The sequence below is a fragment of the Rhipicephalus sanguineus genome, chromosome 10, assembly GCF_013339695.2.
Source record: "Rhipicephalus sanguineus isolate Rsan-2018 chromosome 10, BIME_Rsan_1.4, whole genome shotgun sequence".
Classification (NCBI taxonomy): Eukaryota; Metazoa; Arthropoda; class Arachnida; order Ixodida; family Ixodidae; genus Rhipicephalus; species Rhipicephalus sanguineus.
The window spans coordinates 143,723,387-143,864,091 of NC_051185.1; the positions used below are offsets into that span (position 1 = coordinate 143,723,387).

Here is a 140,705-nt window from a genome sequence, read left to right on the forward strand (position 1 = left end):
GAACCGCTCTCCTGTAGGGACTTGTCTCCAACGAAGCTGCACTGGCATGGCCACCAGAATCCAAGGGCGCAGTGCCAAGTTGAACAATACAGGAAGCACAATGGCATGCTCACTATAGGCAAGGTTCACCCATCGGAAGGACATCTGTATGTCCCTTATGGTCACAAGGAGCACGCCTGCACTGAACACGAGATCCTCGTCTGCAAAACGATCAACCTGTGAGAAGAACCGAACCTGCTGGATGGAATTTTGTTCGCCAATAACACATGCAGTGGAAAAGTCCGTTGCAGTTCTCATTAAACTGCCAACGCGTCTTTTACCCTAGTATTAAAGATTTGGGAAATCTGGGTTTTTGACAGATGATTGCTTTCTCGCTGCTTCTTGCGATGCGCGAAGAAACGAAACTCGATAGTGTTGCGTGATGTTGAATAGCAGCGTAGGAAACTGTTCCTAAAACGAGATAACGCGAGACAACTTGAGCATCTCTCCTCTCTGAGCAGGAATAGTTCATTTGATTGTTTGTGTTTTTAATGAGTAGCGGACGCAAGAACAGTAACAAACGTTTGTGATGAACAAGCTTTTGTCCTGAGTGTCAATTTGCGTACGCCCTTAAGCAGACCAACCGTTTTCTCAAAAGAAAGTATTGTGTTTTTTTCTAATACTTTCGTTAGAATAGGGCGGCTATACTCCCAGTGACCCCTGGAATATCCGGAATATTTTGGATGTCACGTCATTTATTACAACTTGCCCTGCTTTCGGTCTGTGTCAAGCTTGGAAATGCGCCTACTTAGATGACTTGCCTAAAGAGCAGATGAGCACTTCGTTGCTTTTTTTATATATATTTTTGTCCATCACATTCTCTGGTAGCTTAGCACTTAAGGCGTCGCGCTGCTAAGCTGGAGGGAAAGCTTCCAATTCTGGCCACGGCGGCAGCATTTCGATGGGGGGTGGGGGGGTAATTAAAGGAACACCCATCACCTGCGTGCTTAGATTTAGGTGCACGGTAAAGAACCCCAATGGTCGAATTGAATTTGTATTCCCACACAGCAGTGTGCCTCGAGCCGGGATGTGGGCCTAGTCAGGAAACAGTTACGTATGCTACCTTTTGCCTCATCTCGGTGGCATGTAACTGCCTTCTACACATGCCAGAACAAAGTATTATTATTCATTATTTATAACAAGTCGTGGTTTTGCAAGCCAAACTCCCGAACTTTTTATAATATAGTTTTGTCCTTCCTAACTATATACCCCCTTTTCTGTGTTATTACTTTTAGTCTTTGGATATATAACCCATACGAAACAGGCTCCGCCAGCAAAAATTCGGGTAGCTCCCACGCATTGTGCGAATCGCCGCTATGCGATGCAGAAACCATGGACTTGGCTAGGACAATTTATTCATCACATTGTGAGGCCTGAAGAGTGGTTTATAGTCCGGCGTAATGACAGCACTCGCGCACTAGGCCCCATTACAAAATACTTGCTGACCGTTGCACACCATTGTTGGTTTTAGGCGATTATATACGGTACTTCTATTGACATATGTCGTATCGTTTATGTTATGCCATGCGTAATGAGATATCTGATATACAGTGAAACCTCGGTGATACGATCACAGCTCTTATGAATTTCGGAGTGATACGAATTTTTCGTTGGTCCCGGCCAAGGCTCATTGGCCTAAATGTAATGGAGTACGCTTGTTGCGAACCGACTTTTACCCAGCTACGTTTGATACGAACGTTCGCTACCACCTAGGTCCGCGCTGTCGCGGAAAACGCGCCAAGCACGTGCGAGCGCGGGAACGCAAACGTGGGCATGCGCGCCACGCCACCAAACCGTCAGAATCACGGTGTAAGAAAAACATTTTCTTACGGTCGTAATAAGCCTTCAGAGACGCGTCACAGCCTCCGAGTGTCGCGGGTCACAACGCACCTGGTTCATTAATTACATGCGCGCGTACGGGCCGTACATTTACGAGTGCTGGTATGATTGCCGACATCTAAAAACTAAACGGACAATCATTCAGGATTCTTCCTGGCGTTGCCGAAGTCATGACAAACAATAAATGAAAATGTACGCCAGCTTTCTTTTGTCGCATGCTAATTTCGCATGCTTTCAGGTGATACGAATTTTGGATGATACGAATATTTTTGGTGGTCCCGTGAGATTCGTATCATCGAGGTTTCACTGTAAATATATATGACTGAAAAGACATCGTGCCATTTATTCCATACACGACATGCATGGCATGTCATTCATAGGATATCACACCATTCATGCCATGGCATGTCATTCCTTACAGCATGTTTGGCACGAATGTATTCGAAAACAGCGCTAGAGGCAGCGCGCCACTGTGGCGCCTCCTAACGTATGCACGGTGCCCATAGCAGGGATAAAGAGCCTACGGCCGTTGACATTGTGATCGTAAACGAGTGTGTGCGGTGTACCCCGTTCTGGATGGCCTGTGCGCCGAGAGCATTTCGACAGTCAATTGCTAGGCCGAAATGTTTCTGCACACGGCCAAGTTTTGTTCAACGGACACCATGGATCTCAAAACACCTTTGCCTTAGGTACGAAGGCGGATCTTTCCGGAGCTGAATTAGGAAAGTGGGTCAGTCAGAAGGAAAACGAAAAAAGAGTAAATAAAAAGGAAAACATTCGGCAGATAGCACGCCTTGTGGAATTTGGTTTTATGCGACGCATTCAGCCAGTAGTTCTACGCTGCAGTTTTTTGGGCTTTGAGCCAAGCGTTACGAGGTGGATCGACGTGTTAGTGCAAGTGTAGTAAGTTGTGTGCACATCGTGGGCTTACCAGGCACGTCAACAACAATGACGTTTACAGGGGAACTTATTGTCTCACGTAAGGTCAGCACTCACGTTAGAGCACATACGTCAGTATTATCTAAAGAAAGTGCACTTTACGGTGCGATGACGTGAATATGACGTGATGACTTTCGTTAGCATACTCATCAAGGGTCGAGCAACGCTTGACTATAGCTTGCTGAATTATAGTAATACAAATGTGATGTTTATTAGACTGCTATATAAACGGAGCCAACACTGGAACCACAATAACCAGACTTGGCGCCTGTATTATAGTACCTATGTAATGTTTATTGCTTCGTTATAAAGTTAGATAGCCACCACTGCAACTACGCTCGACGTTGCACCGACATCACGCCTGCATAGGGTCTTTTTCCAAAGCAAATTGAAGACCTGGCTTGGCTTTGCGGCAGAATACCCGAATGCCACGCAGAATGCTTGGGTTTGATTCCTGCTGTGATCCTAATTTTTATTCTTTGCATTCTTCGTGCCAGCGCTGCCGATGTCGGTTTTCTTAACGCTTTCGCCTTTAAATTACCAATGTCTGTTCTCGCCCCTCCCGGGTAGCTATACTGTCAATCACCTGTGGCACATACCCGTATACCGCGGCCCGTGGTAACATGTGCCACACGTGTCTGGAGGAACGGATTTGATGATGTACGCGACAGCATGTTCACGTTATTCATGTCGTGACCAGACAGTCATATTCGTCAAACCCTCTTACCCTAACATGCCAATTTTGGTGTACACCAAGTAAAGGAGGCGATCGCGAGAGCACCCAGACGAACAAAGAGCAGGATGAAAGAGAAGACGCTGGGTGTGTCTTCTTCTCTGTCGCCGGTGTCTGTTGCTGTTGTTGGGCTATAATACTGACGTAATTGATTACCAACTTTCCCAGAACGCGGCTCTCATCAAGCGAGAAAGACAGGCGAAGGGGCGACAGATAAAAGAACAAATAGAAGCTGAAATGACTGAGAAAGAAAGGCAAAGGCTGCACGAGATATTACTTGAACTACTCACATTCCAAAGTACATAGACGTACCCGTCCAAGGCATGAGTAGACAGCACCAAAAAAGGATAGAATAGCATCCGTTTGAACCTAAGCAAACTGCTTGTGACGTTCGATTAAGAGAAAGATAAACTGGATGCTTACCGCATATGTGATACCGCATAGTACCGCATATGCATGCTTCTGAAAGCATGCCTTTAGGATTTCACTATACAGAATAGTATTAGAGAGTCATTGCTGGATGAGATGCAAAAATGCCGCTTGAACGTTCGTATAAAGTTACCTTTATTTTCCCGCTGTTTTCAATGTTCGATTAATGACGCATTTTCTGTTGCCTCAACCGGCCGATCTAACAGTAAAATGCCTATTGTGCTACACATGAACATCTGCTGCATCCACTTCGACCTTTCTATGGCGGAGAGTTCGAAGCATCGTCAGGGAATGGTTCTGTATGCGCTACAATGCCATCCAGAGAAAAGTACTCTGCAACGCGGTTTGGTGAAGCTGACACCGAACCTAGTGATGTAGTTTCCAGGGGGGTACTTGTCTGTAGGTCCCAGCGAGTAGTGATAGGCATGGCAGTCATTGATGGGTTCCTCACTCCATCTTGTTCCGCATCTACAGATGACATAGACGCCGGAAAGATGGTCACGGTATAGGGCGTCAAATTCAGCGCCGCAATCGGCACATCAGCAGGGACAGTGAAGGCAGGAAAGTCGCTTCCAGCAAACGCTTCACCACGAAATGAGCCAGAAGTAACCAATGATGTCCCAGACCCGGTTGTTGACGTTTTGGTCGCAGGCTCCGGCAAGACGGTTGTCTTCGCAGTCGCTGTTGCGGAATTTGTAAACAACGTTCGGTGTGGCGTACTTTTCGATGGGAAAATACCGGGTGCTGTTCCCCCTGCTGTCGTCACGGGCTCCGAGTGACGCCGGTCATCTGTTCTTTCATCCATATCCGCATCACCCACTCTTTTCTTCCTGCTGACAGAATAAAATCGAGTGCGATGTTAGTAGCTAATTTTCACATTTTAGTTCGGCTATTGCACACTAGAGTCTCTAAGCAAGTTACGGTAATACCGTACCGCTGCTCCTTTCTCGCTCATTGTGCGTTCGCCTCTCCTAATTCCAGTGAAGACACGCGCATACCACAAACCTTTTATTTATTTTTTAAGGATTGCTATGAGGTTGTCACGTCTCCTTGCTGCCTCTCAGCGTACCCACGGTGAACGAGGAATTTTTCGTTGGGAGACGTACTGTCACTCGAACTGGGAGCGGCAAAAACACAATGAGCGAGAAAGGAGGAGCGGTTCGGTACTATCGTATATACCGTATTTCCGTACCGTATTACCGTAACTTGCTAAAGCGCTCAACTATAGCGTAGGGAACAGGGATCCCATCGAAAAACCGATATGCACTATAGTGGGCGTTGTATGAAGACAACTTATACTAAAATTGCTCCATCAGGATTGCTGCTAGACCTCGACACGTTGACCGGCTAATGCCGTCAGTTGCTTAAAGCATCAAACCGATTATGCCTCGCTTAAGGAGGCTGTTGCATGCGCGCTTGTGAGCTTCGGTGATGTCCTGCGCTTGAACACGCTGCGTTCGATAACTGTTTTAGCCAGGGTGATTGTGTGTCCCGTATCAGTGTTACTTCCTAAAGTCTAGGTTTTCCCGCTAAATTTAGCACAACGCTTAATATATTTAAAGAACGTTAGGCGTAACCAAATGAAATCTCAGCGCTGCGGTGGTTGTTACAACAATGTCTAGGCTTGGTGAAACTCATGGACGAATACACGACGTAAAGAACTCGCGCAAGCTGGCCTGTCTTTGGTAAATTTGTAATGATGGACTACGGGTGCTCTACTTGTCTGCACAACTTTTTAAAATTATGTACTGCACCATTCTTGATGTCACACTTTGACTAGATTGCAAGCTACCGCTTTGGCTGCCGCAAAATGCCACATCTGGACACCCAACTGTACTCTGTATTTTTCAAGTATTGCTAAGGCAGAGACAATCCCCCGCTAAGCGTGAAACTAACGACAAGGACATGTTGGCTAGCAATATCTCATTCTTCAGTGAGCTTCTAATGCCTGTGGCAGCGGGAGCCTCATTATGAGCGAAAAGCGCTGGAATAATGTGCATTAGTTCTCCATTCATGACAGCAGTGCCCTCTAAAGTAAAACAAGACCGTAAAAAATTTTTAAAGCGAAGATATAAAGCATGATAAATACGAACAAAAAATCTTTAAGGGCGTTCGAGCTTCGCCTTCAAGAGTAGAATGCGATAGCGTAACCGAGCTACATGGGCACCGCCTTCAACCGCGCTGCAAGGAAAGGAACGTTTGTGCGCGTAACATTGGCCGTTTCAGACTATCTCAGAATGTCTACTGGATGTTCAGTCTCTAAGTGCCTACTACGCCATAATTCTTCCTTTTGCAAAGCGGCGAAGCAACCAACTACGCGTCCGTAAGGTGCCACGCGCACCTGCGCAGCGGCACACCTTGTAATGGGTGGGCAGCTTTAAACCACCCGCTCGTTGCACAATTCACTTGTTTTCACGCACGGTGCGGGTCTACGATTCTGCCACGCAATATTACATGCGTTAAGAAGACAACACCCGCTACATGACATTCTTATAGCGTTTTTTTTTTGTCTTTTTTACGAAGCAGCTTCAAGCACTGGCGAGTCTCCTCGGTAAAACACCTGCTTGCCGCGCGAATGTCTTGGGTTCGATTCTCACCCGGACCGAACAATAATATTATATACTTACTTGCATCTATCTCGACAGTTCCCTCACGCACAACGGCGATTTTTAGCTCACAACCACCGACGAAGACGCCCACCCCGGAATTACTGCGTAACGAGGTCGAACAAGAATGTGTTTTTGCAGCTGAAAAATGAAGCCAGCAACCTAATGGTCCACAGTAATCGAGCGCACAACCTACAAATATGGTAGTACCGTAACGCCATCAAAACAGGTAAGATTTGTTTTATATAACGCTCTTAGAACCCTCCTCAGTTTCGAAGTGGCGCGTCGAAACGCTTGTCCAGTTTTCCACTTCGCCACGGCGCATTTGTTCTACAAGCTTAACGCCACGCTTCTGTCAGGTTCTCCAACGATTCACACGAAGAAAATGTCTTCGTCCACCTCTCCATCGGAGAGGCACGAATCCTTGCGAAGCGTGTCATTCGCATGATTGCCATGGTTTTTCTTCGAACAGTGTGTATCTACAGTATGGTTCCACCAAAGAGTAAAGGTTACCAGCAGGCTGAGCAGGTCTCCACAGGATCACCCAATTCACAAAGAGCGTGAGAGAGAAAGAAATGAGGGACTCCGCGTATGCATTCTTACATTCCCGTATCCTGTATGGCGCCCCCTTTCGCCCGATCACTCGAACACAGCTACGAATTTTGCAAGGTTAATCAGCACCAAAGGCATACGAAACACGCGCGCACAGGACAAGCGTACCTCATGACCAATGACATAAAGCCGCTCACACGAAACATAGCATCTAACAGACAAGGGCTGTTATCTTTTTAACAGAAGCTAAGAATTATAATGACGACTAAAACTGCGCTAAAAACACAGACAAAGACGAGGTAAACAGTTTTTCTGGTCTTTGGCTTTGTGTTTTTAGCGCAGTTTTAGTCGTCATTATGAATCTAAACCAACCAGCCCGACTTGGTGCTCTACTTCAGAAGTTAAGAAGTTAAGACGCCGCTGCTTCAGTCACTTCAGTCACTGGACGACACCCGAGGCTACGGCCACGAACACCAGGCTTCCTCTTGCGCGTACCACTGAAAGCGTGAGCAACCACGATTCAGACGAAGTAATAACACCATTCCTTCTAAGCGTACTGCCGGAGCGGAGGCTCAGCGGCACCGCCGACGCCAGAATCCTGCTGCCGTGGGCGTACGCACGAGGGGGACATGGAAGTGGGGTGGCCGCCCCCCTTAATCATCTGAGGGGAGTGCCAAGTCTGTCTTGTTTAAAGTGAAAGGTTACGGCCGTGCAAGCGTTTGACGGTGATGGCAGCCTAAAACTACCGATGCTGCATTTCAAGAGCTGTTGCTTCCCATTTTCACCGTCGGAAAGTCGGGGACCAAAAGCAGGCGCCGTTATGGAACGCACGTCATCGTTTGATTTTAATCTATGCATCCTCTACGAAGCTTGGAAGCTTGTTTTCTTGGGAACACAACCAAGGTGGGAGGGAGGGAGGTTGTTGGGGGGAGACTGCGCCCCCCCCCCTAATGGGGGACCCTGTTCACGCCTATGCCTGCTGCACTCCTGTTTCGCATTAGGTAGTTTTGTCGCCGTCGCTGACATTTAACGCGATAGCGTTAAAGAGCTCGTTCCGCAGTAATTACGTGGTCGGCGTCGGCGTCGCTGGCTGTGTGAGCGCAAAATCGGCGTTGTCCGTGAGCGCAAATTAGAGATAGATGTAAAAAAATCACACCATCTCTCGCTGAAGGGGACCATGAGGCGATGCGAAGCAGTGTTTCGGCATATAGAGCCCGCGTTTCAGAGGGGGAGTGGAGAGGGGAGGGGAGAGACGGAAAGGGGAGAGGGTGAGGGGGAAGGTGAGGGTAAATGGGAAGTGGAGAGGGGAGTGGAGTGGGAGAGGAGGTGTGTGGAGAGGGCTTGCGCATGCGCAGTAAGGCCGGTCACGCCGCACTCCACCACCACCACCACCGGATTGAACTCCGCTATAAGATGCTTCACATCTAATAAATAAATAATAAAAATCATCGGCCCGAGTGAGAATCGCACCCAGGCCTTCTGTGTGACACGCAGGTGTTCTACCACGGAGCCACGCCAGTACATGAAACTGCATGCTTCGTAAGGAAACCCCATGCGAATGTCATGAAGTGGGCATGACTCCTTAACGCATGTAATATTACATGCCAGAATCGTAGAATCGCACCAGGCATCAAAACATGGGAATTGCGCAACGAGTGGGTGGCTTAAAGGTGCCCGCCCATTACAAAGTGTGCAGCTGCGCATGTGCGCGCGGCGCATTACGGATGCGTAGTGGTTGGTTCACCAATTTTGCAAAAGGAAGAATCATGACGTAATGGGCACTTCGCAACTGTGCTTGCAGTAGGCATTGTGGGATAGCTGAAACGGCCAATGTTACGCGCACAAACATTCCTTTCTTGCGGCACGGTTGAAGGCGATGCGCACGGGACCCGATTACGCTAGCGTGTTCTACCCTTGAAGGCGAAGCTCAAACGTCCTCCAAGTTTTTTAACAGTGAGGCAAGTCACGTCGGCGAAGAAAACATTCACGACTTACTTCCACCCAAGTTCATCCTCGTGTGGATAACCTGTGAACTTGCGAGTGGGTTTTCTACTGCCAGATGGGTCCAGTGTCCGGGGTGCAGTGATGTTCTTCAAGACCGGCACGACAATATCGTGAGCACGTCGACCCGCTACCTCTGCATCAGTCACAAACTGCCTGCGGGTTCTCCTGGAGCGAGTCGCAGATGCGTCTTCTTTCCGTTTACGGCGTGCAGCTTCGCGCAGTGCGGCCTGTGTTGAAATAAGGAAGTCGCCAGTCACTGTATGAAATTATCAGGAACGTGTGACATAAAATTGAAAGCTGAAACACATTGAACATAACATGATATTATGGGGAGTGGCATGGTTCAACTTCTTATGCTACAGAGTACACTATTACGTATACATAAGCAGCCGCAATTTAAATGGTAACGCTGGCGGCTATGTATCACTGATATACATAATACTTCCAGGGTCCTATTTCTTTCTTAGACAAGAACGCGTATGTACGAAGTGAATTGCCTCATGTGTGTAACACTATCGTGTTATGTATCGTTCCTAGCGCCCCCTCGCTCGTTGAGATTAATAAAAAGCCTAGGCAAGCCAAGCCTAGTCAGTCGCTCCTCACGCATGGCGGTGTTTTATTCACGGCTCCGAGCCGTAGCAACGTTACGACAGTAACACGGTCCTTTCGACCCCAACAAACATAACATGGTGTCAGAAGTTTAACTGAATCATCGCCCGCAACCACCAAGCATGGCCACCGCCTTCATTCAGCCACCTCCGCATTTCCAGCCGGGAGACGACCCCTCAACCGCATGGGAGGAATGGCGGGAAGCTTACACCATATACGAAGTAGCGTGCGAATACGATACTAAGCCTAAGCCAGCGAGGAAGGCTCTGCTGCTTCACGTTCTGGGACGGCAAGCACGGCGTATCGCACAGACGTTTCCGGTGGACCCTGCCGCGGACACCGACGATGCAGACCCGGTTAAGTACCTCCTGGGCAAGTTTGACGACATGTATTGCCCGTACAAGAACGTAATACAGGCGGCAGCCCTGTTCAATTCAATGGTTCAAAAACCAGGTCAGTCCATAGATGATTTTGTTACTGACCTTCGTCGACAGGCACAAAAATGTGACTTTGGTGACAAGTGCGAGAGACTCATTGGCGACCGTATAGTGGTTGGCACACGGGACGCAGCTCTCCGCGAACGTCTATTACGGGAGCGCGACGTAACACTCGACAAAATCATCTCTGCATGCAAGGCAGCAGAAATTTCGAAGAGGCACGTTCAGGAAATTGCGACGTGTGACCAAAAGCCAGACGTTAATGCCATCCACGAGCAGAAAAAGCACACTAAGCCAAAGCATCGCCCGATGAGTGCCAACAAGACGCCGCAGCTGCATCGCTCGTCTGAAAATCCTAATCGCAAGTGTTCTCGATGTGGAACCTCGCATATCCCTCGACAGTGCCCACCTTATGGCAAGACTTGCTACAACTGCGGAAAACTGGGCCATTTCGCGCATCTGCGCAAGCAGCCGCGTCAGCAGCCAGTAGCGCGCAGACCGCAAATTGGGTTGCTTGACGAGCATCCACAGCAAGACTCGCAGGAGGAATTATACTTGGGCTGCTTGACTGCATGCAGTGTAGATATCCGCACAGCTGACTGGAGCGAGACTGTCAGTGTGAATGGGCATGAAGTGACATTCAAATTAGACACCGGGTCGGATGTCAACATAATTCTACAACAGATCTTCACTCAGTGGCCGTGCAGACCGGCAACAAAGCCAACGACAGCAAAAGTCACTACCTACAGTGGGCAACAGCTTCCAATAGACTACGAATGTGAACTGACGTGTGCAGTAAACAACAAGGTGTGCCAACTCGGATTTCTGTTGGTGAAAGAGCCACTAAAGCCAATACTGGGGGCCACTGCATGTACAGCTTTGGGATTGCTTTCCCGTGTGAAGATTCTTGATGCAGCAACGAGCTCACCCAGGACTCTGCCTCAAAAGCAGTACCAACAAGTGCTGGATGAGTTTCCAGATATCTTCGATGGTATCGGCCGACTTCCAGGGCTGTACAGCATTCACCGTCGTGACGGTGCCGTGCCAACAGTTTGTGCTCCTCGCAGAATACCATGCGCGCTCGAGGACAAGGTGAAAAGGGAGCTCGAACGAATGGAGAAGAATGGCGTGATTGTCCCAGTGACTGAGCATAGCGAGTGGGTTCACCCGATTGTGGTGATAACGAAAAAAGATGGGACTGTGCGTGTGTGTCTGGATCCTCGCAACTTAAATGCAGCTCTCAAGAGGCACCACTACCCAATACCACGACCGGAGGAGCTCTTTGCTAGCCTAAGTGGCTCAACAGTGTTCTCCATTCTGGATGCCAAGAGTGCATTCTGGCAACTGACCCTGGATGAGGCAAGTTCAAGACTGTGTACTTTCACAACACCCTGGGGCAGATACCGTTTCCTTAGAGTACCCTTTGGGCTTGCCACAGCGCCCGAGCTTTTTCAACAGGCCATTGAACAAGTGTTTCAAGGCCAAGTCATAGTGAAGCCATACTTCGACGACATACTGGTCGCCTCAAGCACTCCAGCAGAACACATGGCCCACCTTCGAACAGTACTGACAGTTGCAAGAAAGAACAATTTGAAGTTCAACAAAGCAAAACTCAAGTTGGGACTTTCTGCCATCACATATCTGGGACATCAGCTTTCTTCAGAAGGGCTAGCTCCAGATCCTGAAAAAGTCAAATCCATCGAAGCCATGGCTGTACCGACCGACAAGTCGCAGCTACAAAGATTTTTATGAATGGTTACATATCTGTCGAAGTTCATTCCTAACTTTTCGGCAACAACCAGCCCATTACGTGAGCTGCTCAAGACAGATGTTGCGTGGCACTGGACAAGTCGGCATACTTAGACATTTAATCTCATCAAACAGAAACTCTCGACAGCATCAGTGTTGTGTTATTATGATCAGCATAAGCCCATCACTATTTCTACAGATGCCAGCTCATATGGCATGGGATCAGTCCTGTTGCAGGAAGGCAGACCAATTGCATATGCCTCTGCTGCACTCACAGCGCCCCAGCAGCGTTATGCACAAATTGAGAAGGAACTCCTAGCAGTGGTGTTTGCATGTGAGCGCTTTCACTACTACACTTTTGGCCGATCTGTGACAGTGGAAACCGACCACAAACCACTAGTAGGACTGCAGAATAAGGATCTCGCCAACATGTCACCAAAACTTCAAAGGCTTATGCTCCGGCTTCAGTGTTACAGCATCAAACTCGTGTATGTACCAGGGAAACTACTGTCTGTAGCTGATGCACTGTCAAGGTCCCCAGATCCTCAATCCAAGATTGAAACTGCAGACAGTGACCCAGGACTAATGGTGTCAACTCTGATTCAAGCGTCGCCTATCAAACTGAAGCAGATTGAAGAGGCGACAGATCGAGATCCATCCTTGCAGCAACTAAGCAAGTACATTCAACAAGGATGGCCAGAACCTCTTTCTGATGTCCACCCAGCGGCAAAGCCATACTTTCACATAAGGAGTGAACTCTACATCACAGAAGGTTTCATTTGCTGTGGGCAATGCCTTGTGATTCCGGCAGCTCTCCAAACTGAGGTTCTGGAAAAACTCCACCAAGCACATCGTGGCATTGTTGCTTGTAAGGGTTTGGCAAGCCAGAGTGTCTATTGGCATTCACTCAACAAGGACATTGTCAACCTTGTCTCAAGCGGTGATATATGCCAGTCAAACCAGAAGGCTAACCCTCAACAACTTTTGCTTGACAGAGACGTGCCAGTGCGACCATGGCAACAATTGGCCGTTGACTTCTTTCACTGTCAAGGCAACACATACATCCTTGTTGTTGACTACTTTTCAAAATATGTAGAAGTGAAACGCATGGAAACGACGACGGCCTCCTCAGTTATTATGGTCCTGCAGGACATTTTTGCACGCTTTGGAATCCCCAATGTGCTGATTTCAGATCAGGGACCACCATTTGACTCGGAAGCATTCAAGTCATTTCTGCAACAATGGGACATTGTTCACGAACAGTCATCACCGCTTTATCCCAGGTCCAATAGGCAGGTGGAGAAAACTATACAGACGGTCAAGTCCATGCTGATCAAATTATGCAGCGATGGCAAGGAATTGTCTCTGGTTCTCCTAAACTACCGAGCCACCCCAACTATTGGTGCACGCTCCCCTGCCGAGTTGTTAATGGGCAGGAAATTAAGAACGTTTATACCAACCTTACCAGAAAACCTGAAACCACACTACTCGACTGAGTCACATCAGCAACTTCTCAAATGCAAACAAAAAGCGCAGCACAAGCATGGAGACAGCGGTACTCATTTACTGCCGACATTGGAGATGCATCAACCAGTCTGGGTGAGGCACAAAAACACCTGGCAAAAGGCAGTCATCACACGAGTTGGTCCTCAGCCAAGGCGCTACACTGTGCAGACCACAGATGGAGCAATACTTGTGCGTAACCGTGTTCATCTAAGGCCACGAATACAAAGGTTGAGTGATGCCACCCACTCAGCAGAAGACTACACCCTGGATGAGTGTCGACCAACCACTGAACCTTTACCAGTTCCAAGCGTTGGTGACCCTACAACTGCCAGCCAGCCAGGGGAATGCCAGCCAAGGTCGACCTATGTGACGCGTACTGGGAGACACGTACGCCTACCGGCCAGATACCAGAACTGAACGCTTTTTGTGTTGGTGTCTCACACTTTACCTTACAAAAAAAAGGGGGGCATGTTATGTATCGTTCCTAGCGCCCCCTCGCTCGTTGAGATTAATAAAAAGCCTAGGCAAGCCAAGCCTAGTCAGTCGCTCCTCACGCATGGCGGTGTTTTATTCACGGCTCCAAGCCGTCGCAACGTTACGACAGTAACACGATCCTTTCGACCCCAACAAACATAACATATCGCTCCAATTTTGATCATGCCGGTAATTCGCTGGTGTGTATTTCAATGTAGCAAAGTAAGTCAAATGAAACGCCACATTAGAGGGCTACGGAAAATTTTGGAATACCTGCTGTTTTGAACGATTCTTTATTAATGCGGTACAAGGCGGATAATCCTCATTGATACGGTAGGCTTTGACGTACAGCGAAAATAAAGCACGCAACCTTTCTGTATTCTGCTTCCATATCTTAACGTGTCCGCCACAGCCAAGAAACGAGCTCACGCCCTGTCGCTCTCTTTCGGTAACAAACTACCTCCAAGCTACTATCTGGACCTGAACAAAGTCGTCCAGTCTTGCATCCTTTTATAGTACGTGTATTCAGAAGAACACTGCACAGGTATTGCGGTGGCTTCAATAACAGAAATGTGTGGCGAACGCGTGTCTCGTATCTACATGTCGATGCAAGCAAACAAGGTCTAGCCATGATTAGAATGACAGAAAGGCGCTCTTCATCGAAGGAAAGGTTCAGAAGTACAGACAAGGCCACAAGCGAAACGGGCTGCATTAAAGCTCTTACACGAATTCTCAATTCTGTGGTTTCATGTGTCAAAGCTACGATACGATTGTGACGCACTACGTAATAACGAACTCTGTTTTAACATTGGCCTCCTGGGTTTCATAAACATTTACCAAAATCTTTGTATCATAGAGAGCAAAAGTTCGCGGATCATGGCCAGCAGAACCTAAAAATTTGTTTTGGCACACTCCACAGCATAAGATCGCTTCAGCGCATTGCCTAGTCGAACGTGCGCATTTAGGGCAAGCTACGTCGCGTAAACCAACATACCCAGACTGCGGCATCAAAAGAATCCCTAACACTTGCTTGCGGCTGTAGACAGGCGCCCTTGCCGTTTGACCCTATGTGAAAGTGAGGCAGCCGAGGACTGGGAATCGAACATTCTACTTAGTGTTTAACCGCGCATCGACGTATACACTAAGACACCACAGCATGTAGCCAAGACGCTTCGAATACCTCAATTAAATCTTACGTTCGAGCAGTTACCTCTCTCCTAGGCGAGTGCTTGTTCCTGACTGAAGGATAGCACTTCCAGTCCTGATCGTGCGCAGCTACGTCGTTTTTACACCTTCTTTTGCGCCACACTTCGAGCTTTCGGCGGGTAGCCGACTTTTGCGTTGCCTGTTTCCCAATCACTTGTGTCCCTGTACACATGCCTTACAGTTTTTTAGATGCGAAGCATCTTATGGCGGAGTTCAATCCGCTGGTGCTGGTGTGCGGCGTGACCACCCTTACAGTGCATGCGCAAACCCTCTCCTCCTTCCCCCTCTCCCTTTCATTTCGTCCTCTCACCTCCCTCTCCTCCTTCCCCCTCTCCCTTTCATTTCGTCTTCTCACCTCCCTCTCCTCATTTCCACTTTCCCTTTCCTCATCCCTTTCCCTCTTGCCTTTCCCTCTTCCCATTCCCTTTCCCTCTCTCCCTTTCCCCTCTCCCCTCCCCTTCTGAAACGCGGGCTCGACATGCCGACAGGCGCTGCGCCGTGCTCCCGACCGGGCTGCAGAAATTAGGCGCCTGTTCCTCTTCAAACCACTACCACCTCCATGCCGAAACGCTGCTTCGCATCGCCTTATGATCCCCTTTAGCGGGAGATGGTGTGACTTTTCTTCTTTTTTGTGTGAATTTTGAAGCGAAGACAATAAAGACGAGAGACACGAACCTCTCCCTTCGCACCATCCCGGTCCTCGCTGTCGGCCACGAGGCTCTCTTCGTTGAGGAGGCGTCTTCGATGGCGGGAGGCGAACAGCACCATGGACACCACGGTCACCACCAGGAAGGCCACGGCGAACGAGTAGCATGTCAGATCCGGCCTGCAAAAGTGAATAGGGCGCCGACGTACCGCAAAAAAAAATCAAGAGCGTTGTTGTGGAAAGAGGTGTAGTAGTGAAGCTTGGCTTTCTCGGCAGCTGTTCAAAGCACTTCTTTCTCTGAACAGCGGACAAAAATGCGCGATTACATATGTAAAAATGAACTAAAAACGTTACAAGATAGATTACGTGTGAAACCATGGCGGACACCATGTCAATATTTTATATCTCTCTCAAGGATCTTCTTATCAAAGCTCCTAATTTCTAATGTTTGCCGATAATATCTCAGCATGGGTACCTATGAACGAGTAACAGCGACAGGAGAAACATGAATTATTTCTTGGTACGGACTTTCATAAGGCTTACCAACCGCCGCAAGCACGCTTAAACAATGTTTTGTGCTGCCACACAGACAAAATTGCCGCGATGCCATGCGCCGCCAAACGTATGCGTCACACTGCGGAAGCGTTGTTTGTCGCTGCCCTGTCCGCGATATGATGATTCTCAGCATTCGTAACTGGCTCCTACACGAAGGACAGCGGTTTTGTACGGCAAACAAAGGTCGTATATATTGAGCGAAAGTGTGCGTCGTGTCGGTTTCGACCGGCGGCAGCGTGGTGGTAGCAATAGTGGTCGTTTTTAGTCGCGGCGCTAGTGGCACGGAAATCGAAACCCCAAGTTAACAAAACTATTCCTCTTGTATTCATCTTTGCTAAACTGTTGAAATTTATTGCCTTTATGTATAGTGACGGCTCCGCGGACAGAATATACAAAGGTTTTGAAAGTGCGAGAAATGCAAAACGTATAGTAATAGTCTGCTTTGGGCTAGCAGCAGAGGTGAGCGATGTTAGAATGGCACACACCTGTAATATTTGTTACCCAATCAGTGCAAAAGGAAAAAAAACGGAAGGTGTGCCACGCGGCTGCTCATACGGATGGTAACGTTTCGTAATGCGTTAAGCTTTCAGCGACTAATTAGAGACGTGAGTTGGGAGACGTGACTGAATAGTGCAAAAAAACCAAAGGCAACGTAGAGACGACAGACAGGACGGAGCGCAAACTTCAGCTTCAGCGATGGTTGCTTCTCGAGTACTTATGTGGCATGATATGGACATTTTTAGACTCCGTGACTCATTGGCTTCGCCCAAGCACCTATTTTATCTTTACAATGAATGACGAATGCGTGAATTAATCTAAGAGAACAAAGCTTCATCAAGCATCATTATCAACCTGACTACGCTCACTGCGGGGCAAAGGCTTCTCCAAAGTTTCGCCAATCAACCCGGTCCTGTGTTTGCTGCGGCCTCGTTATTCCCGCAAACTTATTATCATATGCCCAACTAACCTTCTCCGTTCCCCTCCTGCGCTTTCAGTCGGTTGCCCTTAATGACCAGTGCTTACCTTGCCTTTGCGCTGCATGGCCTGCCCATGCCTATTTCTTCCTCTTGATTTCGACTAAGATTTCCTTAACACTTGTTTTTCATCATCATACAAAATATGTTCATCAAGCATACCACAAGTCATTTTGCACGTTCGCACTCATTGTGTTCCCGCGCTTTTCTGACCGCGTAGCCTACGAGAAACGGGATCGATGGTGCATACTGACCCGACAGTGTCCCGTTCCCTCGTGACGATCACAAACAGCCTCCCGTCGCTCGCAGGTAGGTCGCTAGTTGTAGTGTCCGTGGAATCCCAGTGGTCACTGTACCGCTCCGAGGAATAAGGGGACGAGGAACTCATGAATTGGGCGTGTTTGGACTTCTTTGTGGTGGCGAGACAGGTCGACAGACGGCCTTCACGTCTTCTTCGTCTTCTTCTTTAACTAACTTCACAGCTGTAAATCCTGCCGCTGATGCTCATTTTGATCACGACCATTCTTCAAGCAATTACAGGTATACGGTTAGACCAGAATAACGGATATGAATTTTACTGTCGTTCATGCCAAAACCGCCATGTGATTATGAGACGCACTGTAACAGTGCACTCATATATATAGGGCGTCCCAGCTATCACGCAGCACGATTTAAAAAAGGAGGAACGTCGTTACGCGAAGCACACCTAGTGCACATTGTTCCCAGTATACTGTATTACCCTTACCATTTTTGTCTTTATTGAGCTTTAGTTAATTAGTCCTAATTATGCTTCTAACTCGACAAATACTCACCTAATCATTAAAATGTCAATGAGGCATATGTAGGATCTTCGAATGACATCTAACTGTGCTATTTTCAACAACGTACTAATTGCGTGCTCGCTTTTTAGGAGCTTGCTCTTTTTGCCGGGGGGTAGTTTCTCGTCCCTCCTGCCGTGTATGCTAGTTCTCATTGCACCCGCTAGAGGCGCAGCTGTGCTCTCCGCTGATTCAACAGCGCTCACTAGATGGCGCGCCGCCGCTCACGTGTCTCCGGACTCGGCACGTGCTCTAGTATGGTAGGAGACCGCTAGAGGGTCGCGCCTTAGATAGCGTTCGCTCTTCGCGCGCTTCCTTTCTCTTTCGCCGGGCATCACTCAATGCACTTCGCTACCGCTACTCATCATGAACAACGAAGAAGCCAAGGCAGTAGCGCGGGCTCGCCGCCAAGACCCTTCAGTGAGAGCTTGCGAGGCCGAAGAGAGACGCCAGCGCCGACAGCAAGCACAAGCCACTGCCAGCACCGAGGCGGCGGCAACAGCGAGGGCTCGCTGCTATTATACAAAACCATTACACTAACAGGAAAACGTTCCCCCGAGCTTATGTAATCCGTAAATAAGCTCTTGAACAAAATGTATATACTGCATAAATATGTAAATTTGTGTATATAGTGCATCGATATGTAAATTATAAACATTGTGTATATAATGTGTATATAATGTGTATATACAATCACACCACAACTCTCGTGTCACTTCTCCATGTGATGATGATTGAGCAGTTCTACAGAGGATTCACAGTTTACCGGATTTAACCTCTGGAGCAAGCTCCTTCATCATCATTCACTTCGGGGATATGCTGTGATTTTTTCTTTGGCTAATAAAGAAAACCGCGAAATCTGAAAATTGACACGTGAGAGAGAGAGAGAAAACAACATTATTAAGGTCCGTTACCGACGTCGGGAAGCGTGTCCCCCGCCCCCACCGGGCTATTCCCACGTGGGGACAGCGAAACGTGACTAGACTGCAGCGCGAACTAGAGCGAACAAGGAAGCAGCGCCCTCGAACAGGCTCACTGTGAGGTAACAAGTTAGGACTACGCTCCCACCTTTTGCGGGTGGGAGAGTAGTCACGTGTTATTTTTCATATTTCGCCGGCTTTCCTTATCAGCTGGGGAAAAATGAGCACGTAATAATACGTTGCTGAAAATAACGCAGTTAGATGTCATTTTAGTATGCCTACATATGCTTCATTGACATTTTAGTGATTACGTGAGTACTTGTCAAGCAAGGAACATGATTAGGACTAATTAACTAAAAATCATTAACGAATAAATTAGTAGTGGCTACTACAGCATGCTGGGAACAATATGAACTAGGTGTGCTTCGCTTAACTACGCTCCTCGTTTTTTAAATCGTGCTGCGTGATAGCCGGGATGCCCTGTAGTTTCAAATGCTTGAATATGGTCTTTTTAAGAACCTTGTGGCATCTGTTCAAAAAGCCGCACGTGACCATCATTCAGCTATCTCCCAGCGAAATAAAAAAAGGTATCTGCCCTACTGTATCTGCACGCGGTATCACACCGGTTGAAGAAAGTAGGAAGTAGATATGGTATAGACATGGTTTTTCTTCAAAAATCTAGCTAGGCGATATATGTGCGGCCGTGCAAAAAAAAAAACGCTAAGAATACAGTGGCTCATGAAGAGAACGTATGCTCGGTTAAACACACGTCCCAGTTAACGTGGTGCAAAAAGATGTGGTTTATATAGAGTCCCACTTTCTTGCGACGAAGATCACATAGGCTAGACAGGGTGCTGTAATAATGTGCGCTTGATAGAACATTCTAGCTGTGTTAAGGGTGTGGGATGCCGTGTCGATGGAAGGACGCATCCCAACATACACGTAACAACTGTTTATTAGCGAAGTAGCGGCAGCGTGGCGAGCATACCGACGCTGCGCTCAGTCGGGTCGCGAAGAAAAGATCACTTCAGAGCTTGGCAGCTTGGTTTTATAGCCACCGTCGGTGACGTAAGCCTCCGGTGACGCTGCGGTGGCGCTGTCCCTTATCGGAGGCGTGGTGTAGCATGCAGCCGTGTCACGCCGGGCTGCAAGTGACGAGGCGGAGGCTGCGCCGGTTTGTGCGCAGTGTGTTGCCACATCACGCCCCCCCCCCCCCCCCCCCGCGGAGTGCAGAGCCCTCAGGGTCTGCAGAAATCTGGGAGGCGTACCACACGTTCAGAGCGTGTCGTGACCGGAGCGGGCTGCGAGGTCGGCGGCTGTGGATAGATGCCTGTGGGTGGAGTGGCGCTGCCCGGATCGTTCGCAGCGATGTATGCGGGCTTGAGCCGGTCAATCGAGACGCGGACGTCGTTCCCGTTCAGGCGCAGAGTGAAGTTTTTGTCGTCGCGATGGACGACCAGGTAGGGTCCACTGTAGGGTGGCTGGAAAGGCCTGCGGACGGTGTCGTCGCGGAGGAAAGCGTGCGTGCACGATGCTAGCTCCTTGAAGACGAAAGGCGTAGGCTTGCAGTGGTGGGCTGCAGGTGACGGGCGTAAGGCGGCGATGGTGCGTCGGAGCCGGGCGACGAAGTCGGTGGGATCTGACGTCGTAGTGCTGGATGGCAGTGCAGCGAGAAATTCCTCTGGGAGACGGAGTGGTTCCCCGTAGACGAGCTCTGCCGGTGTAGCGTGGATGTCCGGTTTGAAGGTGGCGCGAAGACCGAGGATGACGGCTGGGATGGCCTCGAGCCAGGTTGAGTCCGGGTGGCACATAATGGCTGCTTTGAATTGTCGGTGGAAACGCTCGATCATTCCGTTGGCGCAGGGGTGGTAACTGGTGGTCCTCAAGCGTTCGAAACCGATGGTCATCCCGAGGAGCCTGAAAAGGTGAGACTCGAACTGTCGTCCTTGGTCGGTGGTTACGCGGCGGGGGGGAGCCGAAACGAGCAATCCAGCCGGTGAAGAAGGCCGAGGCGACGTCTTCCGCGGCGATTCCCTTGAGGGGCGATGCCTCGGGCCGTCGAGTGTACCGATCGATGGCGGTGAGGCAGTAGCGATAGGGTCCAGCTGGGGGAAAGGGTCCTATGATGTCGAGGTGGACGTGCTCAAACCGACCAGAGGGCTGAGGGAATGTTCCGAGTGCGGACGTGACGTGCCTGGTGACTTTAGCGCGTTGGCATTGAATGCAGGTGCGCGCCGAGGTGCGACAATCCCGCTGCAAGGAGGGCCAGACGTAGCGGTCAGCCACGAGGCGTGTCGAGGCGCGTATGCCGGGATGGCTGAGGTTGTGGAGCTGGTTGAAAAGACCACGGCGGTGGGACAGGGGCACATAGGGCCTGCTTCGTCCTGTCGACATGTCGCAACAGATTGTGGTTGTCGACTCTGGGATGGGGACTTGTTGCAGCTGAAGTGAGGACCTGCCCTTGAGAAGTTCCTGCAGTTCGGCGTCCGTAGTCTGAGCCTCGGCGAGGACGTCCGCTGTTATCTGCACAGAGCTGATGGCTGCTACACGTGAAAGCGCGTCGGCGACCACGTTGTCTTTCCCGCTGACATGTTGGATGTCGGTGGTGAACTGTGCAATGAACGAGAGCTGGTTCTGCTGTACAGGCGGAAGTTTGTCGCGACGTTGAGAGAAGGCGTACGTAAGAGGCTTGTGGTCGGTATAGATGGTGCAGTTCTGTGCTTCGAGGATATGACGAAAGTGTTGCACTGCTTCGTATACCGCCAGAAGTTCTCTGTAGTAGGCTGGCAAATTTGTCGGGGCGGTGGTCGTGGTTTCGTCAGTTGAACTGGTGATTGAAGGGGTCGTTTTCCGAGCTTCGAGCTTCTTGGAGAAGAACGCCAAGGGATGCCAGGTGTTGTCCACGCGTTGCATGAGCGCGGCGCCGATGGCGAAGCTAGATGCGTCCGTGAAGAGTCCCAAGGGAGCGTCTGGCACGGGATGGGTGAGAAGCGTGGCGGTGCAGAGGGCGGCTTTGCAATCCTCGAAAGCTTTCGCTAACGTCGGTGTCCACGTGACGGGTTGGTTTCCTCGCAGGCCAGCCAAAGCATCATGGAGGGAAGCCTGGTAGTCGGCTGCGTGTGGCAAGAAACACCTGTAGAAGTTCAGCATGCCAAGGAAACGGCGAAGGTCTTTAGCAGTGGTGGGTTGAGGGTAACTTTGCAGGTCCGAGATGCGTTGGGGCAAGGGCCGAGTTCCCTCCGATGAAACTTCGTGGCCGAGGAAGCGGACGACGGAAGCGCCTAGCGTGCTTTTTTGGATATTGACGAGTAGGCCATGGTCATCGTGGCGTTGGAACAGCAGACGAAGGTGCCTGTGGTGCTCTTCGGCGTCGCGGGAAAATACCAGTATGTCATCAAGGTAAACGAAGCAGAAGTCGAGGCCACGGACGACTTCGTCGATGACGCGCTGAAAGGTTTGACCAGCGTTCCTCAGGCCGAAGCTCATGAAGGGAAACTCGAACAAGCCGAAAGGAGTGATGATTGCCGTTTTCGGGACGTCATCCGGATTGACGGGTATCTGTGTGTACGCCTTCACCAAGTCTAGCACAGAAAACACGTGGCAGCCATAAATGCGATGGGCGAAGTCCTGTATGTGGTGGACGGGGTACCTGTCCAGGATGGTGCGCGCGTTGAGGGCACGGTAGTCCCCACAGGGCCGCCAGCCTTCGGTCTTCTTCGGAACAAGGTGGAGTGGCGAGGCCCATGGACTGTCAGAGCGGCGGGCTATTCCTTCGCGGAGCATGGCCTCGAACTCTGCTTTGGCTATGCGCATGCCGTCCGGGGCAAGGAGACGGGCGCGGCAGAAAACCGGGGGGCATGAAGTGGTGCGGATGTAGTGCACGGTGGTGTGCTGCACTTTGCGTGGCAGCCCGCTGGGGCGCGTCAATCCGGGAAATTCGGCGAGGATGGCGTGGTACGGCGAATGGTTGTCAACACTTAGTACCTTGATGCTTGGCTGTTGAGCGGTCGTTCGCTGGCCTGGTGTGGAATGTCCCGTTGTCGCGTCGATGTGGAGGTCGTTGCGGCAGTCCGAAAGGATGTTGTAGTGGGCCAGAAAGTCTGAGCCGATGATTGGCTCGGCGACGTCGGCGATGACAAAATTCCAGCAAAGGTCACGGCGTAAGTTTCTGAGCTGGATGTGCAGGCGGAGCGAGCCGTACGTCTTGATTGTGGAGCGGTTTGCCGCACTGAGCTCAAAAGACGTAGGCGGACGGGGACCTTGAAGATGGGATCGCGGGTAGCAGCAAATGTCGGAACCGCTATCGACAAGGAACCGCTGCTTCGTGATTTGGTCGGTGACGAAGATGCGACGGCCTCCGTGTTGGCAGCTTGCGGCCGTCTCTACGAGCTGCCGTTGGCGTTTTCCGCATGCTCAGCGGAACACGGTGGTCGACATCGCCGGGCTCTGTCCCCGAAACGTCGGTGGTAGTAACACGGGCCGTTATCGGGTTGCCGCGACGAAGTGGTGTTAAGGTCGCGGCTTTGCGAGTGGCGGGGCTGTGCATCGGAAGAGGTTCACCCAGGCGTTGTTGAATGGAAGTGAGCTGTCGATCGATGTAGTCGATACGGCGTGCAAGCTCCGCGGTGTTCAGCGGTGCGACGACAGCCTGGATGGTGGGCGACAGCTGCGGCAAGGAGACCTCGACGACGCGATCAGCAATCTCCGCAAGTTCGTCGAGAGGTAGCCTAACCTGAGCCTGCAGAATTGCCTGGACGTGCGGCGGGAGTCGCTGGAGCCAAAGCGCTCGCAGGAAGGAATCCTGGACTTGCATGTTGCCCGCGAGCGCACGCATGTGGTGCAGGAGCTGCGAAGGTTTGCGCTCGGCAAGCTCTGCGGACTGAAGGTGGCGTACCTTCTGTTCTTCCGAGAGCGACAGGCGGCGGATGAGTGCGGTCTTCAGGTTTTCATAGAGGTTGGCCGTTGGTGGGTTGGCCAGGATATCCCGGACCTCGCTGGCATAACGTGCGTCCAGGTGGGCGACGACGTAATTGTAGCGGTTGCGGTCTTGCGTGATGCGCGCCAAGGAGAACTGGGCCTCGACCTGAGCGAACCAGACCTCGGGCGAGTCCGCCCAACACGGTGGAAGCTTGACAGCGACACGCCAGGTGTCGTATGAGGCAGCGTGCGGGATGCCTTCTGCAGGGGCTCTGACATCCTCAGCGGAGCCGGCAGGTACGGTCAGGGGTGCGGAGACGTTGCCGGGATGTTGTTGCTGCAGGGCGTGCAGTTGATGTTGAAGTTCTTGTACATGTTCGCGAAGAGCGGCAAGCGCTTCCGGGTCGGCCATGGCGGTGCGGCGCGTTCGTTTTCCGGGTCACCAGATGTGGGATGCCGTGTCGATGGAAGGACGCATCCCAACATAAACGTAACAACTGTTTATTAGCGAAGTAGCGGCAGCGCGGCGAGCATACCGACGCTGCGCTCAGTCGGGTCGCGAAGGAAAGATCACTTCAGAGCTTGGCAGCTTGGTTTTATAGCCACCGTCGGTGACGTAAGCCTCCGGTGACGCTGCGGTGGCGCTGTCCCTTATCGGAGGCGTGGTGTAGCATGCAGCCGTGTCACGCCGGGCTGCAAGTGACGAGGCGGGGGCTGCGCCGGTTTGTGCGCAGTGTGTTGCCACAAGGGTAAGCCCTGCTCTCATTTATCTCTGCACTGCCGCTCCTGTGGTCGTGTGGCCTCATAACAATGAAAGCTGTTATGAGATCAGAATAATAGCCCATTTTCTTGGCGTAGTTATCCGCCGCCGGGGTCCCTAACAGCTATCGCGCACAGTGAGAAAAACTATTACACCATGTCCCACCACTACAGGGATCCATGTGCGGATGCGAAGCAGCGCTGGGTGTTCACTTGTGTTTCCATTGTTGTTCCATTTGTATGTTTACGTCTATGTTTCATTTGTGTGTGTAGTTGCGTATATGTTGTGTACCGCTTATGTTACCCCCCCCCCCCCCCGAGCTCGATGTTTCTGTTGCGCTTCGGCTTCGCGTTGCCTCGCAGCTTCGAGATTCGCTTGCCGGCGTTGCCGTTTACGTTAACCTTCGCGAGCATCCATAGCGCCGTTGTGAAGGAGAGGGCAACGCTTGCCGGCGTTTCCGTTTACGTTCAGCTTCTCGAGCGTCCATAGCGCCGTTGGGAAGGAGAGTGCAGCGTGCGCCACGTTATATACGAGGGCACAGAGGGGGCAGAAAGAGAGAGAAACGGGAGAGGAGAAACGAAGCGGAGGCAGCGCTCACGCCACCTCCTCCACACCACCTCCTCGCGCTCACGCGAGGAGAGGGGGGAGAGTTGGGGAGCGGATGCGTGAGGGAAGGACGGATACAGCCCCGAGCAAAAGCTGCTTCGCATCTAAAAACGACAGGCCTGCGCGGAAAACGCAGCACAGTCACAGCGAAAGCTGGAAGAGCGGCATTTCTAGAGCCCCTTCTAAACTCTCTTGGGGCTACCAATACAAGTACACTGGCAAGGTACCCACTACGTCATAAGAGATAATTTTTGTGAAGTTCGGAAGCCCCCACTACGCCATTATTCGTCATTCCGTGGAGAAGCGAGAGAGAGAGACATAACTTTATTTTTTGTCCTTGCTGGGGTCAAGGGAGGCGGGGGCCGGGAGACTAGCCCTACCGGAGCCCCCTTCCTCATGCGGCGAGGTACCAACTACACATCTCTTATGAGCATTATGAAGAATTATGGCTGGGCCCTGGCGTTTGTTTCCCGAAACTTACGTTTGTAGATACCTAAAGCACGCCGAATCAGTAACTGCGAATGGGCAAGTCGTCATGCTTGCCACTGAGCTGCTGCGAACTGGTGGCCGATCTCACGTGGACACATAGCGTTGACGGCGAAGTCACGTCGTTCCATATCACGGTACTGGCAACGGCGGAAGGTGTGGCTTGCTTATCCGCAGTGGTGGCGAAGAGGCTTATGGTCGAGGGAGCGCCTTAGTTAGTCTTTTTCGAGGCGAAGCGCTGGCCGACGGGAAGGCGGAACTAGCCTTATTTCTTGCATTGCCAGATAAAACGTCTTGGGAGTGCGTGCTCCAGCGATTTGGGACTTTTTTTCTCGCACTTACACGTAGTTATTAAGCTTTATTTTTTTTCCACATTCAAATGACATACATTTTCATCGCTATGTTCTATCACCACTGAACATGCACAACCTACAAATTCATGGCAAATCCTAAATAACAGCAAGAAAAATCGCCCGGCTATAAACGTGTATGTTCTTGGGACCAATGTGTCGTAGCATCGGCCCTTAAGAAAAGTTAGCTTTTATTCGAAAGATCGAACCGCCCTTTGCTGTCCATATCCGCCGTGAGTCGTTGCAGCTCCTCAACAGCCCTGAAAGCCTTGGCTGCCCGCAGGTTCAGACAAGGAACGAGCAAGACATCCGCTTCGTGCCGGCGCTTCTCCGCCAGGGCCTAGACCTCCTGCACGTTGTCCTCGCCTCCGGCTTCGATATCTTCCGGCGATAGCGTCATAGAGGGCATCACTTCCTCCACAGCGTCATCCACGATGCTCTGGGTGGCACTGCAAAATAAGTGCCAGGGCATGCGTTGTTAACAGAAGTTATATTTTGCGAAAAAACGTAAAGAAGCCGCACATCTGAAGGTCGCACCCGATGATGTCCCTAGTTTTAAGAACACTTTTAAAGAAACCCAGCCGCTATTTCTTTCAATTCAGCCTAGCGAATTATGGCCACAACTGCCAGCTTTTTACTCGTTCATCTCAATACAGCTGTAGATGTCTCAGAAGCAATGAGTGTGCTGCGCGCGCCTGCCATGAGAGTGAAGTGAGCGAGCGTTAGGCGTGCCTTCACAGAGTCAACCGCGATGTTCGCGCAAGAGAGGGCGAAGCTAAGCGCCGACGGACGGAAGACTTGAAAAACATAGAAGTACGATCAGGAGAGTTGCTTGTTGGGCAAGTTGGTACATACTTAGTTAACTGAAAGAAGCCACAAAACGTCGAAAACGGAAAAAGCCGAGCGGCAGAAAACAGAGACAGAGCCACGTCTCTGTGCTCTGTCTCTGTTTTCTGCCGCTCTGCTTTTTCCGTTTTCGACGTTTTGTGGCTTCTTTCAGTTAACTAAATAGAAGTACGATATAGCCTGATGAAGGTCGGGCATAAGCTTTGCTGTTTCGACAGTGTTCGCGAAGTGGAGCTGGCTAGATTTCTTTTTAATCTGCAAATTAATTCTCACTTGATCTGTAAAGCTACGCTTTGAGGGCGTTCTCGCAGAACATGCTTTAAGAGAACCGAAAAAAAAACTGATCAAGGTATATTTCATTTGAGATGGTATGTTTGTCTCACCTTCCGCGAATAGCCTGCATCCTTTCAGAGCCAGTGGTCGCTTTCCCTTTGTCAGGTCTGGTTGTCTCTTCTGGCACCTGCATCATTCAGACAAGACTCGAGAATTGAATGTGTGATTTCCTTGCTTTGAATAATCAAACGTTAAAGCGAACTCAAACCTATTTTTCATGGTACAGGAGTCGTAATGCACTCGACGAGACCAGGCGAGTGGGAAAGATTTCCAAAAAAAATGATAGACCATTCCATTCTGAGAAGGCGGATGACAAGCGAAGGTACCGCACATCACACACGGTTACACAATGCGATTGCTGTGATATACGCCGATTCGTTCGGCTACAAGCTTAGAGGGATTCTTGGACGAAGCAAAATCTACACACTAAATCTCCTGTCTAATCATTTCTTCATTTTGTGTCTTGTGTGCGTGCGCTACTTCACACGTTAAAATGCACTTTCACGAACTCACCCAACTTTCAATTTTACTACAGGGAACCATTGTTGACTAGTTGGACAATTGGGATAGTTGAGACAATTCGAACCAAGCTCTTCCTGCTAAACTGAGCGAACCATGCATTAGGCCTAGTATTAGGATGACGACATTGATGTCTCCAACTATGATCACAGGTGTCATATGTTGTAGCATATGTACAGTGCAAGATTGCGCAGCACCCGTGAGATGTCGCGGCCTCCCGTGAGATGTCGCGGTGGTCCAGTATTGCAATACCTCCGTCATCGGCCCATGCTCACCTATTAAACACGAAGCACTTCTTAACGAGCCACAGGCACTTTGATCATTTCTTTCCTTCTTTCTTTCTATCTATCTATCTATCTACCTATCTATCTATCTATCTATCTATCTATCTATCTATCTATCTATCTATCTATCTATCTATCTATCTATCTATCTATCTAGTCGCCACGTCTGGGCGCTCTTGGGGTCGTCTCCTTAACTTGGTATGTACCAGTGTTGCGGAATGGGCGCCTCCATTCCATTCCAATTCCATTCCGGGGAATTAGAACTTGCCGGAATTCCATTCCTTTCAATTCCTTGGAATGAAAAAACTTAGCCCATTCCCACTCCGGGAATGGCCGGGCAGTTCAATTCCATTCCTGTAATTCCTTAACCTGGGAAAGGCATCTTGATAATTTTATCGAGTTAAGAATGAACACCCCATAAAGCTGATGTCATCAGATACATAGAGGGGTGCCTACACAAAAATATTGGCCTCGCGTTTTGTTGCTGCAATGTGTTGCTGGGGGCCTGTTAGTCATAACACGGCACATCGCTTGCTGCAGCGCGCGACAGATAATTAATTACAGGCTCCCCATTACCGACCAGTGTCAGTTTCTGTTTCGAGAACGACAAGCCTCCGGGTGCAACTATCACCACCTAGCGGGCGCAGCGCTCGATCACGTCAGCACACAGAACTGTGACGCACTTCCGCGCGGTTCGCGAGCAGCCGCCAAGAAGTAGGCTGCTGGAGCGAACGCGACAAAAAAACATGGCGGCTATGACGTCATGATATCTTGTTGCAGCGTGGTCACGTGAGGGAAGTAGGGGGTCACCAAGGGTCACTTTGAGGGTGTCAGTAGTGCGAGGATGTCGATCGCTCACGCAAACTTGAAAATTCATTTAAAATAACTTCCAAGCTATATTTCGCTGTTGGTATTTTGCAGATGATATACGCATGTTCACCGGAATGCATGTTCACCGGAATCGATCCCGCAGCCTGTCTCGGCCGCGAAATATTGTGTCAGTACCCCTTTAAGAACTGCAAAAGTACGCAAAACACGTTACCCAGATCGAGGGATAGTAGCTTGGTGACATATCTCGTGCAGTACAACCACCCTACTAATTCCCACAGGGGCAGTTCTCCCGCTACCTATAGTATTTGCATGGTCAGCATGTTTGAACTGATGGTGATGTTTTAATACTGTTTAAGCTTAAATGTGTTAATGATAAAATGACGACATAGCGTATTTTTATGCTGACAATAGTAGCGTTCAAGAAGACTATGCAGTTTTGCCACGCGTCTGGAGCGCTCGTGAATATGGAGAAAACTCAGATTTGGGTAATGGGGAACAAAACCCTCTAGATCTACTGGTATTGGAACAGTACACCGCTCGGGTACCTTGTGCCTTTGCATCGAATACGAACGCTGGGTCGCACTGCTCGTCAGCGCGCACGCTTCTAAAGCGGGTCATTCCACGCCAAACGTCCCAGGCATTGCGCTCGACCCTCTCCAATTGTATTGTAAAAAATTGTGGACGTTCATATCAGTGCACTATTTGCCCTCGGAAGGTGGTTTTGGAAAAAAAAATTTTCTTGTCTGTTACAGTGATTTGAATTTTGCCGTAGTGGGTGAAACATAGGTTGCGAAAAAATACTCTAAAAAATACAGTACTTTACGGAACGCCTTAAATATCTGCTGTTTACTTGAAAAGGCATGGCACTATCTTATTATCGCCCATTGACGACCACTACTTTGTCTCACGATGTGCTTTGTGGTGAAGCAATGCTGCAATTCTGCGCCCATTTTGATTATTTTTTAAAAATTCTACGAATATTACAGACAAAATAGGACTATATCCCACGACTGGATAGTTGGCAGTAAGCGTGTCAAAAAAGTATTGAAGTCGATGACCGAGTAGTTTCGAAGTGGAAGGGGCGCAAACATTGAAAAATGTGTGAAATGCTCCACGTTCAGGCACATGTAGAGTGGTGATGCAGTCCAAGTAAAAATGCACGCTTGGTCTCGTTGGGAAGAGTAAACAAAGGAGATTTATTTGTGAAAGTTTCATCGGAGTGTTTTTTTGTTTTTGGCGAGAAACAAAATTTTATGTTGAGCATTCGCGGCGTGCCTGGGCGCGGGCCCGTAAGTCCGCTTCACTGCGCCGCCACTGTTCCTTGGGGCAACGGAAGTATGCAGCGCCCACGCGGGTGGCACGATCGTGTGCTGCTGTGAGTTTTCACGTTGCTGAAAACTTGCAAACAGTGTATATGGCTGGCAGAATGTTTCGGAAGGGCACTAAAGGCTGCCGGTTAGTAGTCGGAGCAGAGCACGATTTCATTGCCATGTCACTGCATGCACACGTACGACAGGCGCAGAGCTTGGGTTGTGTTTTCGATCTCTGCGGAGGTTGCAGTTCTTACTGCCGTTGCCGACGTATGGTCTTCGCCACTTGAAATGCCTGTGTTGCTGAGTAGGTGGTGAGCCCGGCATTAAGAGTGGTCAGTGATGATGGCACGCAAAGGTGAAACGTGCGCGTACATTTGAGGGAGATTGTAGACTAAAACCTTGCTGAGAGCTCAACTTTCTGCCGCGCTGCATGCGATGCTTTCATCTTAGTAATCGCCTTGCGATTACTAAGCGAAGGCGATAGACATTTAAAAGGACGAAGCCGCCTTAAAGGCGGCTTCGCCCTTTTGTATATTTATCGCTTTCGGTTTCCGTTGTACCGGCTCTCCGTCTAAAATATGACACGATAGCAGTATACTCACCATTCGCAATGTTTATCTCACGCGCTGCCAAGGGATGCGGCCGAAAGACGAACCTTCGAGTGCCGCGTGCTCGCTCGGCGACGCGACCACCGGAGCAAAGTTTACCTCTGCCGAAGATCCGAGCGTAAGAATACGTAGCACCATTCGGCTCCGAGGCACGAATGGCGCGAGCCACGTTCAAGCGAGCTGCCGATAAAAAAGAATTATAAGTGTATTGCCGGTGCCTGTTAGCCACTTTTATTATATTACAATATATTTTAAACGAACCATCACTCGTTTTCCCTGATACTTCGTCGGCGGCACTGTGGAATGCCGAAGAATGCGTGTCGAAACGTGAAAACTCACAGCAGCACACGATCGTGCCACCCGCGTGGGCGCTGCATACTTCCGTTGCCCCAAGGAACAGTGGCGGCGCAGTGAAGCGGACTTACAGGCCCGCGCCCAGGCACGCCGCGAACGCTCAACATAAATTTTTGTTTCTCGCCCAAAACAAAAAACACTCCGATGAAACTTTCACAAATAAATCTCCTTTGTTTACTCTTCCCAACGAGACCAAGCGTGCATTTTTACTTGGACTGCATCACCACTCTACATGTGCCTGAACGTGGCGCATTTCACACATTTTTCAATGTTTGCGCCCCTTCCACTTCGAAACTACTCGGTCATCGACTTCAATACTTTTTTGGCACGCTTACTGCCAACTATCCAGCCATGTGATATAGTCCTATTTTGTCTGTAATATTTGTAGAATTTTTAAAAAATAATCAAAATTGGCGCAGAATTGCAGCATTGCTTCACCACAAAGCACATCGTAAGACAAAGTAGTGGTCGTCAATGGGTGATAATAACATAGTGCCATTCTTTTCCAAGTAAACAGCAGATATTTAAGGCGTTCTGTAAAGTATTGTATTTTTTAGAGTATTTTTTCGCAACCTATGTTTCACCCACTACGGCAAAATTCAAATCACAGTAACAGACAAAAAAAATTTTTTTCCAAAAAATACTTTCCAATGGCAAATAGTGCACTGATATGAACGTCCACAATTTTTTACAATACAATTGGAGAGGGTCGAGCGCAATGTCTGGGACGTTTGGCGTGGAATGATCCAAGCGCGCCTCGCAAGCATGGATGGGGTGAGGAGAACTTTCTGTGCTCGCCTGTGCGAAGGTATGCAATGTCTTCCTTGTCGCAAAGGTTATTTACGTGTGTCAGGTACTAAACTGCTCATGAGATAAAGATCAGGCTGTGCATAGATTCTTCGCCACTTTCGTGTGGGGGTATCAATGGGAACCAACGCGCAGGGATAATTTGTTTCTCCCTTCAGTATCTGCTGGGATAATGCATTCGCTTGTACACAAACTTATGCCTCGATTTATCTTTTACAAATTGGCAGATCGTTAGCACTTTTACACCACGCCCACCCTTGGCTCTGGCTGACTAAAGGTGGACCTAGAGAATGCGTTGTGGACTTCGACTTCGAAAAAACATGTACTCAGGTCTAGATGACCAACTTGAGCATGATATTACAGTAGTAGTAATTAAGGGTGTAGCAAAATACGTTGCTCCCCAACGTCCTCTTTGCTTTATTGTTAAATTCGAGGCTCTAATTTACTAATGTTTGAAGTTTGAAAACAGCGCGTGGACGAAAAGATGCCCTTTTTTTTTAAAGGCGTAATTCCATTCCCATTCCATTCCGTGCAAAAGGCGCTGAATTCCATTCCCATTCCATTCCTCCAAGCGTTGTCCCCATTCCATTCCGGGGTCGCGAAAATGTGGAATGATTCCGGAGTCATTCCGATTCCGGAGTGGCAACTCCGCAACACTGGTATGTACCAAAATTGGCAAGGAGCACATGCACATGACACACGATTCACAGGTCATGACATAAGTAACGCTACTTGCTTGCCACGTACTGTCGGCGAGAAAAGTTTAGAGACCACTAAGTCTTAGAAAATTTTGACTTTCCCAGTAATTTGCGACTGTATTGGATCGAAGTGCACAGTACGTGCTGTTAGTGCGTTTTAGAACCGGCGGGAGATCTAAATTCAAGGCTGCCTGCCGAAGCAGCGAAAATATTCAGCTTTTTCTTGTGTCTCGCGGTCCATAAACTTGTGTCGCTGACTGTACGTCATTAAACCCATTCCAGCAGTCACGTGTGGCACGTACCCGCATAACGCGGCCCGTGGTATACGGGTAAATTACACTGATCCTTTTATGATGTCAGAGTACGCATTGAATAATTTCAACGTTTACTGGGTTAGCTGACCAACGCTAAGTACTCCTTCGAATTGCGGAGTTTGCAAATTTTCGGTGCCAGCGACCTGATAGCCATCGTAAGTTTTTCGTATGACAGAGTTCCAGAAGCATGTGATCATTAAAGGGACCCTGAAACGGTTTTCACGACTTCGTACAAACGCATTCAGCAGGTGGAGAAAGTCTTTGGGATCATCTGCAGATCAACCTAAAACCGCGACAACAGTTATTGCAAATATTCACGTGAAAGCGTTAAGGAGCTCGCGTCGCCGAAATTCCCGTGCCGGCTATCTCTTTCTGTATCATTCAAGCCGCCATTTTTATGCTGCACCGTTACTTACGCCTCTAACGGCTGCGCTTCTGCCAGTCTGTTTCCTGCTTTTTCTTCCAACACTAAATAGCGTGCCCTTATGTCAACTGTAGAGTTGTTCGCACCTCCGCCCACTTTAAATATCAAAGCATTTGAATGGTTGGTACCTTCTACGGCTATACAAGCTTTGTTTGTTTGACGGCGCGAGTTCGATTCCCGGCCGTGACAGTCGCATTTCGATGGGACGATATGCAGTAACACCCATGAACTTTTATTCAGAAGCGTGGTAAGGAACCCAAGGTGGCCAAAATAAACCTGGAATCCTTCACTATGGTGTGCCGCATAATTATGCCGTGCTTTTGTCTAGTACTAAACCCCAAAAATATAATTATGTTACGACCCTTGCTGGAAGGTTATCCCGGTGATTATCATTAACTCGTCATTAACTCGAGGCGTCAAAGAGTCGTCTCATTAGAAAAAAACTTACACGGTTCCTTATGTATTTGCCTAAGAGGACTCGAAGGCCAAAGCTATCCCATTTTTCTTCTCAGTCGATTGTACTGATTACCCCCCCCCCCCACGCCAGCTTTCTGCACCCAACGTATTTTTGCACTGCCTCCGGGATCGCTTGCGTTGGAGCCTTTCCGCACCTCACGTGGTTTTGCAGTGCTTCCAGGGTCGGGCCACCTATGACCAAGCAACGATGTCACGTGATGACGTCATCATGTGACTTGATAGTGACGTCGTGATGCAGTCACAAATTTTGGTGACCTGTGACGTCATGGTATTGATGTCATAGCATGATGATCATAATATGCATCACTCGTGCTTCACTTCTCGCATCTGATGAGGCATCTAAGGCTTTCGCCTTAAAAACTTCGACCTTCGCATTTGTACATCATGACAGTCGCCCGACGACATCCGGTGACTATCACGTGGCTGTTGGGTATGAGTGTATCCCCGGGAATGAGCGCGTTAATGCGCATGTCCGCATCCGGACACTGGAGGACCGCTCACCTAAACCCCCCCCCCCCCCAAAAAAAGCAGAAGAGTAAATCTGCACCTACAATCAGATTACGTCATGTTACAGGAAAGGGAGACGAGATTTGCCTGCCCCTCACTACTCCCTTACCCCTAATCAGAGCCCGGTCTGGCGCCAGCTCCAAACAAAAACATATATCTCCCCTTGTACCCCGCTCTCCAACAAGCACATTGCCCCACCTGCCGGGCTTTCCGCGCGAATCTTTTCCACTTTTTGTGGAGCTGCCCCTAGCCCCTGGCGGTAGACCCTACTCCCAATCCTTATCTTTCCTCGTGGGAGGCCACTCTTCAGGCCACTGGCTCGGACGAACAACTGTGGTTGGTGGACGGGGTCTGCCTAGAGATGTCGGCCTGGGGGCTCCCAGACGTCTAGAGGCCCAACCGCATTCACTTTTAAATAAAGTTGTATCCATCCATCCATCCATCTATTCATTCGGCCAGGGGACTTACCCGTGATGGCGGTGAATGGTCGCCTACGGCATAAAGGGCAGCGTTGCCCGGCACAACTCGCCCAACGCTTTCCGACGGTGTGGAATGGGCCTTCGCCTTGGGCATCGGTGGGTGTGCTGCCGAGGATTTCCCATTTGCTGCGAAAAAACAAAAATTAGGACGTTTGAGCGTGCGTGAAAAGGTAGTCATTGTTTTACTACGCATGGCTGTAGTGAGAGTGCCTGTAGTAGAGCAGCCAACATAGTCCTCTTTCGCGATTTGCTTTTTAATAAGACAATTTCAAACGAACAGTGACTCTTACTGTATCGCACGAAAAAATTAAAATGGCTGTCATTTAGTTGACCCTGAAAATTTGTAAACTCAAAGTAGTAGTCACTGTTTGCTAGATAACCCAGTGAACGTTGAAATATCTCACTGCGTACTCTGACAACATAAAAGGACCAGTGTCATTCACCCGTGCCTGGCATACAAGGCTACGACGAAAATCTGATGTGTCCAGTGCCCGTATGATATGAGCTGCCCATTTATTCGCCCCCACGCTGCGATACGCTAGAGCCCTGCTCAGCTCAGATGGCACAGAGGCCACGTCGGAAATGCATTCCTCCTTGAAGTGTTGGAATTCAGGGACCAGGATGAAATTTCGTCATCTAAGACACTTTATTTTCTTTTTAGAAAAAGATTTTCTTTGCAGTGTTGTGCTAAAAATAGATGGCTGATAACTTTTTTATAAGCCACTACTTCGTTGGTTCAACGAAAGCTGGAGAAAGTTTCTTTTCTAGGGGCTCTTTTCTTTGTTAGACACAACGAAATGAATCGAGCAGACAGTCAGGCCAAGGAAAGCACAGAGGGACCATAAACGTTGCCTTGAAAGTTACAGGCAAAAATTAATACCACCTATACTTTCCTTGCCCTGCAGTTGTCTATTGGATTCATTTGGTTTTGTCAGTGATTGGTTGGCTATAAATCTTAACGTTTCAGGCGATGAGACACGCTGTAGTGGCAGGCTCCGGATAAATTAGACCACAGGGGGTTCTCTAACGTGCACTGAAATCGCACAATACGCGGGCCTCTAGCATTTAGCCTCCATCGAAATGCGGCCGCCGTGGCCGATGTAGAACCCGCGTCTTTCGTGACAGCAGCCAAGCACCGTCACCACTGGGCCACAGCGGCGACGAAGCCACTAAATGTGTAATACCCTTGTCACACGGGCAGTCTAACCGCAGTTAAGTACGACGGCCGTTACGTCTAACGGCTGTTCTACCTTGTCACACGACATCTATAACCGCAGTTAATCCGCTAACGACCGTTTTCGTAAACGGAGGTAGGCAACCCCTGTTAGCGCCGTTAACTGACAACATGGCGGCCCCCATGTCGGACGCGAGCGGCTCGGCTCCCGGCGAAATATCCAGCCAAAAGCGTGTCAACTGGACCGTTGCTACGACAGAGGCGTTGAAACGCATTTGGGAAGATAAACTACCGGCTTTGAGGTACAAGTTTGTCCATGCTGCAAAAATCTCGTGTGCGTTTCACGAGATTCATACACGGCTGCGTTCGTTCATTAAACAGGGCTTCACGCTATTTGATAGACGCACATCAAAACACGCTGCTGACGCGTTCGTAATCGAGCGTGAAGCCCTGTACAAGGCGGTGTTATAGCGGTGTTGCGCGAACGCAACCATGTATCAACGAAAGAACACTTGGAAGCGCTGAAAACGTGTGACAGCGCCTCTGTCTGGTTTACGGTAACTGTGGTTAAATCCGCTAACTGCAGTTGGGTATAACAGCGGTTAAGCTTACCCGTGTGACAAGGGTATAAGACGCCATCTAATAAACCCAATGCATAATCAAGTCAGGGCAGCATAGGGACGTTATCTGTAGGTAACTGAAGCATACTAATTGTGACATAAGGGGAATTGAATTAGAGTGGGCTAAAAATCAACTTGCCGCCAGTGCGCGCCGAGCCCATAATCTGCGAATTACACGTCCGATGCTTTGTCAACTTAACTACGTTTTCGGCCGTTACAAGTGTTATTTGGAAGACCGACAACTATGCCGACCGCCGCGTTCCTGCGTTTTGAGGGCTACTTCCTTTGCCCACCATAATTTTGCCCTAGAAAGACAAGTCACACTCTCGGGGGTGTCCAAGCCTCTACTGTTACAAAGCGCGCAGATATCCTCTTTTTGTAGGAATTGAAGGCGTCAAAATGACTAACGGCGGTCGAACAAAGAAAGCGTTTTTGCAAGAAAAATTGCGTTCGTCACAGCAATTGTTCCGTCACGAAGGCAAATTCAGTTATGGAAGCAGTACGTCCAACCAAACATGAACCTAAAACTCAACAAGAACTGCATTTTTTTTTTGTCGGAACTGCGGCTCAACGGATAATCAGAGAACTTGCCTAAACCAGAACCAAAATAAGAGGATACTGTGTTTTGCTCCGGAACAAAGCGGTTCAAAGTATAATATATAAGAATTGTACGATTTTTACGTCCCAAAACCACAATATGATTATGAGGGACGCCGTAATGGAGAGCTCCGGACATTTTAACCATCTGTCTTCGTTAACACCTAAATCTAGGTACACGGGTCTCTAGCATTTCGTCTCCATCGAAATGCTCCTGCCATGGGCGGGATCGAACCCACGAACGTTTCAAGGTATAAGCGACAACGTTTGATGCAGTCAGCACGGAGAGATTGATTCAAATGAACACACATCTAAATTATTGTGGCGTTATACTGTTGTCGCATAGATAAGCGGATTCTTGAACAAACGCAAGAAGGTGACTTACACAAATAGTTACCTGCCGTTTAGTATGTTTGTATGTTTTGATGCAGCCACACGCTCGGCACAACGCATGATGGGAAACGAAATGTAAATTAAATATAGAATTGCGGAATAAGCGTCCTGGTGAACATACCAATGCAGTCACTTCATTAGTGCTGCCTTAACTGTTTGAGCTTAGCGAGTCTAAGCTAATAGCATTGTGCAACATGTCGAAGCTTAAGTTAACTCTGCTGGACCGGTTGGTGAACCAGTTCAGTGTTGTCGAATTGTTCGCTAACCGTTAGGGAGTCACCAGCCTGAAGTGTTCGACCTACGCTTGCGTCCACGGACGGGCTATGACGAGCAGATGTTCCTGAACGAGCCAGGAGAGCAGGCTGGGCTCTTCCCGTTCCTGAACCGGACTGCTCTTGTGCTGTGCAAGTATCCGGCGCCGGCTTGTTCCACTGCGGCCGGCATTCCTCAAACTGTTTATTCCTTACTGAGCAGGCGTCCCGAACCAATTTGTTTCTGCAACTGACTCTACTTCTGGCGGGCCTCCTCCCCAGCCACTAACCATTGCTACAATAACAGCTTCGTCACTGCGGCCCGACATGACGTGAGGGTGTATCGAGACGACGTGAGGGTGACTAGCGCCATCAAACGTTGACAGTAGTGACTCTGTCCACGGCGACCCAAGCATATAAATGGAGCGAACTCATTTGCGCATCTAACGCGCGCGTCATTCAAGTTCCGGCGTCGCGCCATATAAAACCTATCACTTTTTTTAATCACACTTGCGTGTTTGAGGCCTGACACGAGAACACCATCGCATCTGAACTGTAAGTCCCGTAATGAGGACACAATCACCAAACCCACGACAGTAGAAATATCAGAGATCAGTTCGTCAGTCCAAAACGACTTAGTGCTTTACTTTAGTGCCCCTCGTGACAGAGGTACGCCGAAGCATGCTTCAATGATGTTATAAATGATGTCATAGCGCTAAAAAGACACGACGTGAAAGACGACAGGACGTGCGCTATGACGCGCGTGATTCAATGAGGCAAACTCACAGCCGACGCGGTGAGGGTGCTGCTCCGACTCCACATTGCGCTTGGTGACCGCGACGACATTCTTGGTCGAGTGGTCCGCTGGTCCCACGGGGGCGCCACCCGCCAAAGCGCCGCGACGACACGGGCAATCATCGTCGGCGCGCAGAGCGCTGGTGTTGACTAGTGGCGCCGCCTCCGCGGGGCTGTCCTCGGTCCTTATGGCGAAGGCCAACGTGGCAAGCAAGCACGCGGTCAGGACGATGGCGGTGGCTGTCGCTGGGAGGTACCCGTATCGTCCACTGCGCAAAGAGCGTGCAATCATTAGCTGCGTCAATCACGGACAGCGAAATTGATCTTCAATTATGCAAAATGATCTACTCACCTTAAAACAAGGCGCAAAGCACAGAGGGCACGACGCGTCAATCACAGACAGCGAAATTCGTCCTCAATTTTTTCAAAATGATCTACTCCCCTTAAAACAAGGCGCAAAGCACAGAGGACACGACTGCTCTGGGATAAACAAGTCTCAACAGACGGGTGTTGGCATGGGCAAAAAAATTATGCAGTTGTACTCAACGTGAAAGCTGTAGGAAGTACGGAGCAGTGATTCGCCCGCCTTTCGGCGACGCTAGCGTTCACGGGCAAGCGGGCCCTGGCGTTCCAAAAGTGCAACCTGCTCGGCGTCCATGGCGGGAAAAAAACGTTCACTTGTGATGGAGTTGTGCCCTCTCCCTTCCTTCTTTCCCTCCTCCTCACCCTCACTTCCCCTTCCCAATCCGTGCTATACTATACTACACATGACCTGTGCTATGCTATACATGATAAAGCTATTCTGTACCCTTTCCCCTCCTTCTCACCCTTGCATCACATCTCATCCTCACTTCCCTTTCTTGCCACCATTGCTATGTATAATTTACATGGTGATGCTATACATGGTTTTGTGTGCGTGACGCCATACATGCCTATAATGTGCTCTACCCTATACCCTCCTCTTTTCTCTCCTCCACACCCTCACGTCACTCCTACCCACCCTCACCTCCCTTTCCCGCTCCCTTGCTACAGAAGATTGCAGCAGATGACATGAGACAACAGTCCTAGCCCTTAAAGTGCCCCGCACATAAAGGACACTTACACTTCAATATCTAGCCCTTCAAGGGAAATTGCTATGTCAGCAAACAAGCTAAACATTTCTCGAAAGCAATTACGTTTGTATTTAAGAAGGCCTCTCAATGCAATTCTTTATTAAAAGTTTTTTTCTTAGTACAGTACATGAAAGTACGCAACTCTGGCTACAACCATAGCCATTAGCTATTGTAGGGGTAGTGTAATAAAATACTATATAATTGCAAATATATATATATATATATATATATATATATTGTGATGAACTCAGACAGAGACAACACCCGTTTCTCGGGCAAGCTGTTCTAATCTGCCTCTTCTTTCTCTTCCTCTGCCCGCTAGCTGTCCCCGCGCGCCAGAGCCCCGGTGTCGATCTTTGTCATCACACTCGGCCATGACTGCAAAGCGCGCGGAGACGTCGACAATATTTCAGGTGGACGGTGCTGGCTGAATCGCGCTGGTCGGACCCTACCACGCGGCAACTCGGTCAGGAGATCCGCCAGAAATGTGTCCGGTGGGCGACACTGGCTGTTTCGTCGTGGTCGGCCCCGACCCCGCTTCAGCATAGTTTGGTGGTCTGCTAGACGTTTCACTGGCGGGCGACACTGGCTGTGTCGCGGTGGACGATGACCTCGGCCACGCTGCGACTTTGTAGGGAAATTTCTCCTATTGGCCTGTCGTGCACGGAATTGGCAGTGTCGAACTACTTGAAGTTTCCGGCCAAGAGACTTCTCGCGAAGTGTCTGTAGTTGCGCGGGTGGGTGGCAATTACTGTTTCGGCATGGTGGCAGGCTTGCCTCGAAAAGCTGACGTTGGTCCCGCCGCAGCTCTGAACATAGTACAGCATGCCTAACTGTCGCGTGTCGGACTATGTGAGGTCGGGCGCAGTTGTCACGCTGGGTCGAGCTGGCGCTTCCCGATGAAGGGTCACGTGAACAAGATGTGTCCCTGGAGCGAGCAGTGTCGTCAACAGGGCAGCTGGTTTGCGGTGCCAAGTCTCTGACGATAATGACGCCTGGCTGGCCAGGCATCTCGTTTGCGACATCTGGATGTCCTACTTTGTGTAGTGGCATGGCGTAGGTCGCGTTACTGGCGATCGTGGTCTGGTAGTCCTTATGGTCGTGTCGTTCATCTGGCACGACAGGCGGGAGCGCCTGTATATGTTCTGACGACGATGAACGACAGGGCAGTTTCTCCGTTTGTGGAAGGTGTGGCGGCGATATGCTCATGTCCATTACCGACGCAGAGTCCCTGACCTGCAGAGGAGGGGCAGGGCTGCTCCGGTAAGCGTCAAAATCAACGACGTACACCGTCGATGGACAGCAAGGCACCGTTCCAGCCTCAAGGTTGTGGCCCTCCAGAACTCCGTCCTCGGTGGAGGTCTTGGACGCACCGAAGGTACTGGGCAACAGGCCGAAAGCGGCAATCAGGGCTGCACTCCATCCTGCCCAGGACTGCTGCCTCACGCCTTCGTACCCGTGCCACGCCGCGGCACCTTCCCGAAGGCGGTCTACCACCATGAACCATTTCTGCGCCTCCGTCCAGGCTTCGCGAGCTCCTAAAGCGTTGACGGTCGCCACCCATTTTTCGGCGTCGTCCTGGAAGCCGCGGAACTCCGGTAGTATGAAGGTAGCCTGGGATGGTGAAACGGCAGGCGCGAAACGGCAGAGTGTGTGCGCGAAGTCACCAAGTTGAATAGATACCTGGCTGAGGGTAGACCGGAGCTCTCTACGTTGCTCAGGCGAGCTGGCCTCGAGGTCTAGCGAGGTGGCTACATCCAACATGGCGTTGGTTGCTGTCAGTGCCGGAATAATGGGAGGAAACAGCGTAGAGCTCGACGCTGTCAAGGCGTTGGCCGTAACGCGGAGTCGCGCAATGGTACGCCGCAGGTGCGCGGCGCTCTCCGATGGTTCGTGTGCGGAGCCAGTGATGTTGGACCAGCAGGCCGTGGTGGTTGGGCCCACGACGGCGGGCTGCTGGACTGAAGGAACTCGTACCGCACCCCAAAGCGGCTCAGGTGCCGATGGAGCCCTGACTGAGAGGGTGTCGCCACGGGAAGCGTGAGCGGCATTCCCGGGCAACGGGAGGCCGTTTACTGTCTTGGCGGCGCCGGGGTAAGCATGCCCTTGAGCCACCGAGGAGGCCTCGACGCCGTCCTGGGATGGTTTGATGGGTAGCTCTAGCAGCGGTCGGGCCACGGTGTCCATAACCGAGGAAGCGTGGACGGCGTTCCTAGGATTGGGAGACCCGCGCTGCCGACGACGCGCGACGACAGGTGGCTTCAGCTGCAAGGTTCGGCTGGCGTTGTAGGCTGCGCCATTGTAATGAACTCAGACAGAGACAACACCCGTTTCTCGGGCAAGCTGTTCTAATCTGCCTCTTCTTTCTCTTCCTCTGCCCGCTAGCTGTCCCCGCGGGTCAGAGCCCCGGTGTCGATCTTTGTCATCACAATATATATATATATATATATATATATATATATATATATATATATATATATATATATATATATATATATATATATATATATATATACAAAGCAAGAATTCTGTGAGAAACGCTTCAACGTAAAAAGTTCATTCTTACTTCTTTAGACTGATAGCTTCAAAGGAACTTTCTGACCCTGGTGAGAACGCAACACGACTGCCTCCGTGGCGCAATCGGCTAGCGCGTTCGGCTGTTAACCGAAAGGTTGGAGGTTCGAGCCCTCCCATGGCGATGCTTCGCTTTATTTTTATTTTTTCACACTGGCTTCCAAGGAGTGTTCTGACACTGGTGAGAGTGCAGCACGACTGCCTCCGTGGCGCAATCGGCTAGCGCGTTCGGCTGTTAACCGAAAGGTTGGAGGTTCGAGCCCTCCCGGGGCGATGCTTCGCTTTATTTTTATTTCTTCACACTGGCTTCGAAGGAGTGTTCTGACACTGGTGAGAGTGCAGCACGACTGTTCTCGTTTTGTCGAAATGCAGAAAGTGCAGATGGATGTACCGGAGTGGGTTCCCAGAGTGGAGTTGTTGTTACACATGCCAAAGTTTTAACATGTAGTCAGCTAACAGCTGGTGGTGTGTCACTGTACTGTTCCCTTGTTTACGATTAGTGTATGAAAATACTTTGTGAGGCAATAAAGAAAAAAAAAGCCTCCGTGGCGCAATCGGCTAGCGCGTTCGGCTGTTAACCGAAAGGTTGGAGGTTCGAGCCCTCCCGGGGGCGATGCTTCGCTTTATTTTTATTTCTTCACACTGGCTTCGAAGGAGTGTTCTGACACTGGTGAGAGTGCAGCACGACTGCCTCCGTGGCGCAATGATTCTACTTCCGGCCACCGTAGGGTGCGGACGTTTCTGACATGAGCTCCGTAGGAGCGGCTTCAGCGGCCCAGCAGGGCCGCGGTTCAAGGTTTTTTGCCAACGAGGATCCGGATTACCAGGTACTTCTGCCTCAACTACCGACAGGGCGACTCGTTATTAATACGTTATTTTTACACGCCGACGTACGTGCAAGGCCATACAGGGTGGAACATTTCCGTGATATGCTGTCAAGCATGGAATTGCTGACGGACGTGGTTGCCCTGGGGGCGTATCGAATGAGTCACGTTTGGGCCGTAACGTTCAAAAGTTGTGACGCAATGAAAGAATTGTTACGGGCGAAAGAAGTGAATGTGAAGGACAGCCGGTGCATCGTCATTGACCCCGGCAATCAAGCACTGCACCTGAAGCTACATTGGATGCTGCATACCGTGCCGGATGAAGACATTCGTGAAGCCCTGGCACCCTACGGCCGAGTCACCGACGTGGCGAGGGAAAAGTGGCGTGTGCTCGGCCTTCAGGATAAAGGCTCTTCGACTCGATTGGTCACCCTGGTGCCGCGGAAGGGCCTGGGGGCGGATGACGTACCCCATCTGCTACGCATAGCAGGTGAGGAAGCCCTAGTAGTTATTCCTGGAAGAGCACCACTCTGCCTTCGGTGCCGCAACACAGGACACATCCGGCGCGACTGCCGCGTCCCGCGCTGCACACGTTGTCGCCGTCACGGCCATGAAGAGTCGCAGTGCGTGAGGACGTACGCAAACGTGGCAGTGCCAACGGCCGCAGACGAAAACGCTGAACTTCTTATGGATGAAGTGGAAGCTGAGGAAGCCTCAGCCGGAAGCGTCAAGGAGGCGAAAGCCTCTGCGACGGAATCGGCGAAACCGCAGGGACAAACGGCCGGAGCAGCGCGTGGGCCAGGAGGACCTTCAAGGCATGTGAACAAGGACTCGACCATCGACGCCCAAAAAAAGGACACAGCGACGAAGACAGCGCCGGACATCTCGGAATCTGCTGGCAGCGAACCTATGGACGTAACCAAGGCTGGAGGCTCGATAGGGAAGAGGACGCGAGAGGAGTCAACGAACGACGGCACGAAGACCGACGCAATGAACAGCGAGGAACCACCGCAAAAGGCGGCGGGAATGCGTCGGTTCTCAATACGGCCCTCGCCGAATATCCCGCCGGACAAGAGAACGGCGGAAACGACACCTAAGTAGACTGAGAGACTTGTTCCTGCGAAAGCACTCGGGCGCGCCCTCGAGTGCTAACCATTACCGAAGGAATGGCGTGGACAGCGGCTCCTCGAGAAAGGTACGCTGTGGACTGCATTTGTTTAGAAAACCAGCTGCTCTGGCCGTAATGAACACTTGTTGACATAACTATGAGTAGAGTTAACGGTGCTACGTGTGATTATGTGCTGTTATGTGTTGTGTTTAATTCTTTCAAGTATTAGCAATGAATTTGGAGAGGGGAATTAGAGTTGCTACTATTAATGTGCGCGGCCTCGCAGCAAGGCGGAGGCAGTACCAGCTGAGCCGTCTATGCGTTGAAAAGGACCTTGATATTATCGCCATACAAGAGACGAAAGTTGAAAGTGAGGAGCAAACAAACAAAATGGTAATGCCCTTTAAAACATATTACAACGTATGCATCTGCCACGCTGTCGGCACGTCTGGTGGCTGCGCTGTCTTGGTTCGAAGAGGCATTGGTATAAGTGAAGAGGCCGTCACTGTGAACGAAAACGGAAGACTGATAGTCCTCGACTTTCATTTTAGCGGATCACAATGGAGGCTTATCTGTTTGTATGCGCCAAATGACATAAACGAAAGGGAAGTTTACTTCACGGATGTCGAACGGTACCTTCAATGCGACAGACAGATCATTTTTCTGGGTGATTTTAACTGTGTGTGTTATGCAGAAGATCGCGCTAAACGTACTACCGCTCGTGACAGGAGTGCAGTGTTCTTAAACACTTTAATAAGCGATTACAACCTAGAAGATGTAGGTCGCCTTATGGCCAGTACATTGCAGCCGCCATTTACGCACTATCAGCGAGATAGCCAGGCAAGACTTGACAGAGCCTATATCTCGTTAGATCTAGTGCCTTTTTGCGATAGCTATGTTGTACAGCCGGTGTCTTTTAGCGACCATAGCATAGTATGGTTTACACTGGGTACCAAGCCCAAAAAACTGCGGTTTGATTGGGCGATGTGGAAGTTTAACGAAAAACACTTGGATGATGAGAAGTTTGTGAATGATGTTACCAGCCAGATTAGAAACTTGTTAAGAAATAAGTTTTTACATTACGCGGAAGCATGGGAAGACTTTAAGGTCCACGTGAAGATGGCTGCGATTGAGATAGGCACCACTAGACGCTATAATGAAAAAATGAGAGAAAACGAGCTCCAGAAGGAACTCGATTTCCTTATTTCAATGGATAGTGCGCAGCCGGGAAAGTATCGCGAAGAAATTAGAAAAATAAAAAGCGAGATGGAAGCCATTGACAGAGAAAAATATAGAGCAGCAGTTATTAGGGCACGTGCGGAAAGACTATGGGCTGATGGAACGCCGAACAAACGCGCTCTTGCTGATGAAAAGCGGTATGCGAGAAAAAATGAGATAGGACAGATTACTTATCGTGGTGGTGTTACTTCTGACAAGAATACGATAGAACAGGCCTTCATAGAACATTACCGCCAATTGTTCGGGGTCCCAATCCATGCGGGAGATGAATATGAAGCACGGTTTTTAAATTTCATGCCACGTGTCGATGACGAGGTCAAAGCTAGTCTGGAGGAACCGATAAGCGCGCGGGAAATAGAACGCGCAATCGAAGAACTTCCTGCAGGCAAGTCGCCAGGTCCCGATGGATTAGGAGCTGCTTTCTACAAGGCATTTGCACCTTGGCTTGCTAAAGTATTGCAGCATGTATACGCGGAGGCATACGAAAAGCAACGGGTGCCACCGTCTTTCAGGAGTGCGCACATGGTTTTAATACCTAAAACAGATGACCACAAGACGCTCTTATCGGTGGGTGGTTACAGGCCAATCAGCCTTACAAATACCGATTACAAGATATTCATGAAGGTGTTGGCAAAGAGACTTCAAGCAGTCGTAACTGAACTAGTCGGCCCGCACCAAACTTGTGGCATTAAAGGTCGCACGATTGCTACAAACACACACGTAGCACGAAGTGTTCTGGAGTGTTGCGATGCTTTCGCTGGACGCGTTGCTTTGTTGCAGGTTGACCTGGCGAAAGCCTTCGACCGCGTATCCCACGATGTTCTTTTTCTTATTTTAGAGTACGTGAATGTTGGAAAAATAATTTTAGATGGCGTGAGAATGGCCTATGACCAATGTACTACACAGATTATAATTAACAAGTCTCTCAGCGCAAAGCTTTCAGTGATGTCTTCCCTCAGACAAGGGTGTCCTCTAAGCCCATTGCTTTTCGCGCTATATCTCGAGCCCTTTTGTTTAGCAGTGATGCGCAATGAAAACATCCGAGGTTTCAAATTACAACGTGCTGAAGTTAAAATACTGGCATACGCTGACGACATCGCGGTTTTCTGCGAGGATCGCGACAGCGTTCTTGAAGCTGTAAGCCTCGTAAAGACATACTGTGAGCAATCTGGAGCTCAGATAAATTGGGAGAAGAGCCTCGGGATTTGGCACGGTCACTGGGACAATACACCGGCTCATTTTGCAAACGTCCGGTGGTCAACAACACCGGCTAAGTACTTGGGTGTGCCCCTCGAGCACTATAAGGACAGTAAGCAGTATTGGTGTGACGAGGCAGAGAGAATGAGGGAAAAAACAAAGGCTTGGCAGGGGCGCCATTTATCAATGTTTGGACGCGCCACCGTGTGTAATATTTTCTTAATGGCGAAAGTGTGGTACGTCTTGCAAATCCTATCTATGTGTCGTTCAAATGTGCAAAAAATGCACCGTGTTTTTGCCGTATTCATATGGGCTTCAAGTTGGGAGAGGGCAAGCAGAACCAATTTGTTTCGTTCCGTCCGCAGTGGTGGGCTAGGTCTGTCGCATTTCTTTATCAGACAAATTGTGTCTCGTTTTCTTTTTTTTGCGTGAGCAGACAAACGATTTTCTGCGCACAGTGATTCAAGTTAGATTGGGGAAAGCACTGCCGCAATTTCTTGTAACTTCCGCAGATATGACGGGAGGAAGCGTCACTGGCTATTTGCGTGAAGTGGTTGATTCTTTCCGTTTTTTGTACACTCGCTTTTCAATGGAGTATTTGTGTTCTGTGACAAGAAAAACACTGTACAGAGATTTAGTTGATTCAATGTTGCCGATACCTTTGTACAGATCTGTAAACTGGGGAGGCCACGGAGACGATGTATTGAAACGGGTTAAAAAGATGCCGATTAGACCTTCTCAAAAAACGTTTTTCTTCAAGCTACATACAAACACGCTACCCGTAAAAACATGGCTGGATGAAAAAGGCATAGATGTTCCATGGACTGTAAACTGCTTGCTTTGCAACAAACCAGAAACCATCGAACATGCTTTCATCGACTGCTGGGATGCAATCTTCCACTGGGACGTCTTACAGCGGACCCTTAAAAAAGAACTACCGATTACGCCTTTGGGAATTCGTTTTTTACCAACAGATAATGCGGGGGGAGTTCCGTACGATATGTTTATGCTCCTTGGCCTCCACAGTCTGTGGAAAACGAGAATGGCAGTTAGACATGTTGATGTGGATGCCCGTTCGACGAGAGTCAACTTCATCGAAAGTATTGCGTATATTCGGGAAATATATCGTGCGCAGAGTGAACCACCCGTGTGGGTGGAGATTCTTGATGATTTAGTGAAACTTAAGAGATTTTAATAATGTAATGTTAGCCAAAGTGTGGTTGACATGTTTTAGCATGTACATATGTATTCCTTTGTTATGCATGCAGGCAATAAAGAAAAAAAAAAAGCCTCCGTGGCGCAATCGGCTAGCGCGTTCGGCTGTTAACCGAAAGGTTGGAGGTTCGAGCCCTCCCGGGGGCGATGCTTCGCTTTATTTTTATTTCTTCACACTGGCTTCGAAGGAGTGTTCTGACATTGGTGAGAGTGCGGCACGACTGCCTCCGTGGCGCAATCGGCTAGCGCGTTCGGCTGTTAACCGAAAGGTTGGAGGTTCGAGCCCTCCCGGGGGCGATGCTTCGCTTTATTTTTATTTCTTCACACTGGCTTCGAAGGAGTGTTCTGACACTGGTGAGAGTGGAGCACGACTGTCTCCGTGGCGCAATTGGCTAGCGCGATCGGCTGTTAACCGAAAGGTTGGAGGTTCGAGCCCTCCCGGGGGCGATGCTTCGCTTTATTTTTATTTCTTCACACTGGCTTCGAAGGAGTGTTCTGACATTGGTGAGAGTGCAGCACGACTGCCTCCGTGGTGCAATTGGCTAGCGCGTTCGGCTGTTAACCGAAAGGTTGGAGGTTCGAGCCCTCCCGGGGCGATGCTTCGCTTTATTTTTATTTCTTCACACTGGCTTCGAAGGAGTGTTCTGACATTGGTGAGAGTGCAGCACGACTGTCTCCGTGGCGCAATTGGCTAGCGCGTTCGGCTGTTAACCGAAAGGTTGGAGGTTCGAGCCCTCCCGGGGGCGATGCTTCGCTTTATTTTTATTTCTTCACACTGGCTTCGAAGGAGTGTTCTGACACTGGTGAGAGTGCAGCACGACTGTCTCCGTGGCGCAATTGGCTAGCGCGTTCGGCTGTTAACCGAAAGGTTGGAGGTTCGAGCCCTCCCGGGGGCGATGCTTCGCTTTATTTTTATTTCTTCACACTGGCTTCGAAGGAGTGTTCTGACACTGGTGAGAGTGCAGCACGACTGTTCTCGTTTTGTCGAAATGCAGAAAGTGCAGATGGATGTACCGGAGTGGGTTCCCAGAGTGGAGTTGTTGTTACACATGCCAAAGTTTTAACATGTAGTCAGCTAACAGCTGGTGGTGTGTCACTGTACTGTTCCCTTGTTTACGATTAGTGTATGTTAGTGTATGAAAATACTTTGTGAGGCAATAAAGAAAAAAAAAGCCTCCGTGGCGCAATCGGCTAGCGCGTTCGGCTGTTAACCGAAAGGTTGGAGGTTCGAGCCCTCCCGGGGGCGATGCTTCGCTTTATTTTTATTTCTTCACACTGGCTTCGAAGGAGTGTTCTGACACTGGTGAGAGTGCAGCACGACTGCCTCCGTGGCGCAATCGGCTAGCGCGTTCGGCTGTTAACCGAAAGGTTGGAGGTTCGAGCCCTCCCGGGGGCGATGCTTCGCTTTATTTTTATTTCTTCACACTGGCTTCGAAGGAGTGTTCTGACACTGGTGAGAGTGCAGCACGACTGTTCTCGTTTTGTCGAAATGCAGAAAGTGCAGATGGATGTACCGGAGTGGGTTCCCAGAGTGGAGTTGTTGTTACACATGCCAAAGTTTTAACATGTAGTCAGCTAACAGCTGGTGGTGTGTCACTGTACTGTTCCCTTGTTTACGATTAGTGTATGTTAGTGTATGAAAATACTTTGTGAGGCAATAAAGAAAAAAAAAAGCCTCCGTGGCGCAATCGGCTAGCGCGTTCGGCTGTTAACCGAAAGGTTGGAGGTTCGAGCCCTCCCGGGGGCGATGCTTCGCTTTATTTTTATTTCTTCACACTGGCTTCGATGGAGTGTTCTGACACTGGTGAGAGTGCAGCACGACTGCCTCCGTGGCGCAATCGGCTAGCGCGTTCGGCTGTTAACCGAAAGGTTGGAGGTTCGAGCCCTCCCGGGGGCGATGCTTCGCTTTATTTTTATTTCTTCACACTGGCTTCGAAGGAGTGTTCTGACATTGGTGAGAGTGCAGCACGACTGCCTCCGTGGCGCAAAGTCGCCAGGACCTGATGGCATAGGGGCAGGGTTTTATAAAACTTTCAAAAGTGAAACTACGGTAATGCTTTATCACGTTATTGCTGAAGCATATAAAGTTAATCAACTGCGCCCCTGTCCTTTAGGGTGAGTCACGTCATACTCATACCAAAAACTGAAGACGCAGAAAAGTTGCAGAAAAGTAGAAACAATAGACCACATGTTCCTCGACTGCTGGGACGCTGTGTTTTTATGGGACGTACTGCAGCGTACCATCAAAAAAGATTTCCCCTTAGACCCCCCTGGAATTCGATATCTCTCTGTTGAAAGTGATGACGGGACACCTTTTGATCTGATAATGTTGATTACACTCCACAGCATATGGAAGTGCAGGATGGCCATACGGCACGCTGATGCGGACGCCCGTCCGGAGCGTCAATACTTCAGAGAAAGCGTAACCCGTTTTGTTGAAGAACAAAAACTTCTTGAAGATGTTCCTGATTGGTTAGATCGTGTAGAGCTTCTTTTGCAAATGAAGGAGGTTTAGAGCGTCCTCATTAGTCCCAGTATGGCCTTTCCTTTTTTTCCTGTCGATCCCTCTCCCTTTTTACGCAACCAGTGTTTGTATTGTAAATAGCGTTTCTTCTTGTTTTTGTTTGTTTCTTGTCAAAAGCAGGCAATAAAGAAAAAAAAGTGTGGAAAACTATAGGCCCATAAGTCTTACGAATGTTGACTATAAAGTTTAAATGAACGTTCTGGCAAAGAGACTACAAACAGTAATTACGAGTATTGTTGGTGCACACCAGACGTGCGGTATAAAAGGACAAGCCATATTTAACAATGTTCACACGGCGAGAACCATTTTAGAATGTTGTGATGCAAGTGATGGCCACATAGCGATGATACAATTAGACTTGCAGAAAGCCTTCGACAAAGTGAGTCATGAAACATTAATTGCGCTATTGGATCACACTAATGTTGGTGGAGTAATACGAGATGGTGTGAGAATGGCATATCAGAACTGCTATGCTAAACTCGTGATTAACAAAAAACTTAGCGCTAGCATAGCTGTGACATCTAGTGTGCGGCAAGGATGCCCTTGTTCCGCTCTGTTATTTGTCATCTACTTAGAACCCTTTTGTTTAAAATTGATGAGCAACACAAAAATAACAGGATACCACTTCTTGGCACATGAGATAAAAGGTTTAGCGTACGCAGATGATATCGCGATATTTTGTGAAAATAAGAACAGCATACAGGAGGCGATAAGAGAAGCAAAATCATTTTGTGCCTATACTGGAAGCGCCATCAGCTGGTAAAAGTGTTTGGGCTTTTGGCATGGTGAGTGGAATTCCAAACCATAGTACTTTGAAGGGATCACATTCACCACCACGCCGTCCAGGTATCTTGGAGTGCCTTTAAAATATTATCAAGAAACCACTGAACAATGGGCTGATGAAACTGAAAACATTCGGGCAAAGGCAACCAAGTGGGGAGGATGTGACCTTTCGATCCTTTAACGCGCAACAGTGTGCAACGTGTCTCTTGTAGCAAAAGTTTTTTTACATGCTACATGTATTATGTATGTCTCGAATATGTGTACAAAGGTTGCATAGAATATTTGCAGTGTTTATTTGGAAGTCTACTTGGGAATGAACTGGCCGAATTAATCTTTTTCACAAGCTTAAGAAAGGGGGAGTGGGATTGTCGCATTTGTTCCTCAAGCAGGTTATTCTAAGATTTTTTTACTTAAGGGATCAAAATGATGAATTCTTGCGTGCGGTGATGCAAGTGAGACTACGTGATAAGCTACCACAGTACATTGTATCATCGTATTCTCCAACGCAGGTAGCGGTGGGAGGTTTTTAAAAGAAGTTGTTTATGGCTTTCACTTCCTCCAAGTGCACTTTTCGTTAGAGTATTTGTCATCGGTAACCAAAAAACAACTGTATAAGGATTTAGTGAATATCATGTGCCCAGTGCCTGTATACCGTAATAGGTATGTATTAGGATCTGAGAAAGATGTGTTTAAACGTATTAACAGAATGCCTGTAAGAGCGTCAACTAAAACCTTTTTCTTTTTGCTACACACTGGCACGCTCCCCGTTAAACCATGGCTAAAAGATAAGGGATTCTATCTACCATGGGGTGTAAATTACTTGATATGCAATAAGCCGGAAACAATCGAACACATTTTCTTAGATTGCTTTGATTCTGTGTTCATGTGGGACATCCTCCAGAGAACTTTAAAAAAAGATTTTCCACTTACGCCATTCGGAATACGCTTTTTGCCTTGGGAACAAACAGAGGATGTGCCATGTGATATGATAATGCTACTAACCATGCACAGTGTCTGGAAAACCAGAATGGATATCAGGCATGAAAATGAAGCACCAAAAGCCGCCAAGGTATACCTTCATGAATACTTGCTGTACATTAGAGATGTGTTACACGAACTTCCTGAGCCACCTGACTGGCTACCCATGATAGAAAAACTGCTCACAGTGAAATATTATTAAATCAGTTGCACGGGAAAAGATGTCAGTCCCGTTTTTAAAATGTGTATTTGAACATGTTGTGAAGCATTGAATTCAAAGATAAGAATTCCTATGTAAAGTGTGTCTTGACAAAAGCAGGAAATAAAGAAAAAAAAAGCCTCCGTGGCGCAATCGGCTAGCGCGTTCGGCTGTTAACCGAAAGGTTGGAGGTTCGAGCCCTCCCGGGGGCGACGCTTCGCTCTATTTTCATTTCACCACACTGGCTTCAGAGGAGTGTTCTGACTGTTGTGAGAGAACAGAACGCCTGCCTCCGTGGCGCAATCGATTCCACTTCCGGCCGCCACGGGTGACGGACGTGTTTTCATGGGCTCGAACGAGCCAGTGCTTGCGGCACAGTTTATCCGCGGAAACAGGGACGCTATGGAAGATAACCAGGATTATCAAGTACTGCTGCCGCATCTGCCGAAAGGTCGTATTGTTTTGAACACAGTATTTTTGCACGGTGACCTACAAGCGAGACCGTACCGAGTCGAAGACTACAGGGATGCCCTCGCTCAATTGGAATCGCTACCTGAGGTGGAAGCCTTAGGTGCATTTCAATTGAATCATATGTGGGCCGTGACGTTCAAAAGTTGTGAAGGTATGCGAAAGTTGTTAGCTGCCGGAAATAATGATGTGAAAAACAGGTAGTGCCTGGTGGTAGACCCAAAAAACCAGGAGGTTCGAGTGAAGATACACTGGGTGCTCCACAATGTAACAAATGAGGATATACGTGTGGCCTTCGAGCCGTATGGCGAAGTCACAGAAGTGAATAGGGAACGCTGGCGCGTGTCTGGTGTGTCAGAGAAAGGTTCGACAACACGTATGCTAAGCCTGAAGCTAAAGACAGGGGTCACAATTGAAGACGTTCCCCAACAAGTACGTGTCGCCGGAGAACTTGCTCTCGTCCTAATTCCTGGAAAGGCCCCTCTTTGTTTGCGCTGCCAAGGAAAAGGTCACATCCGCCGTGACTGCCGAATCCCTCGATGCCAGCGGTGCCGACGCTTTGGCCACGACGAAGCCCAGTAGGTGCCTACGTACGCGAACATAACGGGACCCGCGAAAAGCAAAGATGCTTCTGAAAATTTCATGGACGAAGTTGAAGCCGAAGAAGCAGCAGCGATGGCGCCGGAGAAACCCAAAAAGCCGGAAACGCCCCCCAGTACGACGGTGAAACAGGTGTTGATAGCGAGCGACCGAAAGAAGTCGAAAGAAACGTTAGCAGAACCAAAAAGTGAGGCACCCCAATATAACATGACCGCAAACCGTGTGGTAAAAGCGGCTGTGCCGTGCGACTCTTCGAAAGATGAGAGTGAAGCCATGGAAGGCATCGCATCGATGTCCGCCAAACGAGGGCATAACGAAACCTTCGAAGACTCGGACCTTCCTAAGGATACAAGCGGCGGCCCTCCGCCACCTAAATCGGCTTTGATGCGACGAATGTCGTTCAAGCCGAAACCGAACATTCCTCCTGACGGACGACCAGAGGCGAAACCGCCGAGCTAAAGGCGGGGCCTCTCTTCCCTTGCGCAAGCCAGCGACATGCCTCCTCTAAAACAAAGACGTTTAGACGCTGCTGCGGAGTCCAGCCACCGGACATCTGTTGAGATGGAAGACACGGGGCAGCTGGATGATGCCGACTGTGAATTGCCGCAGCATGGTGAACCCTCTTATACATCTCTGCGCTGAGGTAAACGCTGTGCGATCTAAGTGCTCCTCACAAATTAAGAACGGAAAGCTTACCGGGTCCTTACGAATCGCCACTTTGAATGTACGTGGACTAGCAGCCAAGAAGCGTCAAAGTCAAATTAATCGTCTCTTTCTCGAAAATAATTTAGATCTGGCAGCTGTGCAAGAAACCAAGATTGAAAGTCAGGAGCACACGGATCGTATGGTGGAAACTTTTCGAAGGCACTATAATGTTTGTGTGAGCCACGCAAAAGGTACATCCGGGGGCTGCGCAATTTATATAAGAAACAACGTAGGCATTGAAAGTGAAAAAGTTGTAGCGTCAGAGGAGGGGCGCTTGATTGTGCTTGATTTTTTGTATTCTGGAAAGGAATGGCGTGTTATTTGTATTTATGCACCAAACACTGATAATGAGCGTGTTGTATTGTTTGAAACAGTAGAACAGTGTCTGAAATGTGAAAAATGCCTTATCATGCTAGGTGATTTTAACTGTGTTTGCATGGCTGAAGATAGAGTTAGAAGTGTGCCTGCACGAGATAAAAGTGAGCGACTACTAATCCCGCTGCTCGAACAATACTACATAGAAGATTTAGGATACCTACTTTCAAAAGTAGGCCGTCCCACTTTCACGCATTACCAACGCGGAAGCTGTGCTAGGCTGGATAGGATATACGCTACGGTCTCTCTTGCCAAAGAGTGTGTTAACTTCGAAGTTAAACACGTATCTTTTAGCGACCATAGCCTTGTAACAGCCACACTTGGAACCAATTTTAAAAAAAGCCGGTTCAACTGGGAACTATGGAAGTTCAACGTGAAACTCTTAGAAAACGAAACATTTACACAAAGTGTAAAACAAATAATCGAAGACATGGTATCGACAAAAACACACGGATGGATAGCGGAGTGGGAAAACTTTAAAAACGCGGTCAAAATGACTGCGATTGAAAGGGGAAGCATACTTTATCAGAAAGAAAAGATTAAAGGGAAAGAACTTCAATGTCAGCTCAATTATCTTATGTGCATGGAAAGCGCAAATCCCGGCTTATATACGAAAGAAATACGTGAGGTAAAAAACAAGCTTGAACTTATCGCAGCAGAGAAGTACAAAGCAGCAGTGATAAGAGCACGAGCTGAAAAGATATGGATGGGTGAAACGCCCAACAAGCGTGCGCTGTGCGACGAAATAAGATATCAGTCAAAAATGAAATACGCCAGATTCATTATCACAATGAAGTGACGTGTGAAAAGAGCAAGATCGAAGATGCATTTGTAGAATACTACAGTGAGTTATTCACGAATAAAACGAACCATGCAGCTAGTTCTAAAGCTGCGATCATTAATTTAATGCCAAAGCTTGAAAATGAAATCAAAACGCGAATGGAGCTGCCAATAAGTGTGAACGAAGTGAGAAACGCGATTAAGGAACTAGCCGTAGGGAAAACTCCGGGACCCGATGGATTAGGGGCCGCCTTTTACAAAATGTTTATTGAAGAGATCAGTCCGATTTTACACGAGGTCATCAGCGAGGCGTACGAAAACAAAGCGTTGCCTCCCTCCTTTCTTTCTGCTCATATGGTCCTAATACCAAAGACAGATAATCCAGACAAACTAATGTCAGTAAGAGCTTACCGCCCAATAACTCTTACAAACGTAGACTATAAAATATATACAAAAGTTCTAGCCAAACGATTACAAAGCGCTGTCAAGCTGCTCGTAGGACCGCATCAGACGTGCGGCATAAAGGGTCGTTCGATTTGTACCAATGTGCATGCAGCGTTTTAGAGTGTTGCGACGCCGTGGCGGTTGCTATGCTCCAACTTGATCTTGCTAAGGCGTTTGACCGTGTCGCACACGAATTTCTTTTTTCTTTGCTTGAACACGTCAACCTTGGAAAAGTAATGCTGGAAGGTTTAAAAATGGCTTACAGTAATTGTACAGTGCGAATAATTGCGAACAAGAACCTTACAAGAAGCATTGACGTCAGGTCATCCATAAAACAAGGCTGTGCGCTGTCTTCTCTGCTTTTTGCGCTATACCTTGAACCTTTCTGTCTCAGCTTAATTAACAACAGTAAAATTAATGGCTTCGTGCTTCAAACGCAACAAGTCAAAGTTCTCGCATATGCTGATGACGTTGGTGTTTTCTGCACTGATCGCAAAAGCATAGAAGAGACGATAAGCGTCACCAAGGCATTCTGCGAACAGACAGGATGTGCGATAAACTGGGAGAAGAGCATCGGTTTCTGGCATGGCACGTGGGACGTTAAGCCGCAATCATTCGCGAGCATCAAATGGTCCAACACACCCTCTGCGTATTTAGGTGTACCCCTGGAAAATTACCACCAGACAGGAGATAACTGGGACGACCTGACGTCAAAGGTGAAGGAAAAAGTTGGTGGATGGCAAGGCCGTGAATTGTCAATGTTCGCGCGTGCGAGTGCTTGCAATGTTTTCCTGATTGCAAAAGTGTGGTATGTGCTACAGTTTCTATGTCTCGCGTAAATGTGCAAAAATTGCACCGTATTTTTGCGGTCTTCATTTGGGGTTCAAATTGGGAAAGAGTCAGCAGAACAAATCTTTTTCGTTCACTGAAAGACGGGGGCCTTGGTCTTTCACATCTGTTCATCAGACAAATTGTGTCGCGGTTTCTGTTTTTACGGGACCAGAAAGACCCGTTCTTGAGAACCCTTATGCATGTGAGGTTAAAAAAATGCAATTCCTGATTTTGTTGTGTCTAGTGCAGCTGCAATTGATGGCGGTATAAAAGGCTACCTCAAAGAAGTGGTGATGGCATTCAGGATACTTCAAGTACGATTTTCACTCGAGTATTTGAGTCTTGTATAAAGAAAAAAGCTGTACAAACACATGATCACTGTAATGATGCCCACACCATTATATAGATCACTAAACCATAAAGGCCCCGGGCAAGACGTGCTAAAAAGAGTTAAAAAAATTACCGTTAGAGGATCTATAAAATCGTTTTTCTTTAAATTACACACGAACACATTGCCTGTGAAAACATGGCTTAAAGACAAAGGCATATTTATACCGTGGACGACAAACTGCACCCTGTGTAACAAACCGGAGACGATCGAACACACATTCATTGACTGCTGGGATCCAATATTTTTTTGGGATGTGTTACAAAGAACCCTGAAGAAAGAGCTACCAATAACACCACATGGAATACGTTATCCTTCAGTGCAGAATGAGTGTGGTGTTCCATACGACATGATAATGTTATTGGGGCTTTACAGTCTCTGGATCACACGCACGGCCGTGAGGCATATGGATTCTAAAGCCAAATCGACACGGGAAAACTTTATTGAATGTGCAATGTATGTGCGCGAGACATATCGAACATTGGTTGAACCTCCAGATTGTATGGAGGTATTTGATGAATTGGTGAAAATGAAATGCTTTTAATCTATCACAATGGTCGAGTAGACCAATGTGGTTTTTATACATATGTATTGCTTTATTTCTGAAAAAAAGGGTTATTTAAAAAAAAAGCCTCCGTGGCGCAATCGGCTAGCGCGTTCGGCTGTTAACCGAAAGGTTGGAGGTTCGAGCCCTCCCGGGGGCGACGCTTCGCTTTATTTTTATTTCTTCACACTGGCTTCGTAGGAGTGTTCTGACACTGGTGAGAGTGCAGCACGCCTGCCTCCGTGGCGCAATCGGCTAGCGCGTTCGGCTGTTAACCGAAAGGTTGGAGGTTCGAGCCCTCCCGGGGGCGACGCTTCGCGTTATTTTTATTTCTTCACACTGGCTTCGTAGGAGTGTTCTGACACTGGTGAGAGTGCAGCACGCCTGCCTCCGTGGCGCAATCGGCTAGCGCGTTCGGCTGTTAACCGAAAGGTTGGAGGTTCGAGCCCTCCCGAGGGCGACGCTTCGCTTTATTTTTATTTCTTCACACTGGCTTCGGAGGAGTGTTCTGACACTGGTGAGAGTGCAGCACAACTGCCTCCGTGGCGCAATCGGCTAGCGCGTTCGGCTGTTAACCGAAAGGTTGGAGGTTCGAGCCCTCCCGGGGGCGACGCTTCGCGTTATTTTTATTTCTTCACACTGGCTTCGTAGGAGTGTTCTGACACTGGTGAGAGTGCAGCACGCCTGCCTCCGTGGCGCAATCGGCTAGCGCGTTCGGCTGTTAACCGAAAGGTTGGAGGTTCGAGCCCTCCCGGGGGCGACGCTTCGCTTTATTTTTATTTCTTCACACTGGCTTCGTAGGAGTGTTCTGACACTGGTGAGAGTGCAGCACGCCTGCCTCCGTGGCGCAATCGGCTAGCGCGTTCGGCTGTTAACCGAAAGGTTGGAGGTTCGAGCCCTCCCGGGGGCGACGCTTCGCTTTATTTTTATTTCTTCACACTGGCTACGTAGGAGTGTTCTGACACTGGTGAGAGTGCAGCACAACTGCCTCCGTGGCGCAAGGTGGTGTAGTGGTGACTTCCGGCCACTGCTGTGTACGGACGTGTGCATCATGCGCTCCGTAGGGGCGGATACAGCGGCCCAGATGGGTCGCGGAAACAGGATTGTCGCCGAAGATGAACAGGATTACGAAGTCGTTTTGCCGCAGTTGCCTACAGGTGCGTGTGTTATGAATACTGTTTTTCTACACGGAGATATCAAGGCAAGGCCGTATCGTGTTGAAGACGTCCGTGACACTTTGGTTAGTCTGGGTATGTTGCCTGAGGTACTCGCCTTAGGCGCTTTCCAGATGAACCACGTCTGGGCCGTGACTTTCAGTACGGCGCAAGCCACGAAAAAGATGCTAGCACTTGGTGACGTAAAGATAAAGGAAAGGCGCTGCCTCGTTATCGACCCGAACAAGCAGGATGTCCGGCTAAAGCTTTATTGGCTTCTGCATAATGTACCGGATGAAGATGTGCGCACCGCACTCGCAAACTATGGAAGAGTGACAGAAGTATCAAAGGAACGTTGGCGCGTCCAAGGTATCGCCGATAAAGGAACCTCGACCAGGACTGTCACCCTGCAATTAAAAGCGGGCTTGACAGTCGAAGACCTACCACACCAGCTCCGAGTGGGCGGCATAACAACGCTTTTGGTTGTGCCAGGACGAGCACCGCTTTGCTTACGATGTCGACGAACGGGACATATACGCCGGGACTGTCGCATACCCCGGTGTGGTCGGTGCAGACGCTATGGTCACGAAGACAGCGAGTGTGCCCAAACATACGCCAGTGTGGCCGGACCTGTGGCTGGCGACCATCTCACGGAGCACATAATGGACCAAGCTGATGCAGAAGAAGCAGCGGAAAGCAGAAATCGGGGTCCCATATTCACGCCCCTCTCTAAGGGCCCGAAGGACGAAGGAAGCGAAGCGGCTCAGGCTGAACAAACGGGTCAGCAGACCAACAGCGTGAGCTCTATACCGCGGGACCAAAGCGACAACGAAAATGAGCAAGGTATTGGGTCGTCGACTGGACAACCTGAAGATATGGACGTCACAAGAGCGGGGACAAGCGCAAAGCGAACGCTTGAAGATGTCAGCAACGAGGACGCAGAACCAGAGAGGACAACAGGAGGTGAGCCGGCAACGAAAGCGGCAACGCTCAGGCGACCCAGCTTGAGGTTCAAGCCGAACATCGCTGCGGGCACACGTCCGCCGCCGAAGCCACCCTCGTAGCCACGGAGGAAGACAGTCAACGAGGGACCTAATTCCATAGGCGCTCAAGGACATAGCGAATATGGCTTCATCATTATGTGACGCGTGTGGAAAGTACACGCCTTGTACGTGTCTATCCACAACTTCAACGGTGGAAGCCAGGGATGTGTCAATCGGCGAGGTAAGAACCATGCGGTCCGTATCTTGCCCGCGGCCTTCACAGCCCATAACTACGTTGCGTATCGCAACTTTAAATGTGCGCGGACTTCGATCTAAACGAAAGCAATATCAGGTTAGTCGTCTTTTCCTAGAGGACGACCTCGATATCATAGCGGTACAGGAAACGAAGGTCGAAAGTCAAGAACAAACGGACCGCATGGTCGAACCTTTTCGGTCCCGCTATAATGTTTGCATATGTCATTCTGTTGGCACCTCTGGAGGGTGTGCTCTCTTTCTGCGGAACTTTTAGGATTTGTTGAAGAGTATGTTCATGCTAGCGATGACGGCCGTCTCGTTTTGTGCGATTTTGACGGTTTTGGTAAAAAAATGGCGCATCATTTGCGTATATGCACCGAATAGTATAACTGAGCGGTTATCCTTTTTTGCAAGTATCGAACGGTATTTAAAATCTGAAAGAAACGTGATAATTCTGGGGGATTTTAATTGCGTGTGCTTCAGAGAAGATAGAAGCAAAAGACTATCCGTTCGTGATCAAAGTGCTTTGTTGCTGTCAGAGCTTATGCAAGAGGGGGGTTTTGAAGATGTAGGAAACGTATTGCAAATTGGAAGTGGCGCTAAGTTTACGCATTTCCAGCGCGATTGCCATTCCCGTTTAGATAGAGCATACGTATCAGATGTACTCGTGCCGCTATGCAACAGTTACGAGCACAAACCGGTAGCTTTCAGTGATCACAGTGCCGTAATGTTTTCTCTGGGAGTGAAGAAGAAAAGATCAACCTTTTCTTGGAAACTGTGGAAACTGAACAATAAATTACTTAGTGATGTAATCTTTGTGGATAAGGTAAAAGTACTTATTGAAAAAGTGCGCTCGTCTGAGTCGGGGCGAATGGTCGCTGCATGGGAACAGTTCAAGGAAGAAGTTAAAATTGCTGCAATTGAAAGGTCTTCCATGTTACGCTACAATGAAAAAAGAAAGCAAAAAGAACTACAAGGTCAGCTAGAATTCTTGTTGTCAGTCGAAAGCACGCGACCAGGCACTTTAACTAAAGAGATTAGAGAGGTCAAGAACCAGCTCGAGATAATGGACACTGAAAAATACAGAGGAGCAGTCATACGCGCACGCGCAGAACACCTTTGGCTGGGGGAAACACCGACGAAACGCTCGCTGAGCGAAGAAAAGCGCTACGCCTCGCGTAAAGAAATAAAACAGATTAAATACGGAGGAGTGACTACCACGGACAAACAGATGATAGAAAGCGCGTTTTTGGATTATTATAAAGGACTTCTTGGGTGCAGCGGTAACAGAGAAGCAGCCTTGGACAGCGAGTTTTTGTCAATAATGCCGACACTAGATAAGGAAACCACCGCACGCCTTGAAGAGCCAATATCAGTTGGGGAAATTGAAAGGGCCATTAATGAATTAAGTGAAGGGAAAACGCCCGGCCCGGATGGACTAGGCACAGCTTTTTACAAAGCATTCAAGGATGAGCTGTCGGAGCTCCTGTTACGCCTCGTAGCGGAGGCTTACGAGGTAAAGGAAATGCCGCCGTCCTTTCGAAGGTCACATATCGTACTCATACCCAAAAGTGAAGATCCAGTGAAGCTCTTGTCAGTGAGTGCTTATCGTCCCATAAGCCTCACTAACACTGATTATAAGGTTTTTATGAAGGTACTCGCCAAGAGACTGCAAAGCGTAATACGGTTAATCGTAGGACCGCACCAAACATGCGGAATTAAGGGCCGAACAATAGGAACCAATATCCACACTGCGAGGAGCATACTTGAGTGTTGCGATGCATGGGACAGCCAAGTAGCAATGTTGCAACTGGACCTGGAAAAGGCTTTTGACCGTGTTATGCATGATGTACTTTTTTCAATATTGAAACATGTAAATGTAGGAGATGTTATTTTAGAAGGGGTGAAGATGTCGTATAGGAATTGTTTTGCTAGCATCGTAATTAACAAGGAAGTCACTGCAAACTTTCAAATTGCAAGGAGTGCCCGTCAGGGTTGCCCGATTTCCCCCTTGTTATTTGCTATCTACTTGGAGCCCTTTTGTTTGAGCATAATCAATAGCGACAAGATACATGGTTTTAGGTTAATGACGGCTGAGGTCAAAGTACTGTCCTACGCAGATGACATCGCTGTTTTTTGTAAAGACAGAGGGAGTATTAGTGAAGCAGTCAGTGTAGCAGATAAGTACTGCAAGTGGTCAGGCAGTGCCTTAAACTGGGATAAGAGTGCAGGTTTTGGCATGGTACCTGGGACGAAAAGCCTGAATTTTTCGAAAAGGTTAAGTGGAGCTCCGTGCCGATGAAGTACCTCGGTGTGCCACTGCAGAAATATAATGATCCCAGTGAATACTGGAACGACGAGACAGAAAAATTAAGGGAGAAAGCGAACAAGTGGGGAGGAAAAAACCTATCAATATTCGCGAGGTCAACAGTTTGCAACTTATTCTTAGCAGCCAAAATTTGGTATGTACTTCAGGTGCTGTGCATGAACCGCTCAAATGTACAGAAGATACACAGAGTTTTTGCCACTTTTGTTTGGGCCTCCACGTGGGAACGCACGAGCCGTACAAATCTTTTCCGGTCAGTGAAAGCCGGTGGGTTGGGATTAGCCCACTTATTTCTAAGGCAGATTGTTTCCAGGTTTATGTTTCTGCGAGATCAGAGCCATCCTTTCTTACGTACTATGCTACAAGTTAGATTATGCTGTTATCTACCCGAATTTGTTGTATCCACTTGTTGTGCTGGGCGTAGCGGCATTCATGGTTATCTCAACGAAGCTGTTTCGGCTTTTAACATACTAAAAGTACGTTTTTCTTTACAGTACCTTGGTGTGGTGACAAAAAGACAATTATATAAAGACCTTATTGATGTAATGCTGCCTGTGCCGATGTATCGTGCGATGTATGAAAAAGGTCAGGGAAAAGACGTTCTTAAAAGGGTTAAAAGAATGGTGGTACGGCCATCAGCAAAGACCTTTTTCTTTCAGCTACACACTGGTACACTTCCCGTAAAACCATGGCTGCAGGAAAGGGGCTTATTTGTTCCCTGGTCTGTTAATTGTCTCCTATGCCGCAAACCAGAGAGTGTCGATCACATTTTTTTGGACTGTTTGGATGCTACGTTTCATTGGGACATCCTACAACGAACTTTAAAAAAAGACTTACCTTTGACACCCCATGGAATCCGTTTCCTACCGGTTCACAGTGACAGTGGCATACCGTACGACATGTTTATGCTGTTAAGTATGCACGCTATTTGGAAATCATGCATGGCATTTCGGCATGTTGACGCGAATGCCCGTTCTGTCAGAGAATACTTCATTGAAAGTATAGCTTACATAAGAGATGCATACAATGCACGAGAAGAACAGCCGGAATGGCTCCCTGTACTGAATGAACTTGTAGCACTAAAGCGCTTTTAAACAATTTATGCCAAACAAAGTGTGATTGGCGGTTTTAATGCATTGTTAAATACTTCTTGTCAAACTACACCTGTTTTTTTTTTTGTGTGTGTACACGATGTACCTCGTTCTGAATAAAGAAAAAAAAAAAAAAGCCTCCGTGGCGCAATCGGCTAGCGCGTTCGGCTGTTAACCGAAAGGTTGGAGGTTCGAGCCCTCCCGGGGGCGACGCTTCGCGTTATTTTTATTTCTTCACACTGGCTTCGTAGGAGTGTTCTGACACTGGTGAGAGTGCAGCACGCCTGCCTCCGTGGCGCAATCGGCTAGCGCGTTCGGCTGTTAACCGAAAGGTTGGAGGTTCGAGCCCTCCCGGGGGCGACGCTTCGCGTTATTTTTATTTCTTCACACTGGCTTCGTAGGAGTGTTCTGACACTGGTGAGAGTGCAGCACGCCTACCTCCGTGGCGCAATCGGCTAGCGCGTTCGGCTGTTAACCGAAAGGTTGGAGGTTCGAGCCCTCCCGGGGGCGACGCTTCGCGTTATTTTTATTTCTTCACACTGGCTTCGGAGGAGTGTTCTGACACTGGTGAGAGTGCAGCACAACTGCCTCCGTGGCGCAATCGGCTAGCGCGTTCGGCTGTTAACCGAAAGGTTGGAGGTTCGAGCCCTCCCGGGGGCGACGCTTCGCGTTATTTTTATTTCTTCACACTGGCTACGTAGGAGTGTTCTGACACTGGTGAGAGTGCAGCACGCCTGCCTCCGTGGCGCAATCGGCTAGCGCGTTCGGCTGTTAACCGAAAGGTTGGAGGTTCGAGCCCTCCCGGGGGCGACGCTTCGCGTTATTTTTATTTCTTCACACTGGCTACGTAGGAGTGTTCTGACACTGGTGAGAGTGCAGCACAACTGCCTCCGTGGCGCAATCGGCTAGCGCGTTCGGCTGTTAACCGAAAGGTTGGAGGTTCGAGCCCTCCCGGGGGCGACGCTTCGCGTTATTTTTATTTCTTCACACTGGCTACGTAGGAGTGTTCTGACACTGGTGAGAGTGCAGCACAACTGCCTCCGTGGCGCAATCGGCTAGCGCGTTCGGCTGTTAACCGAAAGGTTGGAGGTTCGAGCCCTCCCGGGGGCGACGCTTCGCGTTATTTTTATTTCTTCACACTGGCTACGTAGGAGTGTTCTGACACTGGTGAGAGTGCAGCACAACTGCCTCCGTGGCGCAATCGGCTAGCGCGATCGGCTGTTAACCGAAGGTTGGAGGTTCGAGCCCTCCCGGGGGCGACGCTTCGCGTTATTTTTATTTCTTCACACTGGCTACGTAGGAGTGTTCTGACACTGGTGAGAGTGCAGCACGCCTGCCTCCGTGGCGCAATCGGCTAGCGCATTCGGCTGTTAACCGAAAGGTTGGAGGTTCGAGCCCTCCCGGGGGCGACGCTTCGCGTTATTTTTATTTCTTCACACTGGCTACGTAGGAGTGTTCTGACACTGGTGAGAGTACAGCACGCCTGCCTCCGTGGCGCAATCGGCTAGCGCGTTCGGCTGTTAACCGAAAGGTTGGAGGTTCGAGCCCTCCCGAGGGCGACGCTTCGCATTATTTTTATTTCTTCACACTGGCTTCGGAGGAGTGTTCTGACACTGGTGAGAGTGCAGCACAACTGCCTCCGTGGCGCAATCGGCTAGCGCGTTCGGCTGTTAACCGAAAGGTTGTAGGTTCGAGCCCTCCCGAGGGCGACGCTTCGCTTTACTTTTATTTCTTCACACTGGCTTCGGAGGAGTGTTCTGACACTGGTGAGAGTGCAGCACAACTGCCTCCGTGGCGCAATCGGCTAGCGCGTTCGGCTGTTAACCGAAAGGTTGGAGGTTCGAGCCCTCCCGGGGGCGACGCTTCGCTTTATTTTTATTTCTTCACACTGGCTTCGGAGGAGTGTTCTGACACTGGTGAGAGTGCAGCACAACTGCCTCCGTGGCGCAATCGGCTAGCGCGTTCGGCTGTTAACCGAAAGGTTGGAGGTTCGAGCCCTCCCGGGGGCGACGCTTCGCGTTATTTTTATTTCTTCACACTGGCTTCGTAGGAGTGTTCTGACACTGGTGAGAGTGCAGCACGCCTGCCTCCGTGGCGCAATCGGCTAGCGCGTTCGGCTGTTAACCGAAAGGTTGGAGGTTCAAGCCCTCCCGGGGGCGACGCTTCGCGTTATTTTTATTTCTTCACACTGGCTTCGTAGGAGTGTTCTGACACTGGTGAGAGTGCTGCACGCCTGCCTCCGTGGCGCAATCGGCTAGCGCGTTCGGCTGTTAACCGAAAGGTTGTAGGTTCGAGCCCTCCCGAGGGCGACGCTTCGCTTTACTTTTATTTCTTCACACTGGCTTCGGAGGAGTGTTCTGGCAGTGGTGAGAGAACAACGCAGTATAGTGGTTACAGTGCTCGGCTGCTGACCCGAAAGTCGCGGGCTCGATCCCGGCCGCGGCGGTCGCATTTCGATGGAGGCGAAATGCTAGTGGCCCGTGTAGTGTGCGATGTCAGTGCAAGTTGAAGAACAGCAGAAGGTCGAAATTTCTGGAGCCCTTCACTACGGCATGCCTCATAATCATATGTTGGTTTTGACACGTAAAACCCCAGATATTATTACTAGTTATCTCGGAGAAGAAAGGTTAAAAGATTGCACGGTATTGAATATGTTGCTAACGAATGCTTTGCGCCAGCAGATAAATAGAATATAAATGAATCATTGCAGTTTTTATGTCCTCAATGTAAACACGATGCGACACAAAAAAATATCGGTACCAGCGTTGTTGCTGCTCTAAACATGTCGGATGATCCGGTATTGCGAAAACAGTAATAGGCTTACGGACAAGGTAAGACTGCACAGTGGTATTTGCGCCGTCGTGCGGAGGCTTCTTATTGACGTTACTGTAAGTACATGGCAACCCGCTGGCTGGTCGGAAAGTAGAGCCGCGACACCGATGTATTAGAAAAGTGTCAAGCAAAAACTATTGACCGTGCCTCGTATAAAGTTCTGTCATGTTAAGCAGCCAAACAAATCCCAATAATTGTGTAGGAATGAAACTACTATGCTTCGAGCAAGAAAGACAGAACTTTCGGGATAGAAATAGGTATTTAATTAACGTTAAACAAAGTTGGTCGCCGTCAAGAAATTTTTGAGTAAAACTTTTTTGTACATAAGCGTTTGCGTCTTCATTATATTGTTATATAATAGCAAATTTGCAAATGTGTCGAAGTAACTTACGATACAATTGGGAAGCATCGTATTTGATACAATAATTCCGGAGGTACCTTGTATATGTAGCTCAAATACTTTTTGCCCGAGTATCTTGTATCGCACCGTGATAGAATTTCAAGATATATTTGCCCAGCCCTGGTCAACAGCGATGTAGTGATTTCATTGCGTGATTAAAATAATGAATCTATTGATATCGTCACTTTGACCTATGCTAAAATTATCCCCACCATCAGCCTACGCAACCCACAAATAAAGAATATGTGCTTAAAAAGTGTTGGAGGACCAATTTAACAGCGAAAAAAAGACAAGCGCGATTAAAAGGAATAGTGATTAAAAATCACATAGATATTTCAGCGCCTCAAATATATAAAACTGACAGCGAGGGCCAAACTGATTTAATAGTAAATAATCATAAGACAAACTATAATATATGCGTCAGCAATGATATTGGAAGGTGTGGAGGCTGTGTGTTATTTTTAAAACTGTCTATTGGTATCATTAAGGAGAGCGTCGTGACTGCTGGGAATGGGCGTTTAGTAATTTTTTAAATGTTTCTTATTGTGGGGGAAAATGGCTAATTATTTTTCTGTACGCACCTAACATAGCTAGAATTTTTTTATTACACAATGCAGCCACTTTCCTAAGGTGCGATCAACTTGTCGTGTTGCTCGGCGAATTCGCAAGTGTGTGTATGCCCGAATATACTGTCAAAAATGCTCCAGTTCACGACCAAAGTGTCAAATGTACCTGCGATAACTAAGATTATAGCTTAGTATAACGTCGTCGACGATGCATTCATGTGCAATATACACATCACCAGCAGCAAAGTTAGCTAGACTGCGTAGAGTGTATATATCTGGATGTATTTGTGCACAAACTCCTCGAAACATGATAGCTTCAGTGATCGCGGTCTTGTAATGGTCAAAATTTTCAGAAAAATAAAAACTACGAAGTTTAACTGAGACTTTTGGAAGTTAAATAAAAGGCTCATGAAAGGCCAGATATTTGTAAAAGTGCATTTTGGGCAAGTGAGATCGTGCGCGTGTTTTGAGTTCGTGCGTGTGTGCGCGCGCGCGTGTGTGTCGGGGGGGGGGGGGGGCGTGCGTGCGTGCGTGCGCGCGTGTGTGTGCGTGTATGTGTGCGCGCGTGTGCCTGAGTGTGCGTGTGTGTGTGGGCGCATGTGCGTGTGCGTGCGTGAGTATGTGTGTGTGTGTGTGCGTGCGTGGCTTGTTCGCGCTGCCAGGAACACACAAGGTGTGTGTATGTGTGTGTGTGTGTATGTGTGTGCGTGTGGGCGTGCGTGAGTGTGCGTGCGTGTGTGTGTGCGCGCGTGTGCTTGCGTGTGTGTGTGCGTGAGTGTGTGTGCGCGTGTGTGCGCGCGCGTGTGTGTCTGTGTGTGTGTGTGCATGGATTGTTCGCGCTGCCAGGAACACACAAGGTGTGTGCGTGTGCGTGCATGCGTGCGTGTGTGTGTGTGTTGTGTGTGTGTGGGGGGGGGGGGAGGGCTTCCAGAATTACCCTGCTAATTTCTCTCAATAAATAAAAGTCACGCGGTCGTTTATGCATTCACCGGCTTGTGTGTTCTGCAGAACTGATTTGCAATAAAAGCCTAATACCGAATGAGTTGCCTTTTTGAACTTTTTTCCTCAAGGACACTAGTGACAACAAACAAAAACATTCTATAAACGTGGTTGCACGAACCGTCACAGTTAGAATGTCGATAGCATTGTCCGGTAACCTGGTATTCCATAAACTCCTGTACGTATACTGGAATACTGCATAGGCTAAAAAGCTTTACCACCTCTAATTTTCGGGGCGTGTTTCCCGTGTTTCCCCGTGCACTTCCTGAGACTCCCTTTAGTGGGTGTGTCTGATCAATAAAATAACGATAAGGAGGTTAAATGCTCAAACGCCCTTCTTGCTGCTACGATACGGCTCTCTTGACATCACGAAGCGCGAAGGAGTGAATGGAACTTTCAAAACATCAAAGAAAATATTTTTTTTTTCCATTTGGTGTCGACCCATCGCACGCGTTCCTGCCCTATACCCAACAGATAACTGTAAAGCATGCCTAATGTACATAATGTGTGCGCTTTACTTCAGTTCTCTTCAATATGTCCGAGATATATCAGCGGCTCTTTAGCAGCAATGGAAGACCACACCAAGAAGCGCACACAACATTAGAAAGAATAATTACCATTCGAAGGGTCCTGGCAGTGGGCTGTATTCCTTTGACAACGGCTCCGAGAGTGGCGGCGGCTTCGTCTCGCTTACCTCTGGCACGTATACCTGCATTTTTACGAGAGTGAGCCAAATCAAAGCCCGACTTTTATATTCAGACAGGGATACGCAATTTCGTCCTCTTTACAATTGCGCAGCAGCCAATTATAACAACTTTGGTAGCATCTGATTGCGTTTTCTTTTTACATCGATAGCTCTACTCGTTCCAGTTCAAGCCCAGAAAACGACTTTGTGCATGCGTTTGACCTTCAAGCTCAACCAATGTCGATTGCCTCCTCTTTCTCCTCGCAAGTGCGTCGTCATAGCAACGGACATGGCCGGTGTCGGTTTGTTCTCCTCGTCTGCGCACCCCTCTCCTTCGGTCGGCGAGAGCCGCAAGCCGGCGAGCGCCTCGAGACATCAACTCCATTCAAATGACTGCCGCGCCGGCAATGCGAAGAGAAATGTCGACAGCATGCTGCTGCTTGCTGCGCAGGTGCCCCGACGCGCAGGGCACCGCCACGCAAAGGTCGGCAAACTCACTCATGAGTCGACTCAGACTCACTCAGACTCAGATCGAGTCGTGAGTCTGAGTCTGAGTAAGTCCGGCTGAGCAATATGTTGGTGAGTCTGAGTCCGAGTGAGTCAGGTTGAGGAAAATTTTAGTGAGTCTGAGTCCGAGTGAGTACGGTTGAGGACAATAGTCGTGAGTCTGAGTCGGAGTGAGCCCTAAGCGCAAAATATATTTCTTGAGTGAGCTCCACCTTTCACTGCGGACCTATGGTTCTATATACTCATCTATCAGCATTACTAAAAGCCTTATATCGGCTTATGTTTATACTCAAATCTATTCACACATACCTCAACGCACTAGTGTTCATGCTCCATCTCATTGTTTATTGGTCAGAGGCGTGAGTTGGAGGGGGGGAGTGTCATGAACTCCCCCTGCAAACTCTTTCACGGGACGTTCTTGATAGAAATATCTGTGCGAGTCACAAATTTCATAAAAGCGTCCTTACTGGATTGCAACCAGTGATAACTCGTATTTGAAGGTACAAGAACAAAAGGCGTATCGTAGAGCACCGATTATGTGCGATAATGGCGTTAACGAGCATTTACACCATGATTGGAAAAGCTACTTTTACACCAGCGGACTCATGAGTCGACTCACTCAGGCTCACTCAGAATCAGGTCAAGCCGTCAGTATGAGTCTGAGTGAGTCCGGCGGAGTAATATGTTGGTGAGCTTGGGTCCGAGTGAGTCCGGTTGAGAAAAAGTTTAGTGAGTCTGAGTCCGAGTGAGTCTCGTGGAGGAAATTTTCGGTGAGTCTGATTCCGAGTGAGCTCTCAGAGAAAAATATATTTCTTGAGTGAGTCTGAGTGAGTTCCGACATTTTTGCCGACCTAAGCCGCCACGGCATGCTTTCCGCGTTAGTTGCTTTTTTTTGCCTAACTTAAAGGGACCCTAAAGGCAAATAACAATTTATGTCATAGTGAAAGCTCAATGTATGACGACGTCTAAAACGGCAGTATTATCAACAGCAGTGCCCTACTTACCGAGAAATTAAGCTAAGTGTATCACACGATGAGCGCCACGAGTGGGACATTTTGGAAGTGATCCCGATGACGTGAGAGAGTTCGACTACAATTAATCACTCGAAATGAAACTAGCTGCAATAAATGAAGAACCCTCCGTGCATCAAGAGACGTAATAAAATGCTGCTTGTTCGTTTCTGTTTGAATCATGGAAAAAAGAACCTCTTTGGCGTTGCCATGGGGAACGGCGCACGTGGTTCAAAGGTTCCGTTGTCGCCGAACTGCGCTTAACCCGGCACCCTGCTTCGCTCACGTGGTCGCGTCTCAGTGGTACTTTCGGTATCGCGTACTGCCGCGTGTCTTTTGCGCACTCGTGAAAGTCGCTCTCACAGAAAGTTCGACAAAATGCCGCATGCATGTGATGTTGCCGGATGCCCGAGTGGCGCAAGCCGCCAGTGCACGCCGCCGCGCAGTAAAGGCGGGCAACGTTGGGCACGGCAGCAGTTACGTGAGAAACACCGCTTTCAGGCGTGTGATTTGAAGTGCGCTAACGCGATGCGGACCACTAAAACGTGATTTTATTTCAAAATAAGCACTTTCGTGGCACAAGAGTAGCACTACGAGGTTTCTCAGCCGTTATTTCAACAATCAACGTCGACTTAATATTTGCCTTTAGTGTCCCTTTAAGCTTGAAGTAGGTCAGGTGTCCTGTCACAAAAACTCGGTGGTTATGCGCCACTGACAGGGAGTATATGCCAAACAGCTCCTAGCATAGCACAGCCATGCATAGTATTGTATAGTATGACAAGGGGATCGGAAAGGGAAGTGAGGAGGATTGATACAATGGCGAGTAGGAGGGAGAGGGGAGGAAGAAGAGGAGGTGAGAGGGTTAAACCATAACATCGCCATTTACAATATAGCATTGCAAGGGACGTGGGAAAGAGAAGTGACGGTTAGGAGGATAGAAAGGGGGAGAGAGGGCAATACAGAAAGAGATAACGAAAGAAAGAAGAGAGAAGAAGAAGACGAAGTGTAGAAAGAGAAAAAGAAAGATGAAACAAAGAAGATGAAGACAGAACTCAATCTGCGTTGGCCAGGTGGTGGCGCTTGTTTGCCCGTTCCGCTAGAGTTACTGTATATGCTACCTTTAGGTATATACAGTAACTCTAAGTTCTGCTGCTTACTCAGATTTCACAGGCGTAGAAGTGGCTTTAGTTTGTTTAATTGCTTGAAGGGAAAGGTCGAGTTTTATTTGAGGTATGCTTGACTGATGGAAGTGAATCGACTGGCTCGATTTTGGATAAGTTCTAACATGCGGATAAGTACTCGTGCACGATAGAGATACCATATAGAGCACGCGAATTCAAGCTGTGGACCAGGGCTGGGCAAAGATACTTTGAAATTGTATCGCGATACGATACAAGATACTCAGGCAAGAAATATTTGAGATACAGATACAAGATACTGCTACAATAATTGTATCCGATACGATACTTGGCAATTGTATGTTAAGATACTTCGATACATTCTCAAATTTGTTTTTATAGATCCATATAATGTAGCACCAAACGCCTATTCACGAAAATGTCTACTTGCAAGTTTCTTAACGGTGACCTATGTTGTTTCATTTGAATGAAATGTCTGTTAGTATCTCAAAAAATTTTGCCCTTCTTGCTCCAAAGTACGTTAGTTTCCTTCCAAAAGAACTTATTGAGGCTTTTTAGCTTCTTCAAAGGACAACTCTCTGTACACTTCGCTGACAGCGTTTCTTGCTTGTCATTTTTTTCGAATAATGGGAGTCGCTACTCAACACGCCGACCAGCTAGCGGGTTGCTATAACCACAATAACTTTATTAAGAAGCGTTCGCACGACGGCGCAAATACCGGTGTGGACTTTTACCTTCTCCGCGAAAGACCGTTTGCGCAATACCGGGCTCTACAATACCGGGTTTGCGCTGTACAGGTGTACAGCAGCAGGAACGCTGATAATGGCATTTTTATTTTTTTTGGGGGGGGGGAGGGGGGGGGGAGGCTGGGGTGACGCATGGTGCATACTAGGGGTTTGAGACCTTTCGCTAGCGGTCCGACCAGCGCATATGACCGTCTTCGTCCCATTTGTTTTTATTTTCCTAAATAAGTAAATGCATGAGCTACATAGACATGACTGGTCTCAAGCATTCCTCTCGTGAGGACATGTGGCCACCATGTGCTGAAACATAACCGTGGAACAAAAACTCTATATATCAGAATCTGCGTCCAGATTTCACTTGTTGTGTACATCGGTATCTATGTTCCTCGAAACCTGGCTCCAAATCCCCTTCAGAAATGACCAATACGTATAAGACATGTGGCAAAGGCTTCCTTTCAAATGGCAACCTCATTTTGTTCAAACTGTCTGCGACCCCCGCTCCCACGATCTTCACTGTTTCGGCCCTTGAAACTAAATTTCGTGACTGCAGCCCGCAGGCTATAAGGTGAGTTTGAGACCCCTGGTGTATACGTAGAGGACGTAAAACTGCAATTAATTTTCATATTCTACTTATCTGCTGGCGTAAAGGATTATTTGCTGTTATACTGAATAACGTGCAATATTTTACCTTTTTTTTTTTTTTTCAACGAGAGAACATGTGCAACGCAGAAGAGTTTCAGACGTATTGTATAGTTGCACAAGGCGTCGCAGGACATCGCCGCTATTCGCGTTATTGTCACTTATAGCCACGATTACGTGGCGATTAGTAATATGAAAAAAGTTTAGGAATGCCTAAAACAGGAAAACAAATCTAAGTAGAATAGAGAGGTCGTTCTGTATCAAACATTCACATTGAATGAGTACAGAAACACAATGCAGACGGCGCCCTTAATAGCTATGAGAATGAAGTATCGTCAACTTACCCGTTGAGACAATAGAAAATTCAGTGCCTATGGAGAATTGCCTGAAACGGCTCGTTCGGACGCTCATGAATAAAACGGTGCATTCGGTATAACAACGTTTCTCGAATCCCCTTCCTAACATCTTTAAGGTGGCTCCTAATAATTTCCGTTGTTATAACGCAAAGTCACTTTCGCTATTTTCCTAAGCGGTAAGCAGAATGTTTTGCACTGTATATTCAAGGCACGCCAACATAATTTGATATTTGTTTTCAAAATTGCCTTGACAACGTGTAAATGTGTAAAAAAACAGCAGAAATAAAGCGGGCAGTTAAAAGAATAAAGCAGACATTTTACTTTCTGAGCGCGTTACAAAATACGTAATGCAGTGACCAGACCGGAAAAATAATACAGAGATATAGGTAATGTATGGGATGCAAAGGGCGAGCTAAGAAAGCACTTGTGCTAATAATCAAATTATGATTTCCAAAATTATTTGAACAAATGTAACAGTAAGTGATAAATACGGTAAGCCAAGTATTTTCTGTTAGGTAAACGCTTGCTCTATTAGGTGTAGCATCAGTACCAGTAGCGCTAAAGTTGTTAGAATCTTATTTGCATATAAGTTAATTCATCGCATTCAAGTCAAACTTGCATCCACGAGATCCTTCAAATCACTGATATGTAAAATGTACGAGTCGCAAAGCAACCCCATTCCTGCACGCGTCACATTTCGTTACGAAGCAAGACGCAAGGAAGTCTTCAATAACGACACTATAGCAACATAGAAATTTGCGCGATAGGCGCAGCATGCAGTGGAGTACGTGGCGCAGGACCGTGGCTAAGAGCAAGTGTCACGGCATTGACGCAAACTAAGAAAAAAGTCGAGAAAACAAAAGGTACGTGGGCTTGGCGTGGACGTCCGCGCGCTTGTCTCCCTCATCTTCTCCACTCACTGGAGGACTCTAGCGGAAAAATAAAATAACGTCACTGCCCTTAGACTTATTCAGATGGCTTAGCGGCACCTGTACCAGCTTGAGAAGCGGAGCTTGGCCAGCGATTATTAAAGATTCTTGGGATACTTTAACGGAGAAATTTTGGTCTGTCTTTCTGTTTGTCGTCACGTCACTCGATTCGGCCACTCGGCCAAAGTTGAACCATTTGCCCACGGGCCAGCCATCTTGAACGGCTGACTAGGTTCATACTTGTGTAAATTCTCGATCAAAAAGCAAACATTACGCATACCTGAGGCGCAACATCACTAGGTAGGTATTAGGTGGTGTGTTCCTTTAATAGAAAATGCATACATACGTAATTCTAAAGACCCTGGTTTCTTGAGCTGCGCTGAAAATGCGACTGCGCTGAAACTTACCTTCCTCCGTGCCATCTGCACGAGCTCATTGTTGTGTTTCGGTTTCGGTTCTGTAATGCACTGTACGAATGCCATGGGGCGCCGCTGTGGCATTCCTGTTTTACCAAGCCGACGTGTAAATAAAAGAGTGCGTGGAGACTACTCATTGAGCGCGGACGCTTCTTCTGCTTCAGCGCTTCGTGCCAAAACGCGTGTTCGGGTTGGCCGGCCTCCCCGCCGGTCGCGTTGGTCACCGCCGGTCTTCGTCGGTTGTTGCGCCGGGACTACCAGCCCGCAACACATCACTCATGTTTCCCGACGTATTGCCAGATGGCGTCCATATCTCACGCAGCGCCTCTTCTATCGTCTTTAGACGACATTTGCAGCAAAGCACGCAGATACACGACCAATTTTTTGTTTCTCACGCTTGCGTTGCGATAGAAGTATCTTGTATCTTAAGATACACGATACATTATCGAAATTATCGAATGTATCGAAAATACAGATACAGATACTCGTCTTTCGAGACGTATCGCGATACAGATACAAGATACCCGTGGAGTATCTAAGATAGTATCTAAGATACATGTATCTTCGTTACTGCCCAGCACTGCTGTGGACGTACAAATATTAGGAATGCTAATTTACGGATGTCAGACGGCCAGTTGCGTAAGTTGCAATGAATGAGCCCAAGCGTTAGCGCAAATGGTTGTGATATAGTTTGCGACATACATAGTCGTGATATTCATAACTTGCGAAAATTCGTCCTTGTACGCAGATTGAAACCGGCACCAACGCCTGTAGGAGCGGTCGCTTTACTAACTGAACTAACCACGAGGTTATCAATTTGCAGCGAGAGATATATTTTATCGAGAACTCGAACCACATGGACACTCAGCCCTTCCTCCACCTTGCGGGATTCCACAGAACTGACTTGCCATATTAATGTCTATGTGCTTCAAGTCCTCGATGCATTCTCCCTCGCGCTGCCAAATGTAGAGCTCACTTGGCAAAGCGACCACCCCGGGCAGACGCTCGTCGAGGTTTCGAACCCCGGACCAGGACGAATTTCTCGTCAAACAGGAAGTTTCTCTGTCTGAGAGATCCGTGAGGATTTCGTAGTAGCTTCGTGCTACGAACTGGTGGTTGCGAACGCATAATGAATCTGTGGATTGAAACGGCACGCACGTACCGCTACGGGACTTCCAGGACGTTTGCGTCCGGTACCGCTGGTGACGTCGCGTGGTGGACCTTGACCTTGAGGTTCGTGACGATCCCATGGCTGCAGCTCAAGATGGTGCTCTGGCCGCGAGACATGTTCCCTCGCTGAACCTTCACCGGCCACTGACGACTTTCCGCTGCTAGTGGTGAATGACGGATAGGAGCAGCGCGCTAGCATAGCGTCAGAATACAGACCCGTCAACGTCGAGGAAGACATCACGCTGAGAAACTTGCGCAAGCTTCCACGAGGTCCTCCTTGGTCCTGGTTAGGCACTCGAGTACGTCAAATACTTATGTCAGAGGCACGAGCTCGGCAGATAACAAATTCAAGCTGATACAGATGCGTCTGCTTGGCGCCAGAGCACAATTTGTTCACGAATGTGAGCAGTAATCCTGAGCGTCGTCTTCTTCTTTTGTTAGAAGCGTTGCTTAAGATAATGATGATGATGGTGGTTGGGGCTTCACACTGTTTCCTTGCAAGAACAACCCTTAAAGGACCCCTAAACCACACAGGGGTTGAATTTAGTTGCGGTGTTGCAGTTGCGCACGAGTCTATAACGAACACGTAGCCATGAGAATTTTTCGAAATGGTGCCGCCGTAATAGCGTAGTTACACGCGTTTTGTGATGCAAAAGAGGCCCTCGCTGGTTTCGCTCTGTCCTTCGCTATGTTCCGTTCGTCGGCTCGTCTCTCCTCCTCGCCGAGTGCTCCTCCTCGCCATGCGAGGAGGAAGAGCGGCGAGCGCAAGTACCTGCAAGAGGACAAACAGGTATTGTAGATGACGGGCAGACAAAAATGTTGACGTCATGGTGAACACTGAGGGGTTGAGCACTGCCGGGAGGCCGGAAGAGGAGAAGAGATTGTGTCTTGGAATTTGTAGGGCGCCCGCGGCTCGTAGATCTGTCTCGTTTGGCATTGTTGATCGTTATGGCATTCTGAACTCGATGCACGTGTTTACTCGAAATGTTAAAAAAAATTGCCATAGGTCGTTTAGGGGCTCTTTACACACGCAGCATGTGAGTGAACAAATTTGGCCGAATTGGAAGAAAAGAAAGTTTACTCCATCCCTTATGCATTAGACTGAGACAACTCGACGAAGGCGAAACCCATCGTCTTCTTGATCTTGTTCTTTTAAGAGCTTGCTTCTTATGCTCGCGCCTTGTCTGTGACCGCCGGCGTGTACACTACTTCTCGTTGGTCCCGCCAGGAGCGCAGCTGCGCTCTCTTTGGTGATTTCAAGATTGCTCACTAGATGGCGCGCCGCCGCTCAAGGCGGCACACACCACGCTCGGCGCATGCGCCAGTTAGGTGACTGCTCGAGGGCCGCGCCTCTCGTTTTGCTCGCTTCCTTTCTCTTCGCCGGGAGCTCACTAAGTGAACACTCTTCGTTGCCGCTCCGCAGCATGAACACCCCAGCCAAGGCAGAAGCGCGACAGGCTCGCAACGCAGCAGCAGCTCTGGCTCGCCGCCAAGAGCCTGCGGTGAGAGCCCGGGAGGCCGAAGCGAAGAGGGCTAATGTATATATAACAACGTTGTCACGTCTATATGTGATGGTAGGGTAATGCGTACGGAGGATTTGCGGGTTACCCGATCATCTCCGAGCAAGGTCCTCGAACATCATTCACTTTGTGGATATCGCGGTGATTCTTTTTTCCTCACTCTATTCGCCTGGTGTGCCACCGATGGCGGCGCTGCGAACGGTGCTCCGGTTTCAATTGGAAGAAGGCCGAAGGAAAAATTCCTAAGCGCACTACTCCGGGCTTAGATGGGGTTCCCGTCAGCCTCATTAACGAACTCGGACATAACACTAAAGAAGCACTGCTGAAAGCCGTAGAGAAGTGCTTACAGGAGAGGGAAATACCAGACAGTTGGCGAAAAAGTAGAATGAACTTAATCTATAAAGGCAAGGGAGAAAAGGATAACATTCGCTCGTATAGACCGCTAACCATTACATCGGTGCTATACAGGTTGGCGATGCAGGCAGTAAAATTAAAAATAGAAGCGTGGGTAGAACAAAATGATATTTTGGGAGAACTTCAGAATGGATTTCGAATCGACAGGCGGTAAGACGATAATCTGTTTGTTCTAACCCAGTGTATAGAAATATCTAAAATAGAAAACAGGCCCTTAACGTAGCCTATCTAGATATCACCGGGGCGTATGACAACGTTAATCAGGAAATTTTGTGGGATATATTGAAGGAAGTGGGCATAGGTGACGACTGTGTACAGCTTTTAAGGGAAATATACCGAGAAAATACAGTTTGTATAGAATGGGAAGGAATAAGTAGCAAGGACAGCGTTGAAATTAGCAAGGGGCTGAGACAGGGATGCCCTTTGTCCCCGATGTTATTCATGCTGTACATGGCGAGGATGGAAAAAGCGCTAGAAGGTAGCAACATTGGATTTAATTTGTCACACAAACAGGTCGGAGCGATGGTTGAGCAGAAGCTTCCAGGCCTATTTTATGCTGATGATATTGTCTTATTTGCGGACAGTCAAGATGATATACAGCGACTGGCAGATATATGCGGAAGGGAGTGTGAGGCTCTAGGACTAGGATTTAGTGCAACAAAATGTGGACTGATGGTATTTAATGATCACGGAGACCATACGGTCTTAATACAGGGCCAAAAAATACCGAGGGTAAGCGAGTACAAGTACCTCGGAGTATGGGTAAATGAGGGGGATAAATATATGGAGGTACAGGAGAAAGCATCGGTAGCAAAGGGAAAGAGGAATGCTGCAATTATGAAGCACAGAGCTTTATGGGGATACAATAGGTACGAGGTGCTTCGAGGGCTGTGGAAGGGTGTGATGGTTCCGGGGCTTACATTTGGGAACTCAGTGGTGTGCATGAAGTCAGAGGTGCAATCAGGAATGGATGTAAATCAAAGGACGGTGGGCCGCCTCGCGTTGGGCGCTCACGGGAAGACGACAAATGAGGCGGTAAAGGGTGATATGGGATGGACAGACTTTGAAGTGAGGGAAGCGCAGAGCAAAATGAGATTCGAAGAGAGGCTGAGGAAAATGAAGAAGAGTAGATGGGCAGAGAAGGTTTTCAGGTATTTGTATAGAAAAAGCGTTGACACGCAGTGGAGAAAAAGAACTAGGAGGCTCACCAGTAAATATACGGCTGGCAGTGCGGGCGATATGGCAACAAGGAGCATTAAGCGGAAGGTCAGAGAGGCAGAGAGGACTTATTGGTAGGGGTGTGCGAATATGAAATTTTTCGAATACGAATCGAATACGAATATTCACCTTCGAATATCGAATCGAATATCGAATATCAAAGGAAAAATGCCTCCACAGTAACAATATTTTATTTAACATGTAGCTATTTAAAAAAAAACATTAACAGCCTGACTGGCAACGAAACATACACTGCTATCTCCAGAACACAATGTCCAGGCTAGCACAATGCACATCACAACGCAAGCAAATATCACGGCACAATGAATGTAATGACTAGATGTTATCATGAAGAAATACGGGTTTCTCCACATGATCAGGCAGCAGGCGCTCCCTTCTAGCAGAGACACCCCCCCCCTGCCACTGAAAAGGCACGCTCGCTTGGAACAGAAGTGGCTGGTATAGGGAGTTACATGGGGCAAAGCTTTGCCAGACTGGGTTATTTGAAGGTGCCTACAGTCCACCACCACTCACATGGGTCACTGTCTTTCTTCAGAAGCGGTCCCGCATAGTGAACGAGTGGTAGTGCGGCACGTTACGGCCGCATAATATTGAAAATGTACCGTACATGATCGCCAACAGCGCTGCACGTCGGAGATGCACCAGCAATAAATCATACGTATTGGGGCACTCGTCGCAGGCAGATATCGTGCCTCCGTGTACTTACGATGTGTATCGCTCCTTTGGGCAACGTTTTTAGCTATACGAACGCAGCAGAAATGTGGAAGACGAGTTATTTTATGCATGATAATCGAATCGCATATTCGAATTTTTCGAATATACGAAGTATCGAATATTCGAAACTTTTCGAATACACGATTTTCGAATCGAATACGAATATCTCGAATGTAATATTCGACGAATATTCGAAACTTTCGAATATTCGCACACCCCTACTTATTGGATGACAGCGATGGAAAAGAAGCCGGCTCTGAGTAACTACCGAAAAGGAAAAAACGAAATAAGGAGGGAAAGGTTTTATGATAATTCAAGGGGAAGCGCTTTACTGTTTGAAGCAAGGTCGGGCTGCCTTAGAACGCGTAGTTATAAAGCGAGATTCAGTAACGAAGAAGAACAATGTACATGCTGCGGGGGAACTAGGGAAACGATGGAACATGTACTGATTGAATGTGGCGATATTCACCCAGGTATACGTGTGGGCACGAGTCTACATGAAGCCTTGGGTTTTAGGGACAACAATGGAAAGCTGAACACGCCCGCGATAGAAATAAGTAAGAGACGGTTAGAGTATTGGTGGCAGAAAAGTAGAGATAAAGTACAAAAATAAATAATTGGGGGGAAAAAAAGGTAATTCTGCCTTAAGAGGCAGAGAGATGGACCGTGAATTTATATTTTTTGGTATAATAACATAGATTTTCTCAATGTAGATAAGGCACTAGGACAACATGAAACAAGGAAGTTCTTTTTTTTTTTTCTCCTTCGAGCCTGGTGGCAGACATGTCACCGCCCCGTTATAAAGGGGACGCTCATAGCATCCTTCCATCCTTCCTTCCTCCGGTGACGCAGAGGCGGGGATTCGGCTTATGTCGTCTGCTAGGCTGTGGCCATAACAGCAGCATTTTCGTTATAGTTCGCTCACGTCGCACGGCGTTCCTCGACTACTAGCTGTAATTTCTTGTAATGATAGTGCTTTAGATGGCTGCTAGCATTACAGGAGGTTAGGAAACGTTAACGTTTAACGTATCTGCATTATACACAGAGCCATCGCGGTCAGGATCATGCCACCGAGTTTGTAGCGTCACTCACTGGGCTGGATGGCGTTGAAATAGATTACGTGAAAGCGTGAACGTCCCGGAGCGGAAGCGCGATCAATTTTACGGCTTATTCGCAAAAGTTAGCTTCATGTAAACAGACTTGAACGAAAGTTCACACTCCACTCCCAGTTGTAGTCACGTACGAAAAACGCCCGGCCTGTGCGGAAAGAGCAGCACAGTAACAGCGAAAGCTGGAAGAGCGGCATTTCCAGAGCCCTTTGTAAACTCTCTTGTGGCTACTAATACAACTACGCTAGCAACGTACCCACTACGCCACAAATAATAATTTTTGTGAAGTTGGCAAGCATCCACCACGACATTATTCGTCATTTTGCGGAGAAGCGAGGTACCATCTATAAGGCATTATGCGAACTTTGTTGATCCAACGGTTGATGACGATGAAGAATTATGGCTGACCCCTTTGTAATGGATTGCAAGCTTTGAACGACCCACTAGTTACGTGATTCGCACTGTGTGACGCCCATTCGTTATTTAACTCTTCCACCACGCTTTATAACATACGTTAACGTGAGAAAGAGAGAGAGACAGAGGGAATTAACTTTATTGAGACCCTGAGGAAATGGATCATGGGAGCCTTATGGGCTTCCTTGGCAACCAATAGAAGTGCACTTGCGAGGAACCCACTACGCTCTAAATCGTGATTTTTGTGATGTAAGGAAGCAGCCACTATGCAATTTTTCGTCATTCTACTGAGAACCATGGTACCCGCTAAACACCTGTAAGACATTATGTGCACTTTGTTGATGCATTGGCTGATGACGATGAAGAATTATGGCATAGGCCTTTGTAATGTGTTGGAAGCATTCAAAAACCCACTCGTTGCGCAATTCGCATTGTGTGACGCCTGGTTACAGAATCCGCGTTGTGTGACGCTTGGTTGTTATTTTACTCTTCTACCATACTACATTACATATGTTAATGTGGTTCCTTCCCGACATGAAGCCTGTAAAGGGTGTTTTTGCAAAGCAGTTTCAAGCACCGTCATGTATCTGAGGTAGAATACTGGGCTCCCACGCAGAGGAATATTTAGTTTTTATTTCGCGCGATAGTGGTTACGGACACCGGCGGCAAAAACGGCCCTTGTTGTGATCTCATAACAGCTTTCGCTGTAGAAACGTTCGCCGACCAAATAAAATTGATAACTTCATCGACCAGCGGGTTATTGCGGACAACTAGCGTAGATTGGGTGAGTTGGATGCACATTAAAACTTGTTACACGTACTATCGGGTACGAATGAGACGCTAGCAGTGGTGCGCGTGGTGCAGTTCGCACCCTTATGATTAGAGATAGATACGCTCGTGCGGTTTGCCGCTCGTGAGCCACATTCATGCTTTCGATTGCGCAGTGCTGCCTAATCGGATGTGCGTGCATGTCAATGGTGGTGACAGGACGGCGCGCATTATACAGTTCCTAATGCTTCGAGAACGCGCTCCACTGTTCGTGTTTCATTTGTCACCGTTAATAAAGCTTGGTAAACAGTAGGAAACATCGGCGAATATGTCCAAGAAGAGGAGAAGGAGAACTCTTTCCCACCATTCTTTTGACCCTTTTGGCTGGTTATTGCTAATATTTACCGCGCTGTAACAAAATTGAATATTTTACGGTGAAAGTTTTGGATTCCTGATTAAACGCGAAAATTCACCGTCGGCGTCCCTAGTCGGCAGCGTCAACTCGAGTGATGCAAAAAATCATCACACGATGACATCACCTGATGACGCCCTCATGACATCACAGACCGCCAATATCTTTGACGTCATAACGTCACGTCAGATGAGGACGTCATCGCATGACATCGTTGGTTTGCATTGCCTCCGTGATCGATGGGTCGATCATGGAGGCAATGCAAAACCAGGCGATGTGTAAAAAGCTTGCAATGACTCCGATCCTGGAGGCAGTGCAAAACCACGTTACGTCCAAAAAGCATTCGGAAGGAGGCGGGGAACATCGACTAAGCATCGATGAACAAAAAGAAGATGGATTTCGACTCCGAGTCATCTTAGGCAAATGCATGAAGGACCCTGCGAGTATTTTTATTACAGTGACCGCATCACGGCCTATCAGGACTCAACCGTTGAGAGTGATTTGCACTATTTTATTGCAAATACATCTTACAACGACTTTTGATGCGAAAGCTTTGTATTTATCTACGCTAGTATGCTTACTCTAATTCTGTTCGGCATACTTTCAAACGACCGGGAACGACTCAGCAAACGTTAATTTATTAACGTATGGGTTAAAATATGGTGCAAAAAAAAAAGACCCCGCACAACCTACGAAATATTTAATATCACCGTCGTGCATCCCCTTTTGACACGTGCTCTCAACCTTTTTATTTCTTGTTTAAACTTCAAGTACGTACGACGCGCTTACACGGCAGCTGCTGAAAACTTGGATTTAATCAATGGTTGTTGCCTGTAACGACCATTTCATTTATTTGAATGACATCACACGTCGCTTGTCATGCGCTTAAAACTCCGAACAAAGGAATTCAATGGATGGAGCAGGCTTGGCAACCGAACACGCGCAGCACGTGGTATACGTATATTGCGCTTGAACGCAGACACGGTAGCCGAAGCTCGAACGCTGAAATCGAAAATGGACCGGAAAGTCATTTTGAGTGCGCCACAGCCATAGGACAGTCGCGAAAAGAAATCGTCGCCATACATGCAGATGTACAGATTGGTGGCTAGCAGACGACACCAGGAGCAATCGACACTGAACGTGCTCCTGACGGCAACTTCGCTCAATTTCGCTGGGCATTTTGCTTGAACATTCAGTACAAATTGCTTTATGAACTTGTCCACTAACGTTTCAATAACTACAGCAGGAGAGACTGGCCGGTAGCGTCGAGCACCTTCACGTAGCGAACGCGCGCGCGAACAGCGGCACCCGAGTCCCCTCTCTGACGTCACACGCGAGAGGGTGCCACTAAAAAATCTCGAGGTGAATTTTATGGATACTCGCCCCAAGCTTTCTCCGCATCGCATGGCGCTGCACTGCTTGCGGTATCGGCCCACGATTGACCAAACTACAATGCCACGTGTACGTCATTAAATGACGTCATGGCATGACGTCCTTCATATAACCATCCTTCATGTACGTTCGTGCGTGCGTTTGTATGTGTACGTGTATATATAAACATGCGAAATTAAAGAGATAAGAAATAGTAGGAGTAAAGGCAGGGAGGTTAAGCAGTTTAGGAAAACCGCTTTACTAATGCGAAATTGAAAATTTTTTGGGGCCGGGGTCAAGCGCCCAGCCCTCCCCCCCCCCTTCCTGCTCCAATGAAAGTAACCTATGTAGACCTGCATTTTAGGTTAAAGCTGAAATTTGGGCTAGTTGGTCTTGACTTAAATACATAATATAGCGGAATATATAATATATTAATAATATAATATATATAATATATATTAAAATATAATATATATTATATATAACATACAATATAATATATTATGCATAATATATTATGCGGGTAACGTGGCCGGGCTTCCACCGCGATGGTGTTAAATGTCACATTTGCACTGAGCTCCCCACCGTAATAATTGGAAATCGACATACTAACATTAGCCCTGCGGCTTTATATGGCCCCTAAACCACAACCGACAATTTTTTTAACATTTCAAGTAAACGCGTGCATCAAGGGCAGAATGCCGTCACGATGAACAATGCCGAACGCGGCACCGCTACGAGCGGCGGGCGCGCCGCAAATTCCAAGAAACAATCCTTTCTCCTCTCCGGGCCTTTCGGTAATCCCCAGCGTTGGCCGTGACGTCAACATTCTCCTCTGCTCACGTCATCCACAAAAAGAGCCTGTTTGCCTGCTCGCAGGTGCGCACGTTCGCCGCTCTTCCTCCTCGCCGTGCGAGGAGGAGCACTCGGCCAGGAGGAGAGAGACGATTATTTAGCGAAAGAAAGAGAGAAGCGAGCGGGGGCCGCTTTTGGATCATCAAACGCTTATAACTGCGCTATTACGGCACCGTTCCGAAATATTTTCGTGGCTGCGTGTTTGTTGAAGACTCGTGCTCGAGTGCAACGGTCAGTCAGTCAGTCAGTCAACAAACTTTATTAAGGTCCAAAGGAACTACAAACTCGCAGTTGCGGGCCGCGCCCACGTTGGGACGGGAAGACCATGGTCATCCGCCCGTTCGCAACACAACTAAATTTCGACTTCTGGGTGGTTTAGGGGACATCTAGCACTTGAAAATAAACTGCCACCACCAAAAGTTTAAAGTAGTCGCGTCGTTCTGGGGCCGATTCCGTTCCTTCCTTCGAGGTTTACTGAACCCGTCAAATAGTTTGCTTGTTTTCCAACCAAAATGACACAGAGCTACTCTGAGCTATTGGCCAAGAGTTGGTCATCTGTGCACTTACGTAGTTAGAGAATATTCAATGATTAAAAACAAAGAACGAAAGAAAAATAAAGTATATAAAAAACTGCATTCACTGCGCCATGGCGCTATCACCAGACAGGTCTATTAATAACCTAAGCAGAACAATTTTGAGTAGAGTAACACATTTTGTATTACTTTACGAATATATGTAAGAGCATAGAATAATGTCGCGTACTGACAGAAGAAACTGAATCTTTTTCATTCAGCTACCGGCTCATCCTCTTAATGGCGTTGTGAAGGGCGCGAGTGTACAGTGAGCCATCTTCCCGAAGAGAGGTTGATGTCGACGACAGTGCTGACAGGGAGTTAGTAAGTGCTGCAGTTACTTTTTACTGCATTTTGCAGCAGGCAGGCAGACAAAGAACTTTATTATTATCCGGAGGCGGCGCTCGGGACCCCTTCGGGGGTGACACCGATGGGCCACTCCCATGACGGGACGGAAAGGTTAAGCTCCGCGGCCATGTCGCGGACCTTCTGGATGGCCCTAAGCTCGTCTCCTCCTACATATCACTACATATCGGCTTACCGCGTCTGATGTTGGTAACACCTATGTTGCTGTTGGCATCGATACGCAACTGTAAACTGGTTATATAACACGCATGCGACTCAACATGTGTGCGCGTAAACCATTTGCGCTATCTTTAGCGTCATTTCGTAACGTCTTGCTCAATGTAAAAAATTAGCCACCGTCACCTTCCCGCCACATTCTTGGGATTACATCGATTCCTACGGTACGTGGGATCTGCCGAATGTTTCTTTCTTTCCCAGCACAATTGCGCAGCGGCGCTTAAGACCAGAGATTTATGTTCGCTGGCGCAAAAGCAAGGACATAATGTAAACGGTGACAGGCGCTAGCGTTTGCCTCCCTTAACGTTGTGCTTTTGTCCCCTTAAAAATTGCGTTCCTTTTGCGAAAACATCAATACTGACGGACACCAGCTAATACACCTTATTACCATTACTGCGCTTAACACTCAATTTCCGGGAGCAGGGTTGCCCGCAATACACCATTTTTCATGCTCTCCTTCTTACAAGAGTACTGTAGTGTTAAACAAACCTTGTATTAACACCTGTGGCCTTCTGCACCAGTATACTAACACAGACTGGTCAGAGAGGCAGGCATTACGTACACCAGAAATCACGGTGTGCAACTTAAAGAGCAGCAAGAGAGAGAGAGAAAACTTTTATTTGTGAAGGCCTCAAGGATTATCCTCGTTGGGTGGAGCCCTTAGTTCAGGGCCCCATTGGCTCGCGCCACACAACGTGCCCGCTGGATCAGCCGACGCTGCTCCTGCGGCTCTGAGCTGGTCAGCGCAGTCTCCCAAGAGGATTGTGAGGGTGAAGGAATAGGGCGGCAGCCCGGTGGTTGTGGACATTCCCAGGTGCAGTGATACACCGTGGGCTTCGCTCCACAATAGGGACAGTATGAGGGATATTGTGTGGGGTGGAAGAGATGAAGGATGTAAAGGCAGGGGAATTTACAGCTCTATTCCGCAAGTATCACCTGTATTGATATAGGCGACCGTCAATGGGCGTTAGAAATTTAACGCAGTTTACCCTTTGCTATTTAACAAAAGATCAGAAAAACAGCGGATGTGCCTTCGTGTTTGCGCGCTGTTCCCCTTATAAGTATATGCACCGGCTAGCCCAGCCGTCGTGTCACCAAAACACCTTTCTATCTACAGTACGGTCCACTGTTAAAGGGAACACTCGAGCAACTGTCATTTTGTTGGCCCCATAACGGCTATTGGATGCGTAAAGATTGTTTGTGCACGTTACTATTCTATCATAAGGGTTCGGAACTGTCAACCACTGCAGAAGGGTTTCTTGAAGGGCCAGTTGGTACATGATACTGAGGGGAACAGCGCAAAAACGGGACGGAGAAACCACTAGTAGTGTTATGCAGATCTAAGCCGCTATGTTTTTGCAGGAGAGCAAAATCCGGACATACCCGAAACGCAAGTGTTCCCTTTAACAGTGGACCCGTCTGTACATACTGAAGCTCAAATATAACTGAATACTAATGTATTTTGAATTACCTAAGCAAAAGCTCAGCATAAGGAAGAATGTTCAAATAGCCTGGATCAGTGGTGATTTCTCCATCTCAGGAGCCGAGGCACCCATTGCATTGTGAGAGTGCATTTTGCATTGTGAGGAGGCAAATCTCAACAGTCGTATGTTCGCCAAATGTGAATATGCTTTACAACCCGCCATCTGAAATCCGTAAATTACTATATACGCCGTTAAATACTTCAAAGAAAGTGCTACCAGCAAAATGCATTTAGTTATGCCACCCTAACACCTTGATTTCTCACGATATTAGTGTTCGCTAAAGACAGCTGTACAGCTGAATCGTCGAAATTCCGCTACATGCCGCAGTCCAATAAACCTGTCTTGTAGCTTAGGAAATGTGACTTAGGAACGTTTTCGCAATGCTCTTCAATTTCTGACAGACAAAACAGCGAAGTCTAATTATCGTAATAAAATATTTCTTGTATAAAACTGGTTTGCTAAAGACCTATACACTCGATTTATAAGCGAGTGACAACGGCACCTCCGTGTCAGACAATCCTAAACGGAAGCTGAAAATTAAATATTCTCATGCGGAGACTGCGTGGAATCGCGCGTGAGTCTTGCGTCGCTTCGTATGGGCACCAGGTTCTCGCTCGCGATGCTTCGGGCGGCGCTTTTGCCAAGTGCTTCCACTGACTCCTTGTCGAGGTCCTACGTCCGCGCCCTCACCGCCGCTCTCAGAGGGTATTGCGCCCTGTTCCGCCCCAAAGGCGGAGTTGTCGCCTCCCCAGGTCGTCAGCAGTGCCTCACGAAACGACCTGACCTTCTTGACATCCACTCTGCCACCAGACGTCAACCCCGAATTCGCTACAACGTTTCGCCCTTTCTCTACGGCAGCCCATTCTGAGAACTCCGGATTCTCGACTGTCGTCTTGCGGGAGACGTGCTTTTCTTCTGGCGTTGCCGCCGTAGTGGTGGTCGAGTCGACTCGACGACGCTTGCGAGTCGACGCGCTGCCATCGCGTCTTCGTTTTCGCTTACGCTGCTTTCCTTCGGCAATGGCGTCCGTCGTTACCGCGCTAGATGGATACTGCGCGCTTTGAGAATGACTCGTCGCCTCGCTGACGTTGGTCGCGATCTTGGCGTCAACGCTGTCCGGGGTTCTTTCAGGCGTAGCCGCCTCCTCGGCAACGGCGTGTCGACGGCGGGTGCTCGGGCGGTCGGTATCCGTGTGCGGCTGTTCCTCGTCGACGTCGTATTCTGCGGGATAGGTGTCGTTCGCGTCGACGTAGCACATAGGACACTCGGTATAAAGGAAAGTCGCCTTCTTCTTCGGCGGTGCGGTGCGCTGCGGCTCGTCGGCGTTGGTGTTTTCCCTTTCCATCGCCGCGACGATGACACCGCTGATGACCAACGTCACGATGATGGCCACTACCGGGTACACGAGGGCGCTTGGGCACCTGGCGGAGAACGAAAGAGGCAGAGGCAGAGACCAGTGTCGTCATCAATTTCAATTTCGCACGTGTGTATTGCACGTGCACATATAAATCCATGCCGAACAAAGACAAAGAATAGTTGAACACCCCCGTCACCGCGTCACCCCATAAAAATTTTCTCGTTACGCCCAAGTCACAAAAAAATGCATTTTACTTTATTGAGCAAAATGGGCAAATTGCCGGCCCATTATGCTCAATAAAGTCCATTTCGTCATCTTCTTTTTAGGCAATTCCACAAGCGCTAACTCCATCCTGTGTGTGCAAGTATGTGGCCTAATTACTTGATGAGAATTTCTTGCACATGGTATGTCGGTGCAGCCAACGTTTCGATAACGTTACTTATTAAGCGTCGTTGTTGCTGTGCATACAAGACAAATTCCCTCTGTCCAAACGTTCATTGGCTCCAACGGCATTCCTTGTCCCACGACTTCTCACCGCTTCAAGCCTCATCCTCAGCGGCCAGCTTTACTTTGTCTTTTTTTTTCCTTTCAAGTATATTTTTCAGATCACGCGTTATTAAGCGAACCTTTTGTAGCTCAACGATTTCAGTGGCGGCTTCGTACGCGAAAAGCCTGGCACCGGCGAGCGTGCACAAATGCGGCCACAGAAGGTGCGCTGGTCTCATTCGTATTTCTACGCGTCGTTTTCCAATAACAGATGTTCTCTCTGTCGTGGGCTAGAGCACTGCACGGGCCGTAATTCTCGGGGCCCGGCCCGGGTCCGGCACTTGTTCAAGTTTACCCGACAGAACGCGGCCCGATGACTAAAAGCGGAACCCGGGCCCGGCCCGAACCCGAGAAAAAATTTCGCCTACCCGGCCCGGCCAGGCCGGACCGCAGATCGGGCCCGACGGGGGCCGGAGCCAGTAATCTAGCTGGTGTTGCATGAACATGAAATCGACAGCAAGGCGTTTTAAGTAGCACGTATCTACGTTTTGTTGTCACATGTATCCCTATCAAGGATATTTCAATCTACGGTAATTCCTTGTAAAAAAAGGGCCTCACGGTGGAAACAGTTTAGCGGTACGATAACCTTACTTCGGCGGCGGCATACTATACCTATATTTTCTGCAAGTACAATGGAAATCATCAATAATAATATCTGGGGTTTAACGTCCCAAAACCACGATATAATTATGAGCGACGCCGTAGTGGAGGCCTCCGGAAATTTCGACCACCTGGGGTTTTTTAACGTGCACCTAAATCTAAGTACATGGGCATCAAACATTTCCGCCTCCATCGAAAATGCAGCCGCCGCAGCCGGAATTCAATGCCGCGACCTTAGGGTCAGCAGTCGAGCGCCATAACCACTAGACCACCGCGGCGGGCAATGGAAGTCATAAAGAGCGTTTTGTAGCAGATATTGTAGCAAGGAAAGTGATTTGCAGCATGGGTTCAGTTTTAATAGGGAGCGCAATAAAAACAGGAGAGAGAGAGAGCGGAACGCTCTTTTCACTTTCTGCTTTCATTGCGCTCTCTATTGAAATTTAAAGCATGCCCTACAATCAACCCTAATCGTACACCCTTCTGTATATGTAGCCCCTGTCTTCAGCATACTGGCACCTTGCCATAGCAAGAGAAATGGAGGAAAAAACGCCAAATTTATTACCTTTGTTGTAAATACAATAACCTAGATAAAAATTATAACGAACCGCGTGCACCACGTGTACTTTTCGAAATACGTATAAACAGCCGAAAGAAGAAGAAAACTATTTGCCCTACCATTCTTTTCGCATGTCACAACTGCTAGTATACGCAGTCTATAAGCTTTTATCTGTGTGTGTGTGTGTGTGTGTGTGTGTGTGTGTGTGTGTGTGTGTGTGTGTGTGTGTGTGTGTGTTTACAGTAAACTTCATAACATTTTATTGGGCAAAAGAAAGCAAATTATCAAGAGATTCCGGCTTAAGCACGCCATGCGCTTTTGCATCACATATACTGCCGCGGTAAAGTTTCCTTTACGACTTCCTCTAGCTGTAGAGGTGTACAAAATCTACCGTGCGAATTTTAAAAGCGTCGGCACTCGATGTTCTTAGGCTTCCACCGTTGGAGCATACTTCGGGTGTCTTTGCGGATCTCTGAAAAATTAACATAGCTGTCCTGCTCATCCCTTCGTTTCTCTAGTTCCCGAACATCGTGCTACTCTTCGATATCATCTATAAAACTTCTCTTTGAGAGCTTCTCCCGGTACAAACCGTCAATAACATACAGCGCTGAAACCTGCAAGATTTCAGCACTGTATGTTATGCACGATTTGCACCGGGCACCTTTTTTTTTATTTTATAATAAACGTATGCCCTCCTAACGGTGGCCTATGTAACGACACTCTGCGCAGACCTTTCGTTTTAGCGGACGGCTGGAACTTTCAAGAACGTTCCCCCGCTTTGGAACTCTGCGTGTTGCCCTTCTAAGTACGTGGATGATGGTTCAATTCTCGGCATGGAGGAAGAAAACAGTTAGGAGGGAGTATTGCGCAATACGAAAGAAAGAGAGGGAGAGAGAGAGAAGGTTAATACGTCAGGCACGATTGTACATTCATCTGTGACTATAATGAGTGTATCATGCGTCTTTGGTTGGTCTATCATGACTCGAACTGAACTGTAAATTGCTGGCTGAACTAATCAACCGCAGTCTAAGAGAGAGAGAAGGAATGTAGAAAAGGTAGGGAGAATTAGTGAAGCAGTAAGGTAGCTTCAAATAAGTAAACCACGCGATATTTTTGCCATGTGAATAATACCCGTGTCTAACTACCATTCCCAAAGACGAACACTAAAAGGCTAGATTATGCATACCAGGCATGCGTACAGTGCACATCAAAGCAGTAACTCGTGTGACAAGCAAAATCAATAACACATTTTACAATGATAAGCAAAGGCGAAATACGTAATAAAGTTCTAAGCCCTAATATATCAGTATTGGGAAGAAAGCAGAACAATGATGTGATTGACGTGCATTAAACTTGGAAGGCTGTGCTGGAAACCAACACGATGTAATTTAAAAACGTCAGCCCCTCCGTCGCCTACAAAGGCTTTCAAATAACGAACTCAAAAATTGGGCGCTGTTGGACGCAGTATACGACATGACACCGAATTCGCCCATTCCCAGGAATTCGTGACATCTTGCCGTCTCTTGGCGGCGACCATGCATGTCTCGCCTAACTGGATAGGGAACACGCAATAAAAACTTGGCGTGGTTGACCGGGGTTAAACCAAGTTTGTCGAATGATAGCTCGGCTTTGCTTGCCTCGGGAAAGGACGAGACCATTGGTCTGCAGCAGGCACGTACCCAGGATTTTTTTTAAGGGGGGTGGGGGGGGGGGGGGGGTGCGCAAGGCTTAATTGTTCGAAAGAAAGTCCTCAAGGTTTGTCTCGGCAAGAAAGACAAACCTTGAGACACTGTTCGTTTTCGTGAACGCGCCGCGCTAGCCTTTCGCTGAAGCTCTTTCGCCGACGTTGACCTCGGCTGAGCTTGAAGGTCAGACTCGCGGAACCAGGCGTTTTCTCGGTTTGTAACTGGAGGAGTAGAGCTATCGCTTTAAAAAATCATATCTATAACAAACCTATCCATAAAAATTGACTCATAGTTATGTATAGCAGGGACACGCTGATATACTCTGGTAAAATTTCGGTAGCGTCCCACATAGTAAGGAAGTTTCGAGGCCGTTTGAATACTGAAAAGTGATACCATCAGACATATGCATATAGACGATGTAACATCTAAATGCCCGGGGAGCCTATGCACCTTATGTCACAATACTGCAATTTACCGGAATGTCCCACTGTATTTCTAGTAAACATAGCCTTGAGTCGATTTTATTGACTGTTCTTTTTTTCGCCCGATATAATTATTTTGGCTCAGCTCCCATTCAGTTACGGAGGTTTGCCGAGCGTCCGCCGAAAGATGGCATGACGTACACCTGTCCCGAAATCCTGGGCATGTTTCCCGCAACGATTTCTCGCAAAATGTGAACTCGAATCTCACATGCTAACATGTATCCAAGCAAGTCAGAAGTTCAAGGAAAGATGGAGGCTTGAATAGTAGAGGAATAATCGAACAGGGTTTATCGCTCTATCCACAGGCTAGAAGAGCAGAGGACAACAGCGCGAATAGAACAAGGACAACAAAGGAACGAAGACCACGGGACAAGCGCCGACTGTCAACCAGTGATTGTAGAGTCTTGAATGTGGGGTCATTGTTCCTACTACAAAACTTTGCATATCCTTTTCGCGTGTCCCCAAGAATGTTCCACGAAACCAAAAAGGGCGTTGAAATCTGATGGAACGATTCGTCTTTTCAGGTAGTAGCCCAAAGAACGCGATTGACAGGTAGTGACTGCGATGAGGTTGATGCATAGGTACGCTGGGGAATAGACAGGCTGGTGATGATAGGAAGGAGCCCCTCGTAGAAGAAATTTGCATGAGTAACAGCTTGATGAGGGCTAATTGGTTCATTATTAGAGCAGAGGATCTAACAGCGCGAATAGAACAAGGACAACAAAGGAACGAAGAGCACGGGACAAGCGCTAACTTTCATACAGTCGCACACGTACGCTGCGTCTGGACACGGGGTCACCGAAGTTACTACGGTTACTACTTTTACTAGCCATATGCGTGCGAAGGGTTCTTCATTATGGTGGGGCTAGGTTCACCGCAGCGCCCCCGCACCCCATTGGTCGAGCCCGAAGGAAAACAAGCTCAGTAATGGATACCGAAATTGAAGCGATGACGTGCTTCTCGCGACGGCCTCCGTTGGTCCCCGGCTTTCCGGGTGTTAAGGTGGGTAGCAAACAATTCTTTGAATGCAACATGAGGGATCCGCCATCGCCATTATCGTCTGAAAACATACGTAGACATAACCATGCGCGAAATGTACGACTGCGTGAACGTATAGGCCACACCCCCGTGCGCACGTCTATGTCTCAAGCCACAGTACGAGTGGAGGATGAGTGACATAATGAAGAATTAGATGATGGCGACAGGAAGCTCTGACGAAGACAAGTCTTGTCAAAATGTTGCCTGCAGGCTGCAGCGACATCCCCTGTTCAACAATTTCTCATCACGTGTCAACACGTGACTAGCACTCGCACTGTGCATTCTACCTTAGGAGCACATTGTGCTGATTGTGCGCACTCAGTCTCAACATTCAGTTCACATTCCCGGAAAAGAAAATGCCAAGAAATGAACACCTTAGGTGTCGCCCGGCCACTTTACACGTGACGCGCAGCCCCAGAGATTTGTGGCCTTACTTTGATACGCTACCACTCGCTCTCTTGGAGTCCTGTTCCGTGGAGGAAGAGTCGTCGTTGCTCGTCTCACCCGGGAACATGGTCTTGCTGAAGCTGCGGGACACTTTTAGCCTCTTGCGGCGCGCCTTTCGCTCCGCCTTCGCTCGGGCATCGATGGCCGCCGTGCTGTTGCTCGTGCTGCCCATCGCGTCCCAGACGGGGTCCTCGAAGTCGCGCAGGCCGACGCTTAAAGCGCTCCCGGTACCGCTTGACGCTGCACCACGCTGCGCGACGACGGGTGCGGCATGAGCTTGCTCGTCCTCCCATTTTGTACGCTTCTTCACCTTGCCCGCGGCACTCTTCGTGTTGCCAGGGATGTGGCGAACTTCGCCAACGAGATTGGCTGTGGACATCTGCGGGTGACATTGTATATGACACGTTGGAATGTTATTTGCGTGTGCACAAGCATAGGTGTGGGCACGAGAGGGGCAGGGGACCTGTCAGTCGGATCTGTCCCGCCACTGTTTAAAGAACAGGGTTATGGCCACGCAGGTTTTTGACGATAATTGCGGCCGAAGGCCCCTGATGCTGCATTCCAAGAGCTGTGTACTTCCCATCTTTACTCCCGAAAATCCAAGGACCAAAGACGAGCCAATGTGAGAAGCACGTACATCATCACTGCGGGTGACATTGTATATGACACGTTGGAATGTTATTTGCGTGTTATTTGCGGGTGACATTGTATATGACACGTTGGAATGTTATTTGCGTGTGCACAAGCATAGGTGTGGGCACGAGAGGGGCAGGGGACCTGTCAGTCGGATCTGTCCCGCCACTGTTTAAAGAACAGGGTTATGGCCACGCAGGTTTTTGACGATAATTGCGGCCGAAGGCCCCTGATGCTGCATTCCAAGAGCTGTGTACTTCCCATCTTTACTCCCGAAAATCCAAGGACCAAAGACGAGCCAATGTGAGAAGCACGTACATCATCACTTCATTTCCATTTTTCATCCATTGTTAAGCATGTTGTCTTTTAGACTCGACCAATGGGGGAGGGGCTCTGAGTTAAAGGTCCCCCCCCCCTTCCTGTGGGGTACCCTGCGCACGCCTATGTCACTATGACTTCGTGGGCATAGTATTAGGCTGGACGACCGAATTTCGATCAAGGGCACACAATTCATTTTCCTATCTAGTCGGCAAGACACCAGTACCCGGCATCGCGATGGGAAATTCCCGGTAGGGCTCACACAAAGTTTCACTTTAAAAGGCACTTTTAAAATTAAGCTAAATTTGCCTACCATTCCTATTAAACGAAGGAGGAGCGAGAGCAAAAAGGAACACCGTTAGACACACGAGTATATCGGGGCGTTTCAAGAAGCTGGTTATATCTGCAGGCAATGTACATCTTTACCTACGCACCTGTCGATGGACGTGGCCGCCTTTTATATCGAGTGTGCCCAGCTCGGTGGGGTAATCCTTAGCCGCGGCTTGCTCAAACGAGCACCGCGATGGAACGGATCACACAGGAGCCCCTTCGCAGCAGCCGTCGGTTGGGTAATAATGATGATGATGCGGCCTCTGCCTCTTGAAGCAGGCGATGAACGAAAATAATCATGATGATGGAACTGCTCGCCTAAAAAGGTGTATTCGTCGTTTGACGATGCTGAGCAGAATGCGGCGATTTCAAAAAGGCCTTAAAAAGCCTTTTTGTTCTAAGTACACTCTTCAACTATGCAGCGTTAACTTAACAAACAATTTAGGTAATCGCTATAGCGAACGCGTGATTAACAGCTAAAATAGTCTAAAGCAGGCGTCCCAGATTCAAAACACCAATTGCTTGCCTGTTTGTTTGACCCTTGTACGTGTTTTGACTCTTACTCAGTTCGGAGGATTGGCCATGAAACAGGCGGTTGTTGTTGTTGTTGTTGTTGTTGTTGTTGTTGTTGTTGTTGTTGTTGTTGTTGTTGTTGTTGTTGTTGTTGTTGTTGTTGTTGTTTCCCTCCGAGCATGCCTCATACCAATGCATGGGATTGGCCGAGTAGGGGGTGAATTTTTCCAATATTTTCTTTGGTGTGTCATTCGTAGAAGTTCTGATTAACTAATACATTGAATTGATGTACCAATTATTGGTAATGAAATATTTAAAGCAGACAGAATTTAGCTTCATATTCTTTTAGACTGCCTGATCAATTTCTCAATGGCAAAAAAAAAAACATCCCTGTGGCTGTATCCCAGACTCGTGGCCCCAAAAGAAAGAATAACCACTTCTGATAATTCCAGGCCCAGCTTTCGAAGATGTGGTACTATGATTCTTTTTCTCAATGTCGTGAACCGGCGACAGGATAGAAAGAAATGACCAATGGTTTCTTCCTGATTGCAGAAGAGGCACAGCGGGGATGTCGATAAACTTGCTCTATGTAAATAAAAATTGAGCGACATAACGCGGCAACGAAATTTCGTTATGGAAACTTCCATTATCCTTGACGTGGATAACTCGCTGCGCCAGGAAAATAAGAGGTGCTTATACTCTGGAGAAGCTGTCAATACTGGGCCTGAGAAGCTTTTCCTGAACGTTAGCGAGCAGAATCTTGCCATCGTGATGTGAGCTGTTAGCGGGAAACCACGAGTAATCGGCGCCAAAAGCGACCCCATTGCTAAAGAATCAGCTATTTCATTTAACAACAAACCTTTGTGTCCTGGTACCCAGATTGAATGAATACATTGAAGATGAGCGGGAATTAGTACTTTAAAGAGCTTTAGTATGGGCGTAAAGGCTCCTTACTTATAATTGCAACTACTGTAATTGAACACTTAACTTGTGTAAAGCTAATATTATTTCCATAAATTCAGCAAGAAAAACAGGAAGAAAATCAGGCAACCGTAACGAAAAGATCAGTCGAGTTCAGGGCAAAATATTCCTATGCCAGATCTTTCGTTTGATTGCGACGCGTCCGTCGCAATAACAACATTCGTTGGTAGAGCATTTAGGTGCTCTTGTAACAGCCCATTTAAAATACCATATAAGGTTAATATAAGGAGTGAAGTTTAGAATTGAGTCGAAGGAAGAACTAATCGGTCATCCACGGTATATAGAAAAGTTTAAGAATGATTAGTTGATGTGCCAATAAAATAAGTATGAAATAATACTCTGGATTATAATCAATTAGTGAGAGGAAGTCCGAACTACCAAATTTTGCATGACCAGAATTTGGGGACATGTGCACGTAGCGCATATCTCGTCGGCGACAGTGGTGGGCTGCCGTAACTGAATGGTAAATAGGCGAAGAAATTTGAACATTCTGTAAAAATTACAGTGTCGCACTACAAACCATGTGACTTCCTAGAGTGTTTAATATTTTACAATGGGGCCCCGTGTGTGTCTAACGGGCGGTGTTCAATTGTCCTGGGAAGCCACACGCTTTGTAGTGCGATACTGCGATTTCACTATGATGTTCTACTAGGTCTCTGCTGTATAGAACCCAGAGTCGTTTTTGATAACTAGCTTTTTTCAAGAGATATGATTTTTTTCGCCTATTTCTTATTCAGTTATGGCAGGACACCGTTGCTGCCGTTGAGAGATGGCGCCCCGTACAAATGTCCCCAAATCTTGGGAATGTTGAGAATAAATTAGCAAAGGATTCTCTTTATGTCACCAAGAAATTCACATACGGCTAAGCAGACCTTCCTGTTGCTGTGGCCCAGAGAAGACGCCCGAGGGAAAGAATGTTTTCAGAATTAAAAGTAATTCTTAAGTTTCTGAACAAAACTTCGAAAGGTTTTTCCTATGGCTAATGAAATGACGGCAAATTAGTAAAAAGTGATCGATGTTTTCAGGCTCTTGAAAGTAAAGTCATAATAGAGATGGCACCAAACCAGACCTGTATAAATAAAACTTAAGAGGAGGTATACGGCATCAAAGTTTTGTATGAGACCCTTCCAATTTTCGAGTGGGACTCCTTTTGTTATCCCAAGCAAAAGAGAAATGACCATATTCTTGAACTGGTAATTTCATTTATAGGGAATCTTGAAGTAAGGAATATTTGCGGAATGTGGATTCAGTAATCAAAGCTCCATCAGGCACAATGGACATTACAGGACCATCGAGAAACCACCGCGCAAGAGCGCCAGCCATCTCGTTTAGAAATATGCCACGATGACCAGGAACCCATACAAATCGCACTGTACGCAAGTTTTTAGGAATTAATGGTGTGAATGCACTCAGAATAGAAGACTCGGAAGGAGAAGCTGAAGTGAGAGATCTACATACGGACATGCGAATCAGTAATTACAACAAATGCCGAATCATTTACTGAAAGTTTTCGAAGGGCTAAAGGAATTTCTAAGAGCTCTGCTTCGAATGTGGGAGTATAATCAGGGAGACGCAATGAGAATGACCAAGAAAAATCCTCTGAAAGAATGCCTACTATCGCTCTCCCTTCACACATGGATGCATCAGTAACAATTACGTTATCGATCCCCAACTGAAGCAAATAGTATTCTAAAAAGCCTAACAAATATTTAGAAGGTAGTAGTTTGGAATTAGGCGGGAATATACCATCAAATTCAATTTTTGTGTTGGCCATTGATTTGTCATTTGAAACGACGTCGCGTATGTCAACATTTAGAGGTTCTTGCTTATCTTGCACACACAAAACTTGAGGCTTATATACCCGCGACCGAGGCTCATTAAAAAATGTCCTCGATTCAGAAATTAATACAAACTGTAATCGTCTTAGTGTATATGCGTAAATTTTTACATGTGTTTTGACGGTAAGAGTGCGGAATCTGCGAGCTAGAGTGGGGATTCGGGCTTCTTGATATAAAACACTGTTCGCAGTAAATTTCGGTACCCCTGGACAACTACGAACAGCCTCTCGCTCTAAAATAACCAGGGGATTAATTTTGTATGCTGGCCCCCCAAAGCAAAAAAAATCTCAACCAAATTCTACACACGGGCGAACGGTAAATCATAATAAGATTGTCCCTGCGTAGGCCAGTGGGGTGTCGACCAAGTTTACGAATCGTTCTAACAGTGCGTGTTGCCTTAGATTCAACTTGCTCAATGTGATTTCGCCAAGTTAGTTTTTCATCGTAAAATACACCTAATATATTTCACGCAGTCATTTTGAGGAAATATTTCTTGACGATACTGAAGTCAAATGCCAATGGGAGCATTCAAAGGAAAAGCAATCACGGAACTTTTGCTAACGTTGAGGGTCATTCGCATCTGTTCAAACCATAATTCTAAGGTTCCTAAATATGATTGTAATGTTGCATGCGATGAGTAAATATCACATGCGGAAGAGAAGAACGCAATGTCATCTGCATATACATATACTTGAACGTTATTGTGCAACGAAAGTGAGCTTAATAAAACATTAAATAAAACAGGAGAGAGAACGGAACCTTGAGGAACACTTCTGGACTGATTATATTTTGCGGAAGACATTCCACGTTGGGAACAATAAAATTTTCTATCCATTAGAAAGTCACACAACCAGTTAATAATATATTGCGGGAAGTTCGAGTTTTTTTTTTATGAATTCATCAGGGTGGCGTATTCCACACTGTCGTATGCCTTAGCCAAATCTAGAATTGCCGCCTGTGACGAGTAAGCTTAATACGTCCCTCTAAATCTACATGTGCATACCGTATGGAGTATCCAGGTCTACATCCTATCTGACATGGACTCAATATTGGGTTATTTGCTATAAATTTGATTATTCTAATGTATAGTACTCTTTCCATTAATTTTATAAGATGCGAAGGTAGTGCGATAGGACTTATGTTATCAATATGCGCACATACTCCTTGTTTTTTAATCAGGCAAATTATTTTTGCTATTCTCCAATCTGGAGGACCCCAGCCATTTCTGAGTGAATGGTTGACGAGATTAAGGAGGCTCTGAGGAGACACCTCAAATAGCATTTTTAGCATGTCTGTCGTAATGCCATCTGGACCCAATTATTTAGCAACGAAAGAAGCTCCTTCAAGCTTTTTTTATTACAATGATGCCTAGCTCATGTGAAATGTACTACATTAACGCGATAGCGTTAAAGAGCCCGTGTCGCAGAAGTTCTGGTGTCCCTTGTGAGCGCAAAATCGCGATGGATGCAAATAATAAAAATCAGAGGTTCAAGCCGGAATCAGACACGCATTCTACGTGGCAGCCTGGTCTCCTATCACGGAGCTACGCCAGTCTCCCCCCTCCCCTCACATGGTATTGGTATCATAGTATTTCATGTTGTAGTGTCCCAATCGTGGCACTCGACCAATATCGATTTCTCTGAAAAAAGTAAACGCCCGAAAAATTACGTGCATATGAACATTAATTCCTCGGTATTTTACCAAAATATTGTGAGCGGTAAAACTTTCTTGGGCACGTGAGGGCCATTTGAACTTCAGAAAGGGTATAAAACCGGGTGCGAAAAAAAATATTGCTAAAAGTCGACCGTTCCGCGCATTTTCTCAACATTTGCGTTTTCGCGTTGTCGGAGCGTTGTGCTTTTATTAAAAAACAGTTTCACAGAATACCTTTATGTTCTTAAGTCCTTAACACCGAAGTAAATTTCAGCAGATTATAGAGTTTTGGGGAATTTTTTCGCAAGAAACGATTGCAGACCGAAATTTTAGATTCATTTTATAGAACTCTTCCTACTATCTTCTCAAATTTTAGTTTCTCTAAAGTAGTCTCTAAAATAAAATTCTACACTTAGGAAAAACGCTAATTAAGCATATGTGAAGAAGTATGTAACACACTAAGGTGGTCCAAGAAAAAAATAAGAAGAAAAGCGCACATGACTGACGGGCATAACAACTTTCGCCACAGAAAGTTTCTTTCAAGAAACTTTTGTTTTAATCGAGTAAAAAATTGAGGCAGCTACGCATTAGCGGTGAAGAGTGAGGAAAAAGTGGAGCTGGGGGCGTTGCCTTCCTCATTTTCCTGCCTCCTTCTCACCCTCGCTTACCTTTCCCGCCCCTTGCTATATACTATAATATGGCTATGCTATGTTCCATCATTTCCCCTCCTTCTTTCCATCCTCTATACCATACGTGGCTAAGCTATGCTTACTTTCTCTACATCCCCCTTTTTTTAACACGAAAGTGTTTTATGCCGGGGTCCACCAAGACTTCACAATGATGTATTTCCGTCACGGATATGACGTTTTCCGTATTTTCGTCGCGGATATGACATCCACGTCAAACGGTGCTATAGCTGCCAAACACCAACACCAACGGATATTGTACAAGCTCTCATAGATCAGTTCACAATAAACAATCAACTACTTCTGGGAAGAGACGTTTCACTTTCGTGTTATACCGATTCCTATAACGGAGGGATCAGCCATGTTTTCTCTATCTCTTTATCTCTGTCTCTATTTCTCTCTGTATCTTTGATTCTTTCTCTTTCTGCCATGCTTTATGTTTTTTCTATCTCTTTTTTGTGTCTACCGTTTTATTTCTCTCTATTTCTCTATTTTTATTCCTCTCTCTTTCCATCTATCTCTTTCTTTCCCTCTCTGTCTCTCTGTACTCGCTCTCTCACCCATCTGAGTTATTGCATCCCACGCCGGACAAATTGGCGCCTCCTCAGTCTCACTTCCCTTTCCCACCCGCTTCCTATGCTATACTATAAAAGGCTATGCTATGCTCTGCTAGCGATAGCCGTTAGTTTAGACGCTCGCCTTCGGATGGTGGGTACGCGGGTTCGAATCAAGAATTTTTTTCTCTTTCTTTCTTTATCTCTCTCTCTGTACTCGTTCTTTCGCCCATCAGAGTTATTGAATCCCACGCCGTACGAATAGGCGCGCGTGTTCCGGAAGTGAAGCAGAAGATGAAGAGGACGAAGAGAGCGCGTGCCGGTTCATGATGACGATAATTTCTCTTTGCGACTAACGGGGATTCTCCGAACTTAAACAGCTTCGCTGTTGAAGTTCACTGTTGAAATATAAGCGAAATTCCAAACGTGCAGCCTGCTCGACCTCCATGGCGGAAAAGGAAAACCTTCATTTGTGACGCAGTGGCGTCCTCTCCACTCCTCCTTTCTCTCCTCCTATCCCTCCTCTCGCTCGCATCACTCCTCCTCAACCTCACTTCCTTTTCCGCCCAGTTGCTATATATGCTGTACACGGCTATGCTATTCTCTACCCTCCCGCTCCTCCTTTCCCTCCACCATCTCACCCTCACATTTCTCAGTCCCACCCTCACTTCCCTTTTCCACCCCGTTGCTACACTGTACCACCCCCTCCTATACTGTACATGGCTATGCTATGCTTTACCCTCCCTCTCCTCCTTTCCTTCCTCACCCTCACTTCCTTTTTCCACTTATGTGTTATAGTGTAATATACGCGGTTATGATATACTTTAGCCTCGCCCTCCTCCTTTCTCTCCTGAGTTTCCTACAATATGTGCTAGAGGGAACTCTGGCGCTTGTGTCTATGGGAGCTGCAACGCATGGCGCTTCAGCGAGCATAGGAACGATGGGTAGTACACGGATTTGTCTTTACTTCGTTCTTTCGACCCCGTTTGGCTCCGCGTCGCCTGCGTCCGCTTTGTCGCAAAACGAAGTTCAGCAAAAGTCAGCAGTTCCAGTTCACCACTTTAACCTTTTTAGGCTCACCAATTCAAATCTGGTCAGGAAGTTCACAACGGTCAATTCTTTATCCGAAACGAACGCCAAAACCCAGCAATAAACAAAGCCACAAGTGCGTTCGAATCCGTAAGCACGAAGATTAGGCAAATCCGTGTACTACCTATCGTTCCCATTAGGGTGGCTTAGTTCCCATGGTAGCTGAACGATCGCAGCGTCAGAGTTCCCTCTAGGTAATTGTAGAAAACTCGTATGTCCTCCTCACCTTCACACCTCTCTTCCTCCCCCTCAGTTCCCTTTCATGCCCCTTGCTATGCTGTACTATACACATACAGCTATGCTATGACTTACCCTCTCCCTCACCCTCACATCACTCCTCCTCACCCCCACTTCCCTTCCCCCATTCCAATGCGGAACGTGTACGCATAGGCACATGCGACGCCCAACCATAACCTGCACAGAAGGGTAGCAACCCCTTGGCGAAGTCCTGAAAGAATTTGAAGGCTGAGAGTTGGGTCTAGGGAATATAGTCGTGCGTGCTTGAAGTGCGGCTCGTTCCATTGCGACGTGGTGCACTAGCGAGCAAGCACGCAGAGCTTCCGTGCAGCATGCGTCCTGCAGAGCAGTACTAATATTTGATTGTTTTCTGTATGGGCAGAACGGGCAGCTTGATAGGGCCGTTTGTTGCCGATAATCCCACAGTGACTTGGAAGCCGTTAAAAAGTTACTTTATGTCCTTTTTCAGTTAAATACGCATGCGTATCTTCTGAAATCTCTAATGCAGTTGCTCGTGCGGGCCGTGGCGTAAAGGTGACGGAAGAGAGTCGAGACTGCAGTGCCGTCTTTGAGTCACTGAACGTTGTCCATTTTTGTGTCCGTTCATCACTAATGAAATGTAATGCGACATTTCATTAGTGACGAAATCAAATTTATGAACCATCAAATTGAAGACGTGGGCGTCTTCAATTTGATTGTTGTGGTTGGTACAATTCACCTATATCAATGGTGTTACCTATCAACAATATTCACCACATTATCCGTCTATTTTTGCTGGTTTTACGGCGACTGAACGTGTATCTTTCTGGTGCTGCTCCTAGTTTCGACCATGAAAGTGATTTGTGCCCGCTGTACCACTTCACGCGCAGGCATCCACACGGAAGTGTGCACTAAACATTGACTTTGACTAAGCATATGTATCTTAAGGGTTTAAATTATCATGAATTTCTGATGAACTTATGGTTTCTGTACATATATATGCTGCCAGACTTGGCGATATGTGAGGCTATACGTATATATACAATACAGGAGAGGCTATTTATGGTGCTCGATGTAGTGTCGCCTATGCAGTTGGGGGGGGGGGGGGGGGTGGAGGTCGTCGACTTCAAGAGAGAACTTTTCTGCCAGCTGCAGCATAAGTCCACCGTTATGTTCTTGAAAGTCGTCGATACTTTGGACATGACCGTTGAGGTCTCTCATAGTTAGGACTTTCCTATTTGGACCCCAACGTTTAACGTCTTCCGCGATACTTTGTACGATGTATCCGTTCTCATCGTTTTGTCCTGGATCAAAGATCCATGCAAAGATCAGACTGCCATAATCACTGGCAGTCTTGAGTGACACTGGCAGTCTTGAGTGTCACTGGCAGCCTTGAGTGACAGTGGTAGTTTATCACTGTTACTCAAGAGGAACGTATATAACAGCTGCATCTTACCGGTTCTTACCTACGGAGCATAAACCTGGAGGCTTACAAAGAGGGTTCAACTTAAACTGAGGACAGCGCAGCGAGCAACGGAAAGGAAAATGATAGGTGTAACCTCAAGGGACAAGAAGAGAACAGAGTGGGTCAGGGAACAAACGACTGTTAAGGACATCTTAGTCGAAATCAGGAAGAAATGTACATGGGCAGGTCATGTAGCGTGGGGGGTAAGGTAACCGGTGGTCATTAAGAGTAACTGACTGAATTCCAAAAGAAGGCAAACGCGCGAGGGCGAGACAGAATGTTAGGTGGGCAGATGAGATTAAGAAGTTTGCTGGTATAACGGCAGCATAAAGCATAGGACTGGGCTGATTGGCGGAACATGGGAGGGGCCTTTGCCCTGCAGTGGGCGTAGTCCGGCTGATGATTATGATGATGAAGAATCATGATCACTGGCATGCCTATATAATAGGACCCGTCAGCCACATGTATTCATTTCAGGGGCCTTAGCTTCTTCTAGGCGTTGTCTATGTTGCTACGCCTAGCAAACCTATTCATCCTTCTTTACGGGATCCGGGCTTCCTATTGGTTCCATTGCTAATACGGGTGTACCGATGTCTTCTCTAGTCCACGATGGGTCTCCATGACTGCATACAGTTACACATGTCCTCGCCTTCGAGCATCTGGTATGGCTCCCCCCAGCTGTGCTTTAATTCTCCCCATATTCGCGATGGCCTTTTTTTTTTCGATCGCGGCGACATGTCTTCATTATTGGAAGTTTGGGAGCATGAGGTGCATGCTACCTCGTCATGGAAGCGACCACTGCAGTGCCACTTGCTGCCGGACTATGTCGACTGCATTTCGAAGAGGTAGGGGTCCACACTGAAGCTGAGCGGCTGCCGCAGGGATCATTGCAGGAGGGGTGGTGCCAAGGCGTGGTATACCTATGCATAACAAGAGCGGCGGTTTGGTAAAGCTGCAAATGTTGACTCGTTGAATAGCGCAAAAAGACAACGACAGAAGCAGGAAGTTACACGTGACAGGCGCTGACTTCAAACGCCTGTCACTTGTAAATTCAGAAACACACATGCAACTCTTTCAATCCTAGTTATCTCGCAGATTAGATTCAAAACGCTAAAAACCATGCAAGATTATTATCTTCAATATAAACAACCGAAAGCGCAGGCGCACATGCAGTCGGGTAACAAGAGTAAAGACCGTAAATATAAGGGTTTATAATATTGATATTTGGGGTTTAACGTCCCAAAACCACGATATTATAATGAGAGACGCCGTAGTGGAGGGCTCCGGAAATTTCGACCACCTGGGATTCTTTAATGAGCACCTAAATGTAAGTGCACGGGCCTCAAACATTTTCGCCTCCATCGAAAATGCAGCAGCCGCGGCCGGGATTCGATCCCGCGACATTTGGGTCAGCAGTCGAGCGCCGTAATCACTAGACCACTGTGGCGAGGCAAGGGTTCATAATCGGTAAATAACTTAAGAACAGCATCGGGATTGTTATCAGGTGTTAAGAAACATCATTCATTATCCAAAAGGTGCACCGAAGGTTGGCTCACGCACGTGGTCCGCTGCCTCCGTATATGAAAAGCCTCTGTCAGTGCCATAAACTTGATAACTGTGCCGAAAAAGAATGGTTGTGCCTTCCAATACGGGCTTGCATGCGCATTGTTCGCAGTGCAGTGCCAAATTGTAGTAGGGAGCACCTAGTAGGGAGCACCATAGTAGGGAACACCTGGCAACTTGCTTGCTTGCTTGATCCTCTTCTAGTGGCTCTTACCCACAAAGGGGGATTGGCCATGAAACCGGCGGTAAACATTACATGGAAATTTAAAATTTAGGCAAAAGTAATTGAATTAATTGGACTACAAGCGAGTATTGAAAATAAAAAAAGAATATTTGGGTTATGTGCCAATAGAATGAGAAAAGAACCGTAATATCGAAAATAATCAATTAGAGAAAAGAATTATAAAATACCAAATTGCAATAGGAAATAACTTAATAAGGAACTCTTCTTGTGTCTCGAAGAAATTCGCAGACAGCTATGCAAACGTTCCTGTTGCTGTGGCCCAGAGAAGACGCCCCAAGGGAAAGAATATTTGCAGAATCTAGAGGAATGTTCAAATTTCTGAATAAATATTCGAAATGTTTTTTCCTGTGACTAGAGAAACGACGGCAATGTATTAAAAAGTGATCAATGTTTTCAGGCTCTTGACATAAAAAGCAAAGAGGGGACGGAACCAGACCAGCCCTGTGTAAATAATAATTTAGAGGAGGAATACGGCATCGAAGTTTAGTAAGGGACACCTCCAATTTACGAGAGGGACACCATTTATTGTTCCAAGGAAAAGAAAGGTGACCATATTCTTGCTGTGGTAATCTTGCTTTCATGGAATCCTGATGTAATGCGTATTTTCGGAATCTAGATGCAGTAATAAAGTCTGTATCTGGTACAATGTACATTGCAGGACCATCTAGGGACCACCGCGCGAGAACATCCGCCATCTCGTTTAAAAATATGCCACGGTGGCCTGGCACCCATACCAACCGCACTGTGCTTAAGTTTTTAGGAATTAATGACATGAACACATTTGAGGAGGAGGACTCGGGCGGAGAAGCTGAAGTGAGAGCACTACAGACAGATTTCGAATCAGTGACTATTACAGCTGACGACTCATTTGCTGAAAGCTTGCGAAGGGCTAAAAGAATTGCTAAGAGCTCTGCTTCAAATATTGGAGTATAATCCGGGAGTCGCAGTGAGAATGACCAAGATAAAGCCTCTGAGAAAATACCTACTCCCGCTTTCTCTTCACGCATGGATGCATCAGTAGCAATTACGTTAAAAATTCCCAACTGACCTAAATGGTCTTCTAGCAAGCCTTTCAGATATCTAGAGGGAAGAAATTTAGAATTGGATGGGAATATATCATCGAATTCAATTTTTGTCTTAGCCAATGAGTAATCGTTTGAAACAATGTTGCTTATATTCACCTGTAAAGGATCTAGCTGCTCCTGCACAAACAAAACTTGCGGCTTATGTATCCGAGACCATGGCTCATTAAAAAATGATCTCGATTCAGAAACGAATACAAACTGTAAACGTCTTAGAGAAGATGCGTAAATTTTTAAATACGTGTTGACCGTAAGAATGCGGAATCTGCAAGTCAGAGTAGGTACTCGGGCTTCTTGATATAGTACACTGTTCGCTGTAAATTTCGGAACCCCTAGACAACTACGAAGAGCCTCGCGCTCTAAAAGAACCAGGGGATTAATTTTGTATGCTGGCCCCCCAGAGAATAACACGCAACCAAATTCTAGAATCGGGCGAACATACATACGGTAAATCATAAGGAGATTGTCCCTGCGTAGCCCAGTGGGGTGACGACCAAGTTTACGAAGCATTCCAATATTGCGAGTTGCCTTCGATTTAATATGCTCAATGTGATGTAGCCAAGTTAGTTTTTCGTCATAAAACACCCCCAAATACTTAACGCAGTCTTTTTGGGGAATTATTTCTTGACGGTACTGTAGTGAAATGCTAATTGGAGCATTCAAAGGAAAAACAATAACGGAACATTTACTGACGTTTAGTGTCATTCGTATCTGTTCAAACCATAACTCTAAAGTTCCTAAATATGATTGTAGTGTAGCATGCAATGACTGAATATCACACGCAGAAGAGAAAAACGCGATGTCATCTGCATATACATACAGATGAACGTTAGTCTTCATAGGAACTGAACTTAATAGAACATTAAATAAAACAGGAGAAAGAACGGAACCTTGAGGAACTCCTCTGGACTGACTATATTTTGGGGAAGATAAACCACGCTGGGAACAGTAAAATTTTCTATCCTTTAAAAACTCATACAGCCAATTAATAATATATTGCGGGAAGTTCAAGTTTGTTAGACAGTTGAGCAAGGTAGCATGTTCTACACTGTCGTATGCCTTAGCCAAATCTAATGTTACCAATGCTGAATATTGCCGCCTGTGCCGAGCAAGCTTAATCCGTCCCTCTAAATCTACATGTGCAAACCATATAGAATATCCTGGTCTAAAGCCTATCTGACATGGGCTCAGAATTGAGTTAGCTGCTATAAATTTGTTTATCCTATTGTACAAAACTCTTTCAATTAATTTAATAACATGCGAAGTTAGTGCGATAGGTCTTATATTATCAATATGTACACCTCCTCCTTGTTTTTTGAGCAGTGGAATTATTTTTGCAGTTCTCCAATCTGGAGGAACCCAGCCATTCTTGAGTGAGTAATTGACAAGATTGAGAAGGTCCTGAGAAGACACCTCAAATAGCAATTTTAACATACCTGTTGAAATGCCATCTGGCCCTGGAGCTGAATTGGGAAGAGTGTGAACAACACTTGCAAGTTCTTCTATAGCTACTCGCTCGAAATCATTCACACAAGAAGGTTTGGGGAAAACGGATTGCAGTTGAGAGGTGAAGCGCTTTTGCAAGCCTAGTGCGATGCCATCTAATAAGTCAGCCAATTCTGATGGAGAGAGAACAACGGATTCAATGATTATGGGCGAAGGGATAATTTTGCGCGACCTAAGAAATCGAAAAAGAGCTTTCTTGTTCCTACTCTTTGAGAGAAAAGCATAACGGTTTTCATCATACTTAGCTTTCACCATGGAAACAGTTCTCTTAAACATCGCTTTGGCGAATTTATAGTTACTCCAATTAGTAGGGCACTGGTTGTGGAGAAGTTTTTTCCATGCGGCCTTTCTACGCCTGTACTCTCGTTCACACTCTGAATCCCACCAACCACTCACAGGTCTTTCTTTTGCTGAGGTTACCGTAAACTGCGATTTCTTCATAGAGCATTTTAAAACCGAACACAGACTCATAGCTTTAATATCACTATCGGAATTGGTCAGAGAGGACAAAGCTGACTGTAGGCAAGTTTTAAATTTGGAATAGTTAACAAAACTGTGAGTTGGGATATCCAATGGGACCAAGGAGTAATTAATATCAATCACTATTGGGCAGTGATCACTATTAGTTGCAGTATTCGCTACAGACCAAGAAGAGATAAGAAGGGTTGAGCTAGCGAATGATAAGTCTAAAACAGATCTTGAAGTACCTCTTACAAAAGTAGGAGCTTTGGAATTGAGACATGTATAGTTGTTTTTACAGATCCAGTTCCACAAAATTTTTCCTGATGCGTCTGTGCGATACCCCCAAGATACGTGGTGCGAATTAAAGTCACCCGCTAATAACGTATTCGGTCTACAGAGACTCTCAGCGGAGTCAAGAATACGTTCATCTTTTACGCCAATCGGAAAGTAGCTGTTCACAAGAGTGATTGGACCCGATCCTGGAGTTTCAATTTCTAATACTAAAACTTCGTGATCATTTGACATTGTCTGGAAAACAACTTTCGCTTTATGACAAAATTTTGATGCGATGAAAAACGCTATTCCTCCACCTCGTGAATTCCTGTCTAGCCGGAAACATTTATAATTTGGTAGATGAAACGTTTGACCTGAAGACAACCAAGTTTCTTGTAATAAAATAACGTCCGGAGAATTCTGAGAAATAAGGTACAATAAATCGGTGACAGCAGAAAGTATAGAACGGCAATTCCACTGAAGGACTCTAAGACACCCTATTGTGATGACAGACAAGCAGTCGCAACTGCTTGATCCAAAATACTATCTTTTAAGAAATCATTTCTGGTCAAAGACTCCTTCACACTTTTCTTCGATTTAGGAGAAGAACTGTGCTTCTTGTGAGTTGGAGATATGGTGCGTTTAAGCATCCGGGCATCCATGTCTACATCCTGAATACTCTGAGAGCCGGAATCGGACAGACATTCTTGATCAGACATTCGTGAGTTAGAAGCTTGCTTGACATTAATACTAGAAATACCTGATAGTGACCCAAGTGAAGACTTATTTAGTACCAAAGGATTCTGAACGCTCTTGGCTAACTGCTCCGAAATGCCAGATAACTGCGCCGAAATCACTTGAGCCAATGTCTCTGATATGTTCAGCAGAAGTTTTTCTAGGGACTTTTCCACTACTTTCTCAACAATAGAAGAGATTGACTGAGTAAGTGATGCATCCATATTGAAAGACTGACGGGCTGTAACGCCTGCATATCCTTGTGTTCTACTCTGAACCTCGGCAAGAGCTTCTCTGCGCGAGCATCGCCTTCTCTCAATGATGTCAAGGACCTGCATTTCTTTAGCCTTCGCAGGACAATCGGAGTGATCAGCTGTGCGAGTGGCTTGGCATAAGCAGCAGGATTCATTAGTTGAGGTACAATCATCAGCACTGTGTTCAGCCCCACATTTACGACATCGTACATTTGATCGACAACCGTTCGCACTATGACCATAGCGCCAGCATTTACCACATTGGAGAGGTCGAGGAGCAAGGGGTTCAACTCTGTAGATTAATGGCCATGCTTTAATTTCTGATGGACGCGATGTCCCTGCAAATGTGGCGATAACTGACTCGGTTGGAATCCTAACATTGTTCACTTGCCTGTTACACCGATAAACGGAAACTGCGCCTGCCTCTGAAAAAACATCCAAGATTTCCGCCGGGCTAAGGCTGGCGTCGACTCCACGGATTAGGCCTTTGCTGCAAGCAAGGTGGGGTGGAATGAAACAGCTCACCGGTTGTGAAGCAAAAGACGAGCACTTTAGAAGGTCCTGAAGACAGGCCTGGTCTGGGGAGCAGCAGAGAATGCCGCCACGTCCGAACTGTCGGACCTCAGTGATCTGCAGATAATGAGGGGTCACCTTGTGAAGCTCAGATTGAATGGCCTTGGGGTTCTTCATGCGAATAACTCCACCATTCGTAGGAACCAGAGCAACAGGAACGGCACTGATGCCTCCACGCAAGAAGAGGTCCAATGGTACATCCTGAGAGGGGATTGAAGCAGACCAGAGGGAAGCCCTCTGGCCCGGAGATGAGACAGACATCAAAAAAGGAAAGAAATCACACTTAAAAGCGTTATCAGATTATACTGGAAATTAAACAGATAAAAAGAACAGTAACCGCCGGTATCAAGACCAAAGAAAATTCTCGCAAGTGGCTTCACCACAAGAAGAGGACAGCAGCAGCAGTCGAACGATCCCAAGGTTCCATCGCACGAGCCACCAATCAGTTGCACGAGCCACCAATCAGTTGCACGAGCAACTGATTTTTCTTGACCTCGTTTTTTTACGGCGCAACGGAAAGCTCCCCCTGGTAGTGATTGAACTGAAGCGGTAAGAAAGAGAAAATAGACAACCACCCGTTTGTAGCACAAAGCCACAAGGAAATCCATAAGGATTTCTCAGAAATAAAGCCTCTTAGTTGCCGAAAAAGAGGCTTTTTTTTTCGGCAACTAAGAGGCTTTATTTCTGAGAAATCCGTATGGATTTCCTTGTGGCTTTGTGCTACAAACGGGTGGTTGTCTATTTTCTCTTTCTTAACCCTTCCGCCACCTTGCGGGATTCCGCAGAACTGATTTGCAACCTGAAGCGGTTTATTCCAAAAGCGCGTGGATGTTTTGCAAGCAGAATTTGAACAGCGAAGCTCTTTAAAGGGACACTAAAGAGAAACAATGAATTGGTTTAGATTGATAAAGCGTGCTCGGAGAACTCTTGTGTAGTTTATTTCACCACCATAGGTTTATTATTAGAGAAGAAAACAAAGTTCAAAGTTTCTTTTTTAAATTTCGCGCCGCACTTTGTAACTCGTGACGTAAAAGATTTCCAAGAGCATTTAACGTATTTTGGCGCCACTGGCTCGACGAAATGTCCACAAACTCGTTATGTCAAGTCTCTGGCCCCCTCAGAGGACAATGTACTTCGATTTAACCGATTAGGGACTGCGTAGGCCCAAGCAGGAGCCGTCAAAAATATGTGACGTCACGGCAAATGGTGCGGGAATTCCAAGGTGGCATCGCCACCTGTATTTTCTTTTTGCGCGTTTTCTCGCTTATTAAGCGTCTTCTCGCGGCAAGCGTTGTGTTTTTGGTGTCGTGGAAGACTACTTTACTAATGCCAGAAAAATCGTTTTCCTCTTTAGTGCCCCTTTAAGCTGCCGGTGTGCTCCGTCGTGAAAAAATGTTCGTTTTGGTTGGTTTCTCAGTACTTTGGCGCAACCCACTCCGGGGGATAGGCCATGAAGCGGACGCGGTGCCTTAATTGCTTAGGAAACTAATTCACTTACTGACGGAAAAAGTTGAAAATGAAATGTTTACCCCGGCCGGCACGCGCTCTCTTCATTCTCTTTATAGTGAAGCTGGTAACTTGTGCTCCGTCCTGCGAAACTCCTCAGGTGGGTATATGCGCCACAGGAATCGGGCAAGCCCCACTACCGTGTACTATATGCGAGTGTCAAACAAAAAAAATAACGCCCATGATCATGATTAAACCACTGTGGTAGCTGACGGTGCGAACATATATTTGGACACAGCGAATCGTGAATCCCGCGTAAGGATGATATCAACAAGCTCATAATCAACATTGGTACCCGGTATGCACTTCTTCAAAGCGTCGTCAATTAAGGAGAGAAACGGCACGGTGTGCGCTTTCTAGTAATGGGTAGCCGACGCCTGTGCTCATGCATACACTAACACACACTGCGCTTCAGCAACGCGGGAGGTAGAGGTTCGTAGCCTGAGCCGCAAACGCGTGCGTCCCGCTGGCCTCTGTCTCGCAGGCGCTGCTCTCGCTCCACCAAGGCACGACATTCGCCCGTCGAAATCGCGTCCTTTCTGCAACGCATATTGCAGCAGTTTTGTTAGTCGGTGCTCTCGCAATTGAAGCAGTCGGCGGCAGAGAAATCCCGTTCGTGCACGTGGAAGCTGCACTACTCCGATGAGCCGACGCACGCTAACACGACTCCAAAGGCAAAGAACGTAAGTGCGTCAAGGGTGCCTCGGCGACGCCAGCGCGGCCAGTCTACCTCTCTGGTATTGAGACGCTTTAACCATGACCTCCGATATCACGTGCAATCTCGGAGTAAGCGCTAGTAAGTGTCGATCGTGAAGCATTACTTCTTTTCACCTCTCACAGACGGCGGCACCGCCCCGCTCCGCCCGCCGCGAAAGAGAAGGTGTGAAAGATATAAGGCGCGTTCGCGCCGTGCCTCGCATCTCCCGAGTTGGCTTAGTCGGTAGAGCGTCGGGCGCTTGCCGTCGCGGCCGCAACGTCGTGGGTTCGATTCCCAGCGGGGTATCTTTTTCTTGGTTTTTTTCTTTCTCACCCGTTGGCGTCCATTTTATCAACGTCATATCCGTGACGGATGTACTTGGTGGACCCCGGCATAAAACACTTTCGTGTTAAAAAAACACGTGAAAAAGAGAGAAAGAAAGAGATAGAAAATGGAGAGAGAGATATGGAAAGAAAGCGGACGAGACAAAACAAATTGAAATAAGACAGAAAAACATAGACAGAAAGAGAGAGAGAGAAAGAAAGAAAATGATAGAAAGAACGAGGAAGAGAAAAATAGATAGAAGTAAAGCTAGGGAATCAAGACATAAACAGATAAAAAGACAGAAAAAACTTTTAGTTAAACTTCGCACATTTTTGGCGACAGCAAGCTGGTCGAGTGGATAACAGATTACTTACGGTCGCGCTCACAATTTGTTATGTTTAACCAAGCGAAGTCGTCTGAGGTACAGATATCACATCAGGCGGTGCCTAAAGGCTCATTACCGGGGACCTTTCTTGTTTATTATTTATATAAATGACGTTGTAGAAATTATCGGTGACACTCGAATTAAACTTAGAATGTATGGAAACGACTGCGCTATCTATAACACCATATATCAATGCTCAAGATAAGGATGCGCGCTGAATAATGTTTTTTTTTTTTATTATTGTTTCGTAACTGGAGTGAAACCTGGCAAATGTCTATTAGCTTCAAAAAGACTATAGCCATGACTTTTTCAAATAAGAAACAGCCTCTTCATTTTACATATACTAATGACGGTGTCGGTCTAACATATGTGTTACGGAGTTTAAATACCTTGGTGTAACTCTGACAACAAATATAAAATGGCACACGCATGTCGAAATAATCTGCAACGAGGCTATTCGAAAACTCCAGCATCACCGACGCACGTCAAACAACTCGACAAAAAAAGCAAACTGACAGCGTACAAGATTTTGGTCAGATTCATACTCGAATATGCATCGATTGTTTGGTCACCTCAACAAAAACGCGACATTTTGTTGAGTCGTATTTGGTCATTGTGTTGAACATCGATACTAGAGGTGTGCACGGGCTCCGGGTAGCCCGAGCAGCCCGAGCCCGACCCGGCCCGCGGGCCGGGCTCGGGCGGGCCGACGTATTTTCACCTCGGGTCCGGGCCGGGCTCGGGCTACTTGGAGTTTTATCTTGCCGGGCTCGGGCCCGGCGCAAAGCCCGACTCAAGCCCGAAATATAGAGAAGGAGCGGGAATTGTTTTCCAGCACGCATACAGCGCCTTTTCCGCGACCGCACTTTACCGCTTTTCCTTTCCATTCGCAACTTTAAACAAAAGGGGAGCAGGTAAAGCACTGCCTCTGCACTCCGACAAACAGAGAAGTAACACCACCTGAGCTAGTGGCGGTGCCACGCGACTGTTCGCGTTAGATTTAAGGCCAAATCCCATATGAGTGAAAATGTACGCGACAGCGACGAGCGACACGACGTAGATCGCCTTCGTGCAAGCTGACGCTTGCATGGGCATACCCCATACACGTGACGGCTTTGGCGAGCGAACTCCATTGTTGCTGGTATGAGGCCGTCTACTTGCTTGCTGTTTTTGCACGACAATTTGTAATCTGTGTAATAGAGACTGTTCGCCGTGTGTCGTTTGATCACATTTGCTATGCTCAATAAAACGCCAAATTACCGGAAAACGATGTTTTGCTTTCGCAGCGAACCTTCAAAAAGCCGGGCCGGGCCGCGCCCGGGATTGTGTTTTCGTACGTCGGGCCGGGCCGGGCGGGCTCGCAGCCCTTTGCCGTCGGGCTCGGGCGGGCCTTCGACAAAGTCAGCGGGCCCGGGCCGGGCTCGGGCTCGGAAATACGGCCCGTGCACAGCTCTAATCTGTACCACGGCCGCTCGGCCGTGTCTGTACTTACTCCTGCTGTCTCAGAAACTGAGGCAGCAGTGTTTGTAAATAAGAAAAATAACAAATAATAATAAAAGAACACAGACCGAGCAAGAGAAACAAAGAAAAAGAGAGAAAGAAACAGAAAGAGATAGAAAGATGAGGCGATAAATAGAGAAAGAAATGGAGAAAAGAGAAAGAATGATAGAAAGCGCGAGAAAGAAATATATAGAGTGAGAAACAGATACAGAAACAGAAATGAGAAACAGAAATGAGAAACAGAATGAGAAACAGAAATGAAAGGAACAGATACAAAGAAGAGATACAAAAGACAGAGAGAAAGAGAAAGAAAGAAAAGAAGAAAGAGAAACAAGGAAGGACTCTGGGATACAGCCACAGGGATGTTTTCTTCGCCCTTGAGGAATTCATAAGCAAGACCAAAAGAATATCGAGCTAAGTCCTTCCTGCTTTAAATATTTCATTATCAATAACTGCTACTTCATCAATGTATTAATTAACTATAGCTTCTATGAATAAGAAACTCATATTGCATAAATTCAGCCACTACTCGGCCAGTCCCCTCCATGTCCAGAGGTAAAACAATAGCTCCGCTCTTCCTTAAGGCAATTGGCACCTCTAGTGCGAAGCTGTCATATTTTTTTTTACAATCTAAGAAGCGTGTAAAAAAGTTAAGAGTCCCTCCTCCAGCAACGCTGAGAAGTGCTGGCGATGCCGATCGCCCTCGTCGTACTTCATTGCGCTCAACCTTCTGCTTTCACAGGAGTGAGTGCAACTAGAGTTAACCACCTTCATTTTAATATTTTCAACCGCTTTTGAATATAAAAAAACAGGTAAATTAAGTTTTCCGAACAGTCCTCACGTAAAATACGTCTCTTTACCGCCTCGTGAGCCAGGCGCTCCTGGTACTTCAACTCGCTGGCAGGCGCCGCTAGTCCCTCAGCTAACATTACCAAGTTTCATCGTTCACCCTTAGAATTCATACATGAAGCAAATTTGCACGTGTATCTTTGATACCGCGAATTACTATGCCTAAGGGTAGGCTTTCGAAATAAAAAAAAAAATTTCATGCTGGCGATCATGAGCATCTGATCATACGACAAGCGAGGGCGGCGTCACTGTTCTGCTCACTACAAACGAAGGCTTATCTGCACATTTTATGTTAGAAAATATAATAAAAACTGTACTGCATTTCAGTTCTAACACAGATACCATTAACGGCGTTCACCAGCGAAAGGTCACATGAGTGGACTCTTCTGCATCTTCGCTTTTTAGCCGCGTGGGGCGCCAGAAGTCATTTTTCGCAAATTTAGTAAAGAAATAAAAATATCAATCGCATCTGAGAAAAACAGCGCTCGTTATAACCAATATGACAGACTATCACTCCATTAGTGGGGTTGTCACAATTACCGTTCTAAGCGGCTGCCTGTCACTTTAACGAGCTATCGATGCTCTTGAAGTCTGGTATTCACACACATGCTAGTCTGGCCTATGTAATTTTTTCCACAACTGACAGGGAAAGTTTCCATACGTAAACAAAAGGGACAAAACATGAAGATTTTGTTTCAAAAACAAAGCTGATACCGTTTTCCCCAATACTGTATAGTGACGCACCAATGAATGTTTGCAGTCAAGTGGGCTCTGCTCGTTTGTGTACATCTGCACATGACACCATGGTTGTTCACTGAATCCCCATGCAGACGTTTAATGCGATACAAATTGCCCTTTAAAGGGCCCCTAAACCGCCTTCGATATTTTCTTAACAATTCAAGTAAACGCGTGCATCGAGCTCAGAATGCCGTCACGATCAACAGTACCAAGCTCCGCAGCGCTACGAGCCGCGGGCGCCCCACAATTTTAAGGAACAATTCCTTCTCATCTCCGTGCCTTTCGGTGTTCGCTCGCCACTCTTTCTCCTCGCACGGTGAGGAGCACTCGGCTAGGAGCTTGGCTAGGAGGAGAGACGAGCCGACGAACGGAGCATAGCGAAGGAAAGATTGAAACCAGCGAAGGCCTTTTTTGTATCATCAAACGCGTGTAACTCTGCCATTACGGCAACGCTTCAAAAACTGCTGCATGTTCGTTGTAGACTTGTGCACAACTTAATGCAGTTGTGCACAACTACAACACCACAACTAAATTTCGACCTCTGGGTGCTTTAGGGGCCCTTTAAGCTATGAACCCCACTTTGTACAGTTCTCGCACATTTTGCTATTGTATCAACATTTCATAAGTACAGCAACACTGCAATTTGTCTTTTTGTTTTTTCAGAAATGGTTCCCTGGTCCAGCATGAACACTGGACAAATCTTGTGACCCAACAAGTCGACAGCTGCCTAACAGAAGAATAAGCCAGACAAGATTTTGTATCCAAAAACCTTTATTAACATGTACTAAGGCATAAGTTGACACTATGCAAGTTTATAAAAATATTTTGTTCAGATATTGCATATGTGCAGCTCCAGTCAAGACAACCAGCATCCAAACCACACATTGCCACTGACACTGGCATGATTTGCTGTGAGATACAATGTCGGTCCATGTGGCAAGCTGCACAGTAAGGTTAAAGTCAGCTTGCAGCGCATGAAAAAGAAATGAATTTGTAGGAATCCAGTCACTGCAACAAGCACTGCACGTCTATGAGCATTCTCTGGAAAAATACATCACAGAAGCAGTTAATATAGTAATGACAGGTGCCCAGTATACTCTAAACTATCATCTAAACACAACGCCTTATTAGCAGGTGATCAGCATGTTCCTGCTTTACCGGCACAACAGCATCAAATCACCCAAACCAACACATCATTGAGCTATGTTTGTACAAGATGCGCATACTTCTACTTCTAATAATAATTTTTGGAGTTGTATGTCCCAAAACCATGACATGATTATGAAAGACACCGTAGTGGAGGTCTACGGAAATTTCTACCACCTGGGGTTCTTTAACGAGCACCTAAATCTAAGCACACGGGCCTCTAGCATTTTGCCTCCACTGAAATGCGGCCGGGATTCGATACCACGACCTTCAAGTCAGGATTCCAGCACCATAATCACTAGACCACAGGGGCGGGTTTTCTTCAGCTTCTTGAAGTCCGACCAATGAGAATGCTATGGAATACCATACCATATCTACGATATGACTGAAGTTCTCCCTGCAGCTTCTTGTCAGCTGAATCGTAAAAAAGCTTTTCCCACTTGTTTGCATTATCTTTGCTATTCCAAAACAGGTGGATTTCTGTAGGCTTCACTTGACGAAATTTAAAGGCTAAGAGCAGAACTTTATTTTTGTAATTAAAAACACAGCTCAATAGACGTCGCCGAGTCACTGTGCACACAACCACCGCTGGCAAGACTGATGCTGCGTAGATGTTCAGTGAAATCCCCGAAAGTGCTTCGGGTACCAGGCAGGTCCAACACCCGCATTGCATCACAATGTGCACATCACACACGAGAACTTCTGGCGCAAGCCTCGGCTCTGTTCTCTGGATCACAGTGCAGGTCATTCTGCTTCAAACACCCTGGTGCATGGAAGAAGGCAATGCGTCAAGGGTGGTGCCTCCGGACGTGTTGCCGCAGGTGGTCCGTCCTGGTGAAAGCCTTCGTGCAGCGACCACACCTGAAGGGGCGCTCGCCCGTATGACGACGGAGGTGAACTACCAGGTGGTCCTTACGTGAAAAGGATGCCGAGCAGTGCGTGCAGCAAAAGGGTCGCTCTCCCGTATGTGTGCGTTCGTGTCTCCCGAGGTCAAACTCGCTAGTGAAGCCGACTGGACAGTAGTGGCACCGAAAGGGACGCACTGAAAGGCTGGCTGCTGTGCTGCGGTGGCTTTAGTAACCGCAGGCTGCAAAGTGGGGGCCAAGGTTAACCGCAGTCTGCCAGAATACTAGTGACATAACAGTGAACGCAATACCATGCATGAGAATCAAGGTTGAGAGCATTTAAGAAGGGTTGAACTTCGGGCAGGATGGTGATGCATAATAGAGTACTACGAAGCGTGACAGACAGGAAAAAGGAAGGCAAGACAGACAGGAGAAGCGCTACTGATAACTGTGACATTTACGGAATTGCTGCAACATGAGGTTATTTGTAAGGTTGCTTGATTACACGTATGTAAAGTAGAATCTTTTTAAGACAAACTTGAAGGGAATGTGTGAACTTATTCGTATTATCAGATATTCCTCCCAAAAAGAGATCTTCATTTATTTATTTATTTATTTATTTATTTATTGTATTGCCCTCAGGGCCAGAAGCATATGGAGGGGAGTGGAACAAACTGAAAACGCACAATACAAGCTTTATTCGGCTAATACTATGTTAGCTGAAATAATGAGAAATCACCACACACCAGTACAACAAACGCTAAAAGAGTTAACTGGAAACAAGAGAACTAGATACTTGTTTAGTTACACAATAGTACATTAGTGTTTAAAACATCAAAAAACTGAGAATAATGAATAGTGGACTTGATTGATTCTGGAAGGTTGTTCCAGTTCTGTAAGGTACGAGAGAGAACACGTTTGCATTAAGCATGGCAATATTCTGGCCTTTTGAGCCTGATCAAAATGAGGAAAGATGCATGATAGAGGAAGAATATGGTCATCATGCAGGGCGGGAATGCAGTATATTTTGTGAAAGAAATATAGGCAAGAAAACACGCGGCCACAGGCAGGTCACTCACGCAAGCTGCAAGTTCTCTCTCATCAAAGTGACACTGGAAGCACAATAGTAATTCTGAAAATAAAGTAGACAGTTATTCTAGACTAGCTCGAGGGCAGCGGTTAATATAATTAAAACTGGATATAACGAACTTCAACATAACGAAATCCTCGATATAACAAAGTATTTCATTTTCCACAACTTCATGTCCATAGAACACCATGTATTTTGAACCTCCATATAACAAAGCCTCAATACAACTGCATTAATACAACGAAGTTTAAGTACTGCCACAGAGGAAGACCGAGGTGATAGATTGAAACATCCACTGGGGCCAGTGGTCATATGGTTGAGTTGCACGTGGTTTTTTCAAACGCTTATCCTATATTACCACAGTGCATTGGATCTGCATTTATTTCAGGTTCATGCGTGATGTTCAGCCACTGTGAAGAGAACTTCTTAGCTTCTACAGCATCAAACCGCGATCGCCAGATCTCAGATTCAAGAAAATTTATTAATTCTCTTTTGCACCAGTGAAATTAATTCTTTGCACCGCTGTATTATTCAAACGTTCTTCCAACACTTCCCAGGCAAACAAGAGAAGCCTTTGGTGACCATGTCTTGCTTAAAAGGTCAAATTTTAATTTAATGAAGTTTTGATATAAGTAGACTCTCGTTAAACGGAACCTGAAGGGACCAGGAAAATATGTTCTCTTTAACAGGATTTCTATTTACACAGAGAGGAACAGAGGTACGGAATTTAAGTATGAAACCAATCATATTAGAAGCAGTTGTTCCATCTAAGCAACATTTCCATCTAAGAGATTTTTATTTAGTGGGAGTTTACTGTAACGAAGTAAATTGTCGATTTCGCTGACGTCGTTATATTGAAGTTTAGCTGTATATTAGTGGTGGGGTCCCAGATGGAAGTGGCATGCTTGAATTACTTTGGACTAAAGTTTTGTAATGAGGGAGTCTTAAAGAAACAGGGGCAGATATGGAGCTGCGCCAACAGAGGTATCCCAACAAGCAGCTAGGATTGCTGATTACTTTGCTGCTACCAAGAGGCTACCATGAAGTTATGTGAACAGCCAGGTAGTGACAGGACATTACAGATCTGAGAGCAGAGCTTGCGAGCAAGTAGGAAGCACGGCAAGTGTTTCACGGGCTTTTTAAGCAGAAGCAACATGCATATGCATACAATGGCAGAGAACACCTAGCTCTTGGATCGAGAAATCAATTATCTCTGCAATGTCTTTTTTTTGCCTGTCACTGTTCCCATTTTCTAACACTGCCACACCGGATGGATTCCCAATTTTCCACTTAGACCTTTCGTGTATGTCAATATTTTAGGCGCCTCTATTTTCTCTTTCAAGTCTCGCCAGACACAATTGGGCCACTCGACCTCTCAACAACATAGCCTTGGCTCTCTTCCCGATGTCCATAATTTTTCTTTCAGCTCACATCGAAATAAAACACAGTAATGAACCCAACTGTCAGGAACTCTCCAACAACTCGAAGAGATCCCCATCATATGCCAAGATCTTGCTAAATCTGCCTACCCTAATAACTTGTACCCAATATTTTGTTCGTTCACAGGTGACTTTTACATCCAAAAGTATGCTCAAATTATAACATTAAACATTATTTGATCTTCAATTACCTAGACACCTGTAGTACCTTGGTGATGTAAGCATTCTCTATCCTTCACTCTTTTACACAATTGAAACCTCAGAATCTCCAAGTCAAACTGGTCCTTATCACATATTATTCGCTACCTCCTTCAAAGGCCAAAGGCATGGCTGAGCTGAGCTGTGACAAATGTTGCATAAGAAGCCCAGAAACAAAAGTGTTGCTATAGCAGCGAGTTCCCAACTGCAATAATCCATGCAAAGACACTAGAAACGCACTCACTCTTTGTTCTTCCTGCGTAGGAGAGTGTGCACGTGCAGCCTGTGCCCCGTCCCTCATGCCATCGACGTTAGGCAGGTGCCAGGGATTGGCTGGCGGCAAGGCATCTGAAGACTGTGATGCATCAGAGTCTGTAAAAAGGCAAGGCATGTTGGCTGGCTCTTACTATACATGGAGCATCTTAGTTACAGGGACTGTTGAGAGGAATGCTGCATCAAATTGCACTGGCAAACAGGAGTCACTGAAAAGGTCAATCCTAATGAGCACAAGACACCTGGTCAGCCAGGAAGGGCAGAAAAATTAAAGGCAAGCGACATTGGCACCAAAACTTGGATAATCTCACGCAAACCACCTCTGATGTTAACTTGCACTCCTTGTTGAGGAACGCATTCAGTAAGAGCACATGTAAGCTTGGCCAACATAACAGTCCCTCAACAGCCCCCTGCGACTTTCTATTATGTCCCTGTGACTTTTCATTATCTGTGGTTTCCAAGATATGACAATACTGAAAATTCTTCACCTACACAATATGTATATCTAACATTAGATCATGCAGATAGACGGAGCAGCTACTCAAGTACCTTTGGTTGCACTGAGGTGAACTAGGCACTGTATGCTCGTACCGTCATACGCTATAATTAACATTTTGTGAAAGATAACTACAAAGCTTTATGTAAAACCCAAGAACAATAACTAGTAGTCTATGAGAATTTCCTATAAGCAAAAGCAACCAAAATATGCAAGAACACTAGGAAACTCCTGAATTTACTCTGATGCTGCAGTTAGCATATGGGATGCAATTACAAGACACCACTGGCTTTCATTTTCTTTGTCAGCAATTAACATTTTTCTCTGAAAACAAGCATTTAAAAGTATTGAGGAATTTAGGACTGAATTTCTATTGCATTCAAGCGTTTGTTTAGGAAACCTTGGAACTACAGCACTGCCACGTGGTGCAGCGAAACATCATTAGGGAAGACACAGCGATGCAACAAGAAAACAAATAATTGTATAAAGAAGAGGCAGATTGGGTTCTAGTCTGTAGCTTCCCATTTCTTCTTTTGTAAATATTTCTTGGCTTATCACACTAATGTGTATTCCCTATTCAATTAACCGGCCCAGCTACAAATTTGACCAAAGTAAAATTGCACTTGAGTTGTTGCACCAAGTGCGAGACGGGTTACGGCTGTTACTCTTGAACTGAAACATCCTATACAGCCTTTTCTAAATAAAAAAAAATCCTGAACAGTGTACAGGTGCACGTTACAAATATTGCACTGTCAGAGAAGGTAACACACTCTTATTGAAAGGGAAAGACAACAGTTCACATTTTATAAAGGCACGATGAGATAGCATAATTATGCTAAGATATTTAGCCCTGTGCTAAGGACAGAAATGAAGCCATCTATTTAAAAAGCAGTTCAAGGCATCAGAGCTCAAAGATTAGTTTGTGTTTTCTCTAACCACCTCTACACTGCCCCTTCTCAGAAAGTTCTCTAGAAAATTCATGCACACTAATTGAGTGTCAAAAATCACATTGGGCACTTTTCTGTGCGAAAAACACCATCAACTTCAGCACAGACATCATGACATGGTCTGCGTAAAATGCACAAAACTATGTGAAATCAATTTATTACACATGGGAAGTGAGAAGCAAGTGAGAAGACAACAGAAGGTGTAGGAAGGCAGTGTAAAAGTTTCTAGCAGACAGATCAAAACTGGTGCATACTCTGCATGATCAAATTGGCAGCTTCCACCCAAGTTATCTCTCCTTTGCATTAAAAAGGAAGCAACAGCATATGAGCACTGTGTCGATTGCTTGTTCAAATAAAGAATTTGGTTATCTCTGTCAGTGGGCGTATGTTGCCCATAGAGTGCAAGTTGTAATGGCAATATGCACCGACTGTCCGTCATTATATGGGTTGTAACGCTTGGTGCTAAAGTAAAAGTCTGTTGAAGAGTGCATTTTTCTGTTCGGTTGTTTTTTATTCTTCTCACTTTCGCATGAAGCACAAAAAATTAGTGAGGTGTGCTCACAAAGTATTGAACGATCTCCTTTCCTGTGTAAACCAATGAAGTGCGAAAGGCTTCCTTCAGTGGAGATACTGAGGAGAGATTCATGCGCATGTGTGAATTTTTTTTCTAGCTGCTGAAAGTCGACTCAGTAATGAGGACTTGTGGTGAGCGCTTGTCGGATTTCAGTAAGTTATAACATGACGGAACAACATGAGCAACAACACTGCATCAAATCAACATGAGCAACAACACTGCGCCAAGCATTTGCAGATTCAAAAACCATTCGTAAGATTCAACAGACTTTCGGTGACGATGGCATGAGCACTTCATGGACAAAGGAGTGGTACAATTGTTTCAAAGATGGTCACATATCAGTGGACAGCAAAAAACGTTCAAGCAGACCCTCAACAAGCCAAAATGAGAATGTCATTGAGAAAGCACGGTCTTTTTCATAGAGGACCGTTGCCTCACACTCCCAAGAACTTGTGAGTGAGATAGGGGTAAGCATTGGATCAGTACATCCAATTTCAACCAAGGATTTGGTCTTGAGGAAAGAGTCCTCGAAACTCTTACAACTGCTTACAACAGAGCAGAAAAAACTCCATCTAGAAGACATTTCCGTGATTTGACGGGCTCCCAACTCCCCTAAAATAGCTTCGTGTCACTTTTGGCTGTTTCCCAAGCTGATAATGACAATAAAAGGAACCTGATATGATTCAAGAGAAGGCATCATGCGATGGCCTGGCTGATCACAATTTCTAAAGATGCATTCCACAGGTGTTTTCCAGCAATGGTGGGAGCGTTGGGACAAGTGTGTGCATTACTGAAAAGCCCACATTGAAGGGCATTAGGGTTCCGTACCTCCCAATCAATAAATGCATTTCTGCCGACCAAACTTTCCGTACTTTTTGGACACACCTTGTACCCTGGCTATGTCCTATACATCACCCTGTTGACATCATGTCATGAGACTCAAAAGGCTGTTTATATACATTACTAGTAGTTTAGGGGCCTCCTAGAAGCTGCTCAGCAGTAAGCAAACTTGCAGGGCAAAATGCTACTGAAACATGTAGTGTGTTACATGAACATTTTACCGCATGTAAAAAAACGTATCTCTCTCTTTCCAACCCTTCTACCTTGAAACATGGTATGCAACCACTTTATCATAGCAACCACATTGACAAATAACATGATAATGAATTTATACACTGCAGGGCAAACAAATATGGCAGAGGTAAGATGGGAGCCCTAAAGGACATTTATGAATAGGAAAAGAAATGCACTGTGCTCAGAATTTCCTCAGAAGTTACATGCTTAACACACCATATGTAAAAACATCTCTGGTAGACCAATCATGTCTTAATGACTGCCTCTATCTTGAGATTGTTTGCACTTGAAAGACACAACTGGCACAAACTATGTAGTACACTTCAGCTTAGCCCTTGAAGCCTCAATTCCAAGCTGTGCCCGTATCATATACCTATATTCGAGAATAAAATTCTGGGGCTTTGCACATCAAATCCACGATACGGCTGTGGGGGAGTCCAGATTAGTTATGACCATTTTATGTTCTTCAACGTTACAACTTTTGAGAAGATTCTAAAGAATTTTTCTAGATTCAAAAAGTCAAATCTAAGCAGTTCTGCTCAGCAGATACCAATGCATCAGCATCTGCCTTGACAAACTATGTAAGCTTTTTCCTACAACCACAACTCTTCATTTTTTTATAAAAACAAGTTTGCAGATTCCGTTTGTAACAATCCAGAATTCTTCGTTTTCAAAGCTGCAGCAAGTCGCATGCGCCACATTCTGAAAAACGAAGAATACACAGGTATTAGGCATTGCAAGCACACGTTACAATTCCAACATATCTGTACATACCCGACACTAATAATGCAACTAATAATATCATACATGCCATGTTCTCTTTGTAAATAAAATCAGTGAGCTTTTAATCCGACACGCTCCGAGTTCCCTTTAACAGTGGACTCCTGTGTACATATCCTACAACTTGAATGATCACACATTTCCAGGCTCTCCTGTAATTAAACATCAGTGCAGCTTTTAATAATCGGAAGATCAGGGGCGTAGCCAGAAATTTTGTTCGGGGGGGGGGGTTCAACCATACTTTATGTATGTTCGTGTGTGCGTTTGTATGTTCGTGCGTGCGTTTGTATCCGTGCGTCTATATACGCAAGCAAAACTGAAAAATTTCGGGGGGGGGGTGTTGAACCCCCCAGCCCCCCCCTTGGCTACGCCCCTGCGGAAGATGTTTTCGTTGCACCTTACTCCTGCAAGATGACCACGACTAATATGGCAGATTACAAAAACAACATCTGTCAACACTGAAAAGTACTTCACGCTTTAAAAGTGATGATTAGAGACATACTCAAAGGCAATGTTTAACCATTGATGCGACAAAACTAATAATGTATTGCAGACAAACAGGATATAAGCGAACTTCGCACGATCGCCGCTTATGACAACGCGACAAATGAAAGTGTAAGTAACCTCGCAAACGCTCCGGCATTCATTTTCCGTAACTGGCTACAAACGAGATCTTGGAAGAAGGGGCCAAAGGTGGTATTATTAATGAGGAAGACCGCTTACTTATTCCCCCCATCTGTGTGCAGATAACCTGCTAAAACAGAGTGGTACGTAACGATGTGAGTAAGGTGCAGGGGTGACAGTTCACAAAACTAAGTCAAATGGCACCGCGTTACGTTGGCTGCTATTCGCGTGTCGACAAATACAGCAAATCACTGATGGCGCTCTGTGAACGTTGAACGACCTGAAAAATAATTAAAATACTAATAAGGACACTGGTACATTCGCGACAAACATATGGGACAAGGCGAAAGGATAACAGCATTTGGTATGGCGCCACAGTGGAGCACCTGGGTCTCTTCGAATGCACTCGAGGAGCGTGTGTTTGGGGGCTTGTTGGTAAGAGATTATGTAAACTTAAGCTGCGCTTGGGACGAGACACCAGAGTAGAAGCAGCAAGGCGAACGCAGACTAACAACATAACAACTCAGTTAGTCTACGTTCGTCCTGTCTGCTTCTACTCTGGTAGCGTTTTTTTCACTGGCGTAACAGAGTCACAGGTGCAACCGACGTGCTGGTCTTGTTGTCATCAAACAATGGATGTGCGACACACTCGGTGAAAGGAAAACGACGCTCGTAAACAACCACACTACTCAGGTGAAACGATGCACGAAACAAACAGCGTGGGCGCAGCCATCTTGACGCGTGATGCTAATAGCGATGCGTGAGGTTGTGCTAGAGTGAGGCCATGAGTGAGGTAAAGCCAAAGCCATTCGGAAAATAGCACTTTGCTTTGCTTCCTCCGAAAGTAATGCCTCACTCTAATGTCGTCTGACCCATCGTGTTTGGCATCATGCGTAAAAAATGGCTGCGCCCATGCAGTTTGTTTTGTGTGCCGTCTTACCTATGGTGTGGTTGTTTACGAGCATCGCTTTCCTTTTGCGGAATGTGCCGCACCTGTTGCTGTGTTTTATATGGTGATGTCAACACCAGCGCGTCTGTCGTGCCCATGATCTTGTCACAGCGACAAAAGAAAAAAACGCTGCGCATTCGAAGACGCTCCGCCGTAGCGCGCTCCGAATACCAAATGTTGTGATTCTTTCGCCTTGGCCCAGTTGTTTCATAGATGACTGCCTTCATTAGTTAATCTTTTAAAGGTTTTTTGAAATCTACGTAACGTGATGAGTCCATCTTGTTCTATTTATTGATATGCAGCCAACGAAACACTGCCGATTGTCTTGGTTTTGTGAACTGTGTCACCTGTGCTTATTTCGATCTTGTTGTGAGACATCGTTACGTACTACTCTGTTTTGACAGATCATCTAGAGGCAAACATGGAAAATAGATAAGCGATCCTTTTCCTTAAATATGCCACCTGAAGGCCCTATACTGCCAAGATCCTGTATCTAGTCGCTGCGGAATCTTGACCAGCGTTGACGCAAATGGCTTGTTATCGAGGTTACACTTTTAGTTGTCACAAGTGGCGATCGTGTATGTGAGCCGTGATAAGTTATGGTTAACAAAGTTCGCTGACCCCCAGCCAGTCTGAATACATTAATACGTACTGTCACATATGTGGTTGAAGATTTTCTTTGCAGACTTCTCTAGTCATAACCGTCATGGCATGAATAACGTCTTAATTTCAATGCAGGTTGCTTTGACGCGACTCTTTTCAAATGGCGAAATCAGCTGTAATTTATTTTGCTTTGGAAAGTGCATATTCAGAGATCTTGAAAGTTGTATAACCTCCTCATTAAGCTGTAGTCTGCTTGCATAAATAAAAAAAGCATTATTGCGTGTTTAATAAAATATTGATTAATGTTTAATTACAAGATAACGTCGATGGAGTTCTACAACGTGCAAAGAGAGCAGTAGTGTAGCCAGAAATTTTTTTCAGGGGGGTTCAACCATACTTTATGTACATTTGGGCAAACTGAATTTCTGAGGGAGGGGGGTGTGGGGTTGCACCCCCACCCCAACCCCCGTGGCTATGCCACTGAAAGAGAGTGTAAAATGTCAATGTGTGGTGTTAATGCCTGTGCTTTCTTTGCCTTTTCAGAATACGGCACATGCAACTTGCGGCAGTGCCACAAGAATGCAAGAAATTTTCTTTGGTGTTGCTCACTTCCTCAACTGTGGTTTCTCAAGACAGTGCTGCATTGTTGCGAGTGGAATATTCAATCATGTTTTTATACGTAGAAATGATGAATGCTGATGGTGTTGGAAAAATAGCTAATACCTTATCATGGCAGAGGCTGATAAACTGTTATCAAGGGGGTGTTGTAGCGCTCTTTGTGCCCACTTTTTTTCGTCTGTCCTTGTTTTTGGCACTTTGAAGTTGTACCATGAGATAGCTGTGTGCTTAAACCTAGGGACCTGCTAAAGAACGTCATGTGGTCAAAACTAATCTGGTGTCCACCACTGCAGTAAGCCTCATAATCGCATCATGGCTTTCCTGCACAAAACTCCAGGATTTGGTTCTCACGTACAGGTACATCAGATGAGCACAGCTTGGATTTGGCATTTAAAGGGCTAAGCCAAGGGGTTCTATGTCATTTGCACCAATTGTATCTTTTAAGTGCAAACAATGTCGATGTGAAGGCAGTGATTAGCACGGATAATGAGTGTACTTGAAAAGTTAACATAGGGTGTGTTAAACGTGCGACTTTTAATAAAAAATCTGGGCACAATGTGTTCTCTTGAGAAACCTTGTCCTCATAGAGCTCATTGTGGCATATTAGTCCGCCCTGCAGGGTGTGAATTCTTTATCATGTCATCTGTCGTCCGCAATGGTGGAGCAGTGGTTGTGGTGCTCAGCTGCTGAACCGAAGGTCGCAGGTTCGATTCCAGCCGTGATGGTCGCATTTTGATGGAGGAGGAATGCTAGAGGCCTATGTATTATGCGATGTCAGGGCACGTTAAAGAACACCAAGTGGTCGAAATTTTCAGAGCCCTCCACTACGGCGTCCCTCATAATCATATCTTGGTTTTGGGACGTAAAACGCCAGATATTATTATTATCATGTCATCTGTCAACACAGGCGTGTTGCACAGGTTTGTGTTAAACCGTTTCTGGTTTACCAGATTTCTTGTGCCCATTCAGATTGACCTTTTTCATGACCCTCATCTCCAATTTCCCAGTACAATTAAAGGAGTACTGACACGAATTTTAAATATGTTTGGATAGTTGCTCTAGATAAAAACACTGGTGTTGAGAACCCTAAAAAAGAGTGTCCTAGTGCTTGCATTGCATTTATTTTTAATACCGCTACCTTAACGAAACAGCTCCCATTTCGATATCACGAGCATGGTTTCACGGTGATGTGTAAACACAGTCTGACGTCACGGGCAGACAGCAACCTGCGACGTACTAGCAGCAGCTCTCTCATCTGCTGTCAGTTGCATGTGGTGCACATAAACAAATGATGAGTGAATTGTCGTCCAGCGACTTCGGCAGCGATTTTTGTGATTTAGGCAGCATGCATAGGCAGTGTTCGCAAACGTAGTGAACTGTGTTGACTCGTCATGATGATGTCCATTGTGGTAGGGCTGGCTTGCAGATGGTGTGCGATGAAAAATTTAAAGGGGCACTAAAGAAAAAAAACGATTTTTCTCGTATTAGTAAGTTACTCTATTACGATACCAAAAACACCGCGCTTGCCATGAGAAGATGCTTGCTAAGTGAGAAAACATGTAAAAGGAGAGTGCAGGTGGTGTTGCCACCTTGAAGTTCCTGCACCAGTTGCCATGACATCATAGAATTTGATGGAACCTACTAGAGCCTATGTAGTTCCTAATGGTTAATAATGAATTCCTAATCATTAATAATGAAGTACATTGTCTTCTCACGGAGCCAGAGACTTAAAATACCAAGTTTCAGAAAATTTCGTTGAGGCAATGTGACCAAAATATTAAAAAATGCTTTGAAATCTGTGACGTCACCGTCGGAGATTTCGGTGAGATATTTAAAAGTAAAACATTTGACATTGAGTTTCTCATCTATTAATGAAGCTATGGTGGTGAAATTAATGACACTACAGTTTTCAGGGTATAATTTATCAGTCCAAACTAATTCATTGTTTCACTTTAGTGTCCCTTTAAAGTCAAAGTAAAAATATTTTGTGCACTTTGTCTGGCCCTGGTGTGTCGACAGCATTAACACTGCACGCCAATCCAATGAACAATGTCTCTTTTGCGATGTCTCAAAACCGTGTCAGTACTCCTTTAATGCAGCATTCCTCTCAACAGTCTCTGCAACTACATGCTCCATGTATAATAATAGCGGGCCAACATGCCTTATCTTTCTACAGACTCTAATGCATCGCAATCTTTGGAGACCCTGCCAGCAGCCGATCTCTGGCGCTGTGTGGACGTTGATGATCCGACTGAAGGGGCTCAGGCTGCACAGGTGCACTCTCCTATGCAGGAAGAAGTGAGTGTCACTTCCATGCTCAAGCACGAATTGTTGCAGCAGCAGGGAACTTGCTGTAGCAACACTATTGTTCCTCACTTGCTTATGCAACATGTGTCATAGCTCAACACAGCCATGCCTTAGGCTGTAGAAGGAGGCAGCAAAAGAAAAAAACCCAGAGGGTCCCTTATGCATCCACTTCAGTCAACTAAAAGGTGAAAGCCATCATCTTTTTCTTCTGAGTCCATGTATTGAACCTCCCACAACCTCCTCTGAAAGCTTTCTGCAACGAACATGGCTTTTCAATGCTTCCAGGATCGGAGGCATTGTAAGCTTTGCATTGCCTCAGAGATCGGCCCACCTTTGACCAAGCCACGATGTCGTGATGACGTCACCATGTGATGGCACGCAGGGCTAGGCAGAGATACACAGGAAACTATTCTGGAATACAGATATCGAAATACATGGGCTGGAAGCCTAAAATACAGATACTGAGATACACTTGTTTTTGACGTAATGGGGTATTTGGGGATACTTTTTCAAAAACATGAAAAAAGTATCCCTGAATACAGATACTGGAATACTTTTCTTTTTATTTTAGCTATGCTGATGCTCCACAAATACATTGCACATTGAAACTTGGAACTCAAGCACATCGCTCATGTCCTTAACGAACAGCAGTGAATTAAGAAAAGGTATACATTTATTTTACACATGAGATCTGTTTTGCGGAGAATGTTCTGCATTAAATGTACTTAAGCAACAGCAGCTTCTCAGGTAGGCTCTCTTCTAGACAGCGTCGGTTCACACAAGACTTCCGAACTCGTGAAATGGCTGGCCACCTGAAAAAAATTAGAGGAGCTGCACCGGCATTGAGACACAACGACTTCCATTGGCAAAAGCCGACAATACTGCCTGCACTATTCTGCCGTTAGCGGCATCAGGCACCTTACCACATGGGGTATTCTGTGCGTATGGCAACGTAGGCCAAGCTGCATCAGTTGTGTCCATGCCTTCCTTGTTTTTCTGCTTTGCACCGGCCGTCGACGATCTCTGTGACTGTGGCTTCGCAGCGACATGCAGATTCACACTGCACATCGGCAACAGTGCGCACTGAATCTCCGACTGACCAGTTGCCTGAAGAAGACAAACCAACCATCATCGTGCTTCAGTCATTGTTGGACACACTTCGCGTGTTCGTCGGCAAGCTGAAATCCCCCTACGCTCAGTCCGTACAACAAGTACTGGATGTTCTGTGTCCAGTACTTGCAAGCCTTCAGTAGGCACCATGACACGACTCTCTAAAGCGGAACGTAAATGCCTGAGGTCCTGAGTCCAGTACCATGGAACGCAGCCGTGTTCTTTAAGCTCGCGTGCATTGTTTCTTTTTTTTGTATGCTCCCTTCTTTCTATCTCCCTTCTTTCTCTCCCTTAATCCCCTTCCCCCAGCGTAGGATAGCAAACCGGACGCGCGTCTGGTTAATCTTCCTGCCTTTCCTTCCTCTTTCTTCTCCTCCTCCTGTGCGTATGGAGTACTCTTTGCGTGCACCCTGTGTTGCCGACTGGCGGCGCACCTATGCTTGGCTTAGCACAAAAAAGTCTTCCTTTCCCTGTTGTAAATGAGTCAGTGCATTTCCAACAAAAAAATAATGAGAGACTCGTGTCCTGCAATGTATTACGATATAATCGGTACATCGTAAAAGTATTTCACTGCTGAGGTACAGATACATTCTTCAACTGTATCTCAGTACAGAAATACAAATACTCAAAAGTATCTCTAAGATACTGTCGTGATATTCTTGTATTGCGATACTGCCCAGCTTTGATGTCGCGTTATGTGATGTCGCAGTGACATCGTGATGACGTCGCAAATTTTGGCGATCTGTGACATCATATGGTGATGTCATCATGTGGTGATAATTTTTTGCATCACTCGTGCTGACGCTCCTAATGTGGGACGCCGGTAGATTTTCCTGTCACTCCTGAATGAACAAAAGATTAGGTAGAAGTTGTAAGTGTAGGTGCACTTGGCAAGGTTTTTAGGCATGTAAAAGGGATCTCTTTAGTGTAGTGGGAGTTCCTCGCAGCTTGGCACGTTGCTGTGTTCTATTCACGTATGAGGTGAAAGAAAAAGTGAAGATAGGATGAACATCGTGAAGAGGTCCAAAGTCACATTGTTGAGAGGATGACTGGTCCAACGGTGCCTGCTGAGACATATGAAAATAGCAACACCAAAATATTGACGCATGTCAGAGGCCACACTGGGATCTGGAGAGGTTAATCTGGACCCGTCAGGTGTGCCAGTGGTAGGATAAAGAGAAATATGACAGGCAAGAAAGGCAGGACTGGGAGAATTAATTCTCCAGTCCAAGAGGCAGATGTTCTCCACCATTGTTGGTGTATTCAAGTCGGTTCTTTATAACAAGCCTGTGAAACACCGATAGAGCAACAGGAATGGGATACAACTAAAGGAAAGGAACAAAGAAAATAAAAACAAGGTGAAATAATGAGCAGCATTATCAGATCTAAGGTGTCTACTGCTTTGTGGAGGCAGTCGTGACTCGTGAGTCTGTTGATAATTGTAAAAACACGTATATGTCTCCCGCTGAGTATACACTCAGACCTCATTATAACAAAGTGACATCGTACACAAAAATAACTTCGTTATATTCGAAAATTCGTTATAAATGTATATTCCTAGCACTGTATGTATTGCAAGACTATTCTTCATTTACTTCGTTATAACCGATATTTCGTTATATCCGTGTTCGTTATATCGAGGTTTCAGTGTATCTTTATAATGAAATGTAGGAGATGGGTACTTTATATTGTACGACATAGTAAGCAAGAGTACGTTAAGAACAGATTCCCATCATTCTTTTTTTAGTGTCTGTCGTTGTTTTGATCAGTAAGTATGCCGGCAAAAGGCTGGGTTGTAAAATTTTTTTCGCCTTGGCTATTACAGTGGCAACACCCAGCCCAGCCAATGCAGTGGCCAAGGTTATGTGCATATTTCGCAAATTATGTAGAATATACTCCCATTAAGATGAATTCTTCGATATACTGAACAACCTGGCAATGGTTGCTTGATTTTCCGTACTCAGCATAAAAAATATATGTGTACAAGCTGCTTTGTGGTTGGGATGAGCTTATGTTGTAACCGTCAACACTACGCATTCATTATGTTCAAAGTACTGAGATCCAGTTAGCTACGGTCCTGATAAGAGGCAATGTCATGGTCTCATATGCTGGAACAAGGATGTCCCAGGATGTCATTCCTAAGACAAGGATGTCCCAGGAAGAGCTACCATGCCAATATCTATCGTCTTGGTCAAATCATCTTGATATCGCGAATGAAGATGTCTTAATCTATGACGGCATATAAATTTGTGCAACAGCAGCAAAAAAACAATCACTAATTGGATAAAACTGGACAAGAAAGCTTGAAGCCACTTTTTTCTGTTATGCAGAGCAAGATAAATGCTCATTTTGCGATTGCCTTCCCAATGCAAACATACGTCATTCACTCTTTTCAAGTGAGAGATATTTTGACACACCTGTTGTGTTGTCACTTGTGTTTTCAGGTATTTCTGATAAGACACAACTGCTCATGTCCTTTCTAGTTTACATTAAGAGAAAACGAATTGTGCACACATGCAATCTAGGAAACTAACAAATTGAGTTGGTAAGTGTGAAAGATTGGCATCATGGTAAGGATTATCCTTGCATGATTGATGCAGTATTATGTGCTGGCTGGAACTGGCCTTCACACTGGCAAAATCAAGTCAAAAGGGGGAAGGAGCATTAAACAAACATCACCACATCAAACACCTTCACCAAGCACTTTGATAGGTTTAGTGACTGCAGTGATTGAAATAGCAGCACTATCATACCAAGGAAAGCGATATGACTGATAGCCTTAATGACCTGACTTTTTTGGAATCCTTAATGATCAAACAAACTGCCGACACTTAAAAAAAAAACAAGATTAGAACTTCTTTGCTATCTAGTCCAGCCCACCATGTCCTATTTTCAGTGGGACAGCACGACAACTGGCTCCTAGTTTTTTTTTAGGAAGATAGAGAAACTGTGCATGGGCTCTGAAAAGTCAGTTTTTTTCCACTTTGAATTGCTCAGCACCTTCAACTTTTTCATCCTGGTCCTACAGACCACTCAAACTACTCCCTTCCACCCACCTTTACGGGGCCCGCATTACACCGCTGTATTGTTTACTAGGCTGTTCTTATCATAATGACTGTCTGCTCTAAAGCACTACAGTATGGGAGCACTTACCGTGTGCACAGGTTTGCAATAGTTTAAATGTACTATCGTGCTCAGTATGAGCTACATCCCGCGAGCGCGTGGCCGAGCGCTCTGCAAGGTTGTATAGTGGCGCTGATCTTGGCATATTTTCGAGTTATCAGGAGAGAGTGTGGCTGCTCGTGCAAGCGCGTATCACCCCCACTTGCTTGCTTTCGCCCGCGAAGTTATCATTTTCTAAGCTGATATCACCGCAGGTCAAAACGAGGGCGAGGGAGAACGCAAGTGGAGGTGATGCGCGCTCGCAGGAACAGCCAAACTCTCTCCCAATAACTCGAAAATATGCCAAGATCGGCGCCACTATACAACCTTGCAGAGCGCTCGGCCACGCGCTCGCGGGATGTAGCTCATACTGAGCGCGATAGTACACATGTGTTTCTATGCAGGAATGCAAACAGTCCCAGGCTATCTGTAAGAATTTGGTGAGGGCCATATGAATTGAAGTTGAAACAGCTAAATAAAAACAAGGACAGCGAAAAACAAGTATCGCAGAATGAGCACTGTCTGCCAACTGACAATTTCTTCGTAGAAAACCACCTTTTATGCATTTCCTGGAGCAGGCATGTATTCGAAAGTCATAGATGCTCGAGTGAAAATCACTATCTTTCGTGCAAAAAGTCTATCACTTTTTACTTACAGATTAGTCTCTTTCCTTTTCAGCATAAAATGCCTCTATTACTAGTTTCATTTTCCTCAACAGGGGAGAAAGGTGAGCTACTTGGTACATGTCTTGATGTTGAAAACAACAGCGCCTAGACGAGACAAAGGAACAAGAAGAACAAGAAGTTTTTCCTTGTCTTCTTGTTGTTTTGCCCTGTGTTAGCGCTGTTTTATTTATTTTTTTTTCAACTTCCTTCTTTGTTTTTTCCTTTGCTGAGTAAATTTGTTTTATTGAAGTGGCTTTCTGGGCTAGTTGGTTAAGTGCATCAAAAGCTATCGTAGCGCTAGCAGACACGAACGAGAAAGACACAATGAGACGAGCGCCCATCCCGTTGCGCTTTTATCCTCCGTTTCTGCTAGCGCTATGATATGGTTTGTTGTTTTATCAAACACGCAACTGCAAGCGCACTTGTTACAATGGTCCACAAAATCACTTCCATGAGCATTCTTTACCTTTATTACAAAATTAGGAAGACCTATGTTAAACAGGTTGCAACAGGATGATGATGCACTTAAGGAAAAACATGTCAAACACAGAGGCATTTGATATGTGTTCGACTTTTGTGCTGGAGGCCAAAATTAGTCTTTATAATTATTGCCAGGCTGTGGGCGCAGTTAAGACGACTGTTATGCCACACTAGTATTCCAGCAGATCACACTTAACTTTGTCTCACTTTTCAGCCAGCGGCCAATGCAAGCCACCGCAGAGGTGCAGTGAACTCTTCAATGCGTCCGTACCAGTGCATGTACTGTCCACTGGGATTCAATGTTGAGTCTGACCTGGCCCGACACGAACGCACACACACAGGAGAGCGACCCTTTCGCTGCGAGCAGTGCTTAATGACTTTTATTCGCAAGGACCACCTGGGAGTCCACATGCGTCGCCACACGGGTGAACGGCCCTTCAAGTGTGGCTCCTGCACCAGGACTTTCACCAGGACAGACAGCCTACGCCGGCACATCAAGATGTGCCACCCTTGAGACATTGCCTCCTTTCGTGCACCACGATGTTCGAAATAAAAAAAAATTCAGGAGCCCTTTCTCTGTTGGGAACATGGGGGCAGGTGAAGCTTGGCTATGTGTGCTTGACTTACTAATTTGCTTTTAACAGCGGCTGTTTAAAGCCGATGTACATCCCTGGGAATCTGCCGTCCGCACTTTCTAGCCCAGCTGCGAGAGTGAGGCCTGATGAGAGGGAGAGCATGAGCAAAGCTAAGTAGCTGAAGAAGCCTAGTGTAGCGAGTTGAGTTTGGTAGAGAAAGGGCAGCGACGTGGAGAGGGTGAAGCTGGTTAGAGAGGAGCAGCTGGTATGGAGAGGAGGAGAGAGCAGGATTGCGATCGGCTATGATTGGCTGTGCCAGTGAAAGGAGTCGACCAATGGAAGGGCACGCTTGAGCACAGGTGGTGCTGGTGAGAGAGAAAGAAGGGCGCGCCGAGCTCTGGCGAAAGCAGAGGGAAAGCGCGCTGATGCCACCAGCTCCACTGTTTAATCGGCCTTCAAATCAGGAGCTGCGTATAGTTTTCTTTCCTTCTATCGCATTGCACAATGCTCTCTCCTATTTCCTTTCTCCATGCCGGTATAGGACCTACACCCCGTGCTTAGCAGTGCAACACTTCTGTTGCTACAGGCAACGACGACGGTCATGCGTTCATATGCAACAATGAAATCTGGCAATGTGAAATGACAAGTCACTTCGATGACAAATTACAAATTCAGGTTGCAGAGATACGAAACCGAAACATACGAGTGCTCTAAAGCCGCAGCGTCAGGCGCATCGCGCGTTCCGAGAACGCACATACAAAAAAGAGGAACAAAAACATAAACATTATGTCATCATGGCGACCATATCGAGTCGACGTCTGTGTTGATTTGACTGCGTTGTTCTTGCCTCGCCGCTTACAACAGAGTTTTCCCCTGCGTGTGCCTGCGTGCGCGGCAAGCCTCTTCTGACCTGACGTTATTCGTCTAATTATTTATCTCCGAAGAAAAAGCTGGCTGCAGCGAGTGCATATCGTTGCCTTCCGACAAGTGGTTGCTTGATCCTCGCATTCCCGACGAAGTGTGTTTCTTCGGCAAACCTTCGAGTACTACAGTGCGAGCCTGACTTACTACCCGAGTTCACTATGAGTGCGCCGTTTTTATTGTTTCGCTGTCTTTCGAGGCCAGTGGAAGTAGGCGCGTTTACCACCTGCACCGCTTTGGCCCTGGACTCAGCGGCACGCAAGTATACACCGGCGTTTAGCTTTTGCGACGACTCTTCCTTCCGTCGCGTTAAGCATGCGTCCCGAGCTGCCCTCTGCGGCATTTGCGGTTCATTTCCTCCGAAAAGTTTAGTTTCTAGACTTGTATAACGGCGCATTTGACTGCGTTAGAGTGCTTTGTTTAGTTTTGCTGTAAGCCACAGCAGACCGCGCGCCGGGCGCTTTTTTTTTTTTTTTTCGTCTCATTTCGTGCTGTATTTGAAAACGAAGTAATCAGGAGCTTACAACGTGCACCTGCCCTGTCCCATTACCGCGGCAGTCGCTTTAGGCTTGTATGCGTGCATTTTGAAAAGAGCGCCTATCGTGCGTTGCTAGTAGCGCGTCGTGGTCGCGTCGTTGCTTTGGCCATTGCTTTGGCACGAATGCCAGACTGGGAATTAACGTTGCTTCCTGCTGACGCCCCCGTCTCAGTGCTTTACGCCAATGTTATCATATAAAGAACCTAAACAATCGTAACCTAGCAGTTTGCGTTTCAACGTAGCTAAAGTTACCCGCATTTCAAGTTCAGCCTTCATTTGAACCCCGTGTTTACAATAACGTCAAATAAATCCTGCATGACAGCTGATTGACGGATTTTAGTAACGCTACGTTTGCGTAATTTAATGTAGGTATTGCCCAATACCAAAGGAACCACGTCTAGCATGAATATTAGTTTATGGCTTTCGGGTCTGCACGTCATAATAGCAGTGCCCGCACTATTTGCCCGAATTTAATATGAATTTGATTCATTTGCCACAACTTTTCATTCTGCCTGCAACTGCCTCTTCTGTTTACTGCCCTAAAGCTGTAAACTGAAACAATGTTTGTCGGGAAGTAGGGCCTTTGCATAACCTAGCATGCTGACGCACATTGCTTGCTTTTATTTTTACAACCCGACTGACTTTTGCTTTGTTTTGTGGTGCCTAACGAGCCTTGAGCACATGCCGAAGTGCCTTGTTGAATCCACTGAGCTAAAGCATCAGGGCAAGACTGAACAAACAGACATTTTGGCATCTGATATAATCAAAAGTTTCGAAACACTGTTCTGCATCATTTTGGATGCTGACTGAATGTTGTTTGCAGGTTTAGATGGCTGTTAGAAAGAGCTGCTACCTGAGACCATCTCAATTTCATGGAATGTGTCGTACATCTTGCCACTGCTCTAAGCCATAAGTGGAATAATAAGTATGCCCAATTGCTTTTTGTAACAGAGCCTAACTGAAATGCCTTTGCAGCTTTGGCATGATGCTCTCTCCATGACAAATACGATGATTACAAAGCAGTTTCTCCTGTGACTGACTGACTTGAGGTGTCCCACACCTTTTATCATTTCTGTCTGACCTAAGCATAAATGTCCAGCTGAACATTTTTTTTATCTGTAGTGAGGTCTACTGTAGTGTTTTTGTTTGCTCTTGGTGTGTTGATGCATTTTATGTTGCTTTAATGACTGTTTTTCAATCCCTGTATATGTGCAACATTATTCACTCAGAGAGACTTGTCACAGTAGTTTCTGAACATATTTAACATCTTTTGAAGTTACACTGTAGCCTTAGCATAAAAGTTATATAATACAAGTTTTTAGTACAATTTGTTGCTGGGCTACTTGGTACATGTTGCTCTGAGTAAATAAAGCACATCACAACAGAAGAAGCGGGCAGAAAAACGTGGTGGCGGTCCTTTTGACGCTTGCTCTAAGTTGCAGGCCCTCTCTACTTAGGCAAGAAGTAACGGTAGTTTTAATTTCTAGCCAAACAGTTGAAGCACAGTGCAGTTTGTGCGATGATTGGGAAGTTGCACTGTGCAAATTTAAGTGGGTGTGTTTTTTCTATGAGTCACAAAAACTGAGAGAAATACTGTGTGTCTTATAAGGAGAACAAGATTGAACGTTATGCTGCATTCATAAATTACCTTTTTTTTCAATAACGAACGTTATTTATGCTACGAGCAGAGTAAACGAAAAAAGGGATCTAAGTTTTAAGTGTGGCTGCTCATGGCTTTAGCCGCCGTCCGCTTGTGACTTGGACTGTAGTCAAAAGCGTCGGCCTAAACGAAGACTCTCCGAGTAGTGAATTCAAACTGATTTTTCTGAATGAAAGGAGCCATTGAGCTTTCAGGAATGCTTTGAAAACTGTGACAGGCATTACAGTTTGTGGACGCCATTGCCTAAGCACCTTTTTCAGCGAGGGCAACTTTGTCCCTTAATACGGTACGATTAATGAACATTTCTGCATCAAATGATTGCAGATCAGTGCCCTGAAAAAATTCCCGTGCTAAGCCAAGTTTACGGTGCGTGTGACTCTTGGTTAGTAGTGACGTGGAACCCTCTTTCGATTTGAGCCAAGGAAAGTCTGCCTGAAACAGTATGTTCAGCCATAGCCTTCTATATTTTTTAATGCCTGCCCTGTCACTTCAGAATTTATAGCACATCTCCAGTCAATTTATGCACGGTAAACTTTAGCCTAGTGCTGCATGATGGGCACTAAAAAATAGTTGTGACCCTAATTGTGGCCCGATAACTTAGCCCAGTTATTTGGAAAGTGATGCCCTGTCAGT

At 46.8% G+C, this 140,705-nt stretch overlaps 4 protein-coding genes, 1 long non-coding RNA gene and 32 other non-coding genes across 38 annotated transcripts; all 37 read left to right on the forward strand.

Moving 5' to 3' along the window:
- Positions 1-9,872: 9,872 nt before the first annotated feature.
- LOC119406788 (uncharacterized protein K02A2.6-like) lies at positions 9,873-11,939 on the forward strand. Its single transcript, XM_037673521.1, has one exon. It carries the CDS (start codon positions 9,873-9,875, stop codon positions 11,937-11,939), a length of 2,067 nt encoding a protein of 688 aa, XP_037529449.1.
- Positions 11,940-42,664: 30,725 nt separating this feature from the next.
- Positions 42,665-42,742, forward strand: Trnan-guu (transfer RNA asparagine (anticodon GUU)). Its single transcript has one exon. It is a non-coding gene; the product is annotated as a tRNA-Asn (tRNA).
- Positions 42,743-43,003: 261 nt separating this feature from the next.
- Positions 43,004-43,077, forward strand: Trnan-guu (transfer RNA asparagine (anticodon GUU)). Its single transcript has one exon. It is a non-coding gene; the product is annotated as a tRNA-Asn (tRNA).
- Positions 43,078-48,120: 5,043 nt separating this feature from the next.
- On the forward strand, positions 48,121-48,194 carry Trnan-guu (transfer RNA asparagine (anticodon GUU)). Its single transcript has one exon. It is a non-coding gene; the product is annotated as a tRNA-Asn (tRNA).
- Positions 48,195-48,270: 76 nt separating this feature from the next.
- Trnan-guu (transfer RNA asparagine (anticodon GUU)) lies at positions 48,271-48,344 on the forward strand. The gene has a single exon. It is a non-coding gene; the product is annotated as a tRNA-Asn (tRNA).
- Positions 48,345-48,719: 375 nt separating this feature from the next.
- Positions 48,720-48,793, forward strand: Trnan-guu (transfer RNA asparagine (anticodon GUU)). Its single transcript has one exon. It is a non-coding gene; the product is annotated as a tRNA-Asn (tRNA).
- Positions 48,794-48,869: 76 nt separating this feature from the next.
- Trnan-guu (transfer RNA asparagine (anticodon GUU)) lies at positions 48,870-48,943 on the forward strand. The gene has a single exon. It is a non-coding gene; the product is annotated as a tRNA-Asn (tRNA).
- Positions 48,944-49,219: 276 nt separating this feature from the next.
- On the forward strand, positions 49,220-49,293 carry Trnan-guu (transfer RNA asparagine (anticodon GUU)). The gene has a single exon. It is a non-coding gene; the product is annotated as a tRNA-Asn (tRNA).
- A 76-nt stretch (positions 49,294-49,369) lies between these two features.
- On the forward strand, positions 49,370-49,443 carry Trnan-guu (transfer RNA asparagine (anticodon GUU)). Its single transcript has one exon. It is a non-coding gene; the product is annotated as a tRNA-Asn (tRNA).
- A 277-nt stretch (positions 49,444-49,720) lies between these two features.
- Trnan-guu (transfer RNA asparagine (anticodon GUU)) lies at positions 49,721-49,794 on the forward strand. The gene has a single exon. It is a non-coding gene; the product is annotated as a tRNA-Asn (tRNA).
- Positions 49,795-49,870: 76 nt separating this feature from the next.
- Positions 49,871-49,944, forward strand: Trnan-guu (transfer RNA asparagine (anticodon GUU)). Its single transcript has one exon. It is a non-coding gene; the product is annotated as a tRNA-Asn (tRNA).
- Positions 49,945-52,669: 2,725 nt separating this feature from the next.
- On the forward strand, positions 52,670-52,743 carry Trnan-guu (transfer RNA asparagine (anticodon GUU)). Its single transcript has one exon. It is a non-coding gene; the product is annotated as a tRNA-Asn (tRNA).
- A 5,009-nt stretch (positions 52,744-57,752) lies between these two features.
- On the forward strand, positions 57,753-57,826 carry Trnan-guu (transfer RNA asparagine (anticodon GUU)). The gene has a single exon. It is a non-coding gene; the product is annotated as a tRNA-Asn (tRNA).
- Positions 57,827-57,902: 76 nt separating this feature from the next.
- Positions 57,903-57,976, forward strand: Trnan-guu (transfer RNA asparagine (anticodon GUU)). Its single transcript has one exon. It is a non-coding gene; the product is annotated as a tRNA-Asn (tRNA).
- A 76-nt stretch (positions 57,977-58,052) lies between these two features.
- On the forward strand, positions 58,053-58,126 carry Trnan-guu (transfer RNA asparagine (anticodon GUU)). Its single transcript has one exon. It is a non-coding gene; the product is annotated as a tRNA-Asn (tRNA).
- Positions 58,127-58,202: 76 nt separating this feature from the next.
- Positions 58,203-58,276, forward strand: Trnan-guu (transfer RNA asparagine (anticodon GUU)). Its single transcript has one exon. It is a non-coding gene; the product is annotated as a tRNA-Asn (tRNA).
- Positions 58,277-58,352: 76 nt separating this feature from the next.
- Trnan-guu (transfer RNA asparagine (anticodon GUU)) lies at positions 58,353-58,426 on the forward strand. Its single transcript has one exon. It is a non-coding gene; the product is annotated as a tRNA-Asn (tRNA).
- Positions 58,427-58,502: 76 nt separating this feature from the next.
- Trnan-guu (transfer RNA asparagine (anticodon GUU)) lies at positions 58,503-58,576 on the forward strand. Its single transcript has one exon. It is a non-coding gene; the product is annotated as a tRNA-Asn (tRNA).
- A 141-nt stretch (positions 58,577-58,717) lies between these two features.
- Positions 58,718-59,884, forward strand: LOC119406790 (uncharacterized). Its single transcript, XM_037673524.2, has one exon. The coding sequence runs from the start codon at positions 58,718-58,720 to the stop codon at positions 59,882-59,884; it is 1,167 nt and encodes a 388-aa protein (XP_037529452.1).
- Positions 59,885-62,356: 2,472 nt separating this feature from the next.
- LOC125760318 (uncharacterized) lies at positions 62,357-63,603 on the forward strand. The gene has a single exon (XM_049420211.1). It carries the CDS (start codon positions 62,357-62,359, stop codon positions 63,476-63,478), a length of 1,122 nt encoding a protein of 373 aa, XP_049276168.1. The 3' UTR covers positions 63,479-63,603.
- Positions 63,604-63,611: 8 nt separating this feature from the next.
- Trnan-guu (transfer RNA asparagine (anticodon GUU)) lies at positions 63,612-63,685 on the forward strand. The gene has a single exon. It is a non-coding gene; the product is annotated as a tRNA-Asn (tRNA).
- Positions 63,686-63,761: 76 nt separating this feature from the next.
- Trnan-guu (transfer RNA asparagine (anticodon GUU)) lies at positions 63,762-63,835 on the forward strand. The gene has a single exon. It is a non-coding gene; the product is annotated as a tRNA-Asn (tRNA).
- A 76-nt stretch (positions 63,836-63,911) lies between these two features.
- Positions 63,912-63,985, forward strand: Trnan-guu (transfer RNA asparagine (anticodon GUU)). The gene has a single exon. It is a non-coding gene; the product is annotated as a tRNA-Asn (tRNA).
- Positions 63,986-64,061: 76 nt separating this feature from the next.
- On the forward strand, positions 64,062-64,135 carry Trnan-guu (transfer RNA asparagine (anticodon GUU)). The gene has a single exon. It is a non-coding gene; the product is annotated as a tRNA-Asn (tRNA).
- A 76-nt stretch (positions 64,136-64,211) lies between these two features.
- On the forward strand, positions 64,212-64,285 carry Trnan-guu (transfer RNA asparagine (anticodon GUU)). The gene has a single exon. It is a non-coding gene; the product is annotated as a tRNA-Asn (tRNA).
- Positions 64,286-64,361: 76 nt separating this feature from the next.
- Positions 64,362-64,435, forward strand: Trnan-guu (transfer RNA asparagine (anticodon GUU)). Its single transcript has one exon. It is a non-coding gene; the product is annotated as a tRNA-Asn (tRNA).
- A 76-nt stretch (positions 64,436-64,511) lies between these two features.
- On the forward strand, positions 64,512-64,585 carry Trnan-guu (transfer RNA asparagine (anticodon GUU)). The gene has a single exon. It is a non-coding gene; the product is annotated as a tRNA-Asn (tRNA).
- A 76-nt stretch (positions 64,586-64,661) lies between these two features.
- Positions 64,662-64,734, forward strand: Trnan-guu (transfer RNA asparagine (anticodon GUU)). Its single transcript has one exon. It is a non-coding gene; the product is annotated as a tRNA-Asn (tRNA).
- A 76-nt stretch (positions 64,735-64,810) lies between these two features.
- Positions 64,811-64,884, forward strand: Trnan-guu (transfer RNA asparagine (anticodon GUU)). The gene has a single exon. It is a non-coding gene; the product is annotated as a tRNA-Asn (tRNA).
- Positions 64,885-64,960: 76 nt separating this feature from the next.
- On the forward strand, positions 64,961-65,034 carry Trnan-guu (transfer RNA asparagine (anticodon GUU)). The gene has a single exon. It is a non-coding gene; the product is annotated as a tRNA-Asn (tRNA).
- Positions 65,035-65,110: 76 nt separating this feature from the next.
- On the forward strand, positions 65,111-65,184 carry Trnan-guu (transfer RNA asparagine (anticodon GUU)). Its single transcript has one exon. It is a non-coding gene; the product is annotated as a tRNA-Asn (tRNA).
- A 76-nt stretch (positions 65,185-65,260) lies between these two features.
- Positions 65,261-65,334, forward strand: Trnan-guu (transfer RNA asparagine (anticodon GUU)). The gene has a single exon. It is a non-coding gene; the product is annotated as a tRNA-Asn (tRNA).
- Positions 65,335-65,410: 76 nt separating this feature from the next.
- Positions 65,411-65,484, forward strand: Trnan-guu (transfer RNA asparagine (anticodon GUU)). The gene has a single exon. It is a non-coding gene; the product is annotated as a tRNA-Asn (tRNA).
- A 76-nt stretch (positions 65,485-65,560) lies between these two features.
- Positions 65,561-65,634, forward strand: Trnan-guu (transfer RNA asparagine (anticodon GUU)). The gene has a single exon. It is a non-coding gene; the product is annotated as a tRNA-Asn (tRNA).
- A 76-nt stretch (positions 65,635-65,710) lies between these two features.
- On the forward strand, positions 65,711-65,784 carry Trnan-guu (transfer RNA asparagine (anticodon GUU)). The gene has a single exon. It is a non-coding gene; the product is annotated as a tRNA-Asn (tRNA).
- A 49,174-nt stretch (positions 65,785-114,958) lies between these two features.
- LOC125760118 (uncharacterized) lies at positions 114,959-122,089 on the forward strand. Its single transcript, XR_007417783.1, has 4 exons — positions 114,959-115,052; positions 117,662-117,779; positions 118,883-119,220; positions 121,949-122,089. It is a non-coding gene; the product is annotated as an uncharacterized LOC125760118 (long non-coding RNA).
- A 6,489-nt stretch (positions 122,090-128,578) lies between these two features.
- LOC125760116 (zinc finger protein 809-like) lies at positions 128,579-136,972 on the forward strand. Of its 2 annotated transcripts, XR_007417781.1 has the most exons (3): positions 130,810-130,952; positions 135,912-135,960; positions 136,593-136,726. XR_007417781.1 is itself a non-coding variant. In XM_049419817.1 (2 exons), exons 1-2 carry the CDS (start codon positions 130,812-130,814, stop codon positions 136,890-136,892), a joined length of 441 nt encoding a protein of 146 aa, XP_049275774.1. In that variant the 5' UTR covers positions 128,579-130,811; the 3' UTR covers positions 136,893-136,972. The 2 variants fall into 2 exon arrangements, 1 of the variants encoding a protein (XP_049275774.1); XM_049419817.1 differs by lacking the exon at positions 135,912-135,960 and having other exon boundaries at positions 128,579-130,952; positions 136,593-136,972.
- Positions 136,973-140,705: the final 3,733 nt, after the last annotated feature.

Bases quoted from the DNA above. Each gene is read 5' to 3' on its own strand.
- LOC119406788 (XM_037673521.1), top strand. From the start codon at position 9,873: ATGGCCACCGCCTTCATTCAGCCACCTCCGCATTTCCAGCCGGGAGAC.
- LOC119406790 (XM_037673524.2), top strand. From the start codon at position 58,718: ATGCGCTCCGTAGGGGCGGATACAGCGGCCCAGATGGGTCGCGGAAAC.
- LOC125760318 (XM_049420211.1), top strand. From the start codon at position 62,357: ATGAAGTACCTCGGTGTGCCACTGCAGAAATATAATGATCCCAGTGAA.
- LOC125760116 (XM_049419817.1), top strand. From the start codon at position 130,812: ATGCCTTATCTTTCTACAGACTCTAATGCATCGCAATCTTTGGAGACC. The intron at 130,953-136,592 runs GTGAGTGTCACT...CTCACTTTTCAG, and splicing joins ACTCTCCTATGCAGGAAGAA to CCAGCGGCCAATGCAAGCCA.